This window comes from Peromyscus maniculatus, chromosome 21 (genome assembly GCF_049852395.1).
Source record: "Peromyscus maniculatus bairdii isolate BWxNUB_F1_BW_parent chromosome 21, HU_Pman_BW_mat_3.1, whole genome shotgun sequence".
NCBI classification, from domain to species: Eukaryota; Metazoa; Chordata; class Mammalia; order Rodentia; family Cricetidae; genus Peromyscus; species Peromyscus maniculatus.
Genome location: NC_134872.1, coordinates 47469197 through 47610718, shown reverse-complemented (window position 1 = coordinate 47610718; position 141522 = coordinate 47469197). Strand labels below are relative to the sequence as shown.

Genomic DNA, 141522 nt, shown 5'->3' with positions numbered 1-141522 from the left:
GACACACAAGCACACAAAACACTCATAAATGTGTGTGCCTGTGTATCTATATGTATAAAATATAATATATACAAAACAATATTTAAAAATTGGGCACCTCAGGTGCTGGGTACAAAGAAGAGAACAGATAGAATTAATTTCTAGCTCTGTTTTGAGACAGGATCTCATCTATTCTAGGCTGACCTCAAACTGGTTTAGGCAGGCAAGGATGATCTCAACTTTCTTTTTGCGCGCGCGCGCGCGTGTGTGTGTGTGTGTGTGTGTGTGTGTGTGTGTGGTATTGTGCTCCCATGTATGTGGTGTGGGCATGTGTGTGTGCAAATGTGTGGGTTGCGTGTGTGCACCTGTGGAGACCTGAAGTTGGAGGCGGGTGGCTTGATTACTCTTCACTCTCCTGACGTCTCTCAGTTGAAGCCAGGGCACAAGACCTGCTAGATGTCCTCACCAGCTTGACCTGGGGATCCCCCGCTGCCTCTGCCACACCTGCCCAGCTTTTACATACACTCTTGGGTTCTAAACTCTGGTCCTGAGGCTGGTTTGACAAGCCTTTATCCAGTGAATCATCTCTTCAGTCACATCTCTAAGTCCTGAGATCACAGGTATGGGCCGCCACACCTGCTGCTTGTGGTGCTGTGACGTAAGGAGTTGTCTATAGGCTGGGCAAGCATTTTCTAACCCTGCTGCACCCCCAGCCCCTCCTGTCTCTTCCTTCTGGCCCCAGCTTCATGAGGCGGCTTCTCCTTCTTCCTCTTCCTCTTCCTCTTTTCTTCTTCTTCTTCTTCTTCTTCTTCTTCTTCTTCTTCTTCTTCTTCTTCTTCTTCTTCTTCTTCTTCTTCTTCTTCCCCCTCCTCCTCTCCTCCTCCCCCCTCCTCCCCCCTCCTCCTCCCCCTCTCCTCCCCTCCTCCTCCTCTTTCTCCTTCTTCGAGACACGGTTTCTCTGTGTAGCCCTGGCTGTCCTGGAACTTGCTCTGTAGACCATGCTGGCCTCGAACTCACAGAGATCCGCCTGCCTCTGCCTCCCAAGTGCCCACTGCCCAGCTTAATGACCCTTTTTATCAGGACATCCACCATACCTTCCCCTGTTACTCAACCCAGACCCAGTGGTTGGGTACAGAGTGAACCCCATTGCCCTCTGGCTGGCAGGAGGTGGAGCAGCATGCGCCCTGCTGGACCGTGAGGTCTCCAACTTGTACAGAGAACGCACTTAGGAGGTATGTGTCACACGGTGAGGCTTTTCCTCTCCTTGCTCAGTTTCCAGGCAGGAGTAGAACATTTTATCTCACCAATACAAAACCTATTAACCACCAGCAGTCAGGGCCATCACCTCCCTTCCCTGCATGCCCTTGGGCAGACACTGTCCGTGTCCAGTGTCTCAGGAGTGGCGTGTGATCTGTGCAGTTCACAGGACTCTGGGCTTCCCTGCCCGCGCTCTTCCCTCTCTTCCATCCTCCCTACTCTGTGGCAGATGCTATCCAACCAAAGAGTTTTGAGTCCGTTGAGGATGAATGGTATCCGCTGGATGTAATAGAGACCAAGTTTCATCTGCTCCCACACCCCTTTGCCTCCTCTGTCTACGAGGAGCCATTTGGGGTCACCCAGGTCCTGGAGGCCTGGCATGGCCCTGCAGCACCTCAGTTCTGAGTATGGCTGGCAGCGACCCTTTCCTTAGCTAGCTGAAGGTGAGCCCTGTGCTCACCAGGTGAAGCCCACACACCCTCAGATTGGGGGTGGGCAGACTTTTCGGTCTCTCAAAGCCTGACCACTGCCTGCTTCTCCAGGCCTCCTTCCCAGAAGTTCAGCCTGACCTGACTCCGTCACCAGCCCCTGTTTCTGTCCTTTTTCTCTGCCCCATCCCACAGTCTCATGTAGCCTAGCTTGACCTTAAATTCAATACGGAGCGGAAGAAGTCCTGGAACTCCTGATCCTGCTGATTCCCTCTCCCGAATGCTGGAATTGCAGATGTGCACCACAACACCCCAGTTTCTGAAGTTTCTGGAGACTGAAGCCACAGCTTCCTGAATGCTGGACAAACACTCAAGCAGCTGAGCTACATCCCCAGCCCTGTGGTTTTCCCTCTTAACTCCACATTTCCTGAGCCAAGCGTCAGCTATCCCAGACCACTGGGCCCCGCAGCTCCCAATCACTTCTGAGCACTTTCTGGACACAGGCCTGGGCCTCTGCCCCCGGGGCCACGGAAGTGAATGACAAGCCCATGTCCTGCTTCTGTTTCCTAAATGGCCCAGAGTAAACAGGGTTCCTGGGAGCAGAGGTCCACTCCTGAGGGCTGGGTCCAGTGATCCTAACTACTAAGGGCCTCTGCTGGCCTCCCTTCCCCCAGTCTCACAGAAGGAAGGTTCACTGAGCGAGGGGAAGCGGAGAGATCTGGCTGAGAGGGGAGGAGATGAAGTGGAGAAGAGATATAATTGTTCCCGTTTGACAACTTTTTCTAATTAGGGACCAATTATATCTGGTACCTAACTGGGGTCCTGGGAGATTCTCTAGTTTGCTAGCTAATTACTGGCCAGTAATCCCGGTGGTGGGAAGTGGGGGAAGAGTGTGTTGCCACAACATTTTGGTTTGTTCCGAGGGTGGAGGACTTTGTCCAAAGAGCAGGCAGGCACTCTGGTAATACCCAGGCAGTTCTATTTTCTCCCTGTCCCTGAGCCCCGAGCCAGGAGCTGATCATTTCTCTGTAGCCATAACCGACACCCCGAGATGTGGGGACATCTGGGATTGTTTCTTTAGCACCTACATGCACACTCAGCTCTCAGTGACAGCCACTTCCAATTTGAAAACTCTTCTAGGAAGTGCGCTTGCACACTTGGGCACATGCGTGTGCATAGTGGCAGAGAGATGTTTAATGATAAGGGTATCATTATCTCTACTTTATAGGTAAGAAAACTGAGATGCCAAGTGATGTGAAATCTAAGAGTTTACCCTACTACAGTTACCAGGATTGTGATTGAAGAGACTGGAGGGATGGCTCAGTGGTTAGGAGCACTGGCTGCTTTTGCAGAGGACCAGGGTTCTGTTCCCAGCACCCACAACCACCTGTAACTAAAGTTCCAGATCTCACTCCCTCTGCTGACATATTTGGGCACTGCAGCCTGCGGTGTTTATTTATTTATTATTTATTTATTTATTCTGTTTGTGTTTGCAGACAAAACACAAACAGAATAAAAGTAATTACTAAAAAATGTGCTTGTAGACTTTAAAAAAGATTTACTTATTTTCATTTCGTGTGTGAGTGTTTCCTCTTTCCTGCTTTGTGGAGAGCTGAGCAAATGGCCGACGTGAACTCCCATTCCGACAAGCCTCGGGCTGCCATGCCCTCCTCCCATGATGGCCCCATCCCTCGGACTGTGGGCCAAAATAAGCCTTCTTCCCTTGTTCATCTTGTTAGGTGTGTGGTCCCAGCAGCAGGAGAAAACGATTAGTACGTTTATATATTCACTATGCAAATGTTTTATCACATGCGATTTGGAGCTGTTTTATACTAGCCCTTCTGTTACCCTCTCTCTCCAAGATTAGAACCCAGGGCCTCATCGCTGGTAGGCAACCACTCCACCACCTCAGCCTTTGAGGATTTTTGGAGAAAGACCAAGCTGGGGTCTTCTGGCTCTCCAATATCACCTGCTTGGTGAGCTCCAGGACAATCAGAGACACTGTCTCAAAGAACAATGTGAGGATGGTGTTGGGGATTCATCTCAATGGAGAGTGCTTGGAGAGCAAGCACAGGGTCCCAGGTGCAGCTCTAAGCGCTGAGAAAGAAAGAAAAAACAAGCCAGGAGGTGGCGGTGGCGGTGGCAGTGGCAGTGGCGGTGGTGGCGCACGCCTTTAATCCCAGCACTCAGGAGGCAGAGGCAGGTGGATCTCTGTGAGTTCGAGGCCAGCCTGGACTACAGAGTGAGTTCCAGGAAAGGCGCCAAAGCTACACAGAGAAACCATGTCTCAAAAAACCAAAAAACAAAACAAAACAAAACACTAACAAGGTGGGTGATACCTGAAATTGTCCCTTTACTTCCATGTGCACATGCACACACACACACACACACACACACACACACACACACACACACACACACACACACACACACACACACACTGGCAACCACACACCAGAAAGTTCAGAGGTAGTGTGGTTTCCAGGCATTTATGACATTGGGAGACTTTCTCTGCTACTGAGGCCTGGCCTGGTTATACAGCCTTGCTCAAAATTGATGAGTAGAACAGGCTGACCTTCAAATTCTCAATGACCCTGTGCCTCTGTCTCGTCTCCCAGGAGCTGGGATTGCAGGGGTGCCCCACCACATCCAGCTGCAGATGTCCATTCTTTCCACCCTGGCCTCCTCAGGGAGTTGTCTTGACTTCCTCGACAGGCTCCTTCATGGGACAGGAGAGCTTGCCTAGCGTGTGCAAGGCTCTGGGTCTGATGAACAGAGCAAAGCAAAGGTTAGTGTGCAAGTCACATGCAGACAGCACACAAGTACTGAGGGCAGACGAGACTGTCCCTGGCACATACCCTTGGAGCCTCTGCAGATGGCCCTCATGCTTTGTTGGCCAGGATGGTGTCACATACCCATTCCTAAAGCAATCACCAGCACCGGCCAGGAGAGCACCATGGCTAGCTTAAATCAATCATGATTCCTGCCCTGGAGCTGGGGCCTACTCTCTTTGAAGCTCGTGGCTGCCTGGCAGAGTCAAATAAATCAGAAGTCTATTCACAAAACAAAATGGGTGGGGCTGGGAAAATGGCTCATCAGTTAAGAGCTCTTTCTGCTGTTGTGAAGGACCTGGGTTCAGTTCCCAGCACCAGTTCCAGGGGATATAACATCCTCTTCTGGTCTCTGAGGCCATTAAGCATGCATGTGGTGCACAAACATACATTCAGGCAAAACACCCACACACATTAAAACACATACACACATATCACACACACATAGATAGATAGATAGATAGATAGATAGATAGATAGATAGATAGATAGATAGATAGATAGATAGATAATGGGCCTGATGCCGCCATTCTCCATTTCTTTTTCTTTCTATTCTCTCCCAGTTCCCTCCTCTTCATCCCTTTCTCCTCTTCCTTCTGCCCGCTCCCCCTCCCCCTCCCCCTCCCTCTGTCTCCCTCTTCTTCCCAGTTTCTCTGTTCTAGGGATTGAACTTGAGGCCTCATGCACACTAGGTAAGCACTCTAGCCCCGAGCCACACTCTCAGCTCATTTTTTCCGTTATAGAAATTTTGGCGGAGGGCATGGCCACCCAGAAGGAAGATTACACTCCCAGCCTCTTAGGCAGCTGACTGTGACCAGTGGCAACGTTCCGGCCAATGGGAAGCGGCAGATGCTCCAGTAGCTCTCGGGAATCTTCTTTAAGGGAACTTTGGCATAAGCCTTGGCTCTCAGTTCTGTCTTCTCTCCATTTGCCGTCTGGAATGTGGGTGTCACTGTACTGAACCGCAAGAACGAGAATCGTGGCGGGAATGAGTTGGAAGGAGCCTCAGGAACAGAGTCCAGTTTCTGCTCTGGAGTCTCGGAATGGACTAACATGAGCAGAAAGGAACCAGAGCAGATACTGTCTCCATGAACACAGCATCATCAGTTACAGATAGCAAGAGTTGGAGTTAACAGAAAGCCCATGTCAGCACCCAGGGACTTGGACTCCCCCCAGCCCAGGGCACACTCTGTTCTCTGTGAAACAATGTAACAGAGTGAGATATACTCAGGAGATCTGAGGACCAGGCTCACCCGGGTACCCATTGGAGATGTTATTTAGAGAAGGTTGCTGGGCCAGGTGGCACTGGCCAGTGGTTCCAACTGCTTGGGAGGCTGATACAAGAGAATTGCAACTTCAAAGCCTGCAAAGCAAGTTCAAGGCTAGCCTAGACAATTTAGAGAGTTTTGCCTCAAAATAAAAGATGTAAAGGGGGCTAGGGACATGGCTAAGTGGCAGAGCATCTGCCTAGCATTCATAATGTCCTGGGTTTGATAAAAAGAAAAATACCAATGGTTAGCTGGCTCTCCAGGTTGATTTCCTCGTCTGTAAAACGGGGACAGTAATTCCTGTTGTGCTGAGCCCTGATGCATGTAGCATGTTCTAGGGTCTCAGTACAGCAGCAAACATGTGAAGATGATGTGGGCTGTGCAGCTGGATCTGTAGTAAGTGCAGTGGTCAGCTTCTAAGATGACCCCCACTGCTTCCAGCTTTCCAGGTTCACGTATTCACACCCTTTTGATGTCTTCCATCTTGAGTAGGGCTGACTCAGACACCCAGGTCATTTGGGCTCCATTTTGGCTGAAATGGATCATTTGCTCTAGAGGAAGTTGGCTACGTTGGGTGAGCCCACTTAAACATCCCTGTGGCATGCCATGCATGGTGGCACACACCTTTAATCCCAGCACTGGGGGAGGGGGGGCAGAGGCTGGTGGATCCCTGAGTTGGAGGCCAGTCTGGCTTACAAAGTGAGTTCCAGGACAGCCAGGGCTACACAGAGAAACTTTGTCTCAAAACCAAACAGCAACAATAAAACAAACACCCCAAACACTGTTTGGGAAGGATTAGGAGGTGTGGCCTCGTGAGGAGGTGTGTCACGAGGGAGGACTTTGAAGTTTCAGAAGTCCAAGCCATTCCCAGTTAGCTCTCTGTGCCTTGTGGGTGTTGGTCAAGATGTAAGCTCCAGCACCATGCCTGCCTCTGTCCTGCCGTGCTCCCTGGGACCATGAGCTCCAAACTAAATGCTTTCTTTTATAAGTTGCCTTGATCATGGCATCTTATTATAGCAATAGATAAGAAACTAATCATTATCATTTGAGACAGTGTCTCAGATAGCTCAGGCTGGTCTAGAACTTACTTTGTAGCCCAGGATGACCTTGAACTTCTGATCACTACCTCCCCAGTGGTGATATGATAGATGTATGATACTGTGCCCAGATTAGGCGGTGCTGTGGATCAAACCAATCACTTCATGAATGCTAGGCAAGTATTCCATCAACTTAGCTACATCCCCAGAACCTCTGGTTGCCGTCTTGACTGAATCTTCCTGAGAGACCCTGAGCCAGACCACACGGCTCTACTGTATGCAAAATTCCAGCATCGCGTTCCTGCATGAAGCCATGACTGTTCCTTGTGGTACAAAGCTGTTGGGTTTATTTGTTACGCAGCAATGGTAAGAAGCAACACATGTTCATTAGCTATGAGTTCCATCTTCTTTCTGGCAAGACGTTTCCCTCTGCAGTGCCTTCTCGCGCCTCTGCCCTGTGATCCCTCATCCCAGAAATGCAGCAGTGGGATACGGGAGGCAGCTGCCTGCTCACACTGCTATTGCAGACGCAGTGAGAACGCAGAGACGAAGCTTCTCCCAGGAGCATCCCCATCCTGTACCAGCTGTCGTAGGGTACCGTGTAGAAGAAGACGAGACAGGGGTTGAGGATGCGGTTCAGGGGATAGGGGAGAAGGAGGGCAGGTAAAATGAAGGGATGGGAAGGAAGGGAGGACCTGGTTAGAGAGAACGTCCCGCAGTCTCAGGCATTTGAACATCTTGTCCCCTGTTGGTGGCACTGCTTGGAGGTCCAGGAAGTGTGCCGCTGTGGGAAAGCATGTCCTTGGAGGTGGCGTTGAGAGTTGAGAGACCCTTACCATTTCCAGTTTGCTCTCTGCTCTATACTTGTGGTCCAAGATGTGGGCTCTCAGCATCCCGCCACCATCTCAGCATCCCGCCGCAGCCACCATGCCCGCCCTGTGCTTCCAGACTTCCTTGACACGACGGACCTCACGTCTCTGGAGCCATAAGCCAAAATCAACTCTTTCTTCTACAATCTGCCTTGCCCGTGGTGTTTTGCCATAGCGACAGGAAAGTATCTAAGAGAAGGAATCCAAACACTTGCCAGCTTCCTGGGAGCACCGCACGGCCCTTCCAGCCCCACCCTTAGGGCAGCAGTGGGAGACAGTGATTCTGACTTTGACACTGGGGATGGGAGTCCTTGTGAGCAGAGGCACACAGCACGCTCTGGCCCCTTTACCTCAGCTCTGTGTTCGGGAGGTTGCTCCATGTTGTTGTAGGCAGTTCGAATCCTGTCTTCTCCCTGCTGGATGAAATTCAATACACTGGTCTGTATGTCTGCTCTGCCAGCAGGAGACAGGTTTCCCATCTGGGGACTTCGGTGAATAGTATGACATTTGGTTTGTGAGTCCATGGTGTTTTCTACACCGCTAGCAGGTAATGTGGTATGTGAGTGTCCACGTGGTAGCTTTTGCCTAAGGAGATGTCCCAATTTACAGTTGCAGAGGCAACGTATGAGGGGTAGGAGGTGCATGCCACCCTCAAGAGGTGGGAAGTTACCCCAAGCCAAAGAGTTGACAGTTATCTCTAAGTGGAGAAAGCTGAATTCACCACCCTGAGAGTGGGAGAGTTGGAGAGCAGGATCACCTCTGTCCTTTCAAGGAGACAATACAGATTAAACCACAGTGCCAGGCGGTGGTGGCACATGCCCCAGCACTGGGAGACAGAGGCAGGCAGATCTCTGTGAGTTCAAGGCCAGCCTGGTTTACAGAAAGAGTTCTAGGACAGCCAGGACTGCACAGAGAAACTCTGTCGTGAAAAACAAAAACAACAACAAAAACCAAAACAAACAACAACAACAAAACCCCACACATGTTTCTGCTGTTTGCCAAATATCACTTACTGAAGACTTTGGACCTCTGGACTAGAATCTTCCCACTGTCATCCTTAGCTTCTGGGCTGTGCTGTCATAGAGGGGCTGAGAGCAGCTTGGAGTGAGTGGGAAGGCAGAGGAGGTCACAGGCTTCGACTCCTCAGCTTGGCTGAGGACTTGGAGCTGAGGACCACTGGTCCTAGAAGGGAAGGGACATGGGGGCAGCTGGTATCTGGGGTCCCAAGGACAAGGATGAAGAGGACAAGAGGCAAATTTTCCATCAATCTGGCCATGGAGCACATTATTATTGTTATTATGAAGTATCCCAAGGCTGATGCTCATGCTGGCCTGGCCAGGGGAGGGGAGGCCCTAATGGTCCCATAAATCCAGGCCATAAAGAGTAATGGGGGGAGACAAATGAGATAATTAGAAATAAATCTCACCGAGGTCTCTATTCATCAGCGTCTCTGGAACTGGCCAATCTTCCAAGCCATTAGCCAGGGCCTCTAATTAATGCTAAGCTGCCCAGTTCTGTGGAAGCTCCATGTTTGGGGAGGGACCCAGGCTGAGGGGCATCACTGCCCCCACAGCCCACGATGGGTGACCTTGGGAGGAGCTGAGGGCCAGCTCCCCACAGCACCCTCCTCTCCTGGTGTGCAGGGCCTTACTCAACCACTTCTGGCTCTGTTCTTTCTCTTTAAATCACATTTTATTTGTGGGTTTGTGTGTGTCTTTGCCTGCTAAGCCTCCCCCCAGCCCTGATTCTCTTTCTCCAGCTCACCCCATACCTTCATCTTCTGTGTGTCCTGGTATTTCTTTCTCATCAGATGGTCATGTCCCTGTGGGTGAGCCATGGAGGGTCTCAGAAGGCGTGGAGAGGGCCACCTGGGATAACACTCCACTGTCTGTCTTTCTTGTCACCTGGTCAACAGCAGGACAAGGACCCATCACAACCCTTGCCCCAGAGCAGTCTGGGAAAAGGGGAGCTGCACTTGGGGTGTTAGCTCCTAGGACCCTATTTACCCCCCCCCTCTCTCTTAGAGCTGGAAGCCTCTCCTGTCCGTCTACCCCTTGCCTTAACCTCGCCTCCATCTCCACCAAGCCGTTGATGTGGAAGGCATGCATCCTTCCCGAGCTGTGTGTCACTGTTGGGGGTTTCGAGGCCAACAACCCCACCAAACATGTCTCCTGCCCCCACAGAGCCGTCTAATCTGCGAGTGGCTCCCATTGTTTTCATTTCCCAGCCTGCCTTCTCTACTCTCCAGGGCTTTGGAGGGATGGCCAAGATATGCACCTTCTCCAAGTCATAGAAATGTCATGTGACTGTGGCCTAGCCAATCACAACCCTCCACTCAGCACAGCAATAGTTCTGTAGCATGAACTGAGTAAATTAGTATTGACTTGTCTTTAATCTAGGATTTCTCAGGGGTGCAAACTGAGACTGTAGTGGGCAGCTAGTGTATGAACGCCCCCAACACACCCCAGCCCCTGCCCCTCTGCAGTAATGAGGATGCTATCCCCCTAAAAGCAGGTTTAGAGGTGGTGGAACTGCGAGAAGAGAGTTGGTAGCTGAGATGGGAAAGGGAGCCAAAGCCACTGAGGTCCTGTGGTATGGGTGTCACCCCAGATTGTGACCCTCCTCTCCCTGGGAAAGCCAGAGCTCAGGAAAGTGATGAGTCCTGTCGTCACATTTGTCCCCAAAGCCAAGTCTGTGGCCACACTGCTTTCCCAGCTACAGTGGAGTCCTGCTGCCCCCACCTACCCAGAAATAGGGGTTTGCAGCAGTCCTGATGGCCCCAGTGACCACGCCGACCCCACAACTGGCTGGCAGAGGCCCAGGACACGACTGGCCCCTCCAGCAGCTCTGGAGCCGGGGTGGTATTCTGAAACTCTAAGTGCCCATAGTATGAGGGAGGTGAGGGCATGCGTGAGCATCCTGCCTCACAAGCGGCCTCTCTCCCACTGGGCAGCACCTCTCAGGGCAGGATATGAGGTCCCAGAATGGTTCAGGCCAGGGACAGCTGCACTTGGGCTCCTGGTCTTATCTACAAGTGTAAGAACGGCCACCTTGGTGTGGACAGCTCGGGAGTGAAGAAATGTCCTGGACAAGGGTGGCCAGGGTAGTGTTCCAAAGGTCAGGGGAAAAGCAGAGGCAGGCGCTCCCGGACTCCAGCCATCAGATCTCCAGAGTCCCTCAAGCTCCAGTGTGCACAAAGGATGCCAAGGCCCAGAGAGGGGGACGGCCTTGTTCTGTGACCACACAGAGCCAGCTGAGAACCGTCACCCAGCTCTGTCCAGCTGTAAGCAAAGCTAGGTGCCATCAGAGGATTGTGGGGGAGAGAAGGGGTGCCTGGGAGTCTTTCCCGGGAGGCTGGCTGGTGCAAACGGTAGAGGACAGCTCTAGGTGAATGTTCTCAGCTTCTTGGAAGAGAGGAGACACTTGGGAAAGATGAACGGTGGGGAAGCAGGGCAGGTATGGCAAGCCAGGGTGGACTTCAACCTCCGTAGGGGAGTCTCGGTTCCGGAATTTAGAATGGGGGATGCCATGTGATCGTGTGGAGTGTGTGTGTGTGTGTGTGTGTGTGTGTGTGTGTGTGTGTGTGTGTAGGGGTATGTGTATATGAAGAAAAATACCTATGGAATGGGTGTTCTGGTAAAGGTGTATGTATGTTGAGGAGTGTTCCTTGAAGGTGTGTGTGTGTGTGTAAGGATGTGAGTAGAAGGGCCTGTGTGTGAATGAGTGCATATGAATGGGAGTTCCTGTAGAGATGTGTGTGTGTCAAGCAAAGTGTATACACATGAAGGTATATGTGTGTGTGTGTGCGAGTGTGCGCATACACACACACACACACACACACACACACACACACACACACGAAGGAATGTGCATAGGAATGAGTATGCACATGAAGGTATATGTGTGTGTGTATGCACGCGTGCACATACACACACACACACACACACACACACACACACACACACACACACGAAGGAATGTGCACAGGAATGAGTATGCACATGAAGTTGTGTGCATGCTGAGCCTGGCTGAATCCTCCCTGTGTCCTCCCCCACCCGGCTCAGCTCTCGGATTCAGCCACTATCCTAAAGAAAACAGCCTGGAGCCTGCAACAGGAAATCAGTGTTTGGACTGCAGAGGTGCCTCTTCCTGCCTCTGCCAGCACTCTGTGAGCAGACAGGGAGGCCAGCAGGGGCTTCCTGCCCACCTGGCTGGACGCCGAGTTGGTCGGGAGCCCCTCACCCTTTACCCTGGATTCTCTGACCACCTCTCAGCCCCCAAGCCCTGACGGAGGGAGATCTGAGGCTGCCAGGGTGAACAGAAGCCACTTCCCAAGTCTCCTCCAGTGAAAAGAGCTGAGGGCAGGGGGAGCCCGGGACAGCCCGAGGCCATGTGTGTGGTCGACATTCACAGAGGCCCACTGGGGGCCCTGCCGTGTTGGAGACACCCGTGTGCCCAGGGATGCCACTTCCAGACTCTGTCTGAGACATGACCCTACCATGTTGCTGACTTAACCTGTCCCAGCCACCAGAGTGTAGGATTACAGGCATGCACCGTCACACCCACCCACCTTTCATTTTCTGGAATCTTCTTCAGAGACAGCACATTTATGTAAATGGGTGTGTTCATGACTGCTGAGAATGGACGAGAATAAAGCCGAGTCACCCATCCACTGCACTCGGTGGCTCTGCCTCAGCCCTGGGGTTACCGGGAGGATCAAATCACTTTCACAATTTTTGTTGGTAACAAAAAAAAGCTGCATGTGGTGGTGTGTGCCTTTAATCCCAGTACTGGGAAGGGAGGGGCAGGCAGATCTGTGAGTTCAAGGCCAGCCTGGTCCACATAGTGAACTCCAGGACAGCCAGGACTACACAGAAAGACCCTGTCTCAGAACAAACAAAAACAAACAAACAGGCATATGAATGCACATTGGACTCGAGCATTGGACATTTGCAGTAACTAAATAAAAATTGTAAACAAATGAATATAGACAAGCTAATGAGTGCTAGGGGACCTTGCGCTTTCTCATGGCTTGATTGTGACTCCAGGCTGGTCCTGTCTTTTCCCCGTTTCCAGTGTGGTGTTAGAATCTGGAAAGCAGGCAAAGTGAGGCCTGTGGCATGGGCCTGTAGGGCACGAGTCCCCTTCGGGGCCTGTCACAGCCCCCTGCTACTGCAGGGCAGCGCACTGCTCTGTAGTATTCCCAAAGAGTTTGCCTACAGCCCTTCCGAGTGTCCGTCCTTCCCTCAGAAACTCCGTGAGCCACTCCAGCCATCGAGATGGAAACGGCACCCGCTCATACTTTTGTACGTTTACGTTTCACAGGCCTCCTCAGCCAAGTCTCGTCCTTGGACCCCTAAGTCCCTGCCATGTGACCTGATCCTGATCCCTGTGGGCCTACGCACCCCAGGGCAGATCAGTGACACCCAGGTCTGCCACTGCTGGCCACATGCTACTTTTTGCCTGAATGGGTCACTGGAGCCATGGCCTCCCAGACTCCTGTGGTCCCGATGAGGCTTCCTGCCTCTGGCAACTGGGGCCCAGGACTTGGGCCAGGGATATGACCCTTGTTCAGGCCACATCAGCCCCCGACCCCCAGGATCTCAGGTACAAGTCAGGGTGTGCAGGCCTGGGGTAACCCCTTCCTAAGGCACCCCTCTGTAGTTGGCACAGGGGCAGCCTGAGCCTCGGAGCAACTCCATCGGGAAGCTTGGAGAGCTGCAGTCAGCAGGAGATTAATTAATCAAAGCCTGAACACATCTGTTGTTAATTACAGCCAAGGTTAACTCTTCCCTTGCTGGGCGGCGCTGTCAGTGGGCGGGCATTGGGAACGGCGGTGAGAAGTGGACCTATCCTTTTTCCTTCCGTGTGGGAAGGGAAACCATGAGCCGGGGAGAAGGGCAGCGTGTCTTCTTAGGAAGAAGAAAGCAGAAACAAAAGGGATCCCAGAGAGCAGCACGGTGTGTGTGTGTGTGTGTGTGTGTGTTAGTGTGCGCGTGTGCCACAGGACAACCTCAGGGTCAGCCCTCGCCTTCCATCTTGTTTGAAACAATTTCTTTTTTTCTTAAAGGTTTATTTATTATTATGTATACAGTGTTCTGCTTGCATGTCCCTTCAGGCCAGAAGAGGGCACCAGATCTCACTACAGATGGTTGTGAGCCACCTGTGGTTGCTGGGAATTGAACTCAGGACCTCTGGAAGAACAGCCAGTGCTCTTAACCTCTGAGCCATCTCTCCAGCCCTCGAAACAATTTCTTGTGTGACAACTGGCCTTCAGGCTTCCCGAGAGTCTCCTGTCTGCCTTCTGTCTTGCTGTAGGAGCTGGAATGGCAGACATGGGTTTCTACATTCATCTTCTATGTGGATTCTGGGGAGTCAAAGCCAATTTCTCACGCTCGTGTGGTGAGTGTTTTACTTACCAGCCCATCCGGGGCCCATACAAGGGGCCGGCGGGAAGGGTTTGCTTTGGAGCATTTACGTCCCCACACTTTGTCGCAAGTCCCGAAGAAAGTGGAGACTGAACAGATATCTTTATTTACAGCAACGGATAGCACAGGCCCTCCCCCTCCCCCACTTCCAGTCTTTTCCTTTCTGTCCCCCTCCCACCCCACCCCCACCCCAAGCCCCACTCTCTTGGGTCGCTATATGGGTCAGGCCCCTACAAGAGTCTAAATGAGCCGGGGGGGAGGGGAGGGGCCGGGCAGTGGGCCGGGCAGGTGTCTTTTCACATTTTCTGTCCTCCAAGCTGGGCTAGCAGAGGGAGGTGGGCACCTGGAGCAGAGAGGTAGAGAAGGACATGGGCCTCCCATCCACCCCCCACCCCTACCTTTCACAGTGTTCTGAGTCCTGGCGGCTAACTGGGTCTGTCCCACCAGGTTCTAGATGCCGTGTTCCTGGTCACCCATCAAGGAGAGCAGGCGTGTCTGTTACAGACCTGTCCCGTGGCTGAGATGGCTCCTGGGCCACCCCGCCTTCTCACATCTGGGCTGGGATTCTGAGGGGGCCCTGGGGTCAGGGGAGGTGTCAGGCTTTGTGTGACAGCTCTGGGGCCGCTCTGGGGCGTCAGGAGGAGAAGCAGAGTCCACAACACTCCATGCAGATCTCCAGGCAGTCTGCCGATTCGCAGCAGGCGTCCACGATGCCACAGTCCAGGTCACAGGGCAGGTCACAGTCCGCGCACTCGCCGGAGCCGCAGCAGCAACAGCAGAGGCAGGAGTCCTCTGAGCTGCAGGAGCCACAGGTGGCGCAGTCCAGGACGAGGTTGCAGAGCGTCAGGAACTCACAGAACAGACACGACAGTATGCAGTGGACGCAGCAATCTGTGGGCAGTGGGTAGGCGAGTGAGAGGCGCCAGCAAGGGAGCCCCAACAGTCCGACTGAGCGGCTGAGCGCCTACAGTGCCACCCAGCTTCTGGGGTGAGCTCGTGGGGACACCCCGTGTCTTTAGAGGGACAGGAGGCGAGCAAAGTGGAGTGGGGTTGGAGGATCCCAGGCAGCCTGCACCGGGAGTCCCTGCCCTCTGATTATGTATTTAACAAACTGGGGTGAGGAGGTGTTCCGGGCCCTGTCATAAGTGCCGTGCAGGAAGTACACCCTCCTAAGGTTCCCAAAACAACTCTACGATGTGGGCTGTAATTAGCCTCATTCTACAGATGAAGAAACCGAGGTACAGAGATTAGCCACTTACAGATATATCCAAAGGGCTGGGAATTCGGCTCAGTTAATAGAGTGATTGCCTAGCATGCGGGAGGCCCTGAGTTCAATTCCCCAAAGTGCAGAAACTGGGCGTGGTGGTGCACACCTGTAATCCCAGTATTTGGGAGGCAGGAGCAGGAAGATCAGCAGTTCAGGGGCATCCTCAGCTACTTGGTGAGTTTGAGGTCAGCCTGGGCTACATGAAACAAATGAACAACAATATGCAATCCAGAATTCTGCTCACCCCTCACTCATTAAGCTCCACACTCTGCCTTTGGCTGTACCTCACCAATCTGTTGCCTGTCCCAGAGCCAGGAAGACCTTTAAAATAGAGACTGAAAAACTAAAACTGAACCAGAGGCTGTATCAGATCCCACTCAGAGCATCACGGACTCCCTCCAGGGAGCAGCTTAGGTTCCTGGTGGCCCTTGGGCTGGTGAGCCGCCTCTCCTGACTATTCCTGCACACCTTCTACTCTGCTCTGTCCATACTGACCTTCTGGTGGAACCCCAGCCAAGCACAGCCGAGTGGGTACCCCTCTCTCTGTCTGGAATAGTCTCACTCCTTTCTCTCCTTATTTCTCCAAAACTCACCTCTCCAGCAGGCTCCACTGCCCCTGCCCAGTAGAAAGGAGAACTCTCCTCACCCTGGCACACCCCTCACCACCCTCTGGCACACTTCTGTCTTCCTAGCACGAAAGGCTTTGAGCAGATGGTCATCTCACCCTTGCCAGGTTGTGGCGGCTTGAAAGAAAATGGCCCCCAATGGAGTGGCACTATCAGGAGGTGTGGCCCTGTTGGAGGAAGTGCGTCACTGTGGGGGCGGGCTTTGAGGTCTCTTTTGCTCAAGCTTCCCTCAGTGGAACTGTTCAGTCGATTTCCTGTTGCCTGCGGGATGTAGCCCTCTCAGCTCCAGCACCCTGTCTGCCTGCACGCTGTCTTGCTCCCCTTCATGATGATAATGAACTGACCCTCTGAAGCTGTAAGTGAGCCTCCCTCAATGAAATGTTTTCTTTGTAAGAGTTGCCGTGGTCATGGTGTCTCTTCACAGCAATAGTAAACCCTGACTAAGACACAGGTTCTGCCAGGGCAGTCACCTGGGTCGGTCATGGTCACAGATGTGCCACATGTCCCTAGAACAGGATGTGGCTCAGTCAGTAGAACGCTTCCCTACTAAGTGTGGTCGGTCACACAGTCCCGAGTCCTGCCCCAGCACTGTGTACAGTTGTAGATGTGGGTATCTGTAACCTCAGCTCGTGGCAGGTACAGGCAAGAGGATCAGAAGTTCAAGGTCGGGCTGGAGAGATGGCTCAAAGGTTAAGAGCACTGACTGCTCTTCCAGAGGTCCTGAGTTCAATTCCCAGCAACCACATGGTGGCTCACAACCATCTGTAATGAGATCTGGCGCCTTCCTCTGTATACATAATAAATAAATAAATCTTTTTTTTTTTTAAAAAAAAAAAAGAAGTTCAAGGTCATCGTCGGCTACACAGAGGATCTGAGGCCAGCTTGGGCTACACAAAGTGGACACAGCGGCACTCAGTTGAACTGGCGGCCTGTAGCTCTCCCTGCTGAGTGCTGGGCAGGGAGCCCTCCTGAGGGCCAGGCCAGGGGACAGAACACCAGCCCGACCCACCACAGCTACACTTTGCCGATGGATGCTATCCAGCATCCGGTGTGGCAGTCAGGTCTTCTATCTATGCCCCAAATGGATCCAGTAGTTCTCTTCAAATGCGAATGTGATAAGTCACTGCAGTATTAAATCCTTGGTGCATCCTAGCCATCCCGTGTGTCAGCAGGTGGTCTTTGCATCCCTCAACATAATTGGTATAGTTAATAAAAACCTTCCCAGAGTCCCTGCCTCCTGGAGTCCCAGTCAGCCTGCCCAATGCCAAGCACATCAAACACTGTTCATGTTCCCTACCTGGATCCCCGTCTCAGCCTCTCGCACTGGTGTGGCTGTTCCCACACTAATACAATCTCTATACCTGCACCTGTCACGTGGATAATGATCCCATGTGTGCCCTTCTCCTGAGAGCCCACTGAGGGCGTGGGCTAGGTAACTAGCATGTAGGAGATGCCCAGAACCCACAGTTGTTATTATTATTTATTCTCTTGCACTCCTTGGAATTGAACCCAGGGCCTCGAACATGCTGGACAAGTGCTCTACCACCTAGCCACGCCTCCTCCCCACCTTCCCCAGAGCAAGTTAAGTGAATGGCTGCCTGTCATAAAATACTTGGGGCAGAATCTGCCCCAAGGGGTGAGAAGGTTTCAGAATGCCTTACTTAGCAGATTCGGGGGTGTGGGGGGAGGTGGGGAGGTGGGGGGGGGGCAGGGCCCACCCTAGAAAGACTGGCTCAGTGGTTAAGAGCATTTGCTCTTCTTGCAGAGGACCTGGGTTTGAGTCCATTCAGCTGGATTCCTAGCTTCCACATGGCGGCTCTCAACCAATTCATAACTCCAGTTCCAGGGGATCTGACACCCCCTCTGGCCTCTGAGGGCACCAGGCACACCCATGGTGCGCACACATCCGTGCAGGCAAAACTCATACACATAAAATAACAAATCTTAAAAACAGCAAACATTGAATCCTACTCGCAGGGGGCCAGGCCAGGGTCCCCCAACATGAGTAGGTGCCCCCACTTCCTCCCACCCCCACCCCACCCACACCTGCAGCTCAGCATCATTTTATTCTCTCCTTTTGCTTTGACTAAACAGATGGTCCACTCCTAAAGGACTTTTTTTTCATTTTCTTTGGTGCTGGGGATGGAAAGCAGAGCGGTGTGCATGCTAAGCACGTGCCCCACAACCCCCCCCCCCCCCCCCCCCCCCCCCCCCCCCGGTGAAAGTTTTCTGATTCTAGAAATAAAGTGGCTTAAGCTGGATCAGCCCCGGTGGCTACATTTCTGTCAGAGAGCCTGAGAGAGTCAGGCTGGGACAGAGGTCACTTCACCAACACGGTGTACTTTGCCACTGAGCTACTAGGACGTCAAGAGCGCCTTTGAGCCAGGCTCCTGGACCCCTTGTATCAACCTCCCCCTTGGCTTCTGCCCAGCCTCCAGCTGCTTTTTCCCTGGGCCCCATGGATGATTCACTGGAGGCTGGAGGTCTACCTTTCGATACACACACCCCACATACATGTGGAGGTCAGAGGTCAACTTGGAGGAGTCAGCATATCCACCATGTGGATACCAGGAAGTAAACTCAGGTCACGTCAATCTTACTTCAGTCTCCGAGTGCTGGACTGCAGGGGTGTGGGCCACCACACCTGGCTTATTGCTGCTCCAGACAGGGTCTTGTTATGTAGCCCAGGACGGCCTTGATGCTCCTGCCTCATCCTCCTAAGTGCTGAGCCAGTAGGCATGAAGCATTGTGTCCAGCTGAGCTAGGCCTTTCTTTCTTTCTTTCTTTCTTTCTTTCTTTCTTTCTTTCTTTCTTTCTTTCTTTCTTTCTTTCTTTCTTTCTTTCTTTCTTTCTTTTTCTTTTCTTTCTTTTTTTTTTTTGAGACAGGGTTTCTCTGTGTAACAGTCCTGGTTGACCTGGAACTCGCTTTGTAGACCAGGCTGGCCTCGAACTCACAGAGCTATGCATTTCTTAAGCAGCAGCGGGTGACGCTGCCTGTCTGTGGCTGTGGGATGGCAGGGGTCTTACCTTCTTGTGCCTGCAGCGGGACCTGGGAAGCCGACCGAGGGCTGCCTTTGCTCTTCCTCCCGGCCTGGCTGCCCAGAGGTGGGTGCGCCTGCGACTTCCGGTGGGCCTTGGGGCCTCCTGGCACTGCCCAGTTCCGAGGGGTGCTTGTGGCCGGAGCCATTTGGCAGTAGTGGGGTGCAGCCTAAGGGGTTCCCCTGAGGCTGGCCTGGAGGGATGGAGACAAAGGGTGGTCATCCTCCAGTGGTTTGAATCCCGCCTGCTTCATTCTTAGTTGCCTGTGTCCTTTAATGTGGAGAAACTGAGGCCTGGGAAGCAGAAATGACTAACCCAGAGTGACACCGTGGGACATTTGGAGACTGGGGCTCAGCTCCCAACTCCCATTGCAGGGCTCATCACAGAGAAACCAAAACCAAAACCAAAGGTACAAAGCAGGGGCTGGACCCCACCTTCTTACTCCACATGAAATCTCTCTTGCTTTAGGCTCTGGGATCTGGGTTAGAATGGTGGGGTCGGGGAGACTCTGTTGGCTGCGGTTGCTTAAGGTGGCAGTGAATCAGTTAACCGTCGCCTCGGCCTGTGCCAGACCCCCAGCTGTTTCCGCCCTTGGTGCTGCTGGGTGACTTATTGGGAACATCTGTTTGGAAAGGCATGCTTGGCCCTGGACTCCAGGGCCCCTCACAGCAGCCCCTTCTGCTTCTTGCCCTCAGCCCTGCGCAGTCCCATCCTGCCCTGCTGCTGTGGGCAGAGTGACGGAGAGGCTTCTGGGTCAAGGTGTGTGTGTGTGGGGGGGGGGGCGGGGAGCAGAAGAAGAGCTGTGTGGAGAGAGACCTCCAGGAGGGCCCGTTACCCTCCTAGTCCAAGCAACCCGTTTTAGGAAGCTGAGCCTGGGGATGCCCCCAAGCCCTCAGATGCTTTCTACATCTCACTCCAAGGCTGCTCCACCTGAGTCTCAGGAGGTGAGGGTATGTGTGTTATGCTGGTAGGGGGTGTAAGAAGGGGTCACAGAGGTCTGCCCCCCCCCCCCCCCCCCCCCCCCCCGCTGAATGCCTCCTGCAAACAAGGAGCATCTCCATTCCCTTAGCTGGGTCCTAGAGCCCTCACCTCTCCAGGCTGAGTCGTGGATTCACAATCTGCAGGAGGGGATGTCAGGGGTGATCAGGAGAGAGGAAGGTGGCCTCAGTGCCGCTCTGGACTGGGGGGCTGGACGCTCACTGTGTGCCAGTCACTGTCCCTTGAACACTCACTGTGTGACGGTCACTGACCTTGAACACTCACTGTGTGCCGGTCACTGTCCCTTGAACACTCACTGTGTGACGGTCACTGTCCCCAATACTTTCTAATTGTTTTCTCATGGAATCCTCTTTATAAGACTCCCCCTCCCCTAGTCTTTTGTAGCCAAAGCTGGACTCAAACTGGCTTTGTAGCTGACGATGATGACCTTGAACAGGAGTTCAAGTCCCTCATCCTCCTGTCTCCACTTTCGATGTGCTGGGATTACTGGTGTAGACCACCATGCCTGGACCACTATCTTTTTCCCTGATGAGGAAACAAAGTTCAGGAGGTGGAAAGTAAGTTTCCCAAGGCCACACAGCTGGTAAATCGCAGAAGTGGGGCTGACCTGAGGTTCCCAGCTGGGCTCAGGACAGACAGGCAAGGGGCAGGGCAGAGGCAGGGAACTGAGGGACTGAGGAAAGATGCCATACTTTTTTTGTTTTTGGTTTTTGGTTTTTTGAGGCAGGGTTTCTCCCTGTAGTTTTGGTCCCTGTCCTGGAACTCACTTGGTAGTCCAGGCTGACCTCGCACTCACAGAGATCCGCCTGGCTCTGCCTCCCGAGTGCTGGGATTAAAGGTGTGCGCCACCACTGCCCGGCTCATACTTCTTATAAGAAGTAGTTAGTTAACACATTTTGAGTAGGTATTAGGGTCAAGACAGTGTACTAAGATGAGTTTATGAGTAATGTCTCTAAACATCACAAGCAGTCTGTTATTGGCACATTTCTCAGATGAAAAATCTTGAGGCCCTGCCGGGTCCTCACAGAAGATTCCACAGCTAGGAAGTACAGAGAGGGGTCTGGAGTCTGGGAGGACACCACCAGTGACAAGCTGGGAAACAGAGGTGCCATGCTGGGGCGGGGGCAAGGCATGGCTGGAGCCCGCACCTGGCAAGCGGGAGTAAAGCCACAGGAGTGGCCAGGCCTGAATCATCCTGGCTCCGGAGGAGACTGGCTGAGCCTCTGGCCAGCTTCACTGTCCCTTGTCCTGCTGCCTAAACATGGGCACAGTGGCCAGAGGGAGGGAGTCTGTGGTGAGCCCAGGGCCCTGGGAGGTTCTGCAGACACAAAGCTCGCCTGTGGCCTCGGTTGTGGGGTGGCCAAGGGGTGGGGGTGGTGTTGAGTCACAGTGCAAACACTCAAGGCCACAGACACAGGGGTGTCTGTCCCACTCTCACCTGGGCCCCTCCCTGTGGCCACGGCCGTGACCTCCTTTTCTCGTGAGTGTGTGTGTGTGTGTGTGTGTGTGTGTGTGTGTGTGTACACGTGCGCGTGCATGCAGAAGACGGAAGACACTGCTCTCAGGGGAGTCAAGAACCCTACTTCCAGGCTGTCCAGCTTGGCCCCAGATGCCCTCGCTAGAAGTGCGGAAGGCATATTATTTATGCCAACAAAGCAGGTGGGCACAGCAGAGTGGGGCCAGGAGACTTGAGTGCCAGGCTTGTGTCCTGGTCTGGTCTGGGTCTGTGCCTCAGTTTCCCATCTACGGTGAAGCCTCTCTAGGAAAGCCCTCAAGCTCATTCAAAGACAGGGAATTTGCTTTGAGACGCCATCAGGGAAGGCAACAGTTGTGTGTCTGGCTCCCAGGGCGCCATGCAGACCTCCAGCCAGGCCTGCTAAAGAAGATGGATTTCGCTCTATTCTCCCCAGAGCATCTGGGGCTTCTCTCTTTCCTTTGCACCCGGGTCCTGCCCTGAAGGGTACGCTGTATCGTGTTCCAGCGTCTTGTCCTGCCCAGCACACCGGTTCTCTCTCTTGGAGGCGAAGGGTGTTGCCTGGAGCCTGGCCTCTGACGGGGTAGAGAGTTGCTGCACCTGTACTCCTGATGACACACCTGGTTTGCATTTCCTGGGCAACCCTTGCAAGTTGCCACCCCAGGCCCCCGTCCCCTGGGACTTACACGTCACAGCTTCTGTGAGAACATCGAGGTCAGTGCTGTTCAGAGCCTGGTGAGCCCCAGGACCGCTGTCTTGGGGCATGGAGGGTGCCACCTCCTCCGGGGAGCCCTCTCCTGACGACGCCTCTCCAGGGTGAGTGGATCCTGCTGCTACCTCCAGCCCAGGGAGGAGGGACATGGTCTGGGCTAGGAAAAAAGCAGACGATGAAGGACTGTTTTCCTGGTGTCCTCCTGTGTGCCCAGACCCAGGTCCGACCTACAGGCCAGAGCACTCCATGAGCTCCTTACTTCCGGTCCCTTCACAAATCACCCAGCTATCACCTTATCTGCTGCGGTATTTGACCTTCAAATGAAAGTTCCTGAATCATAACTCACGTGTGTGCAAGGGCATGTGGGCATGTAAGTGTCCGTGGGGGAGTACATGTATGTGGCATCAGGACAGGGGCCTGCAGCATAGAGAGAAGCAGGTAGAGGACAGGCACACAGTCTAAGAAAAAACAGACAGGCCGTTCAGCAATGGAGTCAAAGAGACCGCCGTGGAGACCGACGGGCTCTACAAGGTGGATGCTGAAAGAGAATCCAGGAGATTGGGTGGGAAGGCAGAGCTGCTGAGACCTAGCAACAGGCTGTCTGGGACCAGCAAGGAAGTCACCACGAAGAAGACAGACAAAGACTAGACAGGACCTGGGCACACCAGGGTGAGAAGCAGCTACGAGACAGGAAGAGGGCAGACGTGGAGAAACTGGGTCAGAAGGGGATACCGGGAGGGGAGACAGAGAGCAACCTGGGGGTGAGGAGCAGGGAGGGGCCCCAGGCAGGAAGAGAGGCCAGGAGACAGGCAGGAGTGCTGGGGAAGAGGTGAGCCGCAGCCCCGTGTAATTAGAGTGGTTCTGGGCAGGGTGGGCGGAGTGAGGGAACGAGGCCACGGGCAAAGCACAGCTCCCTCAGCAGCAGGTCTAGGGCCCGTGGGCTCCCAGGAAAGGACAGGGGATGGGAGGTGTCTGAGAGCCCAGTCTCTGGGTCAGGCGGGGCTGGGGGTAAAGCGGGGGCCATGGGGGTAAAGCGGGGGGCCACGGGTGTAAAGCCCGAGCTAGGACACTTCCGGGGCGCAGCTGCCTTGCAGCAGACCCCAGGCTGTGCTCTGCAAGGGGATGGCAGTCGTCTCCGAGCATTCCACCTGTGTCTTCTCCATGCTGGGAGAAGGAAGAGGCAGGAGCAAGCGACTCAGAGACCAGACACCGATGGGCAGGACTATGGGGAGGCGGGCTGCAGAGATGGAGGAGGGAGAAGGAAGAAAACAGCAGTGATGCCCAAGATAAGAGATCAGCATCCACCCCAGCAGGAGATGGAGAAATGGAGACAAAGGGTGGTCCTGCAAATGGAAGAGGTTCCATTACAGAGAATGGAGACAAGATGTTCTCTTACATCGATGTTCTCAGAGGGACGACAGCCATGGAGGGAGATGAACAGAGCCATCCATGAAGATGTGGGCACTTGGATCGGGAGGGGGGATCAGAAGCTGGAAGTAGGCCTGTGTCCAGCCACCTCACTGGACCCTGTGAACAGCCCCTAGTTCCCTTTGGCCATGCAGACAGAGATCCCAGAGGCCTTGCTGGGTGGCACAGAGGACTGCAGGCCTAAGTGGGCATGCTTCTGCCTGCCCAGGGCAAACCACGGGCCCCGTCTGCACATGGGAGCTGGGGCAGAGAGGAGGAGGGGCGGGAGGCGTTTGTGTGAGATCTGACTCAAAAAAAAAAAAAAAAAAAAAAGGGTTGCAGAGTCCGGGCGGTGGTGGCGCACGCCTTTAATCCCAGCACTCGGGAGGCAGAGGCGGCGGATCTCTGTGAGTTCGAGGCCAGCCTGGGCTACCAAGTGAGTTCCAGGAAAAGGCGCAAAGCTACACAGAGAAACCCTGTCTCGAAAAATCAAAAAAAAAAAAAAAAAAAAAAAGGCTGCATTTCGGTGAGGAAGAGGGCTGGGAGTGTATTTCAGTATTTCAGTAAGCACTTGTTTGACAAGAAAACAAGAACCATGGTTGCTACTCCCAGCACCTGCCAAAAACCCGAAACCCAAAAACAAACTCAAACAATGCTAGCTTTTTTACCCCGTGAGTGATGCCAACCGGGAGTGGCATCACTCACTTATAATCCCAGCGCTTGAGAGATGCTGGCAAGAGGACCAAAGCTTAAAGGCCAGCCTGGGCCACAAAGCAAGTTCAAGGCCAGCCTGGGCCACAGAGCAAGTTCAAGGCCAGCCTGGGCCACAAAGCAAGTTCAAGGCCAGCCTGGGCCACAAAGCAAGTTCAAGGCCAGCCTGGGCCACAAAGCAAGTTCAAGGCCAGCCTGGGCCTCATGAGACTAAGTCTTTAAAAAAAATTTTTAAGCTGGGCATTGGTAGCACATGCCTTTGAACCCCGCACTCAGGAAGCAGAGGCAGGAGGATCTCTGTGAGTTATAGGCCAGCCTGGTCTACAGAGTGAGATCCAGGACAGCCAGGGCAGTTAAACTGAGAAACATGGTCTCAAACAACAACAACAACAACAACAACAACAACAACAACAACAACAACAAAACAGCTTTAAAAGCCTGCTGGTGTGTGTGTGTGTGTGTGTGTGTGTGTGTGAGTGAGGAGGTACCTGGAGAAGGCAGTATCCACTGAATCTTAAACAATCATTGTGGGTGGGGGTGTTGAGAAGAACAATGGGAACCAAGACCCCGAGCCACCAGCTCAGTGGGCACGAGGGAGCATGCATCATTTGGTGTTACTAAGGCTGGGAGCCCGAAACAGCAGCTGGTCACTGAAGTCCCTCGGTTTCCCAGACTTTCTCCTGAGGTCACCAGATTGCACAGTCCTGAATAGACAGAGGCAAGATTCCTGCTCTGTTATCCGCCAGAGAAGAAGACAAGAAAGAGGGTTTGAGGAGATGGGAGTCCCCGTCTCTGTCCCTTTCACCCAAGTGGCTCTCCTATAATCACTACAAGCTGGTGATCTTGAACCTGGACGGAACAAAAAATTCTAGAGAGACCAGACCGTGGCCTGAGGAAGTTTGCCATTCAGGGACCACGTCAGTTCACGTCAATGTTCGGCCTGAACATGGAGGGACAGACCTCCTGAAGGTCACGGTGGGGGGCAGAGGACGGGCGAAGCAAGTGCTCAGAGACAGGCCAGCAGAGCTGGAAGAAAAAGGCCGTCAGGGTCTGGACCCCAGGCGTGGGCTGGGAACAGCACTTGTAGGGCAGGTGGGAACAGGAGAGCCGGGCACAGGGAACAGGAGAGCCGGGGCACAGGGGGCAGGAGAGCCGGGGCACAGGGGGCAGGAGAGCCAGGCACAGGGGGCAGGAGAGCCAGGTACAGGGGGCAGGAGAGCCGGGGCACAGGGGACAGGAGAGCCGGGGCAGAGGGGGCAGGAGAGCCGGGCACAGGGGGCAGGAGAGCCGGGGCACAGGGGGCAGGAGAGCCCGGCACAGGGGGCAGGAGAGCCAGGGCACAGGGGGCAGGAGAGCCAGGGCACAGGGGCCAGGAGAGCCAGGGCACAGGGGGCAGGAGAGCCAGGGCACAGGGGGCAGGAGAGCCAGGGCACAGGGGGCAGGAGAGCCAGGGCACAGGGGGCAGGAGAGCCAGGGCACAGGGGGCAGGAGAGCCAGGGCACAGGGGCCAGGAGAGCCAGGGCACAGGGGGCAGAGAGCCAGGCACAGGGAACAGGAGAGCCGGGCACAGGGGGCAGGAGAGCCGGGCACAGGGGGCAGGAGAGCCGGGCATAGGGGGCAGGAGAGCCGGGCACAGGGGGCAGGAGAGCCGGGCACAGGGGACAGAGAGCCGGGCACAGGGAACAGAAGAGCCGGGCACAGGGGGCAGGAGAGCCAGGCAGAGGGGACAGAGAGCCGGGCACAGGGGGCAGGAGAGCCGGGCACAGGGGGCAGGAGAGCCAGGCACAGGGGACAGGAGAGCCGGGCACAGGGGACAGAGAGCCGGGCACAGGTGGGTGGAGGGCTGGCAGATCAAGGGGCTAAAGAGCCCGGTTTTCCTTCTGCGACCCAAAGACTCCACTGTCCCGCCATGGAGCAGAGAGTACCTCTAAGGAGAATCTCCTGACGTGTGGGTGTGAGAGGGGGCAGAAGAAGGGTGGAGTTGGGAAAGGCCAAGAGGGAACACCGTGGGCATGCATAAAGGACCCTGCTGAGGGCATCGATGGAGAGGGGCTGATGTCCCCAGCTGGGGTCTTAGCAGGTGCCATCTGGCCACCCAGCTGTACATCTGTCTCACCCAGCTGACCAGAGTGACACCATTCTTTAATTTACAGTGACCTCAAACATGCTAGTGTCCTGCACCCCTGGTGAAATCCAGCCAGGAGTCACTCCAAGCCATGCTCATCCCTAACGTGGGATCTGCAAGTCTCTCTAGAAAGCAGTAGGAAGAACATATTTAAATCCACACGCCCCGCAGGAAAGTTGGGGAGACTCACTCCAGCAGCAGGGACCTTGTGGATTCCCTCTGTCTGATATCCACCAGGTTTGGGGGTGGTTCTCCACCAGGAAGGAAGAGGAGAACCTCTTCCAGGTGGGATGGGTTCACTTCAAACCTGGCCAGTTCCCATGTTCTGGGGCTCCGACTCCGGCCCCCAGCATTGTCTTTGTGGACAGTGGGCCTGATCTCCCTGCCCTTTGGGCTATGGCTGTCTCTGGAAAGAGAAGACCAGGACTTTAGGCCAGAGAGTGGCGGCTGAAACCTCACATTCACTCCCAGCATGACTAGACATTCACAGCCTCTGTCACACATCTACAGTTAATGTACAAAGGTCTTGTGTTCCAGGCAGACTAGCCTGTCCAGGCCCCTGGGTCATCACAACAGCTTCTGGCCAAAGTACCTGTGCTTTCATAGTTCCTCATGGCCACACGGCCTCCCATCCTCCCTGTCTAGCCGAAACCTCATCTCTTTCTCCAGAAAGCCTTCCCTGACACTGGTGATACCAGTCGGTCCTCCACACGGCCCCATTACTGACAACTTGGCAATGAAGTGTTAGTTTCTCCTACAAACCGGACCCTTGTTCATCTCCTTCCCTTTTTTGGTGGTCAGTATTTACTCTGTATGTCTGGGGCTGAGTGTTGGGGTTCAGTGCCCCAGGTTAGGGGAAGGAGAAAGAGGGGCCACATCAAGGATTACGGATGGCATCTGGCTTTGAAGCCCAAGGAGACCAGAGAAGGTGGACCATTTTGATGTCCATTTAGCAAATCCACTAGTCAGAGACCCAGGCCGCTAAGTGGAGGCCTGGAGAGGATCTGAGCTGCCGGTTATGTTCAATCCAGTTTTATTTTAGGTCCAAGGGCTTCAATTCCCAGGAAATTGAATTTAGAGCCATGGATAGAAATGTGACACCCCAGTGCTAGGCAGAAATCTTGTGGGTTAGGGAGCCAGGCTCTTGGGGCTCTCGGGAATGGGTGGGGTGGAGGCCAGGGGGAGAGTCTCGAGTGTGAGGACTTGGAAACCTGCCCCAACCACAGCTGCCCTGAGTTCTCTGTGCCCCGTCCACATCTTGGACGCCTGAAAGAGGAGGCATGTCACACCCTGGCTGTCCTGCCAGCAGCTTCCACTCTGGGGACAGTGCTGTGGCCTCCTGTCCTGTGGGCGCACAGGGAGCATGGGGGCTTCTGGTCTCAGGGTCAGGCATCCGTGGGGTTTTGGCTGCATCTCCTGCGGTTTGGGCTTCCTGGGCAGCAGGCAGAACAGTACAGAACGGGACAAGTGTTACAAAAGCCACATTGTCTGGCCCAGCTCAGGCTGGGGAGGGGGCTTGCTGAGACACTGGGGGCCTCAGATTACAGCCCAGGACTAAGGCTTCCCAGCAGCTCCCCCTGGACTCTGCAGCCTGTCTCGGGCACACTTTGCTCCCCTCCTCTGCTGCTGGGTGGAGAGCATGTCAGGCCGGAGAGGGGTCTGGAAAGAGATATCAGAGGAGAGAGCAGAGAAAATGAAGGAAGAATGGAAAAGTGCGGGCGGGAGAGAGGCCAAGAGAGACAGAGAAAGTTCCCAGACACAAAGGCCTCCCAGCCGCCTGCTCCCCACTGTCCTTCCAAGCTGAAGGAGCCTGGTCCTTGGAGGAGCATGGTCCCCAGAATCCTAAGCCCTAAGTCAAGGGCTCTACCAGACCAGGGACTTAGGGCTGGCAAAGACAAGAGCGCAGACACGCTCGTCTCCATTGGCCCGTCGTCCCTCCGTGTTTGGAGATCCTCCACCTCTACAGCTGTGAGGGGCCTGCCAGGTAGACAGGCAGCTGTCCCCAAAGAGACACACCAGCAAGAGTGGCCAGGCTGGGGGTGGGGCATGGGAGGTGGGGGTGGAGACTGAGGCCAGAGAAGGGGAAAGGACTTGTCTAGGACCATGAGGGAGGGGAGTTTGAAGTCCGGGCTTGGATCTTCCTTACTGAGACAGTTTGAGGAAAGGGAGAGGTTAGTTTGGGTGGGAGGAAGGCAGGGTCTCTGACTGAGCCAAAACAGGGGTTTCAGTCAGAAAATCTGGGCCTACACTTTTGCACCCCACCCCTCACCCCCGACTCTGACCGACTCTGGACTTCCATAGAGCCGTCCTTAAGAGAAGGCTCTAGCCTGTGAGGACAAGGGGCTGGGAAGCTAGGTGGGGAGGTCCCCGCACACCCTTCCTTAGTCCGTAGGGTCCGGGAGAATCAGGGTAGTTTAGCCTCTGAGGTGGGGGAAGGGGCGCTTTCCTACGTTGTAGACTCTGTGTGTGTGTGTGTGTGTGTGTGTGTGTGTGCGCCACGCTGGGGAGAGACTGGGTGGAGGGAGCCGAAGCTAGCAAGGAGGGAAGGGGCCAGGTTTGTAGCCACTGGTTGCTGGAACAAAAGTTTTCAAAAAGCGCTCGAACTACACTCTGCTTAGTTTGGGGGAGGGGAGGAAGGGAGCCGCAGACACCGCCCCCCCCCACTCCCGCCACACACCCCGCCTAAGGCCCTCATAAATATTTACACACTGGGCAGAAATGGTTGGGACACAAATCCCAATATTATGGGCAGACACCACGGAGTGTGAGTGTGTGTGTGTGTGTGTGTGTGTGTGTGTGTGTGTGTGTGTGTGTGTAGCTGGGGCTGGGGGAGTTGGAGCCAACTCCGCTCAGCCATGGCTGCCTGCTCCGGGCCCGGCCTCCTCACCCTAGCCCTGTACTCCCTTCTACCCCCCTAAGACCGGGTCCCCAACACTCAGACTTCTCATCCCTACTCCCACCCAAGCTCCTGGGAGCGATCCGCCCGCGTCTCCGCTAGAGAACTAACAACCCCACCCCCGAAAACCCCTCTTAGCCTCCCACCCCACCCCGGTCCATCTTCGCTTTCCATTCCCGCTCCTACCTGGGTCCAGGGCAGCGCTGGGGACTCCATGGGGCGCGTCGCAGAGAGGAAGGCACGGACCGCTCACCTGGGACATCGGCCCGGGACCTGGAGAAAACAGCGCTCAGCGGGCGGGGCGGGCCTCCCCCGAGTGTGCGTGGGGAACCGGGGACTGGCTGGGGTGCCCTAGCACAGACGCGTGCAAGCTGTGCTCCCAGGCCGGTCACCGCGTGGACCCCGCCATGCGACACCTGGGTGTCGCCCGCGCCCCCTCCCCGCTCACTCGCTCTTGGCTCCCATTCCAGCGCCAGCTCGCACCCACCGATCGCCCCTTCCTTCTTCCTTCTCTCGCTCCAGCCCCCTCGCTCCTCCCCTCTTCCCTGGCCCACCCTGTCCCCGCCCCCTCCTCGCTGTCTCTGCCTCCCCCCTGCCCCCCACGCATCCCCTCCCCCTTGCGGGGATCGGCGCTGCCAGGGCAGGACACGTCTGTCCGCGGGGCGTCCGAGGCCCGAGCCCCCACAGGAAGCCAGCTCGTCTGGTTTCCTCCCCTCGCTCAGAGCCAGGGGCTCCAGTCTCCCCAGATCTCCGCCTCCTCAGGCCGGGAGAACCTCGCGGGTTGCACAAGGAGCCGCGTGTGTTCCTCTGGTCTTAAACTTTGCAAAAGTTTCCAGAATACCAAAAGAAAGAAGTCACAATCACCCCGGGACAATGGTCTGAATAGTAGTAGCCCTCAAATCGCGTTGTCCCAAAGACGAGGGCAAACTAATTCCTCTGGTGCTCTTTGTTCACGTCCTCGATTTTCACTTGGAAGCTGGGTGCCTGGAGTTTGGGGTCCAGCCCGCCAGAAACTGGACCTCCGGTTTCTGGTGTCTCACCAGCCGCCCCCCTACTCCGTTCCGTCCCATAGCAGCCAGAAGCATCCCCAGTGCCCTGCCATCCCCGCTCCAGGCCGGCACCCCAACTTTCAAACACGAGGGTGAGTGTAGAAGGAGGTAAGGAGAGGTCAGTTTGTTGGCCCGGATGGAATTGTAAACTCCGATGGTGGGGAGGAGCTGTCACCAATCAGGGTGTGTGTGGGTGTCCGGAGATCCCCCAGAGTGACCCCAGAACCCGATTCCGAGAGCTTGTTGGCAGCCAGGTGGGGCCGGGCAGGCCCATGGAGGTGATCCTCGGTAGGAAACCTCTCTGGGACCCACACTGGACCTGAGCTGCCCCAAGCCCGGCGTCTGAGTAGGTACCACCAGGGCTAATTAGGGAGGCGGCGGCGGCGCCAGGCCACCTCCTCCCAGCCCGCGTTACAGCCAGAGGGAAGCTGGGGCGCCAGGGATGGACCTTGCCCACCGTCGCCTCCCAGCCCTCGAAGTCGCTACTTACAGCTCTTGTAGGTCTTCTGGGCGCCGTCGGGGCCAGGACCCGCGTGGCCCCCACGGCGCCCGCAGAGCCCTCACCACCCTCAGCCTCGTCCGTCCCGGCGATGGGCTGGAGCGACTGCTCTGGGAAGGAGGCGGGGCGGGAGGGGGTCCCGCCCTGGATGCCGTGATGCTGGCCGCGGAGGGCTTGGTTCGGCTCCCCAGAGCCCTCCGAGATCAGGCTGCTGTCTGGAGGAGAGCTTGGGTGCACTCCTTCTTCCTGGTACGGGCTGAGTCACCGCGACGCGCCCGCGGCTTGCAGGGCTTGGCGGCTGCTGCATTCTTCCCGGCTTACCTGAGCCGGTAGGCTGGGCCTCACCTGCCTTCAAAAGCAGCTCCAGTCTCCTGCTGGCTTCAGCGACCCACCTTTACGCATTTCTGTTTCAGATCAAGGCCCTTGGAACTAGCGCAATCCTTAAGCCTCATCGTTTCCAAGTCGTCTGGGAGTTGTCAGAAGTCCGAGTTTACTTCTGTGTAGCTGCAGAGCACCTTTACCTCAGCCACGCTGGTTCCACAGGTGTGCCCCCTTTGAGGACTCAGCACGCAGGGTACTTTTCTTGCTGCTGAGGCAGCTTTCATGTAGTCCAGGTTAGCCACAAACTCCTGTGTAGCCAGTGATGACCCTGAACTTCATACTCTTCTGCTCCTACTTCCCAAGCGCCCTGATTACAGGTCACCACAGCCGGCTTATTCTAGGGATGGGTTTCCTGAATGCTGGGCAAGCGCTCCTCCAATCGAGCTCTGTCCCCACCGTGAACCTTTTGGTGTGCTACCATATTTGAATAAAAAGCATTTCGGTGAGGGCGGATCTGGGTGAGACGGAGTCCACTTGTGTAGCCAGGCGGGCCTGAAACTCCCGATGCCCGGCTGCAGCGTCCTAAGTATTGGGATTACAGGTGAGCACCTCCACTCCCGTCTTCACGGAGTTATTATTATTGTAATGTTTCTGAGCAGGGTCTCACTATGTTGCCATGGCTGGACTGGAACTCACTGTGTAGACCAGGCTACCCCTCAAACACTTGCTTTGCCTCCAAGGGCTGGGATTAAAGGTGTGTGTCACCAGGGCCAGCTATTCAGCTATTCCTAGTATTATTTGGATTATCATGTACAGTAATGATTCACCACGCACATGTTTCATACTTCTGACTTGTTCCCTCCCCCACGGCCATCTCCCTTGCTTCCTTTGGCTGGCTCCCTCTTTGTTACATTTATTCTACCCACCTCACTCTTCCTTGGCTCCTTTCAGATCCCTTTCCTAGAGTTTTGTCATCTATACATACACAGTTACACATCCATACACATGCAGGGGCACACACACACATATAATTATATATATACATATATGTGTAATTTTAAATCACCGGTAAGAGAAAACATGCAGTATTTGTCTTTCTGAGTCTGCCTTATTTTGATTAACATAATTTCCAGTTTCATCCATTTTCCCGCAAATGTCGTGGTTTCGCTGTTCTTCAGGGTTGCATAGAATTCCATTGCACTTGTGAGCCGCTTTTTTTTTTTTTAAATCCATGTATCTGTTGATGAGCATCTAGGCTGGTTCTGTTTCCTATTATAAGCAGAGCAGCAGTAAACTTGGATGCACAAGTAATCTCATTGGTAAACTGATGTAGAGTCCTTCCGGTGTGCACCCAGGAATGGTAGCTGGGTTGAATCCTAGTAAAAACTTGTCCTTAGTTTCTGAGGAACATCCACATGGATTTCCATCTCACACAGGCCTGCATTCCCCCAGCAATGAACAAAGCTCCTTGCCTGAAGTGGTGTTATTTTTGTTTCTTTGCTTTCTCCCTGACCATACCCATTCTGACTGAACTGACATGGGTGAGATGGGATGCTTTTTTTAAGTCTTCACCTGGGCCAGGTGTCCCACCTAGTCTGGCCCTGGCCCTGTCTCTTCCTGAAGGAGCTGGCCAGGTTGCCTGGATAAGTTAGGGGGAGGTCAAAGATGTGTAACAGGTGGCTGTGCACTCAGGTAGCTGTGCACCCAGGTGGCTGTGCCCAGGTGGGTCTGTGCCCAAGTGGGTCTGTGCCCAGGTGGGTCTGTGCCCAGGTGGCTGTGCACTCTGGTGGCTCTTGCACTCAGGTGGCTGTGCACTCAGGTGGCTCTTGCATTCAGGTGGCTCTTGCACTCTGGTGGCTCTTGCACTCTGGTGGCTCTTGCACTCAGGTGGCTCTTGCACCCAGGCACAGCCCTTCCTTTCTTGAAATCAATTGTTAAGTTCAGAGGAAAACTCAGCCTCAGGGATGTAGAGGAAAACTCAGCCTCAGGAACTGGAGACCCCACCTGCCTTCACATGACCCCCAACAGCTAGGTGACCTCCTTTTCCTATGCAGGCCAGGTCGGCCTTCAAGTCATGGGAATCCATCTGCCTCCCAATGCCAGGATTAAAGGCTTATGGCACCATGCCTGGTTTCTCTTTTTATTTATTACTTGTTTTCTGTTTTCATGCATGTATATAGGATGTACATGTGTGCGTATGGGTGGCATGCATGTATTAGTGTACATGTATGTGGAGACCCAAAGTTGATGTGCCCTTCCTCTTCCCCCTTCTTGTCGAGGAAAGCTCTCTTCTCCACCAAGCCCAGTGCTCACAGACATGGCTAGTTATTGGTGAAATTATTAAGGCCACTCCACGTAGTTAAAAGGAAGATTTATTTAGTGGGTGACTTACAAATGAAGGGATAGGTAGGTCGCAGGGTCTGGGGAAGGTGTATCACAATCCAGTGGTGTTCTCTGGAGCTCTGCTAGGTCCATCTTCACCGTTCAGCGTCCCGGCACAGAGAGAGAGCACTCGCCCATTCAGGTCTCTATCTCGGGTCTCCAGGGTCCTCCCTTGGCCCCGCCTTGTAGGCGTGACAGTTGCCGAAGCCTCAATGGGGGTTGGAACTTCCAGATTAAAGCTGGAATGGCTACCCACTACACTAGTCTTCCACGCTTGTCCCAGGGGCTCCCTGACTATGCCTTCTGAGGCTGAGTCCAAGGCAGGCCTCTGTGTCCCACATGGCATTCACATGGGATCTGGGGGTCCAAACTCGAGTCCCCACACTTTAGGCACTGAGACCATCTCCCCAACCTGTATTTCTCCCTGTATTTCCTCTTTTTTTTTTTTTAAAGAAAAATTCCTTTTTGTTATCTTTAATTATGTGTATGTGTCTGTGCACACGAGTACACATTCTTGGGTAGGTATGTGTGCACATGAACACATGTTCCTAGAGAGACTGTAGACTGAATATCCCCTGGAGCTAGGGTTTCAAGCAGTTGTTAGCTTCCTGATGTGGGTGCTGGGATCTGAACTCAGTTCCTCTGGAAGAGCCACCTTTCCAGTTTCTGTATTTCCTCTTTTATGGTGCAGTGAAAGCTCATGACAACAAGGACTTTGCCTGCCCACTAGCACGCTCCCTTTCTAGGAAATTCTAATGGAAATTACAGGCATAAGGGTGTCTGTCCAGGGAACACTATGCACACTCCAACTGTATGGGGGGGGAGGAGACACCAAGAGGGGAGGGGCTGGACACACGGTAACGAGGACTCCGCTAGCTCCCTTCCAGAGCCCTCGAAGTAGCCAAGATAACTAAGTCATTGCACAGTTCTGTAGCTCCCAGCCTTCTGAAGTAGAGCAAGGCCCTTCCCAGTCTCCTCTCCAACTCTTTCTTAGTGCACTCATGAGGCCTGGCCACTCCAGGGGTGCCCACCCCTCTGTGTCCAGCAGCATGCACCCGTCTTTCCCTCTTCCTGTCTCGGACAGAGGCCAGACAGCTGGTCTGGATGCTGCAGCTGGACCACAGCTGTGGTCTCAGTGCCCTAGAAACTGAAGACAGAACACTGTCTCTAGGAGGCAGGACCCTCCCAGATGAGGGTCGTATAAAGTGCTCTTGTTTTGAGATGAGGTCTCACCATACTGCCTAGACTGACCTCCAGCTTCTTGGCTCAGCGTCCCATCTAGCCAGGACTACAGGCATGAGCTACAACACCTGGCAGGGGGTGGAGAGGGTATCTGTGTGTTTGTGTGCTCTGTAGGAATTAACCATCACTCTCCAGCTCTAATGGAAATTACAGGCATAATGGTGTCTGCCTGTATCCAGCCCTCAGGATGCTGAGGCAGGTGAATGGTGACATCCAGGCTAGCCTGGGCTACATGAGACCCTGACTCAGAAGAACAAGGAATATGGGTAGGTGAGGTGGCCGAGTGGGTCAGGGTGCTTGCTCTGTAAGCCTGACAATCTGAGTTCATCTATGTAAAAGTGGAAGGAGAGAATCATTCCACAAAGTGGTCCTCTGACTCCACACGCCCACCGAGGTACGTGTATCCTCCTCACTTCTGTGTGTATGCACATACACATAATAAATAAATAAATCCCACAAAAAGACAACCCCCAAAAAACCTGGTTCCCTCCAAACCCTTCCTTGATGCTCGTCAAGTCCAGATGTGGAATCACATACCTGTAATAATTCTAATAATTGGGAGGCTGAGGCAGGAGGATCCCAAATTGGAAGCCAGCCTGGATATACAGTAGGACCTGGTCTTAAAAGAAGCCAGCACAAGACATGTGCCTCATTTGGTGAAGTGTTTATTTGGCAATCACAGGGCCCTGGTTTGAGTCTCCAGCACACAGCTGTTTGTGGCAGTGCCCACCTAAAATTCCAGCCCTAGTTCGTGTTTTTTCTTTCTTTTCTTTTTTTTTCTTTTTTCTTTTTTTTTTTTTTTTTTTTTTGAGACAGGGTTTCTCTGTGCAGCCTTGGCTGTCCTGGAACTCACTTTGTAGACCAGGCTGGCCTCAAACTCACAGAGATCCACCTGCCTCTGCCTCCTGAGCGCTGGAGTTAAAGGCGTGTGCTGCTGCTGACACCACCCCTGGCCTGTATTTTTAAAAATAATATATGATGTCAAATAACTTTAATGTTTTTTATCATATATATCTTATTATTTATACATCTTCTTTGGTGAGATGTCTGAGTCTCATGTCTAGTAGTTCATTATTTTATGGTTTAGTTTTGAGAGTTCCTTGTATGATTTAAAAGTTGTGTGTGTGTGGAGTGCACCTGTGTATGCACAGAATCCAATGCAGGACATCCAGGCTCTGTTTTCTGGGGTCAGGTCTCTCACTGAGCATGTCCCAATAGGCTGACAGCCAGCAGACCCCGGCGACCCTCCTTTCTCTGTCCCCACAGCACTGGGGGTACAGTACGGCTATGCCCAGCTGTATTGTGGGTGCTGAGGATTTGAACTCAGGTCCTCAGGTGTGTACAGCAAGCGCTCTTCATCCATTGAGTCAGTCTTTTCTCAGATATGACTTTTGCAAATATTTTCTTTCAGCCTTGTCTTCTTCTTGACATTTTTTTTTATTTTAATTAAATCAAGTTCACCACTTACTTCTCTCCTGGGCCATGCCTTTTGTGGTGTAGTACCTAAAGGGTCACTGCCACGGCTCTTCTGGGTTATTTGTTCCTTCATATACAAATTATTACAGCATTCAACAGCCAACCAGGAAAATGCACAAGTCAGTGGGTTTTGTTACATTACATTATTACTTTAAATTGCAGTTAAAACCAAAACAAAACAAATACAGAATTTTTTCATTTCAGCAATTTTGAAGTGTCCAACTCAATTGGAATAATTATACCCATGATATTGTGCAACAACATGTTTATAAAACTTTTCATCAACCCAAACATAAACTCTTTAAAAATTAAGCAATAATTCCCTTTATTAGAGAGAGAGAGAGAGAGAGAGAGAGAGAGAGAGAGAGAGAGAGAAAGAGAGAGAGATCCTGGCTCACTAATCTTAATTCCTTGGTTTGTGGACCCATCACTCTGATCCTCCTGCCCACCTTCACATTATTTATCCCTCTGGACAAACTGGAATACACAGCTGTCATCGTAAAAGAATGTGGTATAAGCCAGGAGGTGGTGACTCACACCTTTAAGCCCAGCACTCAGGAGGCAGAGGCAGGCAGATCTCTGTGAGTTTGAGGCCAGCCTGGGCTACAGAGTGAGTTCCAGGACAGCCAGGGCTACACAGAGAAACCATGTCCCAAAAAACAAAACAAAGCTAAACAAAAACAACAAAACCAAGAATGTAGTATAAACAGCACAAGCAAATAGAGCATATTTTCATGAATTTCACAGTGGTAGAGATAACGGAGTATTTCCCCCGACTCACGGGAGAGCACAAACACATTCCCCCATTACCGCAGATTACACGGTCAAGTTTCCCACACTGAGGGGAAACCACAGTGGGCAGCGCATCCAGAGTGCATCGGATGAGCCTTACCCTGGGGAAACGACCTTCATCATCATGGGGCTGCCCTGCCAGGTAAACACCTGGCCAGTTGTGCACTGCTCTGCCTGAAGGAAGGCTCATTCTACCCACAGTCCAGCCTAACCTCCTGGCTGGAGCTCTTCTGGGTCCCACATCCCTCTGACAATCTGATGGAGCTGTAGGCTCCCTTTCCAAAAAAACATCCTCTGCAAGTGAACAGCATTCCCAACACAGTTCTGGGAGATTCCTGAACTCCAGAAAGCCCCATGGCATGACATCAGGGGCTGAGGAGAGAGAATCTGGCCACCTCTGTGGCTCTGTCCCCTTTCAGCTGGTGTTTGGGGGGCCTTTGACATTAGTGCTAAAAAGTAGAAATGAAAAACACATGGAAAGTAGGCTGGGTTTGGCAGTGAGAAGAAAGGACCCCCTGATAGCAGAAGAATAAGACAGGACTTCAGGTGCGTGCGTGCGTGTGTGTGTGTGTGACAGAACTGGGGAGGACGGGTGTAGCCCTGTGTATCCGTGAACTCATATTGGGGATCACTTTGCTTTACCCTGAAGCAGACAAGCTGATGTGTGATGGCCCCTTCCACTAATGGGAAGATTACCAAGAGTTTGGGGGTTCCTTTCTGCTTTGGACCTCACTATAATAAGAAGCAATAGATTTTTACCTTTATCATGTGATATTTTCTGTATCAATCAGGGTCCAATCAGGAAAACAGAAACTTCAAGGAGACAGCTGTGTCAAGCAAGGAGGAGCTGGTTTACAGGTGTCCTAGAGGACAACTGAGGGCCAGGAAGCTGCTGGAGCACAGGGACCCACGCTGGCTGGTAGGAAGCCAGACACAGGAACTGGCTGCCACCAAGGATGACACCTGCCCTGCTCCTGCTGACCACCTCCTCCAATGGCCTGCCACTGTGCATCAGAAGTCACCTCCCCAAGCAGAGAAGGGGGGCCTCCACCCTGGGGCCTTCCCACCCCTCACTAGCTCCTCCCATGGGGAGGGAGTATTGGGAATGCAATCTGTTGGCTTTTAGCTCCTTGCAAAATCCAGAAGGGAAGAAATGAAGCTGGATGCTTGCTCCCAAAGCTGCAACCCTCCTCCTACACCCCCAACCCATCTCTCTCTCTTTCTCCTCAGAAGCTGTGTTTGACCTTGACTGCTTCCCAGTACCTCACTAGAAATGGACCCACGGTTTATAAGCGCCAAGCACGGCATTCCGAAAGACAAGTCTCATCCGCTCCACTTTCTCCCACAGCTACGCCCAGGGCTGAGTCAGTACCCACTAAAGATGCTCTCTCTGACGACTCGGTTCTCTCTCCAACAGAGAGGGCCTGTGTTCTCTGCCTTTTATATGCAGAGATGCCAGAGTCCAGAGAACCTGGACTTATCCCAGCCATGGCAGCTGCCATGACTTGTCGGCAGGCAGCCGGAGGAAGGCTGACTCAGCACTGCCCGCTCCCGGCCACGCCTCCCCAGCCGGTGCCGTGGCTCCCAGCCACGATGCCGATGTCTCTTTCATGTTTCTGTGAGTTTTGGGATCCGAGGCCAAGGCTGACTCAGACATGACCTCTTGAAGGCCCGCAACTTCCTCCTGCGCCGGGAAATAGAGCATCCTGTACCTCTGCCAAGGGGATCACGATGGAGGTCAGGGAGTCAGTCTAGTGAACGAGCCTGTTCCCCAGGGTGGGGTTCTCAGTCCAGAGTCACTGCTGTACTCGTGGTCACCACGGCTCCCGAACTCAAAACTCGGGCATGTGGCTAGGCACATACCATTGTCCTCTCGGGGAAAGTGGGAGAGAGAATTAAAAAAACGGGGTGTATGTCACGGCTGTCAGAGGACCCCGGTCTTGTCTCGCTTTAGTCACCAGACTCTGACTTTTGCTGGGGGCCTCTCGGCAGACCTGCAGGATGTCCTATTTCCTAGGACAACAGGAAGTTGCCAGTCCTGGGGAGGTCATCAGAGCACATTACTCACTCTTTGCAGCACTGACAGTTGGGTGTGTGTGTGTGTATTCTTGGTTGGGAAGCTGTACTTGGAACTAGAGGATGCCCAGCAGCATGCAGGACCTCTGCTCAGTAACACCAGTAGCATTTACCCAGAAACCCTCTGGTCATGAAAAAAAAAAAACCCTCGAGGCCAGTGAGATCACTTGGCAGGTAAAGGCACGTGTGGCCAAGACTGACAAACTGAGCTCAGTCCCCGAGGATAAGGAGAGAACTGATCGACCCTTTAATGCCTCCAGACACAGCCAAATGTCCCAGGGGAGCAGACAAAAGCTCCCTTGGCTGGGGAGTCCGGACCCCAGACACAGGACATGAATGTATCGAAGATGTTCAGTGTCCAGAAGAGAGTGGTAGAGAAATCCAGCCCTCATAATGTAACACCCTGCCATTGGGCTGGGGATAGGGCAGGAGAACTTCTGGGCTGAGGGAGGAGAGTGAACAGTCCCTCAGAGGCAGGGAAACGACTTCGTAGCCAGAACTCCCAGTCTTGGCCTCCATGAGGGAAGCTAGCTTGTCATGCTTTAGCTTCGTTACCTAGAAAATGAGGATTCTGATTGCACTTGTCTCACAGGACTTTATTAACCTTTAAAGTATTTCTTTTTTATATCATGTTTTTTTTTTTGTTGTTGTTTTGTTTTGTTTTTGTTTTTGTTTTTTCAAGACAGGGTTTCTCTGCGTAGCTTTGCGCCTTTCCTGGAACTCACTTGGCAGGCCAGGCTGGCCTCGAACTCACAGAGATCCGCCTGGCTCTGCCTCCCGAGTGCTGGGATTAAAGGTGTGCGCCACCATCGCCCGGCCCAATGGTTTTCTTTTAGAAAATTGTTATTTGCTTTTAGAGAATTATTTCATTTTAAATAAAATTACGTGTTTATGTGTGTCTCTGTGTGGGTATGTACACATGAGCACAGTGCCCTCAGAGGCTAGAGAGGGCCCTGGATTCCCTAGAGCTGGAGTTACAGGAGGTTGTGAACTGCCCAAGGTGGGTGCTGGGAACCAAACTTGGCTCCTTTGCAAGAGCAGTATGTGTTCTTAATTCCTGAACCATCTCTCCAGCCCCATGGACAATTTCATGGAGAAACTGAGGCTAGACTTGGTGGCCCATACTTGTCACACCTGCACTCAGGAGGCAGAGCTGGGCGCATCACAAGTTTGAGGCCAGCTTGGTCTACATAGTGAGTTCCAGGTCAGCTTGACTTGCAGAGAAATACAGAGTGAGACCTTGAATAAAAACCAGAGCCTCCCACAGAAGGGTGAGGACACAGCTGAGTTGGTAGAGGACCTTACCTAACATGTGGGAAACTCTGGGTTTGATCCCCAGAATCACCTAAACCAGGGTGCGGTGGTTTGTGCATGCATTACCAGAACTGGGGAGGTAAAGGCAGGAAGTTCAGAGACATCCTTGGCTACATAGGGGGTTTGTGGGCAGGCTTGGCTCATCCTTGGCTACACAGGCTTGGTTTTATGGGGCCTTGCCTAAGGGGAAAAAAAGATACCAGGCTGGTGAAGGCCACTGAACCAGCTAACCTGAGTTTAGTCCTCAGGACCTGGCGGTGGCAGCGGCCCTCTGACCCCACACATGTGCTCAGGCATGTGCACATACTCTGCCACAGCAAATAAATTAATAAGGAATGTTAATTTGAAAATGAAAACAAAAACAAGAAAAGATTAGGAAGTTTAGATCAGTGGTAGGGCACTCGCCTAGCAAAAGCAAGGTCCTGGGTTCCATCCCCAACATTGGGAGAATAAAAAGGAAAAGGGAAGAAGAAAAAGAAAAAGAAAAAGGAAAAAAAGAGGTACAGAGAACTCACACACACACACATGTCACAGTCAATCCTCCCACTAACATTTGTTATAACGAATAAACCAACGTTGACACGTCATTACTAACTAAACCCCTGGTTAATTCAGGTTCCTTAGTCTTGACCTAATATCTTTTCTCTGAGCCAGAATCCTGCACAAGACATCTCATATTTAACTGCCAAGTCTCTCCCTCCCTCCCTTCCCCTCTCAATTCTTTTTATTTTTTACATGAGTGTTTTTCCTGCATATCTATATCTCTGCACCATGTTCATGCCTGATGTCCATGGAGGCCAGAAGAGGGCGTCAGATTCCCTGGAACCGGAGCTACAAAGGCTGTGAGCTGCTGTCCTAGTAAGGATTGCTGTTGTTGTTCTTTTAAATAATTTATTTAACTTCATTTTATGTGCATTGGTGTGATGATGTCAGATGCCCTAGAACTGGAGTTACAGTTGTGAGCTGCCATGTGGGTGCTGGGATTTGAACCCCAGTCCTCTAGAAGAGCAGCCAGTGCTCTTAACTACTGAGCCATCTCTCCAGCCCGGATTACTATTGTTGTGATGAAACATCATGACCAGAGACACCTTGGGGAAGAAAATGTTTATTTGGCTCACACTTCCACATCGCTGTTCATCACTGAAGGAAGTCAGGACAGGAACCCAAGCTGGGCAAGAACAGGGAGGCAGGAGCTGAGGCAGAAGCCATGGAGGAGTGCTGTTACAGGCTTGTTTGGCCTGCTTTCTTATATAACCAAGGCCCCCCTCGGAGGGATGGCCCCACCCACCATGGGCTGGGCCCTCCCCCATCACTCTCTAGTTAAGAAAATGCCTTACAGACCTCCTTCTGTAAGCATCCTTCTCAACTGAGGCTCCCTCCTCTCAGATGACAGAAAACCAGTGAGCACGGCTCCCCTGTGGGTGCTGGGAAGTGAATCTAGGTCCCTCTGGAAGAGCAGCCCGTGCTCTTAACTGCTGAGCCGTCGCTCACACACACCGCTGTGAAGTCTCTTTGGGGCCTCTCGGCTGTGACCGCGGTCCTGGTTTCTCAGATCTGTCTTACTCTTGATGAACTGGGAAGATCTGGGACGCGCTGGTGAGCTCCACTTTTCTGAGGTTTGCTCTGTGCTTTCCTCGGGGTTATACAGGGATCTTGTGTTCCAGGATCACAGAGGACATGTCACTCCCATGATGTCATAATAAGAGGACACTCTGTGAGTGTGATTTGGGGCTGCTGAGATCAACCTTGATCATTCTCCACTGTAGAGTTGACCTCTTTCCCCTCTGCACCAAGTGTTGGAAAGGTCGTCGGCGTTTTGCAGAGGCCACTTGAAGAATGGAGAGCGCCACAGAGCTGTGAAGCTGGACTGAGTTAAGAAATGTAAGGGCTGGGGCTGGATCTCAGTGGTAGAGCACTCTCGTCTAGCACACAACAGGTCCCAGGTTCAGTTCTTCGCTAACAGTGCCCCAGATGCATGATGGGGCAGATTTGATGGCACATATCTGTAATTCCAACAGTCAGGAGACAGAGATTGAAGCCAGAAAATTTAAGGCCAGTTTGGTCTACTTGTGTGTTCCAGAACATCTAGGGCTACATAGTAAAACCATATCTCAAGGGGGGGGGGGGCAGGAGAGATTGTTCAGCAGCTAAGATCACTTGTTGCAGAAGACCCAGGTTCAGTCCCCCACACCCCTGGCAGCTCACAACCATTGTCTTAGTTACTTTTCTGTGGATGTGGTGAAACGCCATGACCAAGTGTCTCAGCTAAGGTCTCTATTGCTGTGATGAAACGTCATGACCAGAAGCAACTTGGGGAGGAAAGGGTTGATTTCAATCACAGTTTCACATCACCGTTCATCATCAAAAGCAGCGAGGACAGGAACTCAAACAGAGCAGGATCCTGGAGACAGGCACTGAAGCAGAGGCCATGGTGTGTGTGGGGGTGCTGCTCACTGACTTGTTCCCTGTGGCTCGCTCAGCCTGCTTTTTATAGAACCCAGGACCACCAGCCCAGGGCTGGGACCACCCACAATGGGCTGGGCCCTCCCCATCAGTCACTAATTTAGAAAATGCCCCACAGGCTTGCCTGCAGCCCACTCTTAGGGAGGCGTCTTCTCGGTTGAAGCGCCCTCATCCCTGATGACCCTCGCTTGTGTCCAGCTAACATAAAACTAGGCAGCACACAATGGAGAAGGAAGGAATCAGCTCCTTCTGATTGTCCTCTGACCTCTACATGCGTGCTGTGGCTGGTGTGAATCCACACACAAATACATAGGAATTAAATGTTTAAAATATAAAAACAAACAACAAAAAGCATGTACAGGGCCTGTGAGGTGTCACACCGCACCAGACAGAACAGTGGCCTCTAAGGGCATCCCAGGCGTACGTGAACACACTCCCTTACAAGGCGGAGAGGACTTTGTAGGAACGAGGACCTTGAAATAGGATGATCACCTTGGCAGACCAGTGCACCACACCATCCTCAAAACGAATCGGCCTTTGGCTGAGACCAGAGAGCTCGGGGTCACTGAAGGCAGGAAAAGGCTGGCATGAGGACTCAGCCTTCCCTCCCGGAGGCACCCCGGAAGGACACAACCATGACAACACCGTCAGGTTAGCCCTGCCAGCCCTGGTTGGACCTCTGACCAACTATAATATAAAAGACTCACACGGCTTAGCGGCTGGCGTCACGGTAATTGCGGCAGCGACAGGAATGAGCGCATGTGCTAACAAGCGCGGCTGGCTGTGGGAAACAGTCGGTGAGCAAAAATTACCCCTCAGTGCCTTCGCACGAGCTGCCCTCTGGACCTGCAAGTGCAGTTCCTTAAACCACAATGATCACCAAGATGACACCGTGCTGGCTGTGGAGCTGTTCGCCTGTAGTTCCAGCACACAGGGAGCTGAGGCAAGAGCTGGGGTGGGATGTTCCAGGCTGGGGTGGGATGACTCTGTAGGTAAAGGTGCTTGGTGCCAAGTCTGATGACCTGGGTTTAATTCCCGAGACCCACTGATCTCCACATGTGTGTGCCCCCAATAAATAAATGTAATTAAAATAATGACAATAATATAACAACAACAAACCCAAGTTCTAGGTCAGCCTGAACCACAGAGTAAGAACCTTGTGTCAGAAAGGCCCTCACTGAAGAGGCAGAGACAGAGGCAGAGAGACCTCTGTTAGTTTGAGGACAACAATATGTAGTGAGTTTCGGCATGGCCAGGGCTACAGAGCCGAGTCCAGGTACAGAGTCTAGCACCTCTGTAAGTACACTGTGATATGTGTGCCCATGGTAATGATAATCATACTTTTGTTTTGTTTTGGAGACAGGGTTTCTCTGTGTAACAGCTCTGGCTGTCCTGGAACTCACTCTGTAGCCCAGGTTGGCCTCGAATTCACAGAGATCCATCTGCCTCCTGAGTGCAGATTAAAGGCGTGCACCACCGCCACCACCTGGCAATAATACACTTTTTAAAGCTCAGCAAAAACCAGGTGTGGTGTTGCATGTCTGCCTTTTCAGGACTAGGAGTGAGATTGTATCAAATCCCTTAAAAAAGAGGCCATCTAGACAGCTGAGTGGATAAAGGCTCCTGCTTCCAAGCCTGATGGTCTGATTGGGTCCCTGGGACCCACATGAAGGAAGAAGAGAACTGACTCCCTAAAGCTGCACACACACACACACACACACACACACACACACACACATCAGGGCAGGGAAGCACAAGAGGCTAAGAAGAGGTTGAATCTTTACCACAAGAATGAGAGATAGAGAGACAGAGACAAGGACAGACAGACACAGAGAGATTCTGAACTCTCAAAGCCAAACCCCAGTAAAAGCAACACTTTCTCAGCCCACCTCTTAATTGAGGACCAAGTTCAAATGCCTGCCCCTACAGGGAACTTTCTTCCTCCTCCTCCTCCTCCTCCTCCTCCTCCTCCTCCTCCTCCTCCTCCTCCTCCTCCTCATCCTCCTCCTCCTCCTCCACTTCTTCCAAGACAGAGTTTCTCTGTGTAACAACCCTGGCTGTCCTGGAACCAGCTTTGTAGACTAGGCTGGCCTCGAACTCACAGAGATTCACCTGCCTCTGCCTCTCAAGTGCTGGGATTAAAGGTGTGCGCCACCACACCATGTTCAAAAAGTTATTTTTATTTTCGTTGAGTGTTTTGTCTGCATGTAATGTATGTTTCATGAGCACTTGGTGCCTAGAGAGGCCAGAAGTGGGCTTGGATTTCCTGGAGCTGGAGTTACACAAAGTGAGCCACCCTGTGGATGCTGGGAATTGAACCCTGGTCCTTTGGAAGAGCACCAGTGCTCTTAACTGCTGAGCCATCTCTCCAGCCCTCAGGAAGTGTTCTTATTCAAGCCACCAGCCATGGAGCCCTGGCCCTCACACCGGGGCTGCAGAGGTTGAGCAAGACCCTGATAGATACTAAGGTGACCTGGGGCAAGGTGGAACTGTGGCCTTCAGGAAGTGAGACACCAAACCATGAGATCTTGGGAGGCTTTGTGGACACCGTGGGTTTAAGTTGCCTTGAACAGGCAAGCTTCGCTGCAGAGACAATGTCACCGCTGTCCATAAGCAGAGGAAGGGGGACAGGCCCACACAGCGCCTCTGACTATGCACTGCACCCTGTGCCTTTCCCTTCACATTCCCAGAACATCCTGCAGAGCCCAGGGCCTCGTGTTAATGAGCAAGCGCATTCCAATCACATTGCTCCACGCTCTGCCTCTCCACCTCTCCACCTCCAAACAGCAGGCTCCTCAGACAGGGTGAGCCACACTTGAGCTTCTAGAAGGCACCGGAAGCCGTCATGTGGGCTCACACCTGCCTCCCTAGCTCTCGGGAGGTGGAGGCAGGAGGTCCCAGAGCTTACGGGCAGCCTTGACTATATAGTGAATTCAAGGTCAGTTTGGGCTACATGAGACTCTGGTTCAAAAAGACAATACACACTAGGGGATGGAGAGATGGCTCAGTGGTTAGGAGTGTGAGTGTGTACTGCTCTTGCAGAGGACCCACGTTTGGTTCCCAGCACCCATGTTGGGCTGCTTACAACCATCTGCAATCCCAGCTCCAGGGAATCCTACACTCATTTCTGAACGCCATGGCACCTGCATACACACACACACACACACACACACACACACACACACACACACACACACACGCTTAAAATAAATCTTTAAGAAACTAAATCGTAGCCGGGCGTGGTGGCGCACGCCTTTAATCCCAGCACTTGGGAGGCAGAGGCAGGCGGATCTTTGTGAGTTCGAGGCCAGCCTGGGCTACCAAGTGAGCTCCAGGAAAGGCGCAAAGCTACACAGAGAAACCCTGTCTCGAAAAAACCAAAAAAAAAAAAAAAAGAAACTAAATCATATTAATTAGTTGATTGGTGGGTATGGCTGCACAACTCTATATTAAAACCCTTTGAATTGCACATTTTTCGGGGAGTGGAACTGTACATTTTAGATGGGTGAATTATGTGGTGTGTGAATTACATTTCAATAAACTGTTACCAAAAGATAGCCATATGTCTGATCCTAAACATCTCAAGAGTGCGGTGGTAGAATATTTGCCCAGCACATGTGAGGCCCAGGCCCACCCTCGGCAACAACAAATAGACAAATAAATAAATCAGGGCTATTAAAAGAAAAAGGAAAGAGCAAGCAGGGGGCAGAAGGGCTTTGTTGGAATCAGATGCCCTCAGGGGGTGGCAGAGGGGGACGCTGCCGGTGGAGGGGTCTGTGAGGGGGAGAGAGGGACGGACAGTGGCCGCACAGAGAACTCTTCAGGGCAGTTGGCAGAGAAGGAAACAGAAGAGGAGGCTAGGAGCTCCTGGGCAGGGAAAGAGGAGCGTTTGCTTGTATTTAGACGCGCAGACGGGAGTGTGTTCTCTGAGAGAAAAGTCTGCAGAGAGAGGAGAACTGAAAACTCCCAGGGAAGAAGGAGAAGGGGGGCAGCGACCCAGGAGGGTCTTCTTACATCACCATCCCGATGACTTCAGACAAAGGAAGGGCCCTGAGGATCTCGGAAGTGATTTATGGAGCAGGCTCCACAGGCCAAGCTGAATACGCAGTGTCTACTGACGTCTCAGGAGGACCGTCGGGGTCAACGCTAACACTGTAACCTCCGCTTGACAACAGCAGGACTGAGGCACAGACAGGTGGGTAACGGGTCCAGAGAGACATCATAGTCAGTGCGCTCTTAGACTCGGCAGAGGGGCTCAGAGCCGCCGTCCGCACATCGGAAGGGTCTACACGCCGTAGCCACACCCAAAGAAATAAACCTGTTAGCCAGATGACAGTCCCTGATCGTAGTCACGTGTCAGAGACCAGATTTACTCTTCCGGCTTCAAAACCAGGACTGCAGGTTGGGACGCAGCTCATCAGAGCTCTTGGCTGGCATTCACTTAGCTCTGAGTCTGACCCTCAGCACCTGACAGACTAGATACCTGTCATCACAGATCTCGGGAGGTAGAGGATGGGGGTGGGAAGTTCAAGGTCATCAAGGCGATAAGAGACGCCATCTTAATAAAAGATGTAGTGGTAGTCCAGGGGCATGGCTTAGTCAGCAGAGTGCTTTCTGAGCAACCATGAAGACCTGAGTTCGAATCACCAGCATCCACTTAAAAACCAGACATGTTTGCTGCCATGGTGGTGCATGCCTTTAGTTCCAGCACTTGGAGGGCAGAGGCAACTGGGTCTCTATGAGTTTGAGGCCAGCCTGGTCTACCAAGCAAGTTCCAAGGCAGCCAATGCTACGAAGTAAAACCCTAGTTCCAAAAAAATAAACAAAAACAAAACAAAGCAAGCAGATAAAAACAGACAGATATTAAGAAAAATGGGGCTGGAGAGATGGCTCAGCGGTTAAGAGCACCTGCTGCTCTTCCAAAGGTCCTGAGTTCAATTCCCAGCAACCACATGCTGGCTCACAACCATCTGTAATGAGATCTGGCGCCCTCTTCTGGCCTGCAGGCGTACATGCAGACAGAACACTGTATACATAATAAATAAATAACTTAAATAAAATAAAGAAAAATGAAATTCATGGATAAATGGATGACCCCCCCCCAATGATCCTGGGTGAGGTAACCCAGACCCCAAAAGACAAATGTGGTGTGTTTTCTCTTATATGTGGATGCTAGCTTTAAAGTCTACACTATGTGTGCTATAATCCGAGTAACCACAGGGGTTAGGTATCCAGTAAGGGAATAGGGGGAGGAGAGGATCTCCCAAGGCAGGGGAAAGAGAGAATATTGTTATGGAGAGATGAAGAGAAAACTAGAAAAGGAGGACTAAGGTGGGGGGATGGAAGAGAAGGATGAGGAGGGGGTACAGGGAGGAACAGCTAACCTCAAAGGCCATTGGAAAACAGCGTGCAAACCTACCATTGGAGAAACATCCTAAAATATATACATAGAAGAAAGGAATCTGCTGGGCAGTGGCAGCGCACGCCTTTAATCCCAGTACGCAGGAGGCAGAGGCAGGCGGATCCTGTGAGTTCAAGGCCAGTCTGGTCTACAGAGCGAGTTCCAGGACAGCCAGGGCTACACAGAGAAACCCTGTCTCTAAAAACGAACAAAAGGAAGAAGGAGGAGAAGAAAAAGAATCCAAATGGAGTTACCAAATAATAGGGAGACAACACCCACATAAGTGCATCTTATAACACCAAGCAAACCTTCAGTGCCAGGAATGGGTCCCATGGAAACCCCTAAATGTCATAGGCTGCAGCCAAAGCCTATAGGAACTCTCCAGAACCTGACGCCAAGGCCCAGCTGCTGAAGACAGCACTTACGTATGGCGTCAGACGGAGAAGCTGAGCTGGCACCTAACTAGAGGCTTCACCCTGTTGACTAGCCTTCATGGTAAGGTAACCTAGCACTGTTATCCCGCTGGAGGATCACAGCAACAAAATAACCCATAACAACATATTGCTGGTGCCTCACTCAGCCCTCGGCAGAGAAGCTTCTTCTTGCAGTTATGTGGGAACTAACACAACAGGGCAATGTTCAGAGAGTGAGAGACTTTGGAGCACTCAGTCCTAAGTGGGAGTCTTCATCAAAGGCCTCCCTCCAGGCTCAGGGATCTGTGCTGAGGGGGAGCTGGAGAATTGTAAGAGCCGGGGTGACAGATGACTTCAGGTAAACAGTCTCCCAGGGCCAACAGGAATAGCACCTATACACTCCCAGAGGCCGTGGCAGCATGCATACAAGGTTGGCACGGCTTCAAGCTAGCCAGGGCCCCAGTGCTGAGGTGGGAAGAGGATACAGGCTCCCATCCCGAAGCTGTTTACCCTCTGAAAGGGAAAATTCATTTTCTCCAGTGGAGTCTCCCTGGGTAGATCAACCAAACCTCAGGGAAGGTCCCATGCCCAGGAGTAGTTGGTCAGCGCAAAACAAACTTAATAGTATCTTTTAATACCTTTGTCCCATTTTTCTTTGTTTGAGCTTTTTTTGTCTTATTTATTGCTTATTTTGATTTTTTTGTGTGTATGTGTTTCTTTTTTTTCTTTTCTTTCTTTCTTTTTTCTTTTTCTTTTCTTTTCTTTCTTCTTTTTTTTTTTTTGGTTTTTCGAGACAGGGTTTCTCTGTGTAGCTTTGCGCCTTTCCTGGATCTCACTCTGTAGCCCAGGCTGGCCTTGAACTCACAGAGATCCACCTGGCTCTGCCTCCTGAGTGCTGGGATTAAAGGAGTACGCCACCCCTGCCCGGCGTATGTGTTTCTTTTGTTGTCTGTTTTTGTTTGTCTTAGAGAGAGAGAATGAGAGAGACAGAGAGAGATAGAGAAAGAATTAGAGAGACAGAGACAGAGAAAGAGAGAATGAGAAAGAATGAACATAAAGTTAGGTGAGGAGGGAGGTAAGGAGGATCTGGGAGGAACTAGGGGAGGGGAAAACATGTTCAAAATACATTGTAAAAATTGTATGAAAAAAACTGTGGTGGTAATCTAATTGTACTGAATTATTATTTTGATTGTATGTTAATAAATAAAGTTGTCCGGGGGTCAGAGCTATTAGAGCCATAGCAAGAGTGTGGCGGTGGTGGCACACGCCTTTAATCCCATAAGATCTCTGTGTATTCAGGGATACAGTCAGCATTGGAGACATATGCCTTTAAGACCTAGGGGGCTGTACATTCAGACAGTGACGAGGCAGTCATGTGTTTGGGTTTACAACCAATGAGAAGGCAGAACAACATACTATAAAAAAACGAACCGACAGGAAGTAGGTCTCTTTTCGCGAAGCTGGGACAGCAGGAGGAAGGGTGAGATTTTAGCTCTGAGCTCTGACTTCTCGGCTCTCTCTTTTACATTGTTTCTGTGTTTCTTATTTAATAAGACGGTTGGTTACATCTACATCTGGCGCCCAACATGACAAGAATCCATTAAAAACTGCTTGGCTTGGCGGCAGGTCCGCTTTCCCGCAAGGGCAGCAGGCGGCCCGCGGCGGCGGCGGCGGCGGCGGCGGCAGCGATCGGCTTCTTAGTCCGAGCAGCGGCTTCTTAGCCTGGGTCTAGTTCTGCTTGACCTCAGGTTGGACTATCGTTGAGCTGCTTGCTTAAATCCTGCTTGCTTAAAGCCGGTGCTACAAACAACTCAGACCTGCCCTGCCGAACAGGGCCCTGCCTGTAAATCCAACGCACGTGGTCGGAGCTTAAGGAAGTCAGATCCAAGCCTTGACTCGGCACAAGAGGGAACACGTGGCTGCATTTAAACTTTAGCCAGCTACGCTTTCTTGTTCTCTCTCTCTCTCTCTCTCTCTCTCTCTCTCTCTCTCTCTCTCTCTTTGGATTTACACCTGGGACACTAGGTGGCTGCTTTGAAAATCCCCGCAGATTTGGTAAGTCATAATATATCAGATATTTTAAAGGAAACTATCTAAAAGAGATTTTTTTTCCACATTAAAAAACAAATGGGTTTTATGTGTACATTGGAAGAAAATTGGTTTTTGTTCGAAATTTTAGGCAGTCTGGCAATGGAACAACTATATAATATTAGTATTGGTGGAATTATGCACCTTATCACTATAATAATCCACATTTTAATATTTAAAAAGATAGTCAACTTAAGTGCCAGGATAACAGCTTTAGAAGAACTTGTTAAACCTGTAAAAATTCAGACAGAAGAAATTAACAGTGAAGTTGTTTCAAGTCAGGATCATAAGGTTGCAGAAAGAAAGCCTGTTTTCACACAGTCACCCTTAATTTATCCTGTAACCGTACAGCAGATGCCTGATCAAATGGCTACACAAAATACTTGGGCTCCAATTGAAATGTTGGATTTAAAAAGGTTTAAGGAGGCAATAGTATCTTATGGCATGCATTCCCCATATGTAAAGCAAATGTTAAACACTTGGTCAACATATAATAGGATAGTACCACAGGACTGGCGGGACCTTGCACAAGGTGTTCTGGAACCCAGCCAGAGACTTCAATTTCTGACTTGGTTTAAGGAGGAGGCTAAAAACATAGAAAAACAATGGAGGGATAAAGGAATACAAGTTTGCCAGGATCAGCTTATGGGCGAAGGCCAATATGCTTCAGCACAAACACAATGTTTATATGATGTCCAAACCCTAATTTTATGTCGAACGGCAGACTTGAATGCATGGGACAGAGTTGAGGAACCAGGAAAAAAATCTGAGTCATTTACAAAGGTGATGCAAGGCCCAAAAGAGTCTTTTACAGATTTTTTACAAAGACTGGCTTCAGCAGTAAAGAGAATGGTCTCGGATTCAGAAGCTAGTAAGGCAATAATTGAATCTTTGGCCTTTGAGAATGCGAATGCAGCATGCAAAAGAATAATCAGGCCATTAAGGGCAAGATCTGCACCTATGGAAGATTGGATTAGAGAAACAATTAATGTTGAAGCTGATGAGCATGATGATACATGGGTAGGAGAAGTAATTTCAAAAGGTTTGAGGAGTGTTAGATGTTGGATGTGGAAAGCAAGGACATTTGAAAAGGGACTGTAGACAGGTCATTCCCAGAAACAATGTTTCTTCAAGGAACAATGGCAACAGAATGCCCCTTCCTTCTGGAGTATGCAGAAGGTGTGGTAAGGGAAAACACTGGACCAACGAATGTAGATCAACAAAGGACAGACAGGGTAATCCTTTGCCTCAGTCTTCGGGAAACTCCCAGAGGGGCCTCAGGCAGGCCCCCAGTGCAAATCCAGTTCAAACCTTTCCTGCAGCCATAGAGGAAATGCCTGCTCTGGAGAGCGATTAAATAACCAAATGCCTATTGGAATAAATCATGCTGGTCAGGATGATGAAACAGAGAGAATAGAAAATTCAGGAGAAAACATAAAGAAAATTTTTTGGCAAACTTCTATTAATGAACAAAGACCAAAATTAACAATAAAAATAAATGGTGTTTTGTTGTCTGGTCTGGTAGACACAGGTGCGGACGTTACCATAATTGCACCAGAATTTTGGCATCCAACTTGGCCTCTTCAGGAGGTAAACGTTCAACTGTTAGGAATTAGGACATTATCTCAGGTGAAACAGAGTGCAAGATGGCTCGAATGTATAGGTCCAGAAGGACAGAGAGGAAAATTAAAACCATATGTGGCTAACATAACTATGAACCTGTGGGGTTGAGACTTGTTGCAACAATGGAATACTCAGATTAACATCCCTCCAATCTCAGAAACAAATCATAAACTAGCACATGTTACTGAGAGAAATATTAGAAGATATTGTTCTAATGAGTGGTCACCAGCCATCCATATTATACAAGAACAGGGCACAATAACTGATGATCTTCCAAAGACACCAACAGCTCTACCTTTAAAATGGTTAACAGACAAGCCTGTATGGGTCCAGCAATGGCCTTTAACAACAGAGAAACTCCAGGCTTTAGAAGAGCTGGTAGAAGAACAGTTAAATGCTCAGCATATTGAAGAATCAACCAGCCCTTGGAATTCTCCTGTATTTGTTATTAAAAAGAAATCTGGTAAATGGAGAATGGTAACAGACCTTAGAGCAATTAACAAAGTAATTAAGCCAATGGGTTCTCTACAATCTGGGATGCCTTTGCCTACTCTGTTACCAAAAGGATGGCCTCTCATAGTTATTGATTTAAAAGACTGTTTCTTTTCAATACCCTTACAAGAAAAAGACAAAGAAAGATTTGCTTTTACAGTGCCTACTTATAATAATTCTCAACCGGTTAAAAGATTTCAATGGAGGGTCCTCCCTCAGGGAATGTTGAATAGCCCAACTCTGTGCCAATATTTTGTACAACAGCCATTGGAAGTGATACGTAAAAAATTTCCTAAGGTCTCCTGAGGTGACACAGGCCACAGGCATCAGCACAGACCCCAGCTGCAGCTGGACCACGGATCCAGACATGGCTGGCAGCTTGGGCCCGAGCCCAGCTCTGGGTGGAAGGAATGGCCACTCGGGTGGGAATGGTTCTGGCGGCCATGTGGTCACTGGACACCACCAAGGCCTCAGGTTGCGGCCCCAATCCTGGGCCTCTTTGTGACCTTTGGTGGCAATGCAGGACCCGGACTTCAGCACAGACCCTAGCTGTGGTAGGACCATGGACCTGGACACGGTCCTTGGCAGTAACTGGGTCTGGATGTCACCACTGTCCCTGTGGCAGTATGGCCCTGAGACACCAACATGGCCCTCAATCTCGGGTGTCTGTACAGCCTTCGATGGTAACAGGAGCCTCGGACATCAGGACAGACCCTGGCTGCAGTAGGGTCACAGACCCTGACATGGTCCCCAGCTGCAGCTCTGGCCCCAACGTCACCAAGGCATTGACTAGCAGTGCAGGCCATTCAGCTCTGCATGCATCCTGGCCCTCGGACACCAACCTGGACTCAGGTGGCTGATCTGACCCTGGGCATCCTCATGGCACTCACTAGGTAGCAACAGGAGCCACATACGTCTATCCGGATCCAGACATGGCCTCTGGCAGCAGCCTGGGCCTGGATGACACCATGGCCCCCCAGTGGTAGCACAGGCCACCCATAACTGTACTCATCACCTTAGGAACCATGCTGTGGCGTGGCCCCCAGACTCCAACCAAGCTGCAGGCTCCAGCCCAGATCCTGGGCCTCTGTGTGAACCCTAGTGGCAACCTGGGCCACAGGCTTCAACACAGACCCCAGCTGCAGCTGGACCATGGACCCAGACATGACCCCACGCAGCAGTTCGGCCTGGTCGACATCCTAGCTCCAAGTGGTAGCCCCGGCCACTCAGATCAGGATGGCTCTGGCAGCAGCGTGGCCCCTGGACACCAACAAGGCCACAGGTTGTGGCCCAGACCCCAGGCTTCATGTGGCCTTTGGTGGCATCATGGGACATGAGCATCAACTTAGACCTTGGCTGTGGACCACGGACCCAGACATGGTCCTTGGCAGCAGCCTCGGCCCGGTTGTCACCATGGCCCCAGGTGGAGGCAAAGGCCACCCAGATCAGCCTGGCCCCTGGACCCAAACACGGCCCCAGGAGGCGGCCCAGCCCACTGGAATCAGCATGGCACTCACCGACAACAGGAGCCATGGACATCAACACAGGCCCTGGCTACGACGGAACCAGGGACCCAGACACCCAGCAGCCTGGCCTGGACATCACCGTGGGCCTGGGTGGCAAGCAGGCCTCCAACATCCGCCTGTTTCTCACTGTCTTCATTTCTTCCTTTCTGCGTCTTTCCACATGCATGAACCATTCTGCTCATCTGTTTCTCCCATTTCTCCACCATGTATTTCCTTATCATAATAAGGTCCACACACCTGGCTACGGGCGGGCCCATGGCTGTCTTCCCACCAGCCGGCGCCTTGAGGACCTGCCATGTCCAACTTTTTATGTAAGTTCTGGGATTCAAATGCAGGTTCTCAGGCATGTGTAGGAAATGCTCTTACCCACTGAGGAATCTTTTCTGCCCTTAAATTTTTATTTACTGGGAGGGGGTGGGAGGGGGGAGAATAGGGGAACCCGTGACTGATATGTAGAACTGAATGGTATTGTAAAATAAAATTTAAAAAAAATTTATTTACTAACTCATTCATTAATCTACTCACTCACCACTTTTTCATGCTAGGGATTGAATCCAGGGCCTTAGACATGTTACACGGATGCTCTCTGGATGACTTCCCTCTCTCTCCCTCCCTTCCTCTCTCCCTCCCCACCCCTCTCATGTGTTACTGGGAACTGAACTCAGGGCCTTACTATGCTAGGCAAATTCTCTACCACTGAACTACATCCCCAGGCCACTTTTATTTTCAGACAGGGGTCACTGAGTTGCCCAGGTGTTCTTAAACTCACTCTGTAGCTCAGGCTGGCCTCAAACCTGTGATCCTTCTGCCTCAGCCTTCCTACTAACTAACTTCCAGGATTACGGGTGTGAGCCATCATACCCAGATTACATTTTATTTTAGGATTGCATTTCATTGCTACCAATACAATGATTGCATGAAAATCTTGATTATAAAACTCTAACTGGGGCCAGAGAGATGGCTCAGTGGTTAAGAACATGTACTGCTCTTGCAGAGGACCGGGGTTCAGTTCCTACCACACTGGATAGCTAACAACCGCCTTTAAACCCAGTTTCAGGGGATGCAATACCCTCTTCTGGCCTCTGGGAACCCTGCACTCATGTGCACATAAACACATATACACAAATAAAAATAAAATTTTTTGAAAAAGAAAACTGTGACTGGTGATTTTACTAAAATTTGAGCATAAAGAAGAGGTTTTTAGAATACACATTCAACAGTGCATGAATTGTTGGTTTTTAGTTCACTGTTAAACCAAATACTGCTGCCAGCCCTTTAACAATCTCCCAGATATGTAATATTACCTAAATTTAGTGATTTGTATATTTTGTATATTTTTCTCATTTAAAAAACAGATGTATGCATGGTGGTGCATGCCTTTAATCTCAGAGGCAGGCAGATCTCTGTAAATTCAAGGCCAGCCTGGTCTACTGAGAAAGTTCCAGGACAGCCAGGACTACATAGAGAAACCCTGTCTTGAAAACCCAAAACCTAAACAACAACAAGACTGTATATATATATATACATGTATATACACATATATACATATGTACACACATATACATATATACACACATACATATATATACACATATATATACATATATACATGCATACATACATATACATATATACACATACATATACATATATACACACATATATATACATATACACACACATATATACATACACACACATATATATACATATATCCATATATGTATATATATATGTGTACATATATATACATACACACATATACATATATACACATATACATATATATACACACATATACATATATATACATATATACATATATACACATAAAATATATACATATATACACACATATACATATATACACACATATACATATATACACACGTATATACATATATATACACATATACATATATACACACATATACATATACACACATATACATATATACACACATATACATATATACACACACGTATATACATATATACACACATATACATATATACACACATATACATATACACACATATATACATATATACACATACATATATACATATACACACACATATACATATACACACACATATACATATATATACACATATACATATACACACATATACATACACACATATACATATATACACACATATACCTGTACACACATACATATACATATATACACACATATACATATATACACATGCACATATATACATATATACATACATACACACATATGCACACTTTTAAAATAAACTTTCATCTGACCATGGAAAAGGCATCTGTAGTTGTCCTTCACATTTAAAAACCACTCAATTTTTGATTTAAGTAAGAGACAAGACCAGCGTCAAGCATCCCAACTCTTCAGCATAAAGAAGCTGTGTTGGGAGGAAGAGGTGGTGGTGACACACACTTTTAATCCCAGCATTTGGGAGGCAGAGGATGGAGATCAGAAGTTCAAGGTCATCCTCAGCCCCGGGGGTTTTATGTTAGCTACAGGAGACCATACACAAAACAAACAAACAAACAAACAAACAAACAAACAACAGTAAATAGGCATAATGCTGCACACCTTTGATTCCAGCACTTGGAAGGCAAAGGCAGGAAGATCTCTGTGAGTTCAAGGCCAGCCTGATCTAAGCAGAGAATTCTAGGCTAGCCAGGGCTATATAGTGAGACCTTGTCTCAAAAATAAACAAAACAAAACAAAACAAAACAAAACAAAACAACTTTTTTTGTTTCTGTCTTTCTGTGTTAATAGTTGTTAATATTCTGATCCACCCCTTGAAATCCTGCCCTTGATACCACCTGCGTGTAAAAGGAAAAACTCCATCCCTTCTTCTCTCTCTTCTGCTTTCCCCCCCACGTACCCCTTGCCCCCCCCTCTGTCTCTCTCTCCCCTCTCTCCTCTTCCTGACCAAATAAAACTCTTCACTGAGCGTTGTCTGCATGGCATCTCTGTCTCTCATCTGCCATGGGGCACCTCGGCTCTACCCGCCAGGACCTCCCTCATACAATATAACAATAGTGACTTATAGACCAGCCTGGACTAAGATATCAGACTGTATACACACACACACACACACACACACACACACACACACACACACAGAGAGAGAGAGAGAGAGAGAGAGAGAGACAGAGAGAGACAGAGAGAGACAGAGAGAGACAGAGAGAGACAGAGAGACAGAGACAGAGAGAGACAGAGAGAGACAGAGACAGAGAGACAGAGACCGAGAGTAATAAGTTTTTCTCAAGTCAGGTGTGATGGCTTACACTCTGGGCTACATAGCAAGCAGTTGACCAGCCAGGGCTTATGGTGAGACCCTGTTTTCAAAAAACAAAAATAAAATTGAATACATATTTTTCTCATCTTCTAGAAGAAGAGTGGAGGCTGAAGATCACATTCACCTACAACTTGCTGATGGACAGACCTGGCATTGTCTGACGGATGCCTGCTCCACCCTGCTGGGAGCAGAGCCGAGGATGGGGCTGGCCTTGACTTCTCCAGTTTCTAAATGACCGGCAGGAACAACCGCCCGGTGCTTGCAGAGTTCTTCAGGGCAGACACAGCCAGCCTGCTGGTGTCCAGCACCCGTCCTCAGAGGGTGCACTTCGCATACTAGCTGAGACTGTATTTCACAGAATGGATTGTGATAACTTTTATGACGATGTGGATTTCTGAGGACTCCTTTGCCGGTGTGCTCTGGGGTGTGACTGTGACAGTTGGTACCAGGTACTTTTTAGGACCCAGCTACTTCTCTTGGCACTGTCTGGGAAGAGAGGATGGGGGAGGGGTTAGGAAGAACAGAACATGAAAAAGTTTCTGGAAGAGGCCTATAAAGATGCTGCAGAGGATCTTTGTGAGTTCGAGGCCAGCCTGGTCTACAGAGTGAGATCCAGGAAAGGCGCAAAGCTACACAGAGAAACCCTGTCTCGAAAAACCAATAAATAAATAAATAAATAAATAAATAAATAAATAAATAAATAAATAAATAAATAAATAAATAAATGATAGATAGATAGATAGATAGATAGATAGATAGATAGATAGATAGATAGATAGATAGATAAAGCTGCTGCAGAACCTCTATAGAGAACAGAATGAAATGCTGTTCAACGGCCTGGGAGTGAAGACAGATTGATGATGGTAGACGTGCTAGGGGTCTTGATGCTTTTCCTCTGAGGACAACAGACTCATTGAAAGGAACGTCAGCAGGAGCTTGCAGCCGGGATGTGGGTTGGTGGTTCTGAGCTGTCTTTTGCAATGGCTTCTTTACTCAGCTCCTTGTCAGCCTGGGAATAGAAACCAGCGCCACTTGGCAGTCCTAAAAATAAACAAAGACAGAGGTCTGGATGGTGAGAGCCAGAGGCTGGGTAGGACGGCAGAAACCTTGACTGGCCACACAAAACCAAGATGCCTATGCATCCAAAATTTTTTGATCTAATGGAAGCAAAAGGATTCAAGGCTTAGGTGTGTAGCTCAAATGGTAGAGTACTTACCTAGCATTCCTGAGGCCTTGGGTTCAACACCAATACTACATAAAACCAAACGGAGTGGTTCACTCCTTTTACCCCAGCAGTGGGTGGTACATGAAAAAGGATCAGAACTTTGAGTGTGTGCCAGCCTGGGATGCAGACCATCCTGTTAAAAAAAAAAAAATCAAACGTGAAGTTACTTTTCATTGTGTCCAAGGTCCCCCAAGTAATTCCTAATGTCTTCGTGGCGTGTTCCCATGGCCTGATTTCCTACCAGAGACCCTAAACCCTTAAACCAAGAGAGGCTTCTGCCTACTGCTGTTCGCCAACTCTAACCTCAAGGTTACCCCTGACAGTCTCTCATCCGAGTCCCATGTCCCTGTTAGATGTCAGTTACGGTCTCACTCTGAAAGACAGAGATGATTAAATTCCACAAGCGACACTGGACCATCGCCAGCCCAGGCTTGGGTCTTTTATCCTGCTACAGCCCAGGCCAGCTTGATCACTCCATCCTCCCGAGGGTAGGATTATAGGGATGTACCACATCCCCCACACCTCAGCCTAGTCTTTCAAAGGAGTCTAGCTGCTTCTGCTTCAGTCTGGATTCCCTGGACTCTGGGACACGTTGCTGGGGGGAAAAATCCAGCCAGCCTCCATGTACTGCATGTACCACCCTAGCAGAATGTAGCCAGATGAGGACCAGGATTGCCAGCTCAGCTCCTCAGTCACAAGCATAACACTTAAGTAGTGCTTGTGTGTTAAATCACTTAAGCTTTGGGGTGGTTTTTCTTGTTTAGACACTGTCTCAACATGTAGTAGTCTTGGCTGGCCTGGAACTTGCTGTGTAGATCAGGCTGGCCTTGAACTTTTGGCCTCTGGAGTGCTAGGAGTGCTAGGATTAAAGCATGTGCTGTGTTCAGCCTTGGGGTGGGTTTTATATGGACAGACATGTGGAGGTCTGGTGAGAGTCTTCTCTAGGTCATTCCATCCTAATGGGATCCTTGAGGGTGGTACTTTTAGTTCTGTTCTCAGGTGAGAAAACCAAAGTTCAAAGGGTGCCATCCTCCTGCCCTCCCACAGCTGGGAAGTAGTGTATCCTGGCTGCACATCTAAGTCTGACTCCAAGGAAGTTGGGCTGGCTAGAGGGTGTCGGGGTGGGGGTCTGTGTCCCCAGACATCAGAAAAGAGGAGCCATGCTATCCATGCCTCTTACCTACATAGGACCATCCTGGGCTACAGCAGGAGCCGGGTGAGGGATGGACAAGGGTCGGCTGGAGTGCTGACCATGAGTTGCATCTAGGTGAACAAAGGCTCTTTGTGGCCAGGGGCTCCTTTGGGGGACAGCACCCTGGCCCTTCCTCCTCCTCACTTTGTATGAAGTAGCTCCTGGTGTCTCAGGGTTCTGGTTGAGTGCTATTTAACCGCTGGGTTAAGTGCTGCAGGATTGCATGGATGTCCCGACAGATAGCCAGCTTTCCTTTGGGAACCTGGGAGGAGAATGGAACTTTTCAGTGCAATTGCTGGGGAAGAGGTGTGTGTGTGTGTGTGTGTGTGTGTGTGTGTGTGTGTGTGTGTGTGTGTGTGTGTGTGTGTGTGTGTCCTGAATAGGAAAGTCAGCTGGCCTCAGATTTTGTCACAGCTGAGGTAATAGCAAAGTGAAAGAACATTCTGGAAGCTACTGAATGGACATTGGGGTCTGTTGTGTAGCATCTTGATCCTGATTTCGTCCTGGAGTATGTCTTTGGAATTAAAAATTCCATTTATTATTTATTTGTTTGCTTGTTTATTTATTTATTTGTGTGTGTGTGTGTGTGTGTGTGAGAGAGAGAGGGGGGGGGGAGAGTCAGAGGACAATCTGAAGGAGTCGGTTCTATCTTTCCACCATGTGGTTCTCACAGATCATCTTGGTGGAAAGAACCTTTATCCATGGAACCACCTCACTGGCCATGTCCTAGGACTCTTTCTATTGTATGGCCTCGGAACAAGAAGGTCTTTGCTGCCACCTCCTCTTCAGTGAATTTCCATTCTTTCAGCTTGGGCAACATGACACAGTTCTCGTAGGAACCACATTAGCCTCTTCCCATATAACCTTCTGAATGGCGGCTCCTTCTCCTTCTCCTTCTCCTTCTCCTTCTCCTTCTCCTTCTCCTTCTCCTCTTTCTTCTTCTCCTCCTCCTCCTCCTCTCCCCCTCCTCCTCCTCTTCTTCTTGTTCTTCTTGTTCTTCTTGTTCTTCTTCTCCTCCTCCCCCTCCTTCCCCTTCCCCTTCATTTTCCTCCTCTTCCCCTCACCTCCCCACCCCTCTCTCCCCTCCAGTGCTGAGGATGGAAGCCAGGATAGACAGCATGCTAGGAGACCACTATCACTTAATTCCACCCCAGCCATGTCTTTCCTCTTCCTATTCCCTTGTTCTCTTTGGAAGGCCCCTCCCTCCTCAGGTCGGGAGAGATGGCTCGGTGGATTAAGTGCTTGGGGTGCAAGCATGGAGATCTGGATCCCCAGAATCTACACAAAGCTCCTATGGAGAGGAAGGAGGCAGAAACAGGAGAATCTTGGAAGATGCAGGTCAGCTAGCCTGGTGTACACAACAGAAAACATACAAACAAGAGACTCCGTCTTGAACAAGGGGGAGATGAGGATGAACCGCAGATTGTGTTCTAACCCCCACACATGCCACGGGTGTGCCACATGCACATATACAAGTGTGTGTGTGTGTGTGTGTGTGTGTGTGTGTGTGTGTGTGTGTCAGGGGGTAAGTCAAAAACAAAGCCCTCCCCGGGACAGCTGTTTTCCTCTGCTCACTGTCTCCGCTGCACAGCTTGCAGGCAGTGTGTCTGCTCGCCGCAGAGCTCTGGGCTGAGGATGGAGTGTGACACGAGAGCCCTGGAGCCGCCACTCATCTCTACATCGGCCAGTTTCCTCACCTCCAGTGACAGGGCAAAGCAGAGGTTGTCTGCCCTCTGGAACTTCAGTGACTCACCCCGTAATCATGTAATTGGCGGCCTGTGGTCTGACAGGTCCTGGGCCGGGTGCTGGCGCAACCCGGTGAATGGCGTCTGGTCCATGTCAGTGGTCTTGACCCTCTGGAGCCAACAGGGAGGCACTGAGTGCTCTCCTACAGCCAGAGCAAGAAAAGCTTTTTTATCCTAAGCTTGGTAGAAAAGCGGGACCCCTCCTCCTGGGCTCTCCCTCCTGTCCATCCCCAGTTGGCTGAGTGGACTTTCTGACCTTAGGACCCATCTGTCAGAGGAGACGGGTGGGCTGAGGAGGCGACTCGGTTGGTGAAGTACTTGCCAACACACCCCGTGAGGACCTGACTATGGATGTCCAACACCCTTGTTAAAGTCAGGCACCGTGCCCCTGTGATCCCGGTGCTGGGAAGGCACAGGCTGGAGGGTCCCCGGGGCTTCCGGCCAGTCAGTCCAGCAGAACTGGTAAATTCAAGGTTCGGTGAGAGACAGTGTCTTAAAAAATAAGACGGAGAGGCTGGCGAGACGGCTCAGTGGGCAGAGTCGCTTGCTTCCAAGCCTGGCGACCTGAATTCGATCCCCTGACTCACAGAATTTTTTGTTGTTGCTTGGTTTTTTGAGACAGGGTTTCTCTGTATAGCCTTAGCTGTCCGGGAACTCTGTAGACCAGGCTAGCTTCAAACTCGGAGATCCTCCTGTCTCTGCCTCCTGAGTGCTGGGATTAAAGGTGTGTGCCACCACCGCCCGGCCCTGTCTCTTTCTCGGGTTGACCTGGGCTTTCCTCGTCTTGTGTGTAAGAGGTGCAGCTCCTCTAGTCCGTGCTGTGAGGAGTGGTGAACAGGAGCATGTTTGGGAAATTTGCGTGTCTCCACATGTTTCCCCGTCTGCTTAATTAATAGGCAGGGAGGCAGGGCGCGCTTTTAGGTTGGGGATAATTTCTCCTCAGAATGTCAAAGGCAATGCTCTTTTTTGATGGTGCGGTTGAACAATCAAGCGTTGCTTTGAGTCTCTGCCTTTTGAAGTGCCTCTGCTTTCTCTCTGCGAGTCTATGAGATCTGTTCTTTCTGTGGGGTTCTGAAACTCTGTGGTGGTGCCCTGGGGAATAAGATTTTCCCGGCTCTTTGGCCTGCTCAGCTTGGAAATTCAAGTTGAAAAACTCTTGGATTGTTTCTTTTTCCTTCCCCTCTCCAACTAACCCCCATGTGTCCTTTTTGAGAGGTCTTCAACATTGCCTGAGCTAGCCTTGGACTCCTGGGCTGAGGTATGCCTCCTGCCTTAGCCTCCTGGGTTAGCCTTGGACTCCTGGGCTGAGGTATGCCTCCTGCCTTAGCCTCCTGGGCTAGCCTTGGGCTCCTGGGCTGAAGTATGCCTCCTGCCTTAGCCTCCTGGGCTAGCCTTGGACTCCTGGGTTGAAGTATGTCTCCTGCCTCCTTAGTATCTGGTACTACAGGTACCACAGTGTCTTTTCTGTTTTCCTTTATGGTTTGTGTGTGCGTGTGTATATGGGGGTTACTTTTAGTATGGCCTTTATTTTATTCTTAATTGCAATACTTCAATAAAGAGTAACTATTAGCTTATCTTGGTTTAAAAATACTTCCTTATCTTTAAAGATTTGTTTATTTTTATTCTGTATGTACGAGTGTTTATATCTATGTGCACTACATGTGTGCAATGCTCCTGGAAGCCAGAAGAGGGAGTTGAGTCCCACACAGAACTGGAGTTACAGACGGTTGCAAGCTGAGATGCCGGTACTCTGGGCTTAACTGAGGTTTGCTAGAAGAGTGCTGTGTGCTCTCGATGCAGGATCATCTCTCTGGCCTAGTTCTATGGGGGATCTGACACCCTCTTTTTTTTTTTTTCCTTTGAGACAGGGTTTCTCTGTGTAACAGTCCCAGATGTCCTGGATCTCACTCTGTAGCCTAGACTGGCCTCAGACTCACAGAGATCCACCTGCCTCTGCCTCCTGAGCAATGGGATTAAAGGTGTGTGCCACCACCGCCTGGCTTCTAGCCCCTATTCTATTTTATTTAATTTGAAATAGGGCCTCACAAATCCCAGGCAGGCCTCAAACCCTCTGTGTGGCAGTTGACCTTGAACTCCTAATCCTCCTGCCTCCTTCTGCCTCCTGGTTACTGAAACTTGTGTGTCATTATGCCTGGTTTGTGCAGGGTTAGACCCTGAGCCTGGGGCCTTGCGCATCCTAGGCAAACTCTCCTGACTGAGCTGCATCCCTGGCTATATATATATATATATATATATATATATATATATATATATATATATATATTAAGACACAGTCTTGCCCTGCAGCCTAGGCTGGCCTGGAGTCCTTGGCAGCCTCATTTCTCAGCCTTCTCAGTTCTGGGACTCCAGGTTTTTACCACATGCCTGGCCAGACCTTGTTTTCAACCTCTAGTCCTCATGGCTTTTGTTTCCGTTTCTGCTGCTGTATTTTTAGTTTCTAAGACTTCATTTTGTTCTAGGAGCTCATTTTTGTATCATCTGACTTTTATTTTATGGATATAGCATCATATCTGAGAATAAATGGTTATTTTAGGCTAGGCATGGTGGCCCACACCTTTTAATCCCAGCACTCGGGAAGCAGGAGCAGGCAGATCTCTGTGAGTTCGAGGCCAGCCTGGTCTACATAGAGAGTTCTAGGCCAGCCAGAGGTATACAGAGAAACTCTGTCTCAAAAAACGAAAAGTTTATTTCAGAGTTGTGTTTGTGTGTGTGTGCGTGCGTGCGTGCGTGCGTGCGTGCGTGTGTGTGTGTGTGTGTGTGTGTGTGTGTGTGTATACCTGCACTTGTGTGCAGGTGGGAGTGAGCTGAGGGACCTGGGTAAGTCCATTATGAAGGAAGCCTGCGTCTTGGCTGTCCTCACTGGCTGAGGACTTGGCCGCCTCAGGCGCCCTCCTGCCGCTCCCCCAGCTCCTTGCCCGCTTGCTGTGTTCATCTCCCAGAGTCCGTTCCTTAAAATAAAAAGATCTGTGTAGCGTCTCCGGCTTCAGGGGGCAGGAGGGGAAGTGCATGAACTCGGTCGTCCATCTTTAATTAGAAGTTGCTCAGTTGGGTTTTCTGTTGTCTCCTCGAATTCTGCTGGACTCAGGGCCGCTCTTTCATCTTCCACCACAAAATGAGCGGCTGCTCCGCAAATCCTTCCTCCTGCCCCTGGTTTCTGCCTCTGCTACCGAAGCTTTAGAACCATAGGGTCCCTTTTGTATCTTTGTTTTCCTCGCCTCCTATTTGTGGAACAAGGTCACCTTTTCCTCCCTCCTCACAGCTCCCTCCCACTTCCCTTTCTTTCACTGGCCACCCTGATCTGTCTTCTCACAGCAGGGCGCAGAGGGAGGCCCTGGGGAGTGATCTTCCCACTTTGTCCTCACAGCTGGTCTACGAAATGAAAATGGCTGTCTGGTTTTTGCTTCCTTTGGTTTGGGTTTAGGCTTTCTTTGTTCTGTATTTTCAGGCAGGGTCTTGCTATGTAGCCCAGGTTGGCCTCAAACTTACAACCCCTACCACCTCAGCTTCCCTAATAAGTCTGTTTAAAAGAAGAAGAAAGGGGTTGGAGAGCCGGCTCGGGGTGGGGTTGGGGGGTTGGGGGTTGGGGGTTGGGGGGTGTGAAGAGCATGCACTGCTCTTTCCGAGGACCCATGTTCAGTTCACAGCACCCATATTAAGCTGCCTGTAACTCCAGCTCCAGCTCCAGGAGATCTCAGGCTTCTGTTTTCCTTAACACCTGCACTCATAAGCACACAACTACCTCCCTGACACACACACACACACACACACACACACACACACACACACACACATAATTGAAAAATAAAATACAATTTTTTTAAAGACTTTGGGGTTGAAGACATGGCTCAGTGGTTAAGAACATTGGCTGCAGCTGGACGGTGGTGGCACACGCCTTTAATCCCAGCACTTGAGAGGCAGAGAGGTAGGTGGATCTCTATGAGTTCGAGGCCAGCCTGAGCTACAGAGTTCCAGGAAAGGTTCCAAAGCTACACAAGAGAAACCCTGTCTTCATTGGCTGCTCTTCCAGAGACCTGGGTTTGATTCCCAGCACCCACATGAAAGGCCCTGGGGCGGGGGATCAGAGTGTGAACTACCACTCATAATCATCTGTCTGTAGCTCTAGGTCTTGGGGATCCCATACCCTCTTCTGGCCTCCACAGGCATTGTATGCACATGGTGTACAGGCATACACATAGGCAAAATACTCACACACATTTTAACAAAAATGGGCATGGTAATAAATGCCTCCAGGGCATGGTAATAAATGCCTCTAGTTCCGGCACTTGGGTGTTGGGTGCAGGTGGATCTTCATGAGTTCAAGGCTAGCCCCATCCACACAATGAGTTCTAGGCCAGTCAGGACTTCGTACTGAGACCCTGTCTCCAAACAAAACAAGCAAAAAGCCCAAACAAAAAGAGGAGGAGGAGGAGGAGGAGCCGAGAGTGATAGTGTACACCTCTAATCTCAGCCTCTGGCAGCAGGACCAGGAATTCAGGGTATCCTTGAGGCCAAGTTGGCCAGAGTCTGTTTCAAAACCAACCAAACAACAACAAAGACAATAAACAATAGGCTTAGTAGGTACGAGCAGAGCACTCGCTGTCCAGTGTGAGGACTGGAGTCACTCCCGGCACACAGAAAAAGCCAGATGCTGGGACGAACATCTGGAAGCCCAGCACTCCGGCTGCACAGGGAGGTGGAGACAGGACCAGTGTCTGGAAGCTCCAGGGCCAGAAGCTTGGAGCGCTGGAGGACGCAATACACAGAGGCTGAGACAGGAGAGACCCCGTCTCAACAAGTGGACGTGTCCGATCCGCACATGTGTGTGTGCTGTGGTGCACACATATCACACACACAACGGCAACAATAAAAAAATGTAAAGGAGAGCTGTCACAGCCACCAAACATAAACCGAGCTACATTTCCAGCCCTTTGGTCAAACATTTGATGTTGTTCAGAACGAAAGTCCAAGTTTCTGGGTTGAGCAGCAGCTTCCACGTCGGCCTCCGGTCTACCTGTCCAGGCTAAATCCTCCCACCTCTCTTCTGGGCATGCCATTCTGAAGCACCCTCTCTTCTGGGCATGCCGTTCTGAAGCACCCTCCCTTCCGGGCGCTTCCCTCTGCCCAGCCACCTTCCGTCACTCAGCTCAGATCCCGGAGAAGTTACACAGACAGGACCTTCCCAGGCCCCTCCCCAGCTTCCGTCTGTCATCTGGCTCCCTGGTTCTCTGAGGAGAGAGACTGTCTAACCCATTTTGTATTTTAAGACCTCATCAGTGTCTTGCGAGCAGGACCGTCTCGATAAATTTTGAATGTATGAGTGACTGGCCCGTTACATTTCATTATTTATCTGCCTCTTCTCTGCCGCCTTTGCTGTCACACATTAATAACACTCTTTATAGGAGGCCTCTTAAATAATTAAGGTGCTTGAAAGTGTCGAGAAGGACTCTCTCCCCAAGGAAAGCCGCCTGGAGCAGAGGGGACTGGAACAAGCTCTTCTCTTCGGTGGGGACGGGGAAGGAGGATGTCACTATGTGGACGAGCTGGAGAAGGTTCTTTTCCAAGTCTTTGAAGTTTTGTGTGTGCGCGCACACGTGCGTGTGCACATGTGTGTCAGCTGTTAGTTCTCAGAAGCTGTCCACTTAGTTCTACAGACTAGGTTGTCTTTCCAGCCTGGGGCCCCCTGGGTAGGCTGCACTGGCTGCCCAGGGAGCCCCGATGGGGGGACACGCGCCTCTGCCTCTCCAGTGCTGGGATTTCAAGGATGCACTGCCTGTCTTTTTTTTTTTTTTAAACTGGGGTCCTGGGGCTCGAACCCGGGTCCTCATGCTGGTGCAGCCAGCACTTACTGACTGAGCCGTCCCCCCTCCCCCCAGCCCCTGCTGAGTGCTAATTTTTGACTTAATAGTTACCTCACTACACAGTGGTGGTCGTTTTGCCAGCTGTTCTGTGACCCCCTCGTCTATTAGTGATCCCCAAAACCAGCTGGGCTCAAAGCAGACCCTCAGTTAACACTGAGCCTGGGTGTGAAGAAGGCTCAGTTAACACTGAACCCGGGAGCAAAGCAGAGGCTCAGTTAACACTGAGCCTGGGTGTGAAGAAGGCTCAGTTAACAGTGAACCTGGGAGCAAAGCAGAGGCTCAGTTAACAGTGAACCTGGGAGCAAAGCAGAGGCTCAGTTAACAGTGAACCTGGGAGCAAAGCAGAGGCTCAGTTAACACTGAGCCTGGGTGTGAAGAAGGTTCAGTTAACACTGAACCCGGGAGCAAAGCAGAGGCTCAGTTAACACTGAGCCTGCGTGGGAAGCAGACCCTCGGTTAATGCTCATGAACTGTCTGCATGCTCTGGGCTAGAGAAAGACACTGAGCCAGCGTGGGGTCCTCTCTGACACAGTGTAAAATCAGGCCTGGGTTGGTGGCAGAGCTGTGGCAGCTGGGAACAGGTGGCCTCTTGGAGGCCTTCTGGAGGCGGTCAGCGACAGCGGCTTCTCTAGAGAAACCCGAAGCAAGAGAAGTAGATGTAAGTGTGTGAGAGGAAATTGGCCCTGCGGGGGGCGGGGGGCAGAGCTGAAGAAGAGAGGTGCGGGTCCCTGGAGTGGGGCTTGGGAAACTTCCTCTCGCTCACGCTCATGTGCTGAGCCCCTCCCCCCCTCCCCTGCCACGCCTTATCCAGGTACCCATTGGGCTCGGGCCTTTGCTGTGGAAGGGACTCCCTCCCCATTCCCTCCCCTCCAAATGCCCAGGGATGGTTTCCAGACCACCCCAGGGTCCTGTCCCTCTTCTTGAGGATTTTGTATTGAGCTGAGCTCTGAGCAAAGCTTCGTGTGTGTGTGTGTGTGTGTGTGTGTGTGTGTGTGTGTGTGTGTGTGTGTGTGTGTGTGTTGGGGCAGCAGGGTGAGGGGGTAGGGGAAGGGTGGAGAGAGTGGGGGGTGGGGTGGGGTGTGAAAGAGATGGTTCAAAAAAGAGGGAGGCCTGGCCCGTGCAGACTCAGAATCCTGTCCTTTACAAAGGAATGAAGTCATCCTGGGTGAGTCCAAGGCAGGGCCCCCTTCCCCTGAGGTCACCTGAGGGTCCGCTCTCTCCCCTTTGTGACTAACGTCTTTGGGACACAGCCTCAGCTCTACACTTCTCCACACTACGCTTGCTCCCCAGCTGACTGTCTTCTGGGGCTGTTCTGTCCTCGGGTGCCATTCCCCCGTCTCCGCCTCTACGGGCCCCTGCCTTAGCCTGGGCTAGCCCTCTCCTGGGTCTGTCTTTTGAGACTCCTCACCTTTGTTTTGGGCTTCCTTTGTGGCCACACCTCTTGCTGGATAGCCAAATGTGGGTCAGATGTGTTTCACCAATGTCCATCTGTCCATCTGCCTGGCACGGGCAGCTAGGTGCTCTACCACCTTCAAGGTGAGACTTAGTCTGCTTTGTCCTGACTTGAGCTGAGTGGGTAAAGATTCTCCCTGGGATGTAGGCCTCACACCCTGGAACAGCCTCCCCCTCCACTGAAAATAGAATGTGTAAGGCTTTAGCCCAGCCACGGAGCTACTTCCCAGGCTGGGGTGAAACCTTCCATTATTTGTTTATTTGGAGGGAGAGTGCATGCCACTGTGTGCATGTAGAGGTCACAGAACAGCCTGGGGCATGGTCTCTTTTGACCCTGTGGGTCCTGGGGGTCTCGGATCTTGGCAGCCAGTGCCTTTCATTGCTGACCTTCTTGCTGGCTCTTTCTGAGGTACGGTGTCCACAGGTAGCCCAAGATGTCTTCCAGTCCCTCAGCCTCCGCAGTGGTTAGTTACAGGTGTACACCTCCATGTCTGGCTGCTCTCCTTGCCCCTCCCTCCTCTCCTTTTTGAGACAGGATTTCATGTAGTCCAGGCTGGCCTCAGATTTGCTATATAGCCAAGGTTGGCCTTAAACCCCTGGATTCTCCTGTTTTCGCCCCTAAGATATAAGATTACAGGTGCGTGCTGCCTTTACCAGTCCAGCTCAGCTCCTTTTTCTTTTTAAATTTTCTCATGTTTACTTATCTATCAATCAATCTATCAATCTCTCTCTCCTGTGTGTGTGCATGCATGCGTGTGTGCGTGCGTGTGTGTGCATGTGTGCCTGCGTGCGTGCGTGTGTGTGTGTGTGTGTGTGCGTGTGTGTGTGTGTGTGTGTGTATGCGTGCATGCCTGCGTGCGTGTGTGTATGCGCACGCGCACACACACACACACACACACACACACACACACGCGTGCTGTGGCATGCATGGAGGTCAGAGGACAACTTTCAGGAGTCTGTTCTCCCTTTCCACCATGTGGGTGCCAGCAATTGAACTCAGGTCCAACTAAGGAACTTCTCCTACTGACCCCAGCTCTTCTCCACCCCCGCCCCCTACAGGGTTTCTCTGTGTAGCCCTGGCTGTCCTGGAACTCACTCTGTAGACCAGGCTGGCCTCGAACTCAGAGATCCGCCTGCCTCTGCCTCCTGAGTGCTGGGATTAAAGGTGTGTGCCACCACTGCCTGGCCTCTTTTCTTATTCTTGTTTATGGTTTCAGAAAGGGTCATGCATGTTGAGACATGCCCAAGCTGGCCTGCAACTTTCTAGCCTCTTGCTTCAGTCTCCTTTTGCTCTAAAATGAAACATTCCAGGTAGGGTGACAGGACGACTCTTGCTCTCTCTGCCCAGCTCAAACTTGACATTAGCAGCCTACTAGAAACCCATGGAGGGCCTTCCTGCTTACATCCATCACCTTCTCCCGGAAGACAGCCAGGCCCTGAGTTCTTGTCGCTCCTATACATTCCTTAAATCTCTGCTGCCTGTATATACCTGATAGAACATGGCCATGGATGTTTTCAAACATGCTGTAAAGGTGAGCGTTCCGTGTCTCCCCGCTCCTCGACACGCTTTTAGTTTTTCATTATTTCTCTTACATTGGTCCTGCTGCAGGGACCTCGCTTAGTCCTTCTCTTTTCTGCACACTACACTGTAACACACCTGTGCCCCCTCTTGTGAACCAACACTTAAGCACGACCCAGCTTGTTGCCCTGAAGGGCATGGACTTTGCCTATCTCCATCTGTTTCTGGGCCATAGAAGCAACTCCATCCTGACAGATGCCCCTGTGAGTGTCCTGCCCACCCCCCTCCCCAGAGCAGGCAGTGGCCTGGTCTAATTTGGGGCCAGTCCAGGCCCCCGGGGGGGAGGGGGACCCTGGTGGGCAGACACCCCCATCCCACCTGGGCCCTGCCAGTTGGCTCGGCTACCTGGGGGTGGCCAGCAGCACCGTGCCTGCTGGGATACCCTCTGCTGGGATAACGGACCTTTCAGAGCAGGCAGGCACAGGGGCAGGCTGTCTTTCTAAACTTTTGTTTTTCACATCATTTATTTATTTTACGTGGGGGAGGTGGACTCGGGTGTGAGAGCAGAGACGAGTCAGTTCTCTCTTCCACCGTGTGGGCTCTGGGGATCGAACTCAGGTCGTCAGGCTCGGCAGCCTTACCCCCTGAGCCATCTCGCCAGCCCTGTTTCCCTAAACTTTTGATCCTGAGGCCAGGGCAGGGGACCAGGCCCTGTGGTGGGACTGCTCTGCAACCTGTGGAAGGGCCCCTGGGTGTAAACCAATCAATGACGGGTGTGCACGCACAAGCAGAGCTGCCGACTCCCACTCCAGACAAGGCTTTCTTTGTCTCCTGGCCCGAGGTGCTGCAGAAGGGCCTGTGTGATTATTTCCTCAGGGCGGTTCGGCCTTGCTCTGCTGCAAACCCGGCTTTACCTCATTCAGCCTGGAGAAGAACATCAGCTGGGCGCCCAAAAAGCCACTGTGCAAGTCACACCCTGAGGCTGGGTACCTCACCCTGAGGCTGGGTACCTCACTCTGAGGCTGGCTACCTCACCCTGAAGCTGGGTACCTCACCCCGAGGCTGGGTACCTACCTCACCCTGAGGCTGGGTACCTACCTCACCCTGAGGCTGGGTACCTCACCCCTGAGGCTGGGTACCTCACCCCTGAGGCTGGGTACCTCACCCCTGAGGCTATGTGCTTCTCTGCTAAGTATCTCCAGAGAAGCAATAGGCACTAAGTATCTCTCCTTCCTTCCCCAGGGGACAAATTTGGCCCCTACCTCCTCCTCACATTCTGTATGTAGCCCAGGCTAGCCTCGAACTCAATGTCGGTCTTCCCACTCAGCCTCCTGAATGCTGAGATTACAGGCATGAGCCACTGTGTCTTTTGAACCACCTGCTAGCTAATTAGACCATGCCTCTGTTTCCCCGTCTGTGAAATTAGGATACAGTACCTAACCTAGAGTTGTGGGGAATGAAACCGAGCTTCTCGGAGGACACAGTAAATCTCATTAAATGGTAGGGTTTTTGGGGGGTGGGGTTATTTTTGAGACAGGGTTTCATGTAGGCCAGGCTGACCTAGGGCTGTATGAACTAGAATGACCTTGGCCTCCTGGTCCTCTTACCTCTCACCTGCTGGGATACAGGCATAGGTCACCACACCAGGCTAAATGTTAGTGCGGATAACTGTTGGAATTCATCCTTCCTTTGGGTGAGTGAGCGGCCGTGGAGGCCTCTGACTTTGGGTCCCCACATTCTTCCTTCCTTCCGATTTCCTGTTTCATAAGCCACACGTTGGAAGATTCTGGAAAGCCCCAACAAACAGCCAAAGGAACTCTTTGGCTCCGGGTTAGGCAAGGGGTAAGCGCTCCTGCTGCAGGCAGCGTCCCCTTGGCGGGTCGCTTTGTCTGAAGCGCCCTCTGCCGGCCGCAGGCAACAGGCCCTGGGACAGGGTGGCGGGTTCTGGTAGCGGCAACACGGACGGCCTCGGGTGCGCAACAAGACCTCCCTGAGTCGGGTTCTGACGGCCTTGGGTGCGCAACAAGACCTCCCCGAGTCGGGGTCTGAAGTTTCTCCACAAGGGCAGGAACGCTAGATCAGGACGAGCTGCCGGCCGCAGCCAACACCCAGTCAATGCGGGGGACGACCGTGGGCTGGGGAAACGGTCAGGTAGCTGCCCTGACTGCTCTACAGAGGGCTGGAGCTGGGTTCCCAGCACTCACATGGGGGCCCATAACCGTCTCGGACTCCGTTTCCTGGGGTGATGTCCTTTTCTAGCTTCCGCAGGTACCAGGCACTTACATGATACAATGAACAAACATGCAGGCAAGATATCCATACACATAAAATAACCTTAGTAGTAACCAAAGTAGATAACATAACCAGGGACTCACGGGGGGTGAGGGGAGGCCGGGCAGTGGCAGATGCCTTTAATCCCAGCACTCGGGAGGCAGAGCCAGGCGGATCTCTGTGAGTTCGAGGCCAGCCTGGTCTACAGAGCGAGCTCCAGGCCAGGCTCCAAAAGCTACACAAAGAAACTCTGTCTCAAAAAAAAACAAAAACAAAAAAAAAACAAAAACAAACAAACAAAACAAAAACAAAAACAAAAAAAGGAGAAAAGCTAGACAGCATGGAGGACTTCCTGATGGAAAAGTGACTGAGAGACAAGGCAAAGTACTGGCATTAAGACTACCGTGTTGGACACAGTGGTACACAATGTAATCTTAGCACTGGGGAGTCCGGCCTGGCTTCTACACTAAGTTCCAGGACAGCCAGGGCTATATAGGAAAATCCCGACTCAAACGCAAAGAGGGTAAAGTGAGTTTCTAAGCTCAGTGGTCCTAGAAACTTGCTATGTATAGTGCAGGGTAGTCTTCATCAGCACCGAGGTCGACCTCGAGCTTACTTCTGGACACACTGATAAACATGTGCCACCAGTCTACGGGAGAATGGGAACACAAACCAAAAAACCACCTGGATTCCAGCTGAAGCAGGAGAAACTGAGGTTAGACTGCTGGGAGTATAAAGCGGGGGTAGAGAAGATGCCATCTTGTCCCCTTAGGGTCTGGAGTAAGCAGGCCACCACTGGGAAGAGCTCTCAGAACAGCCTGCTTTTGCAGGGGTAGGTGAGGTGAGGGACTTGGGTGCTTGTCAGCCAACACCCCTGGATTCTCCTGGGGCCTTGAGGCCGGGAGAGGGGAAAGGTCTCCTCAGGTTTGACTGCAGATGGTGTTATCCAGAGTAAGCACACACCGGCTATGGCAGGCCAGGCGACCGGAGGGGCTGCCCGTCAGGGCGAGCAATGTGTGTCCATGTCTGCCTGTCTCCAATGGGGCCTTTCCTCTCTCAATGGTGTGTGTGTGTGTGTGTGTGTGTACAGACACAGGAGATCTCAGACTCTTGCCGTGTGTGTGTGTGTGTGTGTGTGTGTGTGTGTGTGTGTGTGCATGTGTGTAGACAGACACAGGAGACCTCAGACTCTTGCCGTGTGTGTGTGTGTGTGTGTGTGTGTGTGTGTGCGCGCGCGTGTGCGTGTGCATGTGTGTGTGTGTGTACAGACACAGGAGACCTCAGACTCTTGCCGTGTGTGTGTGTGTGTGTGTGTGCGCGTGTGTGCATGTGTGTGTGTGTGTACAGACACAGGAGACCTCAGACTCTTGCCGTGCGTGTGTGTGTGTGTGTGTGTGTGTGTGTGTGTGTGTAGACAGACACAGGAGATCTCAGACTCTTGCCGTGTGTGTGTGTGTGTGTGTGTGTGTGTGTGTGTGTGTACAGACACAGGAGACCTCAGACTCTTGCCGTGCATGTGTGTGTGTGTGTGTGTGTACAGACACAGGAGACCTCAGACTCTTGGCCGTGCGTGTGTGTGTGTGTGTGTGTGTGTGTGTGTGTGTGTGTGTACAGACACAGGAGACCTCAGACTCTTGCCGTGCGTGCGTGCGTGTGTGTGTGTGTGTGTGTGTGTGTGCGTGCGTGCGTGCGTGCGTGCGTGCGTGCGTGCGTGTGTGTGTGTGTGTGTGTGTACAGACACAGGAGACCTCAGACTCTTGCCGAGTGTACAGAGGACTAGGTAGAGGAACCGAGGTGAGGGACAGAGGCCGTGAGCCGGGGTTAGACGAAGACAAGAGGGTGGGCAGGCGAGGTCACCCGTCCCACGGCTGCCGTCTTTGGAGTCTGAGGTTGAGACGCAGCGTGGCTTGGGGTGATGGCATCTGCAGCTCCGCAGCTTCCCTTCTGTGCCTTCCCCCACCCCGCCCCGCTGACCAGCCTCCCCGGCATCCCTAGCTGACACCAGGCTGGGAGAGGACCTGCAGACGAGGCCCGTGGGTGGCCCAGGGAGCAGTGCTCCAAGGGGATGTCACCCACGGACAGAACTCACCTTGGGACTAAGAGCTGAGTCACTTCGTCCGTCTCTTCCTCCTCCCCACCCAGGGTCCCCTGAACGGACCACACCATTTTTCCCAACCCAGTGGCACCTGCACTATGCCAGTGAAGACCCATGCACCTCAGGGCCAACAGTAACCAACCCTGTCGTCAGGACGCACACCTGACGTGGCCAGCCAGGTGACATGACGGCTTAGACGGGCATCACTTGTGGGGCAGCACACACTCAGCCACAGTGGCCGAGGCCGCGGTCGTGAGATGTAATACTCTCCTGGATGGAGCAGGGTGCCCTGGCTGAGAATGCCCTGTCAGCAACCGACCTGCCACAGGGCCTGGCATTCAGGACTGGAGGCTGGGAGAAGTCTGGTTCACGCAGGGCACCAGCTGGGAGAGGGACCCAGGAGGACCTGTGCTCCGGCTTGCCCGCCACTCCTGTCCTCGGCAAGTCTTCCGGCTCCAAGGGCCCACCCCTCCCTCGCCTTGGTGACACACACAGGCCCCGGTAAATAGAGGACTTTAATATTTCTGTGCTGGTCAAACGGAACACAGGTGGGGATACATGGGGAAGGCCGGGGCCCCTTGCCTCTAAGGAGGGCGGCTTGTGTGGGGTGGGATAGGGGTTGGTGGTGATCGGAGTTCTCCTGGGACATGTCCAAGGAGTCTTTCTCAGGGAAGGGGCCGTGGCAGGGTGCTCTGGGCATCCCTGACACCCAGTCCGTGGCCTTGGGTTATGGGTCCCCCATAGGGGGTCTGTGGAATCTCAACATTTTCCAGCTCTTCTGCTAGAATCCACACTCCCAGCATGATGGGGACTTGGTCCTATGCAGGGGTCTGAAGAGCCCCCAGAAAGCAGCCCAGGGGTGGGGGCACGATTCTGCCCTCTCCCTTCTCCTTAGGGGGGGGTAAGAGCAGAGGGGGACTGGGCAGAACCCCTGGACCCTGGGGGGAGGGGAGGAGAGGGTCTTGCCACCAACAGACACTGTAAACTTTGGTTTTAAAGAATAACTTAAGCGGAGGGACGGCTTCCAGCCCGGGGCCAGGGCGGGGGTGGGGGTGGGGGTGGGGGGAGGGGGGCGCTCGGCAGGCGACAAAGGAAAAAGCCAACAAAAAGATTTGGTTTTTGCTTCCGGCATAAGAAAGGTCTTTGGTCATCCGTTTAACTGGGGGGACAGGAAGAGGTGCTGAGGGGGTGAGGGGACCCCAGTGCAGGGGGCCCGCAGGCTGGGGCTGAGGATGGATGGTTCCTGCCCGGCTCTCTCCCATACTGTGATACTCAGGTCACCTATGCAAACAGGTCTGAAGGTGCCCAGCATGGGGGGGGGGAGGGGTCCCTCAGTGCTTCGAGTTGGGGTGCCGCAGGAGCACCCAGCAAACAGGGTCAGGTGGAGGCCTGTTTAGTCTGGGTCCTGTCTCAGGTCAGGGAGGGGGAAGGGCAGGGCACAAGTTGCCCCACGCCAGCAGCTTGAGGGGCTGGGCTGCAGCTGCATTCCCAGTCTGCTTGCCCCATTGCGCAGGGAGCTGGGGCTGGAGAACATTGTAATCTTCACAGTTGGGAAAGGGAAAGGGAGGACGAACCAGGAAGGGTCCTCTGGCCAGAAACCTCTGCCACAGCCAGGGCAGGAGATGAAGGTCAGGGGTGTGAGGGCGGCTCAGCCCCGCCTGCGGGTCTCCCCTGCGCTAAGGGGCCCTGGAGGGGAGCGCTGGGGGGTGGGGGGAGGGCCCTGCTGCTGGTGGTGGTCGGGATACAGGGGAGGGTCTGAGAGGGTCTGGGCCCTCCATGTCCTCTATGGGTCCCGGGCCAAGGGTTCTGTGTCCTCTCAGGGGGCAGGGGTGTGCCTGCCCCCAGGCGTCTGTCAGTCAGGTGGCTTGGGGAGCTGCTGGCCCAGGTCTCCCCCGTCTGAGTCCCCGAAGTGCCTTGAGGTTGGAGGGGGCTGTAGAGTGGGGAGGGTGGGCTGGGGCCCGGACTGGGCGGCAGGGTCTTGGCCTGCCCTGCCTGCCCACCCAGCCCTTAGGACATGTCCTCTCCTGGCAGGTCTTCCTCCAGGTCCCTGTCTTCCGGAGGCCCCACAGTGCTGGGGTTGGGGGCACCCAGGGGAGGCCCTGGCCGCCTGTCTTCCTCTGCCTCAGCGGGTTCCTCTTTTACTTGCACCTGGTGACTGATGGAAAGGGTGATGTGAGCATGTGGGTGCCAGGGCTTCCCCTTCCTCCCACAAATTCATCCAGAAGCCCAGGACCCTGCCAGGATCCCATCATCTGAGGTCTGACCTCCCTCAGGCACTGTGTGAAGAGAAGAGAGAGAGGCAGAACTGGGGGCGGGGGGGATGGGGAAGAAGGATGAGTATAGAAAGATGAAGGGTGGGGGAGGGAGGGAGCGAGCGAGGGAGGGAGCGAGGGAGGGAGGGAGGGGTAGAGAGAATCGTGGGGGGGTCATGAAGGTGGAAGCGATCACTTGTCCACTGCAAAGAGATGCTGCGGGACAGATGAGCCTCCTTCCACATCTGGGGGGCTTGTGTGAGCTCACCTGTACTGAGGAGGGGAGAGGCGAGGGGGGCTGCTGCTCCCGTTGCTTGGCAGTGGCTCCCCAGGGGCACCCATGTCATCCTGGCCGAGGGGCAGAAGGCTGCTGGCCGAGCCAGGGTTCAGCATACCAGGACTGCTGAGTAGGGGGAAGCTGCTCTCTGCCAGGGCAGCCTGGGGCACACAGGGTGGGGCTCTCAGTGGCTGGAGACCCTCCTCCATTGTCAGAGCCCTCATGGATGGCACACTGATCTATCTGGCCAACCCCCCCCCCCCCCCCCCCCCCCCCCCCCCCCCCCCCCCCCCGCAACACACTCCAGCCAGAAGTCCTCATCCCACCGCCAGCTTCCCTGGAAAACTGTTCTGGCCTAGGAAGCCCCCCCTCCCGCCCCGCCCCTTGGGACAGAGGACCCTAGTCTGATGGGCTGAGGGATGGGACTCCATTGGCTGTCCCAGTCCCCAGTCTGCATGCGTCGTGCCCACGCTTTCCAAACGCAGGCTTGAGATCAGAGGCGCGCACTGGCACAGAGTTGGAGTAGGGTTGAGCGGCAGACAGCTGAGGCCAAGAACGGGGAGTGCTCTTCACCCCCCTTCCTACCCACCCTCACCCACTGGGGGAGAAGTGTAGGCAAAGCCAAGGCAGGGCAGAGGGGAGCAGGTGGGCGCAGTCACCTGGTAGCTGGCGTTAAGTGCCCCATAACTGAGGCCAGAGATCATGTTCTTCACCAGAGTGGGGCTCCTAGGGAAGAGAAGATGACCTCAGCTCACCGGTGGACACATGACCGTCCCGATTCTCAGCCAGAATGAAGAGATGCACTTCGCTCTCCCATTGCTATAGGGGAGGCTACAGATGGGTCCTCTCTGTTTTCTCTGCTCTGTTCTTAACGCACACAGCCCTTCAGGGGGCGCGGGCTGCCAGCCTTAGAAAGCAGGAGCAGTACTCCCAGAATCCCCCTTTCACAGGGTGTGGCCCGCAGTTTCTCTCTCTCATCATTCTCCTCTCTCTCTGTCTCCGTCTCTCTCACCCTCTCCAGGGTCTTAGCCGAAGGGCATGCCTTTAATCCTAAGCACTCATGAGGCAGAGGCAGACAGGCCTCTGGTCTACAGAGTTTCAGGCCACCTGGTCTACACAGTGAATTCCAGGAAAGTCAGGAATAAACAGAAAAACCCTGTCTAAAAAACAAACGAAAACAAAAGAAAAAGAAACAGGGTCTCTTATAGCCCAGGCTGGGTGCTGAAGTGCCTGTAGCTGAGGCTGGCCTTAAACTCCTGATCCTCCAGCTTCTACCTCCTAAGCTCTGGGAACAGAGCACTGTACCACCATGCCTATTTGCTAATGTTTGGAGAACAAAGCCTGATCTACAACTTATATCATTCCTTGTACATGAACTCCACTTTCTGGAACTCTCGAACTTAGGAGAGACGAGCCATGTGCTCACACCTGCTCCCAGGAGCACCATGCCCCAAGAGGGGCCCTTCTGCTCCAGAAGCCACAGGCTCTGGGGAAGCCGAGACCGGGGCTGTCCGCCTCCCACAGAACCTCTCAGAACTCACACCGCAGGGAGAAGCAGAGGGGCACCAGGGCCCAGGCTGGGAATGAGATGACATTACCAAGGGCGGAGGCAGCATGTAGACACATAGTAGGGCATTTCCCAGTCGTGCCCTGCACCTGCTGCCCTGCCCCTGCACAGCAAGGCTATGCTTGGGCAGAAGAAACATCAGGTACTGTGGGGCGTTTACCCACCACCCCCACAGCTTCCCAGAGTTTTCTTGAGTGCGAGCAGCAGGAAATATTAGATAGAAGGATTTATAGTGGAGAATCTTGTGGAGATAAACAGATAGAAAATAAAGGATAGCCTCGAGAGGGCCTGGAACCTATTCCAACGGGCCCGGACTGTCTCTGGTCCAGGGTTTTTATAGAGACACCAAGGGGTGGAGCAAAAGACCTCCTCCCCCAGCACAGCCAAGTGCAGGCCATCTCAGACACCTGCACTCAGGCCCGTGGTCCTGATCATCCTCTATTCGGACCTGCTGGGTAAAGCCACGAGGAACCCCAGAACAGGCTCCCACAAGGTACTAAAGGTATCTTAGCCCGGGGATGGAGAGCTTAAGAGGTTAAGAGCACTGGCTGCTCTTCCAGGTCCCAAGTTCAATTCCCAGCAACCACATGGTGGCTCACAACCATCTGTAATGAGATCTGGCGCCCTCTTCTGGCCTGCAGGGATACATGCAGACACAGCACTCAAAACACATAATAAATAAATAAATCTTAAAAAAAAAAAAAAAAAAAGCATCTAAGCCTATTGCAGGCCTCCCCTGAGCAGGAGCCTCTGGCGTGTGTACAAGAGAGTAGGCGCTGGTGTGAGAAGGGAAGGTTCTGACCTACTGTGTGGTGAAACATCACACACAAACCTGATGTGATACCTGGCCCTGGACCCAGCTCTGCCACCAACCTGCTGAGTGGCTTCCTGCCGGCCCCTTGTCCTCTCAACTTTTCCTCTGTGAAACAGAGGTGGGCCCAGGGTTCCCCTCCTACGACTGGGAGGGGTGTGGGTGGCAGTTCTCACCTCCGCCCACACCCCAGCTCTGGCCATGACTCCCGTGCGAGTCACCTCTCTGCTACCCTGCCCCCCTTGACTCCTCCTCTTAGTCAGAAGTGAGAACAGAAGGCATCAATGCCATCTCCGGACTGTCTGTCACGTGTCCATGCAGCCTGCCAAGCACCGGTCTCCTCCACCCTCGACACCCACATTCGCCTTTCAGGGTGGCGTTTGGAGCCCAGGTGTCTTTGAGAAGCAGGGGCTGGCCTGGTTCAGGCCACGCTCGGGCACAGCTCGCCCAGCTGGGGCCCACGTACCCCGTCATCTTTGGTGGCCTCCGTTTCTGATATTCCCGCTCATCCACGGTCCACACAGCCCCCTTGACGTTCTCCACGCGGACGAAGCATTTATGCAGGCTGAGGTTGTGGCGCACGGCATTCTGGGGATACAGTAAATGAGGTTCACCGCCGTCCCGGTGAACAGGCAGAGCATCCTCCCAGGGTCCCACATCTCATGTCCCAGGGAGCAACAACCTCCCACGCAGCCCAGACGGGCAGAGGGAAGGCTTTCACTGGCCCTGCTGCCGGGAGCCCCTCCCCACTCTTGCCTGTCTTAGAAAATGTTATCTTGGATAGGGTGTGGTGGCACAGGCCTTTATTCCTTAAAGTGGGAGGCAGAGGCCAGCCTGGTCTACAGAGGGAGTTCCAGGCCAGCTAGGACTACATAAAGAGGCCCTGTTTCAAAAGAAAGAAAAGAAAACGCTGCAGCCCATGAAATGAAATGCTCCTTTCCCCGTCCTCACGCTGACAGCAGTCACTCCTGATTTCTGATTTTTTAAAGGAGGATTTTTTTTTTAATGTGCATTGGTGTTTTGTCTGTGTGTATATCTGTGTGAGCGTGTTGGATCCCCTGGAACAGGAGTTATAGACAGTTGTGACTTGCCATGTGGGTGCTGGGAATTGAACCCAGGTCCTTTGGAAGAGCAGCCAGTGCTCTTAACTGCTGAGCCACCTCTCCAGCCCCCTGGCTTCTGATTGTAAGACTGAACATGGACCCTGGTGACTTAGAGAAGTTGGGACACTGTACCTCAGGCACACAAGGAACTCTGGGCTTGTAAATAACTTCCACAACCACCCTGTGCTTCTTGCTACCTTTACGGAACCTCTATGGAGCCCGAGGCTTTGAGCCGTGGCTCTAAACAGACAGCTTCCTGGGAACACAGGCATACAGTGGAGGCCAATACATACACACACGTGGAGATGCATGGCTAACTTGAAAGGACAGCCTAAATGCACAGCTGTGAGACAAGAAGACAGAGAGGATAAGTCACCTTGTTACCACCACCTCCTCCTGGCAAGAGGACTTCGGAAATCGAGGTCACCTGGTTGGTAGGACACATGGGTGGGGGTTGCTGGGCCTAATTCCCTCTGGAAGCCTGAGTGAGGGCCCCGATCTACCCATCTCCTGTCCCCAGGTCCCTTGGTCCCACCGCCGTAATTCTCTGCTCTGTTTTTCTGTCTCTCACCGCCAGCCCCGGCCCTGTCCCCATTACCTGTCCCCATCAGCCTCCTCCATTCGCCCCATCCCTGTCTCCTCTTTACATTTCTAAACGGGGAAGAAAGCGGGCAGGGCGGGCAGTGGGCGCCCCTGGAGATCCTCTCTCCCTCTCTCCCATCCAACTCTTGCCTCTTGCAACTGGCCCGATTTCATTACCAATTTTAATTTGCCTCTAATTAAATCCTGTGTATTTTTCCGACTCGCTTGCTAATCCACGAGGGAGGCGGGCGGCTGGAGTGGAATCTCACGGAGCGATAATTACAAAGGGCCTAATCACGCCGGGGCTCCTGCCTCGGAATAAATTTGCCCGCATTACGGGGCTCCGATCCTCCGCTTTGCAAATGAGAATGACCCCAATTTCCGAGGGTGGCCTCGCCGGGGCTTTTTTCCCTCGTTTCGAAGCCTGATTCGTGATGAGAGACTAATTCGTTACGCTGAAACATTAACGGCAATTTAAGGGGTCTGGCGGAGGCTGCGTAAACAAAAGGATGGGCCCACAACACAGGCCCTAGGAGGGGATGGCCATGGGAGGGCTGGTGAGGACCATCAGCACGGCAGATGGTAGCTCTGTCCCCAAGAAATGGCAGCTGGCCTGGCCCACACCCGTTCCCAAGCCTGGGTGCCCTGGGTCTAAAGTAGACAGCATCACCTTATGGATGGAGGCCAGAAGGGGACTAAGAAACCGGAATAAAGTAGAGGAAGATGACCCGGAGGATGTGCAAAATAGATGGAACAGAGTCAGAGGGAAGGAACCATCAATGCCATGAATGGAGTTGGCTGGCTGAGAACTCTCAGGGACAACGCAGATCTCAAGCCAAGATAGTCTGACCGGATGTGTCAGTGTGGGCCCCTGGGCGAGGCAAGCAGCAACATAGACACATTGTGCATCTGGACCAGTGTGTGGGGGATGAAACAGAGACCAAGTGACCAGATGAGTTGTTTTAACACGGCCACTGAGAAACCAGGACAGCCACCTGAACCTGCTTCCACACAGAAACCAGGCCCTACACGAACTAAACTTCAGATTTAATGTGGTGTGACTGTATTATTTGTAAAGCCTGCCTTCCGACCTGGCCTGGAGGTTGGAGGCGGGACCAGGTGGCCCCAGAACTTGATGTTGGCTCAAAAAGATAGGAGGACTGTGGTTGCCAGGAAGTGACATCACTCACGGCCAATCAGAACAGCTGTCCCAGCCACATAGTCTCTCTAAGCTTTGAGAGCTTGGCACAGGAAAGGGAAGATGATGTGGTGGGTCCTTCTAATAGCCCTTTGTACGTACCAAGGTAGAAAAGGCTGGGCAACCGCAGACCGCACCTAGTGCTTGGCAGTGCCCGGCCCCAGGGCCTCGGTTACACGTGTTTGTGAGAACTGAGAAGGAAGGCGGGTCTGTTTTGCTGCAGTTTTTCCACTGGCCAGCAGGGGGACCCGAGAGCCAGGGATACAATTAGAGTTCTGTGATAGAGACGCCCCCTCCTGTGTCTAGACCTCCTGAAGGGGCCAATACTCCCTCCTCCTCCTCCTCCTCCTCCTCCTCCTCCTCCTCCTCCTCCTCCTCCTCCTCCTCCTCCTCCTCCTCCTCAACTTAGAGATCACCTTCCCACCTTGCTGCATAGTGCAAGACACACAAAGTGTGCGCACGCACACCCTATCTCGACTACAGAGTGGTTGAGTGCCCCAGCCCACACCTCTGTCCCATTTTCCTAGGGTCTTGCATCCCTCCGGTCTCCTAGGAAAATGCTTAGGACTGAAAGTGATAAATGACTAATTGGATAGAGACAATGATCTCCCTGCTACACAGGTTAGCGGGCTGGCGTGTGAGTGCCCATTTGTGTCCCTAGGAATGGTCCATGGGCCGCAGTCCACCCATGTTTCTGGGCCTACACCTGCGACCTCTTCCTGGACTTCCTATGAGCCTTTAGTTATATAATCTAGACCCATGAAGTGCCTATGGATTTACCCCAGGACCTGCTACCAGGAATTCACCCTCTGAGGCCCTGTCTGTACCTTAGAAGTGCCACAGAAGAGAGAATTAATTTCTTCCCATTAAAGAGACAACACAAGGCTGGCCAAGGTCATAAAAAGGAAGTCCCTGTGCACCCTTAGCACACACAGGACTGGGTTCTGTGCCCAGCACTGCCTAACGGGGTGTGGTGATGCACACTTGTAACCCTGGCACTCAGGGAGGTGGGGGCAGGGTGATCATTTGAACCCAGGGTTTTAAGACCAGCCTGGACAATATGGCCAGTCCCTGATTCACAAAGGGGTAGTTATGAACACTCTGCACCTCCTGCTAAGAGTGTGTGTGGGGGGGGGAGGAGGGTGGTGGCCCTGGTGGGCTATTTCTGCAGAACTGTTGAGGGGACAAACTGTGGGACGGCAGCCTCGGTCTCGGTGGGGGGATGGAGGGCAGGCCTCACCTTCCAGGTGGCAGTATTCCTTCGGAAATAGGCGAACATCCTGGTGAACCAGTTATAGATCTCGTTTAGAGTCAGCTGCCTATCTGGGGTTTCCAGAATGGCCTGTAGGCAAGGGAAGAGCAGAGAACCTCAGCCTCAGCCGACACCTGGAGGGCTCTCAGCCCTGGGGTTTCAGCCTTCTATGCAGGCCCTGACTCACCCGTAAGGAGAGGAGACCCACTGCAGTGTGTATGTGGACCAGATGGGTAGATGCAGGCCTCTGTGAGGCGGGCTGGGTGTCCCAGCAAGGCCAATGAGCTAAGGGGGGCTGAGGATATTGGGGGCCCAGCCTCCAGAGGCTGCACATGTGCACAAGGGCTTGGGGGTGAGGGGAAAACAGGGCTTCACGGGCCCTCTCTGGAGGAAGCAAAGAAGCACCATTCTTGAGGCGGTTGGGAATTTGTCCTTATTTGGGCAAAGTGCACCCTGAGTGTGTGAGAGAATGCACACCTGTAGGAAGTCCCACAGAATGGACACATGTGTTTATGAATATCACGTGAGCATTGAGAACATGAGGATTATGGACGGGGAGGAGGAACAGAGAGGGAGGAGGCTAAGCGTATGTATGCAGAAATGAGCATGACGCTGTGGATACGACAGTGAAAATGAGCGGGAATATACTCTGAGCTGCAGGCAAACTAAGCCGCAGAAGGAAGCCGGAGGACAGGGTCCCAGGATCCTCTTGGAGGTAGGGACCTTATGGTCGGGTACCAGGAGGCCTGAGGACAACCAGCTGGCCTCCCCACTCTACCTACCCCCACGCTTACCTGGCGGATGAGGGAGGCGTAGGTGAAGGGCGGCCTGACATCAGCATTCTTGTAGAACTCATGATTCTGGGCCAGCTCTGGGGGAGACAGGCGGAAGGTGAGGCAGCCGGATTGGGTACCCACCTGAGGGCGGGGGGGAACACCCCTCCCACAGCAGCCTCACCTGAGGAGATGGGGGAGCAGAATTTGTCGCTGCTTCTCCTGCGGGCGGGGCCCCCACTGTGCAAAGAGGCAGAACCCAGGCCCGGGGGTCGCAGGGGTGTGACGGGGGCGGCAGCTGAAGTTGGGGGGTGCACAAGGCCATCTGGGAATGGGTCTGCAGAGACGGTCACCTTGGAGAATGAGGAGGAGCCAGGGGCTGGGTTCAGCTGTGCGCCATGGGGAAGGTGCTAAGAAAAGCACCCAAGGAGCTGTCCTCGAAGGCCGGGGCGTGCCGTGGAAGGCTGGGGCGTGCTGTGGAAGGCCGGGGTGTGCTGTGGAAGGGCTGGGGCATGCGGGGTGTGGGGTACTCACTGGCTGGCTGAAGGGCTTGGGCTCTGAAGGCCGCATATGCAGATGCGCCATCATGGCCTGCAACCTCTCGCTCTCCTTGGCCAGCTGTGAAAAGACACAGATAAGGAGGGCACCGTGAGGGAAGACAATAGGTCCTTATCCCTACATGCCACCAGAATACTCCTCAGAAAGCCCCAACACACACACACACACACACACACACACACACACACACACACACACACACACACACTCACACATATACACACCCATACTCTCTCTCACACACACAGAAACATCTGCTCTCTCTGTGCCTTACTTCTGAAAACTTTCTGAAGGCCTCAAGCATTCTTTGCCTTCTGGACCTCCACACCCCCAGGGCCAGGATGTGACACTCTCTCCCTTTCCCCGTGGGCATCCTCGGCTCAGACTAGACCATCCTTACACATGGATGGCCTCTTCCAACCAGCAATGTGCCCTTTCTCCCCACGGAAGGCAGAATCTGTGGTTGACCAACCCCAGTGCCTGCCTGGTTCACTACTGAGAGGTATGTGGGAATGGATGAATGATTCACTTCCTCCATTCATAAATTTGATGCATCTTACAACTATCCTCTCTCCACAGGGCGCCTTGTTAGGAGCCAGACATGGATAAACATGGATGACTGACTGACTCTCTGGAGAACTCCACGCAGGAGCCAGGGTACCTGGCTCTAATCCCAATTCCTCCAGTCACTGAGTGGCCACTTGAAAGTTTCTGTGCCCGAGTCACATGGGGATGGTATCAGTGCAGGCATGGCATCCTCTCTGAGGATTCCTGGAGCTACCTGGATGGCTGAAGAAGCATGGCACAAAGCAGGCTGTGTGCTAGCCACTCACGTCAGCCTTGTGTTCACACAGCACATAAAACAGCTCACTGCGGCGCACACAGCCTCACACTCAGCTTGCCCTCAACTCATCAGTCCGCCTCTCACACTGCAGGAATTAAGACCTAGAGAGCCTAAGACGTTGGCTCTGAGCACAGGGCCCTCCCAGGACCCTCCCCGCCCCGTTGGGCCAGGCTGGGTCCCCTGTGTGCCCCTCCCCGCACACCCTCGGAGCACACCTGGATCTCCAGCTGTTGGACCACCTGCATCTGCACGCGGCACTGGGCCGTGCTCCGGTCATCCAAAGCGTGTTCTGTGTTGAGGTGTCTTAGGGAGGAGGAGGAGGTCAGGGAAGAGAGTGAGCCCTGGGCTTTCTGACTTCACCCCTCCCACCCATCCTCCAGCCCCACCTCTGTCAGCCAGCCCTTCGCCAGAAAAGCAGACAGAATAAGAGATACAAAGAGGAGAAAGGAGTGGAACCAAGGGTGGGGGCAGAGACTGAGGAAGCTTTCTCCTCAGCCTCCTTTGATGTCTTAGCTAAAACCGGGCTATAGAGAGATCTAATTGCAAATGAACTAATTAAGTAAACCTCTGACGAAGCGTGAAAACAATTTGTTTGACCCTGATGCTGCAAGGGTCCGGGAGACAGCGGAGTTAATCAGTCAGTGACAGAGCTTGGCACTGTGGTGGCGGCTGGCCGCCCGCTGCCAGCCGCCCGTCTGCCTCCCACCCTGCCTGTCCTCGGCTGGCCATCACTCTCCAGGATGTGGAGAGATAGGCTTCCTCCACTGACACCCCTGTTCTGGGGAGGGGGCGGGGAAGCTGCCAGCAGGAAGATGGGGGGCGGGAAAGCAGAGGAAGAGCTAGGCCACCCCGCAGCTCAGCTCAGCTGGGACATTAGGACCACAGGTGACAGGAGGCTGGACAGAGAGGGGCCCTTCTGGGAGAGGCTGGGTGACACCTACTTGATAAACTGGCCCAGGTCTTCACACAGGGTCTCACAGCCTGGCCACTTGCATTCTCCATGTCCATAAAGGGGGTGGGAACTGGGGGTCTCCTCATGGGAGGAGCTAGAAGTGGAGGAAAGGGTAGTGGTCAGAGCCCAACAGCTCCTCCTCAGCAGCCTGGGTCCCGCTTTTGTCCCCCCCCCCCCGTTCTGTATACCCGAGGGAGGAGGAGGTGAACTCCTGGGCCCGAGCTCCAGCCCCTCCCTCCCTCTCAGTCCCCACCGTGGTGCCACCCTTGGGGTTCCCGGTACAAGCCAGAGCAGGGCCTCGGCCCGTGCTCCGCCCTGGGGCCACCCGTACCTGTCTCTCCTAGATGTGAGCACAGTGGGCTGGCCGTTGGGCAAGGGGTGGTGGGAGAGGGGTGGGGAGACCTTGGGGGGGCTGGCGAAAGAGGTAGCGGTGGCAGCTGTGCTGGCGAGGTCCAGCCCCTCCTGCCTGACGCTGTCCTCAGCAGGCTGCCCTGGGGCACCCTCGCCCTTCCACAGCTGAGGCAGGTCTGTCGGGCACACGGCTGCTGCAAGAGAGAGAGGCTGGTTGGCTGGGAGCACACCGAGCCTGTGCCTGGCCCAGGGCTGGGTGAACGCTCGCTCGGGACTGGGGGCGGGGCGGGGCGGGGCGGGGCATCGCTCACCTTGCGGGAGGGCCTGGAGGGGCCCTGAGGCTTGGCTAGGCTGCAGGCTGACCAGCCCCTGCCTCTGCAGGTTGAGCAAGTGCTGTTGCTGCAACTGTTGCATCTGCAGGAGCTGCTGCTGGAAGGCCAGCTGTTTGTTCCCCAGAGCCTGGGAGGGAGCCCGAGGGGGTGGGCAGAGAGGGGTGCCGTTGGCCTCAGCCGTGCCATCTGGCCCCCACGCCGCCGCCACCCCCTCCCAGGGCCTGTCAGCCCCTGGAGCTGTCGTGGTAGCGTCTGCAGCTGCAGCTTCTCTGCTCCCGGCCCAGCTTCCATAGGGCTGCATGCCTTCTCGCAGTAAACACACGCATGCACGCACGCACGCACACGCGCAAACACACACAGCCAGACCCAGACACGCAGCACGACGCCCTCCCTCCTCCCCCTCCCCCTCGGCGGCAGCTCGGCAGCTTCAGCTATGAACGCTGCAGCTGTGCGCCTGGGTGGGTGGGGGGCTCTCATCACAATGATAGATGAGCCTGTCAGATCTGGGGACCACTCCCACCTGGAGGAGACCCTTCCCACATGCCCAGGGCCCCCTTCTTCTAGGGTGGTGGAGACTTTGTACCCCCCGTCCTATCCTATTTTGCTTTTTAGATACAGGAGTATCTAAGGAGTGGATGGGACCTGAGCAGCCTCAGCTGAGTCCTGGAACAGTGACATCAGCATCGCCCAGACCAAGCTCCTGGTTCCCCGCGTGTGCGTTCCCCACCCCTCCCCACTCAGTCCTTCACACAGGCACTGACAAGTCAGGCTGTCAGCAAGTTTTCTGAGCCCAGAGAGCCAAACATGTCCTGGATGTTTGAGAGGCCAGGATCTCTCTGCCTGCCTGCCCTGGGGAGCGGTGTGTAAGTCACTGAGGCAAGAGGATAAACAGCCTAGATTCAAAACCAGATCTGGAGCAATTGAAAATGCACTGGAGGAGCTGAAGGGGTGGGGAATGGCTGGACTATCAGAACAGCATGCTGGGAAGGGCAACCTGAAGTGGGGCCGCAGTCTGGTCAGGAAGGAGACATGCCGGGGACACAGGGACCTGAGGTCACCTCTCAGGAGGCACTGCATGTGGCAGGAGGTGGGGCAGAGCTGGGCTGGGGAGCTGTGAGAGCACACTGGTGAGGGCTGTGCAAGGCATCATGGGACGGGACAGGAGCTAGGGCAGCTAAGGTCAGGGAGATACACCGCTGAGGGTCCTCCAGATGGGACAGCTGGCTGACCCAGGGACAAAGTGGGCAGCAAGATGGCACGACATGGGTCCACTGGATATAAGCAAAGGCCACCAGGCACATCCGATGACTTGCACACACTTCCACACACATGCACAGAGACAGTACAGTTTGAGGGGCGGAGAGAGAGAACGGGTAGGGATAAAGAACTGGAGGCATGTGAATGTCCATCCTAACTGCTCTCTTGCACCCTCTCCCAGCATTCTCCTGGTTTCTACTATCCCCACAAGGCTTTTTTTTTTGATCAGACTGAAGAAGGCTGGGTTGTCCGTTGGGACTGGAGGACTCAGGGGACATCTGGGCTGGGCTCTGCAGCCACTTACCTCTTTGGGCTGCTGCTTCCCAGCCTGCTGCTGGGTAAGGAGCTGCAGGTGGAGCTGTTCTTGCTGCTTCTTGTAATATTCCTGCAGCTGAGGGAACAAGAGGGGTTGGTTTCCAGGAGCTGCTAGGTGCAAACCCAGCCCCACCTCGCCAAGGCTCCTGCAGGCAGGACACGAGAGAGTTCCACGAACATGGCCAGGCAGAGAGAGAGCTAAGCCCTTCGGCATGTCACTGAGAGTGTGTGTTGGGGGATGGGGGCATGGTGTTCCACCACTTCACCCTGCGCCCCCAGACTTCTAAAGACAGAAGGAAGCTCTGGGAAGGAAGGGTGGGGGGCAGCTCTGGAGGAATGCAGCTCCCTGTCTGGCCGGGGCAGTCTCTCTGGTTTCTGCCACAGCAAAGGTCCTCGGTGAGGCTCAGGGAGGGCGTGGGGGAGGCCGCCCTGGGGCGGACTCACCTGCTGGAGCATGAGAGCCTGTTGCTGCTGCAGCAAGGCCTGCAGCTGAGGGGGTGACAGGATCTGCTGCATCTGCTGCGGAGTAAGCATCTGCTGCGACATCATGGCCACAGACACAGGCACCTGTGGGATGCACCCCTTTGTCAGTCAGTACCCAGGGCACGGCAGAGCGGCTCTCCAGTGCGCCTGCCTGGGTTCATATTCTGGCTCTGCCGCTATGGGGCTGCGTCTCTTCTGACTTTTTGTTTGAAACGATATTTATTTTTTTTGCAGGTGGTGATGAGACAGAATCTCATCACATGTCCCAGGTTGGCCTTGAACTCCTTATCTTCCTATTTCCCAAGTGCTGGGATTACAGGCCCATGCCTCTATACTTTATTTGTTTTATTTGAAGATATTTTCACTCTCTAGCCCAGGCTGGCCTTGAACTCCTCTTGTCTCAGTCTTCCAAATGCTGTGATCACAGATATGAGCCACTGCACTCCACAGAGCTTTATCTCTGGACATATGATTTAACAATGTCAACCTCTTCAAGTAACAGTAACAGTAGCCAGAGGCTAGTGTTGACCAATAATAATATGACCAATAATAAACTGCTGTGATTGAGGCGAGGAGTGCATGGTCCCAGGTGTGGGAGATGAGACGGCACTGGAACAGGCCATGGGGCTACTTCCAGCTCTTACTTATGTTTGAGACCCCCAGCAAAATGGCCTGCTTAGGAGCAGATGGGAGACAAGTCAAAAGTATCCCCCCCGCCCTGCTGGCCACGGTGGTGATGGCCTATAATTCCAGCATACAGACAGATCTCCTGAGTTTGAGGTCAGCCTGGTGGACACAGCAAATTCTAGGCCAGCTAGAGCTACACAGTGAGACCCTGTCTTCCCCCAAGCAGTGCACTTGACATGATCGCACTCTGGCACGAGCCCACCTGGACTCACTCTGAACACCTGTGTTTCTGGCGCACACGGTGGTCCAGGGCAGAGGCCCTGAGAGCACACACTGCTGGGACCGTTCTGGAGACGTGCATGTGAGTGGACTCACATCTGCCGTGGAGTAGAAAGCAGAGCAGGCCAGCAGGCTTACAGTCACTTGCCCTCTCTGGGACATCACTGTCCTCAAACACAAAACACAGGAACTGGGCTACAAGAAATGAATTCAGGACCCCGAAGCCCAAGCAGAGTAGCTTTCTGCCTCCTGAGCCTGTTAGCGCTCTCTAGAAGGTGCAGAGGATTCAGCCACAGGAAAATGGTTCAGAGAATAAACAATGACGTCATATTTTCCCATAGCTCTACCTTCCCTGAGCTCCTTCAGTCACAGTAAGGCAGTTTAAGCCATTACACAGGCCTACGGTGGCGAACAGTTCCTCCGATGGTGTCCCACCAGGGGCTGGCAGACGGGCTGGGCTAGTCTAACTTGAAGGGCCATTGGCTGAGATCTCGGGGTGACTACCATCTTTGATGTTTTAACCCCAAGGTTGGGGTTGTGGCTCTGTTGGTAGAGCACTTGCCTAACATTCAAAAAGCCCTGGGGTTGAACCCCAGCACTGTATAAAATCAGGTGCACACCTGTAATGCCAAATACCAGAAGAGTGGATGCAGGAGGGTCAAGGGTTAACTTTGACTATATATTGAGTTTGAGGACAGCTTGAGCTACATGAGACCCTGATCCAGACCAGAAAACTAATAATAATAATAATAAGAAGAAGAAACTTAGTCGGGCGGTGGTGGCATGTAGCTTTAATCCCAGCACTCAGGGGGCAGAGGCAGGCAGATCTATAAGTTCAAGACCAGACTGATCTACATACAGAGCAAGTTCCAGGACAGCCAGAGCTACACAGAGAAACCCTGTCTTGAAAAACCAAAAAGAAAGAAGGAAGAAAAGAAAAGAGACAGTTACCACCAGGACTAGGAACCGAAGTCACCGAACTCAGGGCTGAGACTTGTCAGCCTCTCAGCTAGGGCTCCCCATGAGAGGAGGAGGGGAAGGCCCCCCATGGGCTCAATGTTGGGGTGCTTCCAGCCTGAGTTCTCTAGGCTGCCACCCACCTGCTTCTGGGCATCCACCAGCAGGCTCAGGGACGCCTTCCACTGAGCCCAGTCCTAGGTCCCTCAGCCTGTGGGTCTTGACACCTCAGCAGCCCAGCCTTAGAGAGAACCTTTCTGGGGTGAAGTTTCTTTCTTTCTTTGTTTGTTTATTTATTTATTTATTTGAAGTTTCTTCCTCCTCATTATCTGGTTTTTCAAGACAGGGTTTCTCTGTATAGCCTTGGCTGTCCTGGAACTTGCTAGACCAGGCTGGCCTCACACTCAGGGATCTGCCTGCCTCTGCCTCCACCTAAGAACTGGGTTTAAAGGCATGTGCCACCACCGCCCAGCTTGTTCTTTTTAGAAATTAATCTAAACTTGTTTATTATTATTATTATTATTATTATTATTATTATTAATAGTGTGTGTATCCCCTTCACAAAGGACGACTTTTGGGAGCTGATTCTCTTTCCATGGGTTCTAGGGGCTCGAACTCAGGTAGCCAGGCTTCTGTGACAGGCACTTTACACACTGAGCCACCTCACCGGCTCTCATTACTGCTCCTTGAAAAGGCTAATAAGCATCACTGTCTCCATCTCGCCTGGGAGCTGAACATCATCATCCCTTCGCAGCCTCACACTGGAGAAAATGACGACGCTGCTGACCCAGCAGGTGTCAAGCAGGCGGCTAAGCCCTTTAGCAGGTCTGCTCTCCCTGAATGTCCAGAGCAACCACTGAGAAGTGTATACCATCTCCACTTAGACAGTGGAGGTCAAACAACCATCCCCATCCCCAAAGGACAAGAGCAGAGTGGAGCATAAAGGACATCCCAGGGGGCACTCAGGACAACTCCAGGTCACTTGTTCCAACCACTGTAAGAACGGAACAGCAGTCAGGAGGGAGGACAGGCAGACACACCCCAAGGACCCTACTGGGCACCAGGACAGGAATGACTGACGGCAGAAAGGAGCCAAGGACATGGCCTAGCCTTCCTTGGGCCTTTCTGACTTGGAGGCGGGGAATGGAAGAGATGGCCTGAGAGGGTGTTTCCGGCCCCCAGGCCTCCTGTCAGTTGCCTGAGTAGCTGGCTGCAGAAGCCTCAGTGGAGATGAACTTCACCCTGTGTGCTGATCTCCAGGTAGCCAGCCAAATGGAGCCAAAATAGACTCGGTGAGATGGCTTGGCCCAGCTATCACCATGCCCATCTTGGGGTTCTGAAAAGTGAGTGGAGGCTCTCTCACGGTCTCCCTGCAGACACGCTGGGCTGGAGTGTGTCAGTACGGACGCTGGTCAGCTGGGAGGCTCAGCAGCTGGGAGTCCCTGTCTGGAGACCAGCCTCAAAGCTAGAAGATCAAGAGCGCTGTGGCAGGGAGATGGCTGACGGCCAACGCTACTCGGGCCCCAGCTCTCCACCCACCTCGAATGCAGAGTGCTGGGTAAGGCGGCCCGATTAGGAGGAATGAGACAGTGTCTGACATGGGGGAAACGTTATCTAGGGGCTGAGGGTTGGGAGGATCCAAATTCAACTCCTGAAGGATAGACTTTGGGGTCCCTGGTAGGAGGGAGTAGTATGGGGCACAGGCTGCCAGGTGGTTTGGGTCTAGCCCCTTGCCAACGACCAGAGGATCCTCAGGCTAATTCTGTACTGAAGTTGACTCAGAAAGACAGTGGTGGCCAGGAATACGGGGTCTAGTGCCTGTCATCCCAGCACATGGAGTCTGAGGCAGGAGGATTACCTCAAGTCTGAGGTCAGCCTGGGCAATTTAGTAAATTCCTGACCAATCGGGACTACAGAATGAGACCCTGTTTCAAGGACCAAAGTAAAACAGGGATAGGACGGAGGGTAGGAATGTAGCTTAGTGGTTGGGACTTGTCCAACTCGCACAGAGCCCTGGGTTAACTCCCAGCACTGCGGAAACCAGGTATAGTGGTACACGCCTGTAATCCTAGGTGGAGACGGAAGGATCAGAAGTTCAAGGTCATCTTCATCTATATCTACATAGAGAACTGGAGGCCAGCCTGGGCTACATGAGATCCTATCTTAAACAAAAACAAAAACAAACAAACAAAAATCCAAGAAAACCTCCATAAAACACAAAGCCAAAGAACAGGTACAACTTCCAGAACTGTGGGGCTGAGAAAGAAGCCAAGCTGGCCCTGACTACCTCTTGGGACTCCTTCCTGGGTGCCTGCTCACAGCCTTCTGTGACTGATCTCTAGTTACAGCGAGGGCCACACCTCGGGCTTAATACCACCTTGAAGCTCACAGAGGCTAGCTGCAGGAAGACGGTAAATGAGGCTGGAGGTGAGGGACAAGTGACCTGTCCAGGAGCAGAATGTGGCCATGGGACCCCAATAACTTCCTTTCATTACTCACGTCACTCAAGTTCCAAATCCGCAGCACATCCTTTCTACTAAGGGGCCCAGCCTTAGGCATCCCATTTCTCCATTAGCCCTGGGTCCTATGTGAGGAGAGAGCTCCCATGATCGCCCCTCAGAGACAGTGAAGATGGGGTGGGGTGGGAAGCAGGGGAGGCAGACCTGACCCCGGCATAAACAGGACTGGGGAGAAGCAGCTCAGGAACCCCGGGGACTTGAGTGGCACAGGTATGTCACTGACTGGGGTACCACATGGAGTGGACCTGAAGCCGGTCCTCTGGGCTCGGGCTAGTCTCTGGCCTTATCCGGAGGGTGTTGCAGTTGGTTTTAACTGTCAACTCGACACAACCTAGAATCGCTTGAGAAGAGTCTCAGTGAGGGATTGTCTGGATCAGGCTGGCTTTCGGGAATGCCTGTAGGAGATTGTCTTGATTACATTAATTGATTGGGGGGGGGTGTGCCTTTGATTGGGGGTGTGTGTGCCTAGCCCGGAAGTGAGTGGCATGTTGGCACCATTCCCTGGACTGTGGAAGAGGAGAGAAGACGAACTGACACTAGGCACACACGCATCCATTCTCTCTGCCTCTGGGATGTGCCGCCTTGAGTTCCTGCCTCGACTTCCCTGCGATGATGGAATGTAACTTGGACTTGTGAGCCAAATAAACCCTAAGCTGATTTTTGTCAGGGCCTTTTATCACAGCAACGGGAATTAGGGCATGGAGTGACTCTGACTAGTTAGTTAGATACTCTCTCTGAGCCTTGGCTTTCTCATTTGCAAATGGATTAATAATAGCAGCTTTCCCACGGGTATGAGGACAGTGATTCTTGCAGAGGGCCAGCCTTGGATACTCACTCTGCATCCAGGCTGGTAGGGGAGGGGTGGGGTAAGGTGGTTCATTTGGTAAATGCTTGAGAAGACCCTGAGTTTGATTTTCCACCCCTACCTCTGGGACCAGCCAGGGTAACCTGACTGCTGAGCTCCAGGCCACGGAGAGACTGTCTGCGGAGGTGGTGATGATTCTGAAGCTATCTTGGGGTGACACATGAGGTAATCTCGGCCTCCACATGCACATACACATACGCACACAAACACGAACATGTGATATCTGCAGGAAGCTGATTTCTGGGAGGTAAGAAAGCAAGCCTCGGGCCACCTTTTCTCTCTTGGAGCCCAGTTCGAGGCAGCTCTCTTTGGCAGGGGAAGGCGTCCTAAGGAAGTGATCTTCAGATAACCATCCCAGCACCCAGCTGGAAAGTCCCCTGATGCTGGTCCTCCTCCAAGTCCAAGTCCATCCACCTCCTCCTGTCCCGCTGGGTTCACTTGACGCTTTCCAATTGTGGAGTGTGTTGGGGGGGGGGGCTTTCTGTACTACAGCTCTCCCCTCCCTGCTTTATAAGGAGGTGCTAAGCCAGGCCAGCAAGGGGAGGGCTGCTGGAGACCCAGAGAACATCCTTGGGGAGCTCCCTCATCCTCTGCGACCTAGTCACACACCCCTGAGAACTGTCTCCCCTTGAGATCTCCCTCCCTCCCTCTCCCGCTGCCTTTCCAGACTTTGTCCCCCTCCACGCCCCGGCCACAACCGTTTGCCAGCTCCCCACTCCCCACTCGGAAGAACCCTCAGGTCGCTTAGATTGCTGAGGCCACCGATGGCCATGGCTGCACAGCTGCCCGGCCCCTTGAACTTTTTCAAAGCACTTTCCAAACATATGCTTAAAAGAGAGAAAGAAAAAAGCATAGAAAACTTGTCTGTGAGCACCGGACCCTCTCCAGGACCATGCTGTATCCTTCAAGTACCGAGTCTATCTTATGTCCCTGTCCCCTAAGTTCTCCAGGTCCCCTCGGGGCCTCAGAGGGCTCAGGAACAACTCTACACAGTGCTCACCCCATTCCCTTACTTAAACTTCCTTTCAGAGCTTGGCTTAATCCAGTCCTCTGCCCCGGCCACCCGCTCTGCCCCAGCGGGGAGGGGGCTCGGGCGCCCGGGAGGAAGCGGCCGGCCAGAGTAGTGACCCATTGGGACCCAGACTGCGATTCTCCCGAGTTCTTTGGGACACAAAAGGTAAACAGAAGGCCAGGCTTCCCCACCTCCTGCCGCTCCCCCTCCCCCTCCAGCCAGCCAGATGGGCCGACAGGCTGGGGGGAGGGGAGAAGGGAAAAAAGGGCAGACTGTGCAAAGGAAAACACAAGAGACAGAGACGGCAAGAGACAGGAAATAGGGAGAGACTGGGAGAGACCGGGGGAGGGGAGACTCAGTGATTCTTTAACTGAGAAATCTGGGAGGGGCCGAGACCCAGCCTGGGGACCGGGTAGCACGTGGGGAGGAAGGAGGACAGCCTGAGAGAGCCCGCGGGAGGAGCCCCGGTGAGTCAGGTCCAGAGAGAGGTGCAGACAAAGAAGCCAGGCAGACCCAGGCCTGGCCGCTCAGGTGGAGACGGAGGTGTTGGTGCCTCGGCCCCGCCCAGCAATGACTGTACTTCCTCGGGGGTGTGGGGGGGGGGTGGGGGTGGGAAGGCGGGCTTGCTCTGAGGGGTCCGTGACCTCTCCCTGGGCCTAGCATCCCCCCAAGTCCCTGTCCTCCATCCCAACCCTGCCCGGTGCGGGCGGGCGGGTGCACCCCTCTCACCTGCACCGCAGAGGCCGCCTGTTTACCGTCATTGTTCCCGGGGGAGTTCAGGCTGGAGGCTTGCTGTAACAAGAACTGCCGGGCCACCTGGAGAGCCTGTAAGACAGGGGCTGAGTCAGTGCGAGGCCCCAGCAAGGCCCTCAGAAGTGGCTGGGATCGGGGATGAGGACGCGGAAGGGGGTGGGGGGTCCGGGCTGTAAGGAGGAACACCCAAAGGTGGTCATGAGGGAGGGCCACGGGTCCATATGGGCTTGGGGTGAGGATGGAGGTAGGAGAGGCTGGGAACTGTCGTGGTAAGAATCACGGTAGTCTTCTCGGACTCACCCAGGGATCAGAGTTTTCCACTGGGACAGCAAAGGTCAAGGGTCAAAAGGACTCCAGGTGAAAGGGCAGGAAGGTGAACTCAGGGTAGAATAGTAGATACTTTTTACTGAGAACCCATGTGCCTGGTGCTTCACAAATTTCTTTTTATTATCTGTTTGTTTGTTTTTGAGGCAGGCCATGGCTGCCCTGGAACTCACTATGTTCAAGACCAGGCTGGCTTTGAACTTAAGAGATACTTGGGCATCATTCAGGGCTAGAGGCAAGTTCTTGATCCCCCGTTATAAAGCTGTGAGTTGGGGCTTAGTAGCCTTCTCTTCCAGATGAGGCAGCCAAATCTCTAGGAGGTTAAGTCAGTAACTTAACTGACCCAAGATCAACTGACCAGCCCTGGAAGCCTGCTTCTGAGGGGAGGAGAGTGTCCACCAAGAAGCTACCTACTTCTTGGGCACTGCCATGAAGCTAGGGCACACAGGTGGGGGGTGGGGGAGTGGGGGGGAAGGGTCAGGGGCCCCGAGGAAACTGATCAGATTTGAAGGCTATGTCTAAATGATCAGTCACATGAGTGCCTGGGCTTGGTGGCCAGTGACAAGGGACTGAGCCAAGGGGATCCTAGGAATGGGATGTGTGGGGGGTGGGGTGGGGTGGGGGGTTACAGCCTGTGAATAGGTGGGTGGTGACAGTCTGGTAGAAAGAAGAGTGAAGGGTCAGCCCAGGAATGTGCTCCTCTGGGGCCCAGCCAAGACCTTGTCCCCAGGACCTGGAGGTGGAGGTGGTGGCAGTGGGGAGCTGTCCAGTCAGTTCCAGGTTCCTCAAAGGCCTCCTGGAGAGCCAGAGCAGATGTATTCAGGCCCTGGAGGCAAGGCTTTGGCACCAGGCGCCTTTGGGCTGCAATCCCAGCTCTGTAGTTGACTGGCTGTGACCTTGGGTAAGTCATTCCATCTCTCAGTGGTCATGTCTCTTTATCCGTAAAACTGGGGCACTACCCACTTCGGAATCATGCGGAGGGATGAAAAGACCAAGGCTGGCGCCTCGTTGGCATTCAGGAAGTGTGCACCCTTTTCGTCTCAGTAATCCCCAGGTGGCTCTCTGCTCACCCACTCCTGTCGGCCCACACTTGTTAGATGAAGGTGCCCAACTTGTAGCTGGCTCGCACCCTGGCGCACACACCTGTTTCTTCCTCACGTGGATTCCATTCCCCTACCCCAGCATCTTTAAGGTGAAACTCTTTTCTCTCCTTTCCTCTTCCCCGAGGCTGAGGATCAAGCCCAGGGCCTTCTACACCTCCTCAGGCAAGCGCTCTACCACTGAGCCACACCTCCAGCCCCAGCCCCAGCAGGGATGTGTGGTGGACACTCACAGCTCAGCAAACACCCTCTGAGTGCGTACTGTGTACCCAGTGTAACCGTATATACAATCCGCCTGCGTGGTCCTTCACGGTGTTGACCGGCACGGCTTCCTGGGGCTTCGGTCTAGTTTACCTTAGGGCACTGTCTAAATACTCACTGGTGTATCTATGGGAACGTGCGTGCTCCTAGGCAGCCCCGTTGCCTGACCACCCCCAGCTCCGCCCTCCAAATGGCCCAGACTTCCAGGCGGAGTCAGGATGCTGCCTCTCCTGAAGGCTTTTCTTTAGGAAGCAGAAATTGGACCTTCCTGGGTCAAGAGGTTCCGAGAAACTACAGGAAGAGAGGGTGGTAAAGGGTGTGGAGGCAGGGGGGTGGCCCAGGGGTCCCCAGGAAGGAATTCGGGCTTCTGTCGCCTAGCTCTTATTGGCCTTCACGTCTAACTATACACATAATTCTTCTTGTCCTCCAGGGTGGAGATGGCACAGTGGCACAGAAGGCAGCCGGGCGGTAAGGGGTGGGAGTGGGGGCTGACCCCAGAGCTGACCAGCACAGGCGATTCAAGAGACACTAGTCAGTGGGAAGGGGACACAGCCCGAAGTGGGGGGACAACAGCAGGGTTCTGGGGAAGTTGGGGAGAGAGCCCGGCCCAGTCTCTGGGGCTGCAGAGTAGCCAGAGGAGTTGAATTCATTCCTCACCAACTCTCTTTCTTTGTGGTTCCCTGGAGCACGAAATTACAAGATTTACAAGGGGCGGTGTGTGTGTGTGTGTGTGTGTGTGTGTGTGTGTGTGTGCGCGTGTGCGTGTGCGTGTGTGTGTGTGGGGGGGGGGGGGGGGAGGGGGGAGGGGTGTGTGTGACAGGGTCCTGCAATCTCATTCCTGGAGGCAACAGGCCCTCCACTCCCCACCTCACAGACTTCGCTCCCCTCCTTCCACCCTGTCTTGGGGAGCTCTCCCTCAGGCCAGCTGAGTTAGGTGAGGCAGTCTCCACCCACCCCCCCCCACACGCCCCGTCTCTCCATTTCCCCACAGGGGTATCTGTTTCTTCTCTCCCTCCTTCATTAGCATGTATGAAGTGCCTACTGTGTGCTAGGCCATGCTAGGCGGTAGGTGGTCCTGCCCCCAGGTGTTCCGCTGCTGGGAGCAGGGGGTCTCTACAGGACTGAGGACAAAGTAGGGAGCTGAACCATCAATGTCACCCTCATGTGGTAGGACTCCCGTGCTGTGGGGCACCCAGAGGTGACGGCCCTGGAGTCCTGGAGTCCTGGAGGGTCTGCTCATCAAGTGGACAAGGAGAAGAGGTACTCTTGTGGTGTGCTATCACACCTGACGTGAGATGTGGGGGCTGACAGGGCTTGAGACAGTCCCCAGGTAAGGCAGAACGTTGGACTGTGCTGGGAGGCAACAGGAAAGGCTGGAGTCCGGCTGCAGGGGCCCCAGAAGCTGATCACCTGCTCTCCAGGCACCTCACTCACTCACTGCCTCCTTCCCTTCTTCCCACACAGCCTGGAGGGATGGGGGATGAGACACCTACCGGGACAAAGCAGGTTCCTTTCTCACCCTTGCCTAGAGACAGCCTTGACCTACCTGGAATGTAGTACCACCTCAAGAATACACTGAAGGTGCCGAGTGATGGATGTGGACAGATTCCAGGACTGTGGTCTACGCTCCCCTCCTCAGATGGCCACGACACGTCATGGCCATGCAGTGTGGGTGTGGGCAGTAACTGCTGTCCTGGGCTCTACTTTATAACGTGAGCTTTGCTGTGCATGCACCTGGCTAAGGACGGTGCTCTGGGAGCCGTGGGCATCCCCAACCTAGGCTGTCTTTTGAAGACTGCCCGCTGGGCTAGGCAGGTCTAAGGCATTGACGCTTCCTAGTTCCATTCATCAGTGTAAAGCAGCCAAGTGCCAATGTCTTCTGCCCCTGCCACTGAGGACCCACAGCCTCCGAGACATGAAAACAACCAGCCCTGACCTCACAGCCCAGCTCACCTTCTCTAGTGATGCTGACCAAACTGGAGCCACCGTGTGTGTGTGTGTGTGTGTGTGTGTGTGTGTGTGTGTATGCATATGTGGGGATATCAGAGAATAACTCTGTGGAGTCAGTTTTCCCCTTTCCCTTTTACATGGGTTCTGGGAATCGAACTCAGGAGAGCAGGGTTCCACAGCAACTATTTATCCGCTAAATCGACTGGACCAGGAGCCCCTTAAGAGCATGGATGTTGTCAGATTCATCCGTGAGCTTCCCACCCCCAACACACAGTAGGCATAATTCCTGCACACAAAGTCCATCTTGTTTCAGGCTAAGTATGGAAGGCTGGCAGGGGGTGATCCTAAGTTCAAAGGCTAAACCTGTAAAGAGCTTTGTAGTACCCAAGGTGCTTCTGCGGTGTCAGGGTGGCCAAGAGGTCCACAGTGCCAGAGCCAACGCACCTCTGCAGATGCTAATGGAACTGTCCAGGAGCATCCTTGCACTAAGCTAGGCAGGGCAGGTGTAACTCTGTTCACTTTACAGACAAGGAAATAGGTCCAAGGTAATGAACGGCTCAGACCCAGACACGGATGCAGGCAAAAACCCAATGCATGTAAAAGAAAAAAAAAAAAGAACATGGAGATCCAGGAGGGACTTGGGCTCACCCAGAGGCAGAGTGGCAGAAGCTGAACTGAAGTCCACCAGACCTAGGGCTGAACTCGGCAGGAAAAATGAGCCTGAGCCAGCGGGCAATGGGAGACTCCCTATCAGTGAGCCGTGCTCACATGCAGTTCTGAGGGTCAGGCCTAGACTTGGTCTAACTCTGGAAACACACTTTCTCGTCTGTCTCGGGAAACCTTCTGGCAAAACTGGAATTCAGCCCTATCCACATTTGTTGATATTTACGTGAGCTTCCGTGATCAGCTCAGACCACTAAGCTCGCAGGGCAAGTACCTTTAGCTCCGGGCCACCTTACTGGTCCTTTCTTGATCATTAATGTGCTGTGGGCAGGCTGGATTTAGGTGAAGGGGGGACCCAGAAGGTGTTCAGGAGTGCGGCCTTCACCGCCCCCCCCCCCAGTCTCAAATCTGAGAAGCAACTTAGGAAAGGCTGTCAGCTTCAGGCCCAGGACAATTTAGTCACTGACCTATTGTCCCAGAGCCACTGCCAAGTTCAAGGAGGAACTCTCTAGTTGAGTGGGCTGATATGACCACCAGACAAACACACAGGCCAAACCTGACACAGCTAAGCCTTATGCTGAGGACAGCAAGCTACATAAAACACGGCCAAGGGAGACCTCTGAGGAGACTTCACTGCAGAAGCGGCTAATTCTTCCCAGAGAGAGTATTCAAGGCTGAAAAAGAGAGGTGCAAAGGCCCTGAGGTAGAAAAAGCAAAACACGAGGTATATCATAAACTACACACAGGCCAGCCGGGTGGCACGTGCTTTTAATTCCAGCACCTGGAAGCAGAGATAGGAGGGTCTGGAGTTTGAGGCCAGCCTGGGCTACACCGCAAGACCTCTCTAGATATATTCTCTCTCCCTCTCTCTGTTTCTATTTCTCTCCTTCCCCCTCAACCAAATAGCAGAGGCTGAGGCTGAATTCTACAGACAGACGTGGAGCAACTCAGTAAATAAAGGCAGTTTTTTTTTTTTTTTTTTGGCTTCTTCTATATGTGTATGTACATGTTCCTATGTGTGCTAATACACACACACATCACACACACGCACGCACGCACGCACGCGCCTGTATGTGGAAACCATACCAGCAAAGATTCAACAACGGAATCCTCCTCAATAGCTCTCCCTTTGTTTTTTGAGACAAGGGTGTTTTTTTTTTTTTTTTCCTAAGTCTGCCAATTTGGCCAAGGTAGCTGGCCGAACCACCATCTCTGCCTTTCCAGCACTGAGAGCCCAGGCTTTTTAAATGGGCGCTGGGGGCTAGAACTCGGGTCTTAATAATGCTTGCATGCCAAGCACTTCACTTGGCTGAGTCACGGCCCTGCTCCGTTTTGTTTTTGTCTTTTAGTATTTTTTCTTTCGATGTGTATGGTCCTGGTCTTGTTTGTTTGTTTTTGCCCATTTCCACATCCATTCTGGTGCCACAGAGGCCGGAAGAGGGCATCAGATTACAGACAGTTGTGAGTCACCGTGAGGGTTCTGGGACTCAAACCCTGGTCCGCTAGGAGAACAGTCAGTGCTCTTAAACCACTGAGCCATCTCGATGGCGCCATCTCCTTCTGTTCTGTGCTATCCAACCCCTGCTAGTACACAGCAGGTGTCTAATACATGTTCCTTGAATACTCGTCCATCCCTCAAAACTTTCAGACAGATCAAAGGAGGGATGGCAGGGAGAAGGGGTCAGGGGCCTGAGGTCAGTGGCGACCACCATAGACCAAACCAGCCTAGGGAGACACAGGTTCTGGACCAGCAAGGCTTTTTCCTCCAGTGAAGAGGCATAAAGATAAAATTACACAGAGAAGGGGGGCAGACTATAAAACCCCCAAAAGTGATTCTACTTTTCTTCCCTTGGATCTTTTTTTTTTTTTCTTTTTAAGAAAGCTTTTTGGAAAAGGCTGTAAATTTTTTTTACACCAACCTCGTAAAAATGACATCGGCACATTCTCAAATTAGAACCATTAACATGAAAACCAGGAAAGCACAGGCACAGACAGGCCTCCCAGGTGGGAGACATCCCCAGGACAGTCCAGATTCAGGGCCCCTGCTGCCAACGGCCTCAGCAGGTGCAGACCAGCCATGGGCCAGTGGCAGAAAAAGGACTTTGTCCCTGGACAGCTCCCGTGTCCTGCCCTTGCAGGTACCAGCACAGGTGGGCTGCTCAGCAGCTTGACCCCCAGTGACAGCCAAAGCCAGCTTGGCATGGTTCTGGGAGAGGTAGGGCTTGGGGTCCAGAGTCTGAGGGGACAGCATCGAGGCATCGACAAGGAGGGGAAGTGCAGAGGTGGACGGCATGGCTTACAGTCAGGTCCTCTGTCTTAGCTGTAGAATTCTCCAGAAGTGGGTCGACTCCACACTGCCTGGCCCCAGCCACTTCTTCAGGGGCTGGGTTTAGACTAGAACCCGGCAGATACCTTCCCCAGGGATCCTGCGAGGGCATTTCATAGCAACCCCAGCTCACACTGTAGGTTCCAGGGGAGCCCACGGGGGACTGGAATCCAACCCTCTCCACTTCAACCCTCACCCTAAGCCCTTTGCCCTCAGGAGCCACAGACTACCCCGCCCCCCACTGTTCTCCTCGGTGGGGAGTAATCCCGGCTTCTGTGGAAAGGAGGTAACAGCAGGGAGCCGAAGCAGAGAAGCTCTGTATGCGTCTCCTGGAGGAAGGCCAGGGGTCCTTCCCCCAGGCTCTGGGCCCCTTCTTTCCTCCTAAAGGGGCTACCTCTTGGCAGACAGGATGGCCTTCGGCTTACTGATTCAGGAAGTGGCGGGCAGCCATGCCCCCACCCCTCGGCCCCCACCTTCTCACCCACCTCCCCATCTACTTGTTCCGTGCTGAGGTACAGTTCTGAACCGCCCCCCACGCGAGTGGTTTTCCTCCGCACACCCCAGTCCTCTGGGGAGGGACTCCATCTCCAGAAGTTAAAGGATCAAAGCTGACACAGAGGAATCCAGGGCGAGAGGCTGGAGTACTGCAGATACGGCCCAGACCAGCAGGAAGGCTTCAGACAACTGTTGGCAGCCTGTGGGCGGCGGGCGGGGCGGGGCTCATCCCCTCTGGAAGCTCCCTTTCCACCCAGTCCTCCTAAGGAGCCTGGCAGAAGAGGCCAGATGGAGGAAAAGCTCTTTCCATTCTTCCCCTCCCCTCCCCCCAGCCCCCTGATTCCCCAGCCCCCATCTCTTTGGAGGGGGTGAGTTAAAAGCCCATTACTGGGCTCAGCCCCCCAACCCTTTTGAATCTCCTCACAGGATGTGACGGGGTGGGATTTGGCCCGGTTGCCATGGCAACTGCAGTGGGAGTTCCCAGACGCTAGGCAACCCTCTGGTGACCCTCTCTGACCTGTCACCCCTGCAACCCAAGGACAATGGGCACGCTGGCTCTGGGGGCCCAGGACGCCTTTCAGCTCAGTGGCCATTGGTTCTGCCTACCCCCACTCTGCCAGTCCAGCCCTCCTGGCCCCAAGTCCAGCTGTCTGCCAGCAGACCAGACCAGTCCCTAAGACCTTCCAAAATCAGGGCAGGGGCACACCTCTCACGGCCCAAGCCCAGGGGGTATTTGCGGGTCCCCACAGCATTTTCAGTAGCAGAGGCAAAACAAGCCTCGACTGTGCCTTGCTCAGGCTGACCTCCAACTCAATATGGTAGCAGAAGATGACCTTGAACTTCGGGTGTTCCGGTCTCCACCTTTCAAGTACTGATGTTACACGCCTGTGGGTGACGTCATGCCCAGTTTATACAGCAGCTGGGGATCGAACCCAGGGCATTACAAGTGTCGGGCCAGCACTCTACCAACTGAGCTACATCACCACGGCCTAGAGTTCCTGAAAGGTCTGTGGTCCTCCCACACTACCTTTACAGGATAGTCTCCACAGAGAGCGTGGCTGTGGAAGATGTGGGAAAGCCCCAGGGAGAAAACGGAGCCTGGCTCTCCAGTGGCTCCGTGAGTACTAACGGCTCTGGGAAATACTGAAAAGGGGTAGCCAGCAAGGGACTCTGTGCAGCCAGAGCTGGCCTGGCAGCTCAGCTGGGTCGCCCCCTCACCTCTGTTGAAACAAGGTCCCAGCCTGCTGTTGCATGGAAACCGAGCACCAGCTCTTGTTCCGAAGTGACGTGGCTGGCCTCTTCAGCACTGTTTGCTCCAGCCTAAAGTCCTGTCAGCCGCCTGCCTGCCTTCTGACTCGCCCTGTCTGGCTGTCTCTCAACTCATTACTCCTAAAGGCCAGGACTGCATTTCCAGGACTTGTTTACCAAAGAGACAGGGACCCACAGACAAAGGGACTGGGGCTGGGAGACCCTAGGAGGGCAGGACAGACTGTCAGACTTCTGCCTCCAGCAAGCACTGGGCGGCGGTTAGTCCTCCCAGCCTTCCTTTTGTTTTGACACAGGGATTCACATAGGCTAGCCTCCTACTCTGTGTACCTGAGGATGACCTTGAATTTCCCCACAGCCTTCCTCCTGCACCTAAGTACTGAAGTGCTACCACGCTCAGCGGGGATGCCTCTGTGTGTGTGTGTTCACACGCGTGTGTGTTCACACGGGTGTGCCAGTGTGTTCACCTGTGCAGGGGCACGTGTTGAGACAGCGGTTGACTTTGGGATGTTCTCAATTGTTTTGCCACATTACTTTAAAAACGTGTATTCATCTATTCTTCAAGGATTACAGACATGTATACAATGTATTCTAATTGTGTCAACCCCTAGCCCCGCCCCCCATTCCCATCTTATTTTTAGACACAGTGTTTCTCATTGAACACGGCTGGGCCTTGTAGTTTCAAGTAGACTAGCTGGCCAGCCAGCTCCAGGGATTCCAGTCTCCCTGTCACCCCAACACACTATGCTGGGATTATAGGTTTGTTCTACCACACCCAACTTTGATGTGGGTGCTAAGGATCCAAACTCTCCTGCTCTACAGCAAGCACTCTCTCCACTCAGCCATCTCCAGGGCCTCAGGGCTGCTTATGTGGGAGACAGGGTCTCACCAAGGAGCCCAGACTGTTCTTAAACTTGAGACCCTCTTGCCTCAGCTTCCTGAGTGCTGGGATTATAGGAATGTGCTACTATACTTGGCTTTAAATTGCTCCCCCCCCCCCGTCTTTTTTCTTAAATTATTATTATTATTAGTGTGTGTGTACATTTGTGCAGGGGCCCTGTTGCCATGGTGCCAGTGTGTGGACAACTTTCAACTCTTAGTTTTCTTCTTCTAGCATGGGTTCTGGGCATGAGTTCAGCAAGTGCTTTTACCCAGTGACCCACGTCTCATGGGTCCTGCTTTTCTTTCTTGTTTTAAGAGACCCCTTTAGCCAGGCAGGAGGTATTCTCACTCACTGAGTATTCACACATGCATTTAGCGCCTACTGTGTGTGAGAAGCTCTTCCTCCCAGGTCACTGTGGCTGTAGTGGGAGGGACAGGGAGGGAGGGAGAGAGAAAGAGAGAGAGAGGGCTGAGCCCTGAATGAGGCACCTGGAGGCTGTCACTGCTGCCTCTGGCTGCCTCATCAGCGAAGTGGCCTCTCTCCCCAGGGATGCTGAGGCAATTTGATGACATTTAATGTCACAGTGAATCCAAAGGCTGTCTTCTACAGACTTCCTGCTTATGGCTGAAAGGCAGGTGGAACCAACAGATAACTTCCCTTCCTTGATCTTGCTTCCCCCGCCAATAATAACACCCACTTTTAGGGGACCAAGAGCTGCTCAATGTTCTCTCCCAAAGCCTCAGTTCATCTGCTGGAAATGGAAGAATGACCCACAGACTATGTTTCACTTTAATTGAAAATTTTATCATTTTAATTTTGTAGTGTTATTTTCAAGGTTTGGAGCCAATGGAACCTTTTCTTAAATCTCACATATTTTCCTTGGGCCTGGGCACTTCGCCCACGGTGAGTCCAGATGGATAAAACGGCCATCCCAGATTATTTGTGAAGCCGATACAGGATTTTCCAGGACTTTGGGATGGTCCCCAAAACAAACAGGAGCGACTGGAACGTGGACTTGAGATGGTAAGTCATGGTCCGTGTACAGGGCAGGGCCCAGAAATTTGATCAGTACAGACAGTTCCGTCTCTCCCGCCCAAACATCTCCCCAGTTATCCAGAGGCCTGTGTTTATACCTCATGGCAAGCTTTCTATTTTCTTTTCGGAAATTACATTTTGTTTATGTATTTTGTGGGTATGTATGCCACAGGACATGTGTGCGGGTCAGGAGACAACTTGCTGGAGTCAGGTCTTCTACCTCGTGGGTCCTAAGGATCGAACTCAGGTTGTCAGGTTTGGCTGCAAGCCTCTGAGCCATTTTGCTGGCCCCAAGTTTTTTTTGTTTTTTGTTTAAGTTTCCATTTGAGGCAGCTCCTCCAACCCTCTGCCACATTTGAAATTTTGCATAGTTCTCTTTGCAAAGAGATGCGTGGCCTTGGAAAGGCTCTAGGGGTATATTTTTTTAAGAGTTATTTTTAATTATGTATATGTAAGTGTGTGTCTGTGCATATATGCACATGAATGCAGGTGCCTACAGAGGCCAGAAGAGGGAACTGAATCCCCAAACTGGCATTGCAGATGTTTGAGCTGCCACATGGGTGCTGTGAATCAAACCTGAGTCCTCTGCAAGAGCTCATGTTTAGTTATATTTTGATTTAAAAAAAAAAAAAAAGGATTCTGTCTCAGCAGAAAGCACAGACTCAGTGCGTCTATTCCCCCAGAGAGTCTGCTTAAGAAGGATGATGTGACATTGTCCACCAATATCCAAAGATCATATCCCTGAAGATCTGGGTTCGATCCCTGAGTCCCACATGATAGGAGAACTGACTCTCCAAAGCTCCATACATGCACTGTGGCATGTGAACACCACACACACACACACACACACACACACACACACACAATATATATATAAAAAATAAGATGCTAGGTGTGGTAGCTTACTCCTTTAATCTTAGCATAGAAAGGCAGGCAGATCTCTGAGTTCCAGGGCAGCCTGGTCTATACAGCAAGCTCCAGGGCAGCAATGGCTAATAGTGAGACCCTGTCTCAAAACAAAACAAAAACAAACAAAACAAAAACCCCCATAAATATGGAGAGTGACTAAGAAGGTCCCCTAAAGCCATCTCTGCCCTCTGTACACAGGAGCACACACATGCAAACAACACACACACAAACTCCCCTGTTTTTCACACCTACTTGAACAAGTGTGAGGAGCGTCACACCCAGCTGCTTCACATCCTAACAATCAGTACGTTAGTGGTAAGGCCGTGCCCTGTGGCTGCTAGGGTGCTGCCTGAGACTCAGGACAGGTTCCTTCGGTCCCTGTTTGAAAGGACCGATCAGATCACCTGAAGCATCGGTGAGCTGCTTCAGGTGCGAGCCTGGAGCCTTAGGTGTTAAGAGGGTGTGGTGTGGGGTGGGGAGGAACCTGGGTGACAGCAGTGTCCCGAGGAGCAGGAAGGCCCTGGCCGCACAGGTGAGGCTGGTATGGAGCACCCAGGGTCCCCTGCTCTGCTTTCCCAGCTGAGCCCCTAAGGGCCAGGCCACCAGCAACAGTTTAAGAGGCAAAGTCAAACAAGAAGACTCCCAAGGCCAGGGCTGGCTGGGCTGGTTCTTCTGAATCCTTCAAGCATTATCTCCTCCACCCTAAGCCTTGGTTAGGTGGGGCTGAGACCTGCTCACTCATAAGCTAACTAGGTTCTTCACATAGTGCCCCTGGGTCTTCAGAGAGGTGAGATTATAGTCATAAAAGAGGAAAGGGGACACAGACTGGGTTCCTAGTGTGAGCCTTAAAATATAAACCTGGGGGGGCTGGAGAGATGGCTCAGAGGTTAAGAGCACCAGCTGCTCTTCCAGAGGTCCTGAGTTCAATTCCCAGCAACCACATGGTGGCTCACAACCATCTGTAATGAGATCTGGTGCCGCCTTCTGGTGTACAGGCATATTTCCAGACAGAACATAATAAATAAATAAATAAATAAATAAATAAATAAATAAATAAATAAATAAATAAATAAATCTTCTTTAAAAAAAAAAATACAAACCCGGGCTGGAGAGATGGCTCAGCAGTTAAGAATATCTGCTGCTCATCCAGAGGACCTGAGTTCCATTCCTAGCACCTGTATCAGGTGGCTCATAATCATCTATAATTCCAGCTACACAGTATTGACGCTTGGGGCCTTTGTAGGCACCTGAACTCACCAGCACATACTGTGTGCAGAATGCAGATATACACAGAATTCAAAATATAAAAATAAGGTAGGGAGGTGGTGGTGCACGCCTTTAATCCTAGCACTTGGAGGCAGAGGCAGGTGGATCTCTGTGAGTTCTAGGCCAACCTGGTCTACAGAGCGAGATCCAAGATGACTGTTACATAGAAAAACCCTGTCTTGAAAAAAATGTGTGTGTGTGTGTGTGTGTGTGCGTGCGTGCGTGCGTGCGTGCGTGCGTGCGTGTGAGAGAGAGAGAGAGAGAGAGAGAGAGAGAGAGAGAGAGAGAGAGAGAGAGAGATTGCCCTTCTTCTCCCTTCCTGGGCCTCTTTCCACACTCTTTGGCCTGTAAGTTTAACCTCTTCTCAGCTCAGCTCAGAGACTTAGGCAGCCTTGGTTCACAGCACAAATAAAAACACCCCTGTGTGCACAGCACATACTCCCAAACCTGTTCATATAGCCAGTTTCCCAGCCACGTGCCTGTAAGAGCCAAGACACCCACAGACTCAACACAGGCTTTCAAAGCCCGCTGCCCAGGCGGCTGTCGGCCCTTATGGCTTTGCTGGGACTATTGCAAACTTCATAAACTTGGGCCCACAGTACCACTTGGAGCTCCCCAAAGCTCAGGCTAGCCACCAGAACAGCGGACACACAGGGAAGCCCCTGGAGGCTGGCCCTTCTCACTATCTGAAGGACAGGGTGCTGGGCAGGACAGAGCAGCCACGGATACCCGGGTGGCCCAGCGGGTGGGGGACAAAGGCCCGAGGAGATCAGCCGGCTCCTACCTGTTGCTGTTGGAAGTGCAGCAGCTCGGTGGAGGTCATCTCGCCATTGCAGTCCGCTCCGGCGGCGGCGGCGGCGGCCTCCCTGCCCGAGCCGTCCCTGCCCGCAGCCGGAGCCGCGCCGGCCGTCCCGGCCCCACTGCTGCCATCAGCCTGCCCAGAGAGGCTGCCCACGCCGTTCTGACCCGACGGAGCCGACCTGATTGTCTCCGATGCAGATTCCACCATCATGTCGCTCTCTCGGGACCTGGGGAAGAGACGCGGGGGAGGGGCTGAGGCTCAAGGATGGATTGCCAGGGCAGGTTCTACCTGGGACTACAACTGGAAGCTGCCCCCACCCATCAGCCACCTCACCAAACCCCGTCCTGGGGTGGTCCCTCCCTCAATTTCCCAGAAGCTCCTCCTGAGACCCTCTCAATGTCACCCCTTCCTCAGGGTTAAGGGGCAGCTGCATAAAGCAGCTGAGGCCCCTACCCTGCAGCCTCCCATTTCCTTCTTCCAGTGAGAGGAGATGGGGGAGGGTAGGAGATAGCCCTCCCCTCTCCCCTCGGGGTCCTAAACCTGTTTTGGTATCTCCTTTTAGCTGGGACCTACCAAATCTCTTCCCCTCCACCAGCAACGTCCCTTGCCTTTGTTTCCATATAGATGCGGGAGTTCCCTGAGGGCAGAGGGTGCTTCCCAGGACACAGAAGGCCCTAAGCCCTTAGCATCTATGGAAGGCATCCTGGGCCCACTATCCACCTTCAATTCTTAATTCCTCAGCCCAGCTACCAAAGTAACTCTTCTTTATTACTACCCACAGCCCAAGAGCCCTGTATTTAACACCCATTTCACTGATGGGAAAACAGAGGCTGGGAGTATAGGCTTAGGTAAAGGCTTAGCAAGTTGGAGACCCTAGGTCCAAGCCCTAGCAAGCCTCACCCCCCAAATAGGGCAGTTAGTGTAATTCAAGGCTAGAGTGTGTGCTCAGCATGGGAGGCTGGGGTTCCGTTTCCCAGCACTAGATAAACTGAGGCGGGAAAGAAGGAAAAGAAAAACTGTCACGCCTATAATCTGTTTGGGAGGCTGTGGTAGGAGGAGTTCCAGGCCAGCCTGAGCTTCCGGAGAACCTGCCTCAAAAACAAAAAGATGGAAAGATGGCTCAGAGGTTAGAGCACTAGCTGTTAGTTCCTGGCACCCAAATAGGCGTGCTCACAACTCCAGCTTCAGGGAATCAGACACCCCCTTCTGGTGCCCACAGACACCCACACAAGTGTGCACCTACACACACACACACACACACACACAAAGTAAATCTGAAAAAAAAAAAAACCCAAAATCAAGTCTTTTTAAAAAATACATTTCTTTATTTTATGTGTGTGTGTATTTTGCCTTCATGTATGTCTATGCAGCATGAACATGAAGAATCCCGAAGGAGGAGGCATCAGATCCCCTGGAACTGGAGTTACAGACAATTGGTAGCCACCATGTGGCTGGGAATCGAACCCACGACTCTGTCCTATGGAAGAACCACCAGTGCTCTTAACCCCTGAACCATCATCTCTCCAGCCCCAAAGTCTTATCCAAAGCATGAGGGTCAAGGCCCAGATGCCTCCTCCTTAAACCTGGTCACATGGAGCGGCTGTAACCTCTCTAGAGACTGGGATAGTGAACAACAGGGAGAGCAGGGGGTGAGGAGTTCCCTTCTCCAGGTGTAGGGCACCCCACTTCAGAAGGGGGCGTTTAGCATAAAATGCTATTCTGAAACCAGGAGGTGTAGTGCATGCCTTTGACCCCAGGCGCATGCCTGTAATCCTGGGTCTCTGAAGCAGAGGGATCACAAGTTCAAGACTCTGCCTGCGCCCCCAGCACTCACTAGCATGTGCACACGCAGACACACACACACAAAGCTCTTCTCAAATCTGGACTCTATATTACCCAATGAACAGTCACCCTAAAGGGAACAGCTGGTACCCACCTCAGACTGTTGTTTAACATATGTCTCAGACTCCCTAAACCTCCGTCTCCTTGTCTGTCAAAAGCATTTCATCCCAGCCTCTTGGAGACCTTTATAGACAATGAAGGCGCCTGCCCAAGTAAGCCCTCATCAGCCCGTTCATTCCCCATCCGCCCTAACTGTGAGGGGAGAGGTGACAAGGTTCAGAGAGGCTAATGATTTGTCTGATGTCACACAGGGATCAAGCCCCTTGAACACCCAGTAAGGACTGGAGAAGCCAGTCAGATAACCACATGTCCTTCTCGGCCAATAGGATGAGGCCCTCCAGGTAACGATTAAGGAAACCGTAGGAGGTGGCTGAATTACTTACTCTTCCCAGGTGAGGCTCCCAGCAGCATTCCCCTCCCATCCCCACTTTTCAGTCTTTCCTTCTCTCCCCCGGGCCACTTGTCCAATCTTTATCCCTGCTGGAAGCAGGGTGGGAGGTGTGTAAGGGAAGGGGGGGTGCGCAGAGGGATCACACCACCACTCTGGAGGCCTTCTCAGATTTTGACTCTGGACTGTCTCTTGCAGTGGATTGAGGAGAGGGATCCTAAAGAGCCCATGCACTGCTCAAGTAGCCTTAATGTCACAATATGCTCTCGTCAGTAGCTCCCACTCCTGAGTTCTGAGAGGAGCTAGAGCAGGGGTAGAGTGTGGAGGTGACGGTTTGGAAGAGATTGAGCACTCCGTTCCCAAGCCCGTAATAGCCATGTCAGCCCCAGGGCTAGTAGCCGCCGGATGATGGATGGGTGGGCTCTGGCCTCCACCCACCACAGCACAGGGCTTCGGCCCCCTCCCCTGAAGCCACCCACCCCGAAAACTGCCGGAGTAACTTCCCCCACTCAGGCCTGGGCCTCAGCTGGGGGTGAGGAAGTGGGAGGACAGCAGAAGCCCACTGCCCACTCCACTCTCCCTCTCCCTCTCCTCTAATTCCAGCCCTGCTGGGCAGAGAGCAGCTTCCAGCTCAGAATCCCAGACCAGCTGCTCTGAGATCTGAAAACTCCTGGGCCCCAGGGGACAAAGACGAGCCTCGGGGGTGGTGTGAGCGCGCTCGTTCGCAGGAGAAAGCAAGGAGAATCTGGCAGCTCTTTCTCCCAGGGAAGGGAAAGTGGTCCCCTTCCAACAGTCACAGGGGCACAGCAAAGTTGTGGCTCTGACAGCAAGTTTGGAAGAGGGGGAGTGAAAGGAAGGAGGATGCCATTGGAGGTGCCCCATCCTTTCGGGGAGGAGGGGGAGGGGGAGGGGGAGAGCGATACTAAGTGAACAACATAATTGTGGCAATGTGCCATGTAATAATAGCTATTCAAGGGCCGATCATTCATATTGAACAAGCCTCTCATTTGCATGCTTGCGATTCTACGCATTTGAAAAGTCATTTCCGCAGGGTGTATGAATAGCAGCCATTCCCTTATGGAGTGTGCTCTGGCCCCTCCTGGGGCCCTGGCCCACTGACACACACCCATATACCTCCTTCCAGATTCCCGCCCACCCACCAACACTAGCCCCTCAAACCCGCATGGCAGGAACTTCCAGGCCCTCGAGGAATCCTCACCTTTGCCCTGGCACACCTGCCTTCCAAGACTGAGCACAGCAACAGCCAAGAGCCTCCAGCCTCCAGCCTGACTCCTACCCACCTCTCAGAAGAGTGTTGTAATGAAGATGGGGAGTTCCCTGTACTGTGGGTGAGCAGGCGCTAATGTCTGGGGCTCAGCCAGCTAGAGGTTGGGCGGGGTGGGGTGTTGGGAGGGCGCCGTTATCAGTGCCTAGTAACTAGGAGGGGGTTGGAGCAAATCACGGGTGTGCCTTTTGACTCTGGCTAGGAGAGATGGCACCCTAGGCTCTGTCACAAAAAACCATGAGCCCTGTGCCTTCTTACATCTCAGGAACTCAGTTTCCCTTCTCTCCATAGGAAAGTAGTTTCAGGAGCTCCTGGGAGGTGGGGGCGGACCCCCTAGCCTCGTTGGTGGATGTGAAGCCACAGTATTTGGGTGTTGCTGGGAGCCACCAGGAGGCCATCAGAGTCACAGCTTAGTCCCCTGTCCCAAAGGCTCCACCCAACATGGATCACAGCTGGCTGCTCTGGGCAGCCCTTCATTCCTATACGCCTGTCTTACTGACTTCACATATTCCTGTCCTCTCTGTATACAGTCACCCCTTTCTGCAGCAGGGAAGGACACAGCTGAGACCAGACCACTTAGTCACAGTTGTGTGGCCCTGGGCCAGTCACTGGCCGCTCTTCATCTCATAACCCCTTCAGACTTGGTGCGCGCTCCTCAGCACTCAGGAAGGGTAGGCAGGGGGGTCGGGTTTTCAAGGCCAGCCTCGGCTAGCAGCCAGCGGGCCCGGCTTTTCCCTCCCCCAAAAAGCCACCAAGGAGTGGGCACCACACATTTTCAAATTTCCCTAAGAATTGCTAAAACCAGGGCTTCTCACCTCAGCCAGCATCCCCAGACCACTCCCCCCACCACATGTCGTGGGTAGTGGAGGACCATTTACAGGGTGTGTGTGTGTGTGTGTGTGTGTGTGTGTGTGTGTGTGTGTGTGTGGTGAGGAGGGGTGATCCAGGATGTGGAGGGCTACGTGTGGGTAGATCCTAGTCTCCCATCCTCCGGATTCCCTTGGTGAAGTCTGAGCACTAGGGAGCCATGGCCAGGCCCGGGCTCCAGCAGGCGTCCTCGGAAGGAAGGCAGGTCAAACCCACAGACACCTCTTCCGCTTCGGGGAACTCCGTGGCCATCTGAGGGCTCCCACTTTCCCTGAGGCTTTTGCCTGTACGCTGCACCCCAGCGGGAGCCAAGGCAGCAACGCCTTCTCGGAACCAGCCAGGGTCCGCCCCGTCCTGTCCCCTCCCTGCCGGAAGTGACGAGCTGCACCTAGCTAGGGGCCAAAGGGGCCCTCCAGGCCTGGGGTGCCTTTGGGAGTCGGAGAAAAGCACCAGAGCCCTACACGTGGACAAACCTTTTGTGCCTTTTCGCGGGCCCATATGGCGTGGGGAGTATTAATTACCGTCGCGTTTTAATTAACAGTCGCTTAATCTGAGCTGTAACATTTGCCACGACACCCTGCGCCTCGCCGCGAACCCGCGCCGCCCGCCCTGCCAACTCATCAATTAATTTTTATTGACGTTTTCTTCCCCCAAACAGGCACAATACCAGGGTTTTCCAATTAACACCTCCGCGATCTCTAATTAGTGCAATTAACAGACTGATGGATGCCCGGAGTTTACCCGCGAGGGAGGGGGTTGGGGGGAGACCGAGGAGCTCGCGCGCGTCCCGCGTCCCCGGGAGCAGCGGCGCAGCAGCAGGAGAGGAGACAGACGGGGGCGTGGCCGTGGGTCACCCGTACCCGGAGTCCTGGTGGTCCCTGAGCAGAACGTGGCCCTGTTGAGAGTCTGACACTTAGGGCTAGAAAACTCGTATCTAGCTGCAGCCCTGTGGGTCACAAACTTGCTGAGAGACTTGGAGCAAATAAGTGGATGTTGTCTACTTAAAACTCCAAAGAAAGCCGAGGAAGCCGATTGCAGTAAGAGACAGAACGTCCTAAAGCACAATACCATGGAGAAGAGCGAGCCCAGGGATGAACCTTAGCGTGCTTGTCCTGGGCTCCATCCGAGTTCCCCCGTGCAGCTGACCTGCTTGTCTGAGGCCGTAGGGCTCCGGGAATGACAGAAAGCTTCAGTTAAAAGCTAGCTTTCCCATGGTCCAAACTAGTTAGTTAGTTGATGGACCTCTGAGGCCATGTATTCATTCAACAAGCACTTAGGGTCCAACTAACCCAAAAACAGATCTAGCCACAGAGCCCGAAGGGCAGTTCTTTCTAGGAGGTATGCAAAGACTCCCCCAAGGCGACTGGTAGAGGTGAAGGCCCCCACCCATGTTTTCTTCTGAGTATCTGTCCCTGAAAAGGTGGCCACTTGTGGGGTTCTCTCTCCTTCCACAGCTAGCCAGCCAGGAGTATGTTGTACCAGCAAAGATCCTTCACCATTCATAGTTTCAAAAAGCATTTAGGCAGCACCAGTGTGTCTGGCTGGTTATGCAGAGAATAGGCGTCGGATGCCATTCTAGAGCTCGCCTTCCCGTGAGGAGAGACAAATGAAAAAGTCATATAAATAGCATCTCTCAGATGAGCTGAATTCTATCCAATGTGAGGATACATTGGGAATAAATGGGACTCTAATTTTTAAAAATATAGTACTTTTTATTAATTCTTGAAAATTTCATACATGCACACAGTGTCTTTTGATCATACGAAACCCCTCCCCACACTCAGGGCTCTACCTTAAATGGAGTCTGGATTGGAGAAGGCCTCTTGCTAAAATGAGTTAGCTGTGAAGGATGAGTGGGCTCGGGCAGGCAGACTATAGCCTGAATGCTCCCCTCCCCTCCAAAAAACCACACACACACCCCACACGTGACATTTCCTAGATCACATAGAAAGACACGAACATGCATGGAATACAGTATGGAACCACTTTTTTGCCTCTTCCTTTCTTTCTGGCTATCCTGCTGACAAGTCTTTTCAGGGCCATCAACCTTGGTCCTGCAGTCAGCTGAGTGCACCTCTCAAGTCAAGGACCCAGGGACTCAATGCATCTCTGACCTTCACTGGCTGCAGGCTGCCGGGAATAGGGAGGGCTCTGCAAGCAGCCACTCACTGGCTACCTACCGCTAACCTTCTCCTGGCATGATTCATGACATGAAACAGTGAGGTCACCAGCCTTAACCCTGGTGTCCAGATCTCTAACATGGGGCTGATACCAACAAGTCATCCTTTCCTCTAAGGATGCTTCGGAATCAAGTAAGACACAGTGCATGAGGGAGGTGGCCGGAGAGGGGCGGTTCCTGGGGCTCCCAAAGGCCTAGCTGCAGCCCCTCTCTGGAGTATGAAAGTTCACCTGACCCCTTCCAGCTTCTGAGAAAAGTTCAGCTTCTGAGAAAAGTTAAGGTAGGACCCACAAGCTGGAGAGCCTCTAAGGGCTGAGGATCCAGCTCAGTGGTATAGCATTTGCCCACTATGAGCAAGGCCCTGATTTTCACCCCAGGCAACCAACACCCTCTCCCCAAGTTCCCGTCTGTGGATCAGGGGCTGGCACCTCAGCTTCCCTACACACCTGTGCCTGAGTGCCAAGGCAAAGATCCTCCATAAATGGCATGTGGCACCTTAAGAGCTACCCACCCCCAAATCTAGGGACCATGCAAGTCCTCTTAGCACAAAACTTCAGGGCTAGAGAGGCTTAAGCAAGTAGCAGGGCAAGGATGGACCCATTTCAAAGGGTCACCTGACCCACACAGCCCTTGACTGGGAATCTGTCCTGGGCTACCTTTGGAGGAGGGGTTTTCTCCCAAGTTTCAAAATTTTTTATTTTCTAATTCTAAAAGCAAAGGACATCTTGGTAGAATATTCTGGAGGGAGATGTATAGCTGGGTGTGGTGGTACATTGCCTATAATCACAGAATAGGCTGAGCTAGGAGGAAAGAGTTTCAGGCTAGCCTGAGCTACACAGCTAGATCATGTCTTAAAAAACAAAAACCATGCCAGCGGTGGTGGCACACGCCTTTAATCCCAGCACTCAGGAGGTAGATGTAGCCTGAGCTACAGAGAAATCCTGTCTTGAAAACCAAAAAACCCATACCAACCAGGTCTGGCATCCTAACCCTCTGGTCCTAGCACTTGGTAGGCAGAGGCAAGAGGGTCACTGGAAATTTGGGTCAGCCTGGTCTACACAACACGTTCAGAGTCCGACATATGGGCTGTTACCTGTCTTCACTTAGGAGAACAGGACACTGCACATTTTGCTTAGAAGGTATAGTTACTTCTTCATCTTTATTGCTTTTCATTTTGATTTCGTTTTTTTCTGAGACACGATCTTACCAGGTAGGCCAGGATGGTCTGGAACTCCCACAATCCTCCTGACTTTCCTGGTGCTGGGGTCACAAAGCCACTGCCAGGCTTTAGAGTTACTTTTTTTTTTTTTTAGGTCCTTATGGACCTCAAACTGGCAATTTTGCTGAAGATGACCTTGAACTCTTGACTCTCCTGCTTCCACCTCCCAAGTGCTCAAACTACAGGTATGTGCCTTCACTGCTCCACTTTGGGACTGTGTATCTTTAAAGCTCTTGATCTCATTGGTGTCCACTGATTGGTGCCCGTTTGACCTTTCCTCCTGAAGGCTCACAAGGGCCATTTCCCTCCACTCTGAGACAGTCTGTGCATGAGGAAGCCAACACTGAGCCCCTGCGGCATGCGTGAGCTCCTGGTAGAGAGGTGCAGGGGGGGGGGGGGGCTTGTCCTGCAACTGGTACTGGGCACATGTGGTGGGGATCTTGGCAAACAGAGGTGAAAAAACACAGCCCTGGCTGTTGGTGGAGTGAAAAGGATGACAGGCAAACAAAGGCGCCCAAGGATCTTCCTGACGAAGGAGCCTTAAAAACAAAGCATCCCTACTTCTTCCTCTCGGTCAGTGAAATTGGACCCTGGGTGGCGGGGTGCAGGCATGGTACCTCACACAGCCTTCTCCAGGATTCTGAACTTCAGACACAGCCAGGGTGCAGAGACTGCCCGGCCCCTGCACCCGCCACTTTGCAAATGTTATGTCAGGCACAGAAGGATGGGGGCCCAGAGGGGGCGTGGTACTCTGGAAAGGCCCCCTGCGGGTGACTTCTGCACCCAGTCACAGGCAGTAAAAGGCTTCCAAAGAATAATTTGCCAATGTGTTTCCTTCTGTGCGTGTCTCTCTCTCTTCATGGTACTGGAGACTGAGCCTACGTCCTCGTGTATGCCAGGCAAGGGCTTTACCACTGAGCTAAGATATTAACCCTTCAAAAAACCCTTTTTTCCCCCTAAAGCGTCAGGCAGGGTTTCCCTAAGGGACCCAAGGCTGGCCTTGAACTCACTCTGTAACCTAAACAGGCCTTAAAGGTGCCTCAGCCTCCTGAGCAGCTGGGATTATAGGTTCAGGCCTCAAGTGCAGCTTACACTTCCTAGTCACAGCCAATCCACGCAGAGTCCGACTGCCTCCACCATAGCCCGGCCCTCTTCTCTCCTCCACACTCCTGTGGCTCACTTTGAAAGAGGAACCAGTTTAAAGATGGCAAACAGCCTGGCAAGGTCACCTGGTCCCAGACCCTTCCCAGCATCCCACCCCAGCCGTGCCAACCCCACGGACCTGAGACACTCTTCACCGCCACTCTCTCTCCATTGCCCCTTTTACTACGGGGACCAGGACGTCACAATGTCTCCACCAGGTCTGGCAAGGGAGCCTCATTCAACACTCTTCCCTATCACCATGACCAAAAGGAAGGATTAACCGAGACAGGAACGAGAGAGACCGAGAGAGAACCAAAGAGCCCACTCCATCTCATTAAGAAAGTAAACATAAGAGCCATCTAAGTGTCTAATTAAGCTTCTAATTAGTCCCTGCTTGTTACTAATGCAAATTAGATTACTCCGCTTAACTACAGCATGTCCACAACACCCTTGTTAATTGCGGCCTTTTGAAATTAAATTACTCCCTAATTAGCATATCAAAGCCATTGATTCGGAGCTGGGAAAGAAGAGGGCAAGAGGAGCCTAATGCCAAGTTTGGTTAATCAGACACAGCTAATTAAATAGTGACGTCTTACGTGGGGGGCCTGCCGGTTCAGGGGTAGGGGCTACCCATTCAGGGCCCAAATGACCATCTGGAGCCTGTCTGGAGCCTGGTTCTGGTGGTGCCCTTGGCACCAGAGGCTCCTGTAGGCTTGTGGCAGACCACCTGGTCTGGCACTCCATGGCCCTTGACCCAGGCCTGGCCCCTGTCTCCCCAGAAGATTTCTAGGCATGGCATTCAGGGACATCTTAGGCACCAATTCAGGGACATCTAATACATAACAACATGCAAATAGGCCAAGACTGAGCGAGTGTTTGTGCACCTCTCTGTTCCTGCATCCAAGTTGGTTTCAGAAGGTGCCTCATTCTCTCTAGGCCTCAATGGGCCAGAACCCGCTTGTGATCCCATTCTTAGGGGACCTCCCTGTCAATTAATTGGTAACAGGAGGCATCAAATCATTCTCTTGAGGATGTGAGATTCTGATGAAGGGAAATCTCATCGCTGGGGATCGGATGGGAAGTGGTAGGCTATGATTCCTCTAATCAGGCTTCTGACCGAACAAGATGTACACAAGGAGGTAAGTTCTGAGTGGGAGCAGGTAACGGGGTGATGACTTCTGCAGAGGACCTTACCTGGAGGGGGATGGGTCCCTTGACACTTGCACAGCCTCTGGAAGCATGCGGCCTTAAAATTCACTTCAGGAGGAAAGGGGGAACCGACTTGCTAGGATTGGAGCTAAATGGCATTTGGTTTAACCCCAGAAACCACCAAAACCAGCAAGAACTGCCCACCAATGTCAATTCTTAGCAGCATGGGAATGTGGATTGGATTTGGGCAAGGAGCCGTTGCCAGAAAGACTCTTTGGAGTCTTTTGAGGCAGCTTCTCCCCACCCCCACCCCCCATTCTCCTTAAAGAATACTGGGATCATGCAAGTCAGGCAGTGGTGGTGCCCGCCTTTAACCCCAGCAGAGATCTCTGTGAGTTCAAAGACATCCTGGTTTTCAGAGCTCCAGGAAAGCCAGGACTATACAGAGAAACCCTGTCTCAAAACAACAACAACAACAACAAAACAAACAAACAAACAAAAAACAAACCTAGGACCAAGCAAATGTCCATGTGAGAAGAAAATATGTAAACCGGATTTAATTTCTATAATCCCAGAAATTTTAAGACAGAGTCAGGAGAATATATATGAACTTAAAGCCAGCCCCAGCTACATAGTAAGACCTTGTTTCAAAAGGAAGGGAAGGAGGGAGGGGGCGGGGGAGGGGGGGAGGGAGGAAGGGAAGGAGGGAGGGAGAGAAGGAAGGAAGGGAGGGAGAGAAGGAAGGAAGGAAAGAAAGATAAGGAAAAGAAAGATAAAGAAAAGAAAGATCATTGGCCGGGCGGTGGTGGTGCACGCCTTTAATCCCAGCACTCGGGAGGCAGAGCCAGGTGGATCTCTGTGAGTTCGAGGCCAGCCTGGGCTACCAAGTGAGTCCCAGGAAAGGCGCAAAGCTACACAGAGAAACCCTGTCTCGAAAAACCAAAAAAAAGAAAAGAAAAGAAAGATCCGTAGTTGGAGATGGCTTGGTGGTTCAGAGCACTGGCCTCTCTTCCAGAGGACCCTGTGGGAGCCAGGCACACATGTGGTGCACAGACATACATGCAGGCAAAGCACCCACACACATGAAAGAAAAAGAAAGGAAAGATGCTAGGTAATATGCTCTCAGTAGCTACGATGGCCACTACAGAGGCCAGGGAGAAGCAACTGTCACCCAGCCTCAGTGTGTCCTCAACGGCACACAAATGTGGGCTGTGCTCAAAGGAAGCCCAAGTGGGGATATCTATGTGATATCTACCATGGGCTGAACTGTGTGGCAGCCAATGAAAAGCAGGGGTAAAGCCTGTCAACGTGTGATGTCACCCCCACCCCCAAAAAGCCGGGGTGAAGCCAGTCAACATGAGATGTCACCCCCACCCCCGAAATAAACATTTCAAGAGACAAGTTCCCTAACAGTGATTCCATCTCCGTCAGACCTCGGCCCTGGGTCCCTGGTCCTTGTCAAAGGGGAGTGATAATCACACCTTGGGAATCACCAGGATGTGGGGTAGGGTAGGATGAAGCTATAAGCCAATGGTTCTCAACCTTCTGTTGCTGGGACCCTTCAACACAAACAACACATGCTGTGTAGACCCCGACCATAAAATTATTTCATTTCTACTTCATAACTGTAATTTTGCTACTGTTAAATTAATCATAATGTAAATATCAGCTAGGCAGCTCCTATGGGGTCTCGACCTACAGGTTGAAAACTGCTGCGTGATTCTTTGCTGGGAGGTATCTTATAAAGCCTTCCCCACGCCATCTCTCACTCAAGGGATGCAGCCAGGACTTCCACATGCTTTTGAATGACATTAAGAGCTGGTTCCTGAAGACACTTATCCTGGCTCTCAGGAAGCTGCGGTGGGGGGTGGGGGTCCATACCTGTGCCCTCTGCCCTAACTGATAAATCATCTGCCAAGGGCGACAACTTCTAAATAACTCCTAAAAATGATGGAACGGTGTAGCTGGCATTTTCTTTGGGCCACCAACCAGCTCCCAAATAAAGACAGGGAGACATTATTAATTATGAATGCTCGGCCTTGGCTTAGGCTTCCCCACTCGCTCTTATAACTGATTTTAACCTGTTTCTCTTCATCTACGTTTTGCCTCTGGGCTTCTTACCTTTCTTTCATTCTGTATGTCCTATGTTCCAGCTTCCTCTGTGTCTGTCTGGCCTTGGCATCTCTTCTTTCTTCTTCCACACTGTGCCAACTAAAACCCACGCTATGCCCTTCCTGCTACTTCCTGTCAACTAGGTGCTAACTCTGCCTCTCTGAGCCCAGGTTGATTTTATTTAATTAATGAAAATGCAACACGTCTTTGCATAGTTAAACCAATGCAGCATAAACACATGCAACACATCTTTGCCTAGTTAAACAGATATTCCACACAGAGCAGGACAGCGGGAGGCAGGGGCCAGTGAGCCGGCTCAGCAGGCAAAGGCGCTTGCCACCAAGCCTGACGACCCAAGTTTGATTCCCAGATCCATGCGGTAGGAGAGAACCGACTCCCAAAAGCTGTCCTCGGACTTCTACATGTTTGTCATGGCACATGTTCATGTGTGCACACACAAAATGTTAAAAAAAAAATCGTGAGAGACACCTACTTTAATCCTTCTGTGTGTCTCTCTTTCCCTCTCAAGATGTAGTGGTTCCAACCCCTCCCAAGTTCCAGCCCCTGGAGCACACAGGTCAGGGGCAGAGACAACCCCTGAAGGGTGAGGTTTTGTTTATTTAAGGGGAAACCAAATAGAGAGAGGTAGACTCCCCGAAAAGGCGAGGCCAGCCAGTGCCCAGCTGGCGGCATCCATCCACGCCAAACCGGGCAAAGGGGCTCACAGCAGCACTTTGATTTTAGAAAATACGTGAAATTAAAAGCAGAAAGGAAGAGTTTGGGGGAAGGGTGAGGCTGTCCTGGTAAGTGGGGGAGGGGGGGCAGAAACACACAAGGGCCAAGCTGCAGCCTGCCTCACGGAGCTCTCTCTCCCAACGAGATTCAATTAATTGATAACAAGAGGCATCAAATTAATTTCTGGAGGATGTGAGATTCTGATGAAGGGAAATCTCGTCGATGGGGATCAGGCAAGAGGAGGTGGGCAGCACCCCTTTTAATCAGGCTCTGGCTGTCTAATTGGCAGAGAGGAGGCTTGCATGAGTCACAGGGTCCCTTGCCCTGAGTTCCACAGCACCCCCTTCAGGAAGCCCCTTCAGAGGCAGTAGGCCAGGAACAAGCTGTTGGGACAAAGACTGTGGCCATCCTCATCTGAGGCCAGGAAGAGTCAGCGGTCATTCACTGACAGCACTTTAGGAAACCTGATACTCACAGAGAACAGCATTCCCAGGGCCAGACAGCGAGTTAGGACATCGGTGGCAGTGCCTTAGAGGGACCCCACAGTGTACCCGGAGGACCCAGAGAGTCATCCCTGAGCACAGGGGCAGAGGGACACTCTGTAGCAAAACACAGATCATGACGTCTGAGCCTTCGCAACTGGTTCAAGCCTCCCAGGCAGAGGTGGCTGGAAGTCTGGGCTCTGGTGAGTTAGGTCTCATGATTGCTTTCCCAGGCTCAGGTCTCAGTCGCCTGTGACCTTCCATCAAGGGTAAGGATGTCTGATGCTCTTGGGACTCAGGGAAGATGCCCAGGGAGCCATTCGGAGCTCCCAGACACTGTGCTCCAACTAGGCAGAAGGGGAGGTAGCATGTGGCCACTGGGGGAACCCCAGGAGAGAGTCTCCCAAGGGACCATAGATAAGACCCTCAACACAGCCTACTGCTCCGAGGGCCACCAGCCCCTGCCTCTGCTCCCCTAGCAACTCCCAGCATCTGGCCCTCACTAGACCGTGGGCACATCTGGATGTTTCATTACTTCCCTCAAATTCTCTCCGGCAGGGCATTTTCCTTCCTCCACACAGGGGTTCCTGCAGAAAAGAAGGGAGTCACTCTTTGGGGGTGACTTCTTTAGACCTGGGGCCACTAGAAATGTGGACTCCGAGAAATGCAGGCCCAGCCAGAATTGTGTCCCAGGAGACAGCTTTGGTTTGGCAGGATTGAGGAACCCGGAACTCAGCCCGCCTCACCTGCCCATGCCTCCATTTTCCCCCGCTGCCTCAGCACACGTGCCCTGTGAGAACCCCGCCATCCTCTCTTGTGCCCAGCGCCCACCTCAAAGATCCACATTCCCTTTCTTACTGCATTCTGCGTTTTCTGAGTTGCAAGAGAGCTCCCTCTTATTTCCTTCTCTGGGTCCTGCCAATGTGTCTGCTGCACACAGCAGGCACAGGGGTTTGTGGAACGGAAGGACATCCTGGAGCGCTCATCTCTATTCCCCAAATCCTGACCGTCCTCAAGTCTGGCAGCCATCACCTTTCCCTCTCCCTTCCTGCCAGTCAGAATTCTGAGGCATGCCATGCTCCACAACTGACAGATAGACAGACAGACAGACAGACAGACAGATAGATAGATTTGGGTCACTTCTGCCTCTCTCCCTACTTCAAACAAATGACATTCTTAATTCTGCATACTGTCCTACTATGAGGAAATCCGCCATTTGCTCCCCCTGCCCATTTACATGGTAGTGGCTGGGGCCAGATGCCATCAGAACCAACTCCAGTGGGAAAGCAAACACCCTTTACCTCTCTCCGGCGCCACTCATGCAGCCCAGCCATCCCGAGGCAGTGGTGCAGAGGAAGGGCCCCAGGAGATGAGGAGACACCTGGAGCAGAGGTACAGGTTTCTGATGGGGCTGGGGAGACGATGCATGGCTTTATCGCAGGCAAGTGAACAAAAGCGTGTGTGTGTGTGTGTGTGTGTGTGTGTGTGTGTGTGTGTGTGTGTGTCCATCTGTCCTGGAACTAAGGGGGGTGATACAACAAAGAAGTCTTCGTGGCCCCTCACTCTGTGGTTCTATGCAGAAGGTATCTTTTGTGGGGCGCTTTTGTTTTCCAGCCCATACAGTGTGCCCCAAGACTTCTGAGAGCATGCACAAAGTCAGAGGCCAAAGGCAGCAGGGTTCCCACTGAGACCTGGGATTGGTGTGATCAGTAGTAAGGAAAAGTGTTCATTTCCATAGAAAATTCCAGATGGTGGTGGGAAGGACAGACAACAACTTCAGGCTCCCTGCAGGAAAGGTTCTTGCTTCTCTGAGATGACTGTTCAGTGGTAAGTCCCAAATCTTAGGCTTTCTGCCTGATGGATTCCTATAAGGACAGGAGGCTCCGTGCCCAAACACTAGGAATCTTCCCTTTTGAAAAGAGGAGATGCTAGTCTTCCTGTACTTCTCTTCTCCTCAGTCTTCTGGAGAGTTCTGTTCATGTGTACTTGTCTCTACTACAACCTTAAGAAGGCCTAAAGCACAAGCCAGGGTAGGTGCAGACAAGGAGTGCAGACCTGCTAGAGGCAAGCGGGACCTACAGCCCAGCCAACCAGGGAGAGGAGGCTGGGCCAGGCTGATGAAGAGGTCAGTCCTCCAGCCCTGCCCTTCTCCCTGGCTATTCTGGAGCCCAGCAATCTGGTCCCAGCTCTGAGCCCGGGCAGCAGTGGAAACCTCACACAAGTTACCACCTCTCTGGCTTAATTTTCCAGCCTATAAAGCGAAGGTTTATACTCCAATATTCCCAGTATTCGGCCCAGTAAGTGGCCTGGCAGTGCTGGTAAGCTAGTTAAAGAAAAGAAAATGAAGAGTGCCATCACTGGAAGGCATTGTGATGGCCAGACACTTGCTCGGGTGTGAAACTTTACCTCCGATTCAACTCCCCAGCCGCCATTCCACCCAGGGCATTGTTGACCTACTTTACAACCTAAGAAAATTGAGGTTCCAGCAGCTTAATTAAGTTCCCTGGAGCCCTATCTAAGCGCCAAGTTCTAAAGCCCTTTTCGCTCCGACACACGTTCGGCCCTGGGGAGGCACGGGTTTGTATGCCTCGGGTTCTAGGGCTCCCGAACCACCTCAGAGGAAGCTATTACCGGCCAATGGAGGCACTGAATCCTGGCAAAAATAGGCCCCTGGCTGCCTTGGGCCTGGGGAAGCTGAGATAGGACAGGAAAGGGGATGGGAGTAGAGAAACTGAGGAGCCCCTAGGATGGAAGGAAGTCGGCACTGTTTGGGCAATAATAAAAGCTTGGGCTCCAGTGCATTGCGTCTAGAGGGTGAGGTCTTCCAAAAGTACCGTGGGCAGTGAAGGGTTAAAAATGTAGGGAAGGAAGGATGGCTTCGTGGGGAGATGCCTCTTCCCTCCTTCACACAGTCCTCTGAAACCAGACCCCTTCCACGCCACCCTGCCCACCCATCACATCTGTCATCCATTGCAGTAAGCTGAGGTCCACGAGGCTCCGGAGAGCCGCACAAGGGTACCCACCCGAGGACCCAGCCTGGGATCTGCCCAGACAAGGCAGGGGCTCGGCAAACATTGAGGAAATGATCAAAGAAAGCCACCCTCTTCCAGTCCTCCTGGAGCCCTTCCCTGCTAGGAAAAGGTGTGCTTGGAGTCAGCGCCCAGCAGGCCATATGCACATTCCTGTCAGAAAGGTAGAGGGGAGGGGTGAGGATGTCTAGGAAGGAACAGGCCAGGGCCTCCAGCAAGTTGGGCCTGGCCAGCCCTGCTCCCCCGGGCTCAGAGGCTCCTCAACTCCAACCCAGCCCTAGCCTCAGAAGAGACTGTAGCCTGTAGACGTCTCCTCCAACTTCCAAGGTTGGCGCTAGGGTAAAATATGGTGAGGTGTGTGTGGAGCACACCTATAATCCCAGAACCCCAGAGGCTGCGGCAGAAGGGCATAGTATTTGGCCGGCCTCGGCAACATAAAGAGACAGTCTCAAGTCTCCCCAACCCTCCCAGGAAACAAAACAAAACAAAACACAATCAGGTCCTTACTAAACAAAACAAAACAAAAACAACGGAACACAAGCAAGCACTCATGGGTCCCCGCAAGTTGAGGTTCGGAAATCACGGGGTCTGCAGCAAGTGTGGAAGAAAGGGGGGGTCCCAGAAAGGCCCTGCTACCAGGCTACCTTGTCCAACAGACTGGAGTGGTGGTCCGCGGCACATTCTTTACACGCGCTGTTCTAAGGGTTCCTCAGAGCCAGCAAGCCATCCCAGAGCCCCTCCAACCTCCAGATGACAGTCCCTGAATCACCCCGGCAAGGTAAAAGTTTCTCAAGTTTAAGGAGAAAAAAAAAAGAGAAAGAAGAAAAGCCTGCAGACTTCCCCACAGCGGTTTTCCGCGGGGGCGGGCAGAGGTCGTCTGAGGCCGACCGCTCCCCTTCAGGAGCCTCCCCCTGGCTCCTTGGTTGATCTCAACCAGGGGCTTAAAATGCCGGTGCCGCAGGGTACCTAGGCCAGGGGCCGACCCATTGAGGTTCGCGGGGGAGGGGGGTGGGGGGGTGGAGGCTAAGCTTCGCCAGGAAGCGGTGGAACAGCATGGACCACCCGCTGCTCCTTTCTTCGTGGGAGATGGGACACTCGGGCAAACCACCACGACTGTCGCGGAAGCAGCGCTCACTCTCCCGACCCTGGATTCCAGACCCAACGCCGTCGACTGCCAATCCAGGCAAAGACGCTTTAAGTTCAAGGTAAAAATCCCGCATTAGCCAAAACTCTTTTCGGATTGCTCCGGAACCGTCAAACGGTGGCTTCAGACTCAGGTTTGTTCATCCTGGTCTCCAAGCCTACCCAGCTCGGAGCGCCCCGGTCCACCGGGTGGGCAGACCCGTGCAAGGGTGCACCAACACGCGCTTATCTCCAGATATCTGAAATCCCAGGTGCCAAGCAAAGGAACGTGGAAACGCGCGCGGCAGTGTTGGCATAAGAGGCCCAGGGTGCAAAGGAGAGGGGCACTGTCTGAGAGCAAGGACAGCCCCCCCATACCCTTGTCCTCCCAACCTACAGAGTAGGCGGATGCTACATGAGGGTGTTCACGCGGTTGCCTCAGTTGGGGGAGAGAGTCAATCCGTGATGGTCAGGGCCTCTGCCTCAGAATCCGCGTCCCACGAAATCCCACGTTCCTCCACACAGGTGGCCGCGGCCCCAGGTCTCCAAGGGCACTCAACTCAATTCTGGCGCCACCGGGTTCTGCTCCGGCGCAGCCCAAGAAGCACAAGTTTTACGTAGAAGCGGAGTGCAAGGTCTGGGCAGCGCCGAGGGTGGCCGCGGGTCAGAGAGGTGTTGGGGAGACGAGAGGACTGTCTAGCGAGTCACCAGTCCTCGGTCTGGAGGAATGGGGTCCAGCTTGGTCACTCCGGCAGCCTCATCCCTGGTGGCACTGGGCCCTCCCTCCAGTCACTTAATCCCCCCCACTACCCCGCAGGAGCTCTGTCCCGATGGGGAGGGTATCCATACCCGGTCAGTCCGCCACCGACCAGCTCTAACACACAAAAACCACAGGGGCCATTTCCAGTCTCTCTCAAGTCCCCGAGAAGTTTTCCGCGCTATCTCAGAGGTGATTAAGGGATGCGGGGAAAGAGGGTTGACTACTCTCAGCACTTCCGAAGTGCGACCAAGGCGACGAGGTGTTTGAGACTGTTGGTCGTCCCCCCCGCCCCCCCCCCTCAAGTCCTTCTGCCTCCTGCTAGTCCTGGGGAGTCCCGTGCAGACTGGACTTGGGGGGATCCCACTTCACCACTTCCCTTCCCGGCTCAGGAAAGTCCGGGCCGTGAGTATTCTTTGTCTCACTCCGGGAGGGGGGGTCGCGCCCCCTAACACCCCATTCCCAGCAGCGAGGCCAGAAGGGGGCGGAGCCCAGATTCTTGGGGCAGGGCGGGCCTCAGTGGCCTCTCCAAGCCGCCCCCATGGCCGGCTTCCCGCTGCCCCCCAGCCCCGCGTCGCAGCCCCCACCTGTTCCCCAGGCAGCTCCAGTCGGCTGGGGGCCCGGGCCGGGGGCAGGGTTTCGCAGCTCGCCGGGGTCAGTGCGACGCGGCCGGCCCCGGCTGGAACAAAGTGCTCCGGCCCCGGGCCGGGCTCCTCCCGGCGCCCGGCGCGCCTCGGGCCGGCAGTTTGCAAACACAAAGTGAGCCAGGGAGCAGGCGAGAGAGTGAGCTAGCTGGGGAGTTCGACGAGTCGTCAGCCCAGCCCCCACCCGGGTCCCTGGGGTCCCTGGATCGGCCACCTACCTGTCCGGCCCGGCCGCTCAGTGCGGGCTCCGGCCCGTCAGCCCGCACGGGGCATGGGGCTCGCTCGGGTCGCAGCCCGGGCCCGCCGCCACCCGCCGGGACTGCCCCTGCGCGCCGCCCCGCTCCGAGGCGATCTTTCCAGCGCCGATCGCCGCGCGCCTCAGCCCCTCGGGGGCATCGCACTTTATAGGATGGCTCGGCTCTCTCCGGCTTCCGATCGTCCTTCCCCGGGCTCCCGCGACGCTCCTGAGCTCGCTCCGGCTCCGGGGCTCCGGGACCCCGGCGTCCCCGCCCCCGGCCCAGCCCTGGTTCCGGCCCGGGCTCCTCCCCGCCGCGCCGCGGCCGCCTGCGCCGCGCCCTGATCGCGTGCTGGGGGGCTCCGTCCCGGCCGCCGGTGGCACTGTCCGGCCCGCAGGGGCGGCCGGCTCCGGACTCCGAGGGGCTGCGACTGAGCCCCGGCTGCGAGTGGCTGCGAGCGGGCGGCTCGCGGGCGGGGCGCACCGGGCGGGGGACCGGAGGGGTGGAGGGAAGGAGGGAGCGCGCGGAGCGACAGGGAGGAGGGAGCGAACGAGAGAGCGGCGGAGGGAGGGGAGACTAACTTCTAGTGCTACCATAATTCGCCTAAAGCAGGTGCAGCCACTTTTCCCCCCGCGAGGCGGCCAGCGGCGAGCCGAAGAAGACCACGTGGACCAAACTTTGGGGAAGGAAAAATGGGGACGTGGGGCTACAGATCTGCCAAAGCAGATAGGCCGCAGAGGTTCACACTGGCCTGGGGACCCATCCTATGGGACGCTTTATAAACTCGGGCCTTTTCCAGGAGCCTGGAGGTACGGCCAAGTCCTGCTGGCACACGGTTCACTGGTTTCGGGCGGGCTGCGCCTGGCGCGGGGAGTGGTCAGGGGCCCCCCGAGTCCGGAGCCGGCGTCCGGCGCGGGCCCTGCCTTGTCTCCTTCCGACTCCCCACTGTGTGGGGGCTGGGGCTGGGGAGGCTCTTTCTGGGCTTTGTGAACAGTCGTTCTTCCAGCCCCGCGCACGCGCTGCCTCGGTCTGCAAAGGGGAATTTCCTATAAAGTGCTGTGAGAACCAATGAAGAGGAGGCTGCGGGCTGGATCCACGCGGGCCGAGCGCAGAGCAAAGTCGAGGCAATTATCTGAACAAATTAGAGTGTAAACAAAACTCGGCGTCCCTGAATACCGCTTGTGCCCAGGGGGACTGAGAGGATGGGGTGGGTGGGTGGAGGTGGAGACCGTGGTGCGTGTTTGGGTTGGGAGGGGGAAGTCCGGGCACGGAAAGGCCCTCGTTCTGAGGGGGAGGGCTAAGTTGGGTAGCAGGCGCCAGGCTCAGACTGGTGGAGACCTGAAAAAAAAATCCTCCCACTTTTTACCCCAAACATTTTCCCTGTCTGGGTGTGTGAAGTAGTGAGGGACGCCCCAGGGTCCCTCCGTGGTTGCCCCCACCCTGCCCAGTGATGCCAGGTCCCCTGGTCCTTGATGTGGGATGAGAGCAAGAAGGCAGTGCCCCTGGAAGGCCCTGTTGGCCTCAGGTTACCCTGCAGGTGGCCAAGGACAGGCAGACCCATGCCTCAGTGGAGCTGGTTAAGGACTGGGCCTACTTTCCTAGGGACACATATTTTGGAGAAAACTCTTTAAAAACGGGTCTCAGAGGTGGCGCTCAACTTAAGCTGTTTCAGCTCACTTATTCTGCCTTTTTTCTGTGGGAGCTACAGCCAGGAGTATACACAGGTCTAGAGCGTCTCTGTTTGCCCAAGTGGACAGACAGACGCGACAGGCAGACATAGACTCTGCTCCAGTCTTGCAGACAGGTAGGTGTCAGGTTGGGGAGGACTGTTGTGCCCCTTATTTAATTGGATATCTGTGCTGCCGGAGAGCAAATCAGGCCTCGTAAATGCTAAACACATGTTTTCCCATCTAGCCGCACTCCGACCCAGCTCATTTGTTTGGACATCACAGTGACCTTTCCAGTAGAAATGAGAATCAAACGACCGTGGGTGGTGAAGGCGGAAGGGTCAGGCGGTCAAGGCCATCTTCAGCTACAGATGGGGTCCCAGGCCGGCTGAGGTTACATGAGACCCTGCTTCAAAAATCCAAAACAGTGATGGCCAGATGGTTCAGTGGGTAGAGACGCCTCCTATTACCTGCCTGTAGACCTAAGTTGGACGCTGGAACCCACACAGTAGGAGGGAACTGATGCTTGAAAGTTGTTCTCTGACCTCCACACACACATGCACACACATGTTCACACACGAAATAAATAGAACTTTATTTATTTATTTATTTATTTATTTATTTATTTATTTATTTATTTATTTATTTTTTGGTTTTTTGAGACAGGGTTTCTCTGTGTAGCTTTGCGCCTTTCCTGGGACTCACTTGGTAGCCCAGGCTGGCCTCGAACTCACAGAGATCCGCCTGGCTCTGCCTCCCGAGTGCTGGGATTAAAGGTGTGCGCCACCACCGCCCGGCCCAGAACTTTATTTTTAAAACACATTTTAATCCGAAACAATAAAAATCAAGGATTAGATGATAGTTGACATGTGAATCCTGCCTCATTCCAGATATGCTGGCTCCTTTAATCTTCATGATTAGCCTATGAGGTAGATAGTTCTGTTGGCTCCATTTTATAGAGGGGGAAACTGAGGCACAAAAGGCACTCACCATGTGTAAGTGTACACAGCTAAAGAATGATGGAGCAGTTCCGACCAGAGCCATTTGTCTTGGATGAGGGGTCACTCTGGATGGCTTTACCTTCTGTGGAGAGGCAGCCTGGTGGACATCATGGTGTGCAGACAACCAGGGAACTGCCCTGCTGCTACACCCCCCCACCCCCACCCCGGCTCCACAGCCCCCTGCCCATCCTGTCTACAGCAGAGGCTGAGGTGGAGTGTCAGGGAGGTGTGTGCTGCCCACAAGCTCTGTCCCCAGCCTGGCCACATCAGCCCCTCCCCCACCTCCCACAGGGCACACTGGGAAAAGAACTTTTTGTTTTCATTTCAGTTTACCTCTCTACTCGGGCCCACTCAGTCCCCAGTGGGACTGTGTGACTTCTGAGTCACAGTGGAAAGCCCAAGGGAGTCAGAAGACCCCATCTTGTCCTACTTGAGGCAATTCAGTGGAGAAAACAGACCTCTCTAAAGAAGGTAACAGAACAAACAATGTGTTAGTCATAGTAGCCAGGCCCCGGGCCTTCCTCCCAGGGTGAGAGTTTGGAGGGGTTCCCCACAGGAGCTGTAAGTTCCCTAGGGGGAGTCACTGTGCCTTGTCCCATCCCAGTCTGCAAGGCAGGTGCAGGTGCTCAGGTGGTGGGGAGGGCCTGACTGTAGCCAGAGGCTAAGGTTAGGACCATGGGGGCTGGAGTCAGGCAGCCTCGGGTTTGGACTCCGTCCTGGACACTTACAGATGTGTGACCTGGACAGACTGTAGGTCCCAGCCTCCCTTCCTTCAGTCACAAAACTGAAAGGACGCCTCTTTTTTCCTTTTCTTTCCTTCTTTCCTTCCTTCCTTCCTTCCTTCCTTCCTTCCTTCCTTCCTTCTTTCTTTTCTTTTCTTTTTTCTTTCTTTTTTTTTTTTTTTGAGACAGGGTTTCTCTGTGTAACCCTGGCAGTCTTGAAACTCACTCTGTAGACCAGGCTGGCCTCAAACCTGGAGATCACCTGCCTCCAAGTCCTGGGATTAAAGGTGTAGGCTACCGCTGCCTGGCAGAAGGATGCCTTCTTAAAGGGGTTGGGAGGAGAGCATGAAGAAAGCCTGGTGATCTGTGCCTCTAATGTTTTCCTTAAATACTTAGCTTTTCTTTTGTGAGCCCCACATTCCTTGCTTAAAAGTGAGGAATGGTCCCAGAAGTGGGATACCCCAGAGACCTAGGATAGAACCAAATACAAATGGCAAAAAAAAAAAAAAAAAAAAAAAAAGTCAGTGAAATGATTCCTAATGATACTCCGCTATCCTCATAGATCGGTGCCTAGCCCAACTGCCATCAGAGAGGCTTCATCCAACAACTGATGGAAACAGATGCAGAGACCCACAGCCAGACATTAGGCAGAGCTCAGGCAATCCTGTGGAAGAAGGGGGAGCAAGGATTGTAGGACCCAGTGGTGTTAAGGACATCACAAGAAAAACCACAGAACCAACTAATCTGGGCTCAGAGGAGCTCAGACTGAGCTGACAACCAGGGAGCCTGCGTGGGACTGACCTGGGCCCTCTGCATGTGTTACAGTTGTGTGACTTGGTCTCTGTGTAGGATTCCTAGCAGTGAGAACGGGGGATGTCTCTGACTGCGTTTGGGGACCCATTCCTCCTGCTGGATTGCCTCATCCAACCTTGGTGGAGGAGGGGGTGCCTGGTCTCACTGCAGCTTGATAGACCATGGCTGGCTGAGATCCATGGGATGCCCGCCTAGATCTGAAGAGGAACAGTAGAGGAGGAGTGGATGGGGTGGTGTGTGGTGGGGACTGGGGAGAGGGGAGGGAGGGGAAGCTTTGGGTAGGATGTAAAATACAAGATAGATAGATAGATAGATAGATAGATAGATAGATAGATAGATAGATAGATAGATAGATAGATAGGAGCCGTGGCCTCAGAAGGCAAGAGCTAGCCAAATCACAAGAGCTACCAGTTAGGCAATCCTGGCATGTGCTGGGCTGCCTGCAGCTCCTCTTTTTCCCATTCTGCATGCAGAGATGGTTCAGAGACGTCAGTCATCTGTTTCAGATCACAGAGCTAGGAGACAGCCCAGCAAGTGCTTGCTACCAAATCTCCTTTGGGCTGGGAAGCAGATAGGCTTTCCTAAAGGGCATGAGCGAGCCAATAGAAGAGCTTGTTTCCTGCAGGGGGCCTGAGCTCTCTCAAGGGCATGATGGTGGCTGTGAGATTAGAAACAGTGTATTTAATCCCAGACTCTGAACACACCTAGATCCAGATATTTTGTTTCAGTTCATCTCTCTGCTGGGGAGCTTATCTTTTTCTTTCCCCTTTTATCTTTTTAGATGTATTTTATCTGTGGGTGGGTGGGGTTGGAGGTGGGGGAGTGTTTTGCTTGCGTGTGTATCACAGGAGTGCAGTGCCCAAGGAGGCCAGAAGAGGGTGTCAGATCCCCTTGAACTGGAGTTACAGGTGGTTGTGAGCCACCCTGTGGCTGCTAGAGACTGAACCCAGGTCCTCTGCAAGAGCAACAGGTAACCCTACAGGCGGAGCCATTTCTCCAGCCCCCATTATTATTATTTTTTTGAAAGATTTTTTTAAAATGTGTGCGTGCACACACAAGTGTGTTGTGTGCCCCAGGAGGCCAGAAGACGGTATCAGATTCCTGAAACTGGAGTTACAGTAGTTGTGAACCACCTGCTGTGGTTGCTTGGAAGAGAACTCTGATTTTCTGGTAGCACATCACCTGCTCTACCGGAGCCCACAGAACAAGTTCAAGGCTAGCCTGCTCTACGCTTGTGTCTCTGGGCCGTATCAGTCAACAGGTGACAGTCCACCTCACATGTGTCTGTTTCTTTACCACCTCCCTGTCCATCTGTCCGTCCGTCACTGACGGACAGTTAGGCTCTTTGGATGTTTGCCCATCATGGCCTCACTGTACTTCCCTTCCTTTGTGACCCCCATTTCCCTTCTGCTGAGTTATCCCTCCTCTCTGGAATTCTCTCCCCTCCCCATCTACCCTTTGCAGTCTTTCAGAAAGATCCAGAGTCTGTGCTGAGTGGAGGTGGGGGAGGGATGCGAGGACAGCCTTCCCACCAAGGCCTCTGTTCCCCAAGATAAATGACAATTTAAACAAAGAAATATTTCATTAGGGGTTGATATCTTAATGAGCTGTACCAGGATCCTTCCAGGCACTCTGTAGACTCCCCCTTCCACTAAGAGGGGGCTCCAGCCCCTGCAGGAGGCTTATCACTTTACCATATTGGCCTGAATAGAAGGCCATGCTGTGGGGCTCTGTCCCTGGCACTGTGGAAGCGAGGCTCATGGGACTGGATGAGGTGGCATTGACCTGTGTGCCAGGGCCCAGGGAGATGCTTGCAGAATCCTTGAAATTAAGGAATACAGACACAGATTTTGTCTGTGGTGGTGGACATAGGGACTTCGGGCTGATTGGTTGGAAATCTCTCATTAAAGACCAGGAAATGTACAATATCATGACAGGCTGTGAGCAGTCTTCATTAATTAGAGAGCCGCATCAGTGGGCGAAATGAGGTCTCGGCATGGAGAGGCTTCTGTGTGGGAAAGGGAGACAGACATAGGATGCACATAGCAGGAGGGCAGTCCTGGCATGCCAGCCTTCCCTCTGCCAGTCTTGAGGGAGGCGATGAAATCTCATTGTGCACCTTTAATCCCAGAACTTGGGTAGGGGCCAGGCAGGTCTCTGTGAGTTTGAGGCCAGCCTGGTCTACATAGTGAGACCCTGTGGAGAGTGGGGGAAGGGAGAAGGGTGGAGAATGAACCTCCCTAGATTGCCTTTGCTGAGGCTGGTCCTCAGCCTCTCTAGTCCTGGAACTTCAGGTGAATGCCACTGTACCATCTACCCACTGTGACATTGCCGGCCACCGCCACCCTCACACCTTACCCTGTATACTGCTGGAGATGGAAATCGAGGCTACATCCCAAACAGACAATGGGTGTAGGGCGGACAGAAGATAAAAGGAGTCTTTATATGTCCCTATGGGATGTGGTATCTGAGCTGACCTGTCTCCTAGGTGTCCTTACCCTGCCCACAGCCACATATAATGCCGGGCCTGAGCCCCAGGCTCCCTTCCTGATTCCACTCATCACTTAGGATCCACTTTCCTCCAATCTCATCAGTATTTGACCTCGGGGCTCCGTACCCTAAGATTCTCTCAGTTGTCAGGTAGCTGAAGATTCCTAGAGTTGAGCAGCTGAAGGCTTGAGTGAGGCGGGTTGTCAGTGGAGCAGATGGGCCCCCTAGACTCGGTGCGAAGCATTCTGCACAGAGCCCCATCCCCTCCCACGCTCATGGGCACGGAGCGGCTGCCGTCTTCTTAGGCCCTCACCCTGACCCCGTCCACCCTTCAGCTTCCTATAACCAGCGTCTGCTTTTCCTTCCCGAGGATTCCCTCTGTGCATTGGAGCTCACTCTGCCACAGCGAGAAAGAAGATGAGCGTGGGGCGCTAAGGGAGCCAGCCCTCTACCATAACAGATGGGATCTGATGGATAACATCCCACTCAAAAAAAAAAAAATCTACTCACGCGTAGATCAGGGATGCAGCTGAGAGTAGAATGCTTGCTGAGTGTGTACAGCCTTGAGTTGGATTCCCAGCACTTCAAAAGAGAACAAGAAGGAAGGGAGGGAGACAGAGGTGTGGGTGTGGTGCCTCACACCATAATCCAAGCACTCGGGAGGCCGAGGTAGGAGAATTACCATGAATCTGAGGCTAGCCTGGGCTACAGAGTGAGACCCATCTCAGTGAAACAAATAGCACAAAGGTAACTCTCAGGCAGTCCTTCCACACGGACCCAGGGTTTGTGGGTGGAATTGGGACCACACTAGTGGCTGACTTGATGACACATCGTTCACTGCCCGCCCCCCCATGTTTTATTTTCCCACTCCTCTGCTGGAGTTCCTTCAAGTCACATGTTTGCAAAGGAATAACCCACTCAGGCTGCCTTGTTATGATCTTTTCATACAGGACAAGAAGGGCAGTGGAGTTGGAACTCGGTCTCATGATTATGAAGAACAGCCTGGGTTCAAACCATGGCTTCTGACACAGAAGGTCATCTCACCCCACTCGAGGTTTGCCTCAAAGAGTTGGGTTCAGGGCCATTTCCCTGTTATGTTAGGTTCTGTTTGGGGTGGCTGGAGAGATGGGTAGCTTGGCAGTTAAGAGCACTGACTGCTCTCGCAAATGGCCCAAGTTTGGTTCCCAGCACCCACATCGTGGCTCCTGTTTGTAATCCAGTTCCAGGAGATCTGATGCCCTTTTCTGGCCTCTGAGGGCACCAGACACATGTGTAGGGCACATACATACATTCAAGTAAAATACTCATACACATACAATAAAATAAAGTTTTAAAAATTATTTTGAGAAGCCGGGCAGTGGTGGTGCACGCCTTTAATCCCAGCACTCGAGAGGCAGAGCCAGGCAGATCGCTGTGAGTTCGAGGCCAGCCTGGGCTACCAAGTGAGCTCCAGGAAAGGCGCAAAACTACGCAGAGAAACCCTCTCTCGAAAAAACCAAAAAAAAAAAAAAAAATTTTGAAAGCTAGGCAGTGATGGCGCATTCCTTTAATCCCAGCACTCTGGAGGCAGAGGCAGGAGAATCTCTGAGTTTGAGCCCAGCCTGGCCTACAGAGCAAGTTCCAGGATGGCTAGGGCTTCACAGAGAAACCCTGTCTCAAAAACACAAACAAAAAAACAAAACAAAAATCAAAGAACAAAATTATTTTAGAGGTCAGGGGAGATAATGAGGTGGTTCAGTGGTTAGGAATACTTGCTGCTCTTGAAGAGGACCCGAGTTCAGTTCCCAGCACACATATGGGATGATTTACTGCCTGTAACTCCAGCTCCAGGGGATCCCAAGCCTTCTTTCTGGCCTCCAAAGGCATCTGCACAAAAGCGCAGAGACATACACACATACATGTAAGTAAATATGAAACATTTTTTAAGATTTAATTTTATTTATCTTCTGTCTTACGTTCTCCCAGAGGCAGAGCAGCCATAAGAATCCCAGTGGTTTGTTTAGGAGATCGTTTCAGAAAATACTGGTGGGATGTGAGGTGGTGAGGAGGGAGAGAAGGCAGCCATGAAGGAAAAGCCCATACCCAAGGAGCCATGTGGGATGCATACAAGTCACTGCAGAGGACAGGGAGATGGAGTCTGCATCCTTCTCTTCCAGCCCTCAGGTCCTGCCCCAGGCCTGCTTGCAGAGCTCATATCTCTCCCACAAGTCCGTGTTAGCCTGGGCTGGAGCCGTGGGTAGTTCCTTGACGAGAAAGAAAGAAAGAAAGAGAGAAAGGAAGGAAGGAAGGAAGGAAGGAAGGAAGGAAGGAAGGAAGGAAGGAAGGAAGGAAGAAGGGAGGGAGGGAGGAAAGAACCCTCCTGGCAAAGAGCAGGTGTGGGCAGAGAACCTTCTAAGTTCATAGTCAAAATCTTAGAGATAGCAAAGTGTGCCAGTGCCTGCCACCCTCTGCCCTCCTTAGCTTTCCCTTTTTGTGTTGTTTTGGTGACTCCATCCCTGTCCCACTGTCCCATCCTGTGTACTGAGGTGTGGTAGTTTGAATGTAATTGGCACCCATAATCTCATGAGGAGCGGCACCATTAGGAAGCGTGGCTGGTAGGGGAGTGGGTGTGGCCTTGGAGGAAGTGTGTCGTCACTGTGGGGGCGGGCTTTGAGGTTTCCCATGCTCAGGATACCGCCCAGTGTGTCAGTCAACTTCCTGTTCCCTGCAAGATGTAGGATTCTTGCTCCTCCTCCAGCACCGCGCCTGCCTGCACACTGCCATGTTTCCCACCATGACGATAATGGACTATACCTCTGAAACTGCAAGCCACCCTAATTAAATGTTTTCATTTATAACAGTTGCTGTGGTCATGGTGTCTCTTCACAGCTAGAGAAACCCTAAGACAATGGGGTTTTCATGCTTCCGAGCTGGACCCAAAGCTGTACTCACATTTGGACAATTCTATTTACTTTCATGGGTTGGTTTAGTTTAAAATTACTTAATTAAAGTTTAAATTTAATTAATTAATTAAAAAAAATCTTTTTTAAAAAAGATTTATTTATTTATTATGTATACAGTATTCTGCCTACAGGCCAGAAGAGGGCACCAGATCAAATCTTAGATGGCTGTGAGCCACCATGTGGTTGCTGGGAATTGAACTCAGGACCTCTGGAAGAACAGCCAGTGCTCTTAACCTCTGAGCCATTGCTCCAGCCCCACTTATCAATATTCTATGTGTATATGTGGTCATACATGCTACGGCACACGTGGAGGCCAGCAGAGAACTTGGTAGAACTGGTTCTCTCCTTCCACCTTGTGTGAGCTCTGGGCACTGAGCTCAGCTCATCAAGTCTGTGTCATTGGGTAGCAAGAGCCTTAACCACTGTGCCGTCTAGCTGGTCCTACTATCTTGGCTTATTTTGATTTTATATATGTAGATGTGCTGTGGGATGGTCTCTATGTCAAATTGCTCTGATTGGTCAATAAATAAATAAAACACTAATTGGCCAGTGGCCAGGCAGGAAGTAGGTGGGACAGGGAGAGAGGAGAATTCTGGGAAGCGGAAGGCTGAGGTAGAGAGACACTGCCAGCCACCGCCAGGACAAGCAGCATGTAAAGATGCCGGTAAGCCACCAGCCACGTGGCAAGGTATAGATTTATAGAAATGGGTTAATTTAAGATAAAAGAACAGTTAGCAAGAAGCCTGCCACAGCCATACAGTTTGTAAGCAATATAAGTCTCTGTGTTTACTTGGTTGGGTCTGAGCAGCTATGGGACTGGTGGGCGACAAAGATTTGTCCTGACTGTAGGCAAGGCAGGAAAACTCTAGCTACATAGATGTATTGCTTACATGCATGTATTTATGCCACATGCTTACCTGGTGCCTGTAGAGGTCAGTAGAGGGCATCAGGTCTCCTGCAACTGGATTACAGATGGTTGTAAGCTACCATGTAGGTGCTGGGAACTGAACTCTGGTCCTCTGGAAGAGCAGCAAGTACTCTTAACCACTGAGCTATCCCTCCCTCCAGCCCCTTACTCTCTTGGATTTAACTACCACCTGTATGTTGGTGGCTTCTTGTACCATCCTGCCTTAGGATTTTATCCTACACCTATTCCTGTGGACCACAAGGGTTATCATACTCAAAATGTCTCCAACCCAAGTCATCATCACTGAACTTCTGATCCCCCTGCCTCTACATCCTGAGTGCTTGGATTACAGGTGTGTACCACCAAACCCTGGACTTTGTGCATGCTAGGTGACCATGCTACCATCTGAGGCACATCCCTGCTGCTGGCATCACTGCTTCATCCAAACATGCTTCTTCTGTTGACCCATAAGAAAACCAGTGGGTTCTCCTATCTCTTCTTCTACATCTAGTCAGCCACCTTGTCCTGCCAAGTGGCTTCCAAAGCATCCCAGAGCCATTCAGTCCCTCTTCGCCACCCACGCTTTGCTGGCCACTAGGACCCTCATGGTGATGATTTGGAACATTCTGGCTTTCGAACTGGACCCTTACTTCTAGTCTGATTCTCTCCAAGAGCCTCCCTCCAATGCATCCATCCATCATCCACAGTGGTCCCAAAGCTCTAGGCTAGACATGGTGGTCCACGTCTGTAACCCTGGCAAGCTGGAGGCCGAGGCAGGGGAGCCACAGGTGAGCTGTGAGCTACACAGCGAGACTTTGTCTTAAAGGCAGTGAGGACTGAGCAGGTGGGAATAGAGTCCAGTTGGCAGAATGCTTGTCTAACTTGTGAAGCTCTGGGTTTGGTGCCCAGCATTATGATACACACCTGTGATCCTAGTACTCAAGTGGAGGCTGGAAGACCAGAAATTCAAGGTCATCTTGGTGAGTTTGAAACCAGCCTGGGCTACATATTCGACCCTGTATAAAAAAGGAAAAAAAAAAAAGGGTTTTATGTTCAAGAAATGTGCAATCTAGTGGGGGTGGGGGGCACTTTTTTAAAGTATGTTCACTTTTTTTTTTTTTTTAAGATATATTTATTTATGTATACAGTGTTCTGTCTGCATGCATGCCTGCAGGCCAGAAGAGAGCACCAGATGAACTTGTCATGCCCCCGCCCAAGACCCGTTCAGGGTTGGTGAACTGGTCAGTGAGTAAAAGACCTTGCCATGTAACCCTGACGGTCTGAACTGGGTCCCTAGAACTCATAGTGGAAAGGGAGAACTGACTCCTGGAGGCTGTCCTC

The 141522-nt window shown here is 52.8% G+C and overlaps 2 protein-coding genes, 1 long non-coding RNA gene and 1 other non-coding gene across 5 annotated transcripts; 1 reads left to right on the top strand and 3 right to left on the bottom strand.

Annotated features, from left to right (window-relative positions):
- Positions 1–14180: 14180 nt before the first annotated feature.
- On the bottom strand, positions 14181–29877 carry Mdfi (MyoD family inhibitor). The gene is given in 6 exon segments (XM_042266059.2): positions 14181–14988; positions 19018–19136; positions 19138–19222; positions 22189–22371; positions 29540–29626; positions 29841–29877. Coding segments are annotated over 5 exon segments (720 nt in total). The 5' UTR covers positions 29616–29626; positions 29841–29877; the 3' UTR covers positions 14181–14731.
- Positions 29878–37100: 7223 nt separating this feature from the next.
- On the bottom strand, positions 37101–37264 carry LOC121824902 (U1 spliceosomal RNA). The gene has a single exon (XR_006066908.1). It is a non-coding gene; the product is annotated as a U1 spliceosomal RNA (small nuclear RNA).
- A 38424-nt stretch (positions 37265–75688) lies between these two features.
- Foxp4 (forkhead box P4) lies at positions 75689–129760 on the bottom strand. 2 transcript variants are annotated; one of them, XM_042265637.2, is made up of 17 exons: positions 129622–129760; positions 110373–110616; positions 97087–97182; positions 90060–90182; positions 89605–89691; positions 88023–88170; positions 87692–87905; positions 87350–87454; positions 86624–86711; positions 85541–85624; positions 85191–85359; positions 85028–85104; positions 84222–84323; positions 80565–80686; positions 78380–78446; positions 77712–77881; positions 75689–77346 (listed from the first exon to the last, which is right to left on the bottom strand). In XM_042265637.2, exons 2-17 carry the CDS (start codon positions 110598–110600, stop codon positions 77199–77201), a joined length of 2028 nt encoding a protein of 675 aa, XP_042121571.2. In that variant the 5' UTR covers positions 110601–110616; positions 129622–129760; the 3' UTR covers positions 75689–77198. The 2 variants fall into 2 exon arrangements, with proteins under 2 accessions (XP_042121571.2, XP_042121572.2); XM_042265638.2 differs by having other exon boundaries at positions 87692–87902.
- Positions 129761–130893: 1133 nt separating this feature from the next.
- LOC143270041 (uncharacterized) lies at positions 130894–131907 on the top strand. Its single transcript, XR_013046901.1, has 2 exons — positions 130894–131443; positions 131554–131907. It is a non-coding gene; the product is annotated as an uncharacterized LOC143270041 (long non-coding RNA).
- Positions 131908–141522: the final 9615 nt, after the last annotated feature.

Excerpts from the sequence above, each read along its gene's own strand:
- Foxp4 (XM_042265637.2), bottom strand. The coding sequence starts at position 110,600 with ATGATGGTGGAATCTGCATCGGAGACAATCAGGTCGGCTCCGTCGGGT. Across the intron at positions 89,692-90,059 it reads AGGCTCTCATGCTCCAGCAG|CTGCAGGAATATTACAAGAA; the intron begins GTGAGTCCGCCC and ends TTGTTCCCTCAG. Across the intron at positions 85,625-86,623 it reads TCCAACAGCTGGAGATCCAG|CTGGCCAAGGAGAGCGAGAG; the intron begins GTGTGCTCCGAG and ends GTCTTTTCACAG.